Raw genomic sequence first — 124,945 nt, 5'->3', positions numbered from 1 at the left:
CCCTCTCTGTGCGATCTAGCTGGCCACTAGATTGATACAGACTCTGGACTGGTAACTATGACATCATCTGGCGGGACTGTGTTTGCATGGTGTTTGTGTGTGTGAGTGATTGAAAAGCATATGCAACTGTTGTATTCTCAATAAATGCGGCGTACTGCCTTTTCCCCTATAGGGGTATGTCGTTAATTCGAGCTAGGTAGGTAAATCAGGCAACCGGAGTTGCATGTTCCTGTCCAGCCGCCATTTTCAAATCCCCCTTAGTTCGAACGAACTGCCTGCGGCTACACGCGGCAGTTTAAAGTTAATCCGAACTAAGTCCTTAGTTCGGATTAACTGTTACTTCTCATGGAATGAGGTGTAACAGTTAATTTGAACTAAGGACTTAGTTACTTCTCATGGAATGAGGTGTAACAGTTAATTTGAACTAAGGAATTAGTTTGGATTAACTTTAAACTGCCGCGTGTAGCCGCGGGCAGTTCGTTCGAACTAAGGGGGATTTAAAAATGGCGGCTGGATGGGAACATGCAAATAAAGCCCGGGATATTTAAATCCCGGGCTTCATTTGCAACTCCGGTTGCCTGATTTGCCTACCTAGCTCGAATTAACGAGCTAGTGTAGACATACCCTAAGAGATCTTGTGTGCTTCGTTTAAGCAGATAACATAGCCACCTCCTTGAAGGTCACCGGCATCTGAAACAATAGGGGCCCCTCACTCAGCTCCTGCTGCCCCCGCCACAGCCCCACTAGTCACAATGGAGGAGGCCCAAGGGGCAGAATCTCACCTCGACCCTGTCCAGACAGGCCAGGAGGCTCCAGGGAAGACAGAGAGGAGAGCTCCTTGTGCCTCCCAGCAGATGCAGCAAGGCAGGGTCTTCACAGTCACCCACCTGCCAGCCACAGGCTGAGGTGGGAGCAGAGCTCTGTACAGGCAACAGGGACAGGAATCTCAGCACCTTCCTAGTGTATGGCAGCCTCTGCCTAGTGAGCTCTGTGTCCAGCATGAGAAATATCAATAGGAATGGCCAGGCTGGGTCAGACCAAAGGCCCCTCTAGCCCAGTGTCCTGTCTGCCCAAAGTGGCCAGTGCAGGTGCCCCTGAGGGAATGAACAGAACAAGGAATCCCCAAGTGATCCACCCCGTCGCCCATTCCCAGCTTCTTGTAAACAGAGGCTCGGGATCCCCTTCCTGCCCAGCCTGACTAGTAGCCATTGACGGATCAATGGAGACTCTGGTCAGTTTTCCCAGCCCTGTCCATGGGGAGTTTCCTTTTTCAGAAATGGGAGAACATTCATACACCCCCTTCCAATGGGCCTGTTCAGACCATTAGACCCTAGGCTGAGCAAGTCCTAGCATGTTTACCCCACCCTATCCCACCCTGTGTATTTCCTGCCCCTCCCCCTCTGCAATAACCCCCCTGCAGCTCCCCACGCAATCCCCTACCCGAGCCGGCTCCACCCCGGCCATTTCCCTGCACTGCCTTCTGCAAGATGGGACAACCTGGAGCAAAGTGGGGATGTGAGTCTCAGCCTGTCAGGGCGAGAGGAGCCTCACAGGGTTCTCATTCCCAAATCATAAAACAATTCTGTGGCAGGTGACATCAGGTGTGGGCACTGGGATTATTTACCAGTTTCCCTGGCCCTGGAGCACTGCTATGCCTGTGGCTATGTTGGCTGAGTGGTGAAAGTGTTGGACTTGAAATCCAATAGGGGTTTCCTGCACATATTCAAATCCTGCTTGCAGCATGTATTTTGGCCACCCCCTTCACCAGGGCAACAAGCTGAGACACTCTTCCCACACTCCCCGTCCCCCATCAATATCCTTCTGCTTCTTTCAGAGAGAAGCCTGTGATGGTGCCTCATGCTGGGTCCCTGACATCTCAGGCAAACTGTCAGCTTCCATAGCCTCTGCCCCTCACTCAGCACCCCATGACTCAGTTGTACCCCTGGGAACTTCTCTGCTCTAGAGTGTGATAGAAGCTGGGTGAGAGGCCAGGGAATCTGGGCCTGCTCCCAAAGGTCCATTCCTGCACGGGGGAAATTCTGGGGATGTGACACAGGTCACCACTCCCCAGGCACCCGGACCCCCTGCTACCTTCCCAGTGTTGGGAACGAAGGTCTAGAGAAGTCGCATGGGACAGGTGTTCCCTGCACTTGCTCTGCCTCTTCCCCCAAGGCCTTGGCCAGAGTTAGTAACAGAATATTTGTACAAGTTTAAGCACACATGGAGAAATACTGAAAGGAGTTTCTGTGGTGTAGTGGTTATCATGTTTGCCTAATTTACAAGAGGTCCCTGGTTCAAAGCCAGACAGAAACACAGCATCCTCTCTTATTGCCACTCCCCTTGGTGCCCAGGTAAGCGCAGCTCCTGCTGCCCGGCCTGTGCCTGGAATGAGCCAAACTCCACATGACAGAGGGTGGTGACATCAGCTGAGAATGCCTCTTGATGCCAGCCTAGGGAAGCGATATGAGTCGGGCCGGGCACCTGATGGAGGCTTGTGGCTGGGCCTCCCCTGGTCTGGGAGGCTGGCATATGGCTCTTCCTGCTGCTCCCTTGTGACTTGCCCAAGGAGGATGCAAGGCAGGAATGGGGCAGAGGAGGAAAGCCAAGCTGAGGGGGGCAGGGCAAAAGCTCAGCACCTCAGTGGGACTCAATGTGGTGAGCAGAGCCCCTCCCCCACTTGTTCTGCCAAAGCCTGTAGGGTGCAGCTGGCTGCGGGGAGGCAAGGTCCTGTTCCTTTCTTAGGGCATCCCAGAAGTGAGGGTGATGGGGCAGGAGATGGGATGGGGAGGGACACAATGAGGGGGTGGGATGCAGAGGGATGCTGTGAGGGAGGGTGGAGTGAAGTGGAGGTGGAAGGAATCCTGGGTTAGTTCAGGGCTTGGCAAACTTTTTGGTCCAAGGGCCACACTGGGAACAATAAATTGAGGTGAAGCTGTGACCCCCCCCTCGTAGAGCCAGACATCCTCTGGCCCATCTCCCATCCCTCCCTCCTGCCCCCTGAACTCCAAGCCCCCCATCCAGCCCCCATCTGCTCTCCACACCTGAGGACTTCCCTGCCCTTGGCCCCATGACTGCACCATGCCAAGCAGCAGGGCTGGCAGTGGGGCAGCCATGCCAGCCAGGCTCTGGAGGAACTGGGTGCGAGAGGGAGAAGAAGGGGAAGGGCTCAGGATGCCTCTCCAGGGAGCCTGGTCAGTGACCATCCCTGCTCACCGTGTTGCCCAGCAGCAGTTCCTGCCCTGGCCCAGCTGATGGGGCTGCATCTGCAGGCAGGGGGTGGGGAGCACATGCCCCCCCCCCATCTGCCTCAGTGCTAAGAGCCAGACATACTGTCTCAGGGCTTCCCCACAGGCTGCACAGGGGCTGGCAGGGAGCCTATGGAGCCACAAACTGGATGTTCGACAGCCTGGGCCAGTGGAGCTGCCTGGCACCTCCAGGAGCCTGTTGGGCCAGGGGCTTCCAGTCACAAACTGGACACCTGCCACCCTCATCTCTCCCCCTCGCACCCTGCCCCCAATCTCCTCATGGCTCCCCTCCCCCACCCTCGTAACTTCTGCCCCTCAGCTAGGGAGTCTCTGGCTCAGTCCCGCATCAGGAAGGCACAGGAGTGGACGAGGATCCCACATCCCAGGGATTCATGAGCCCATCCAACACTATGACATGGCTCCCCGTGATGGTCAGCGTGCAGTATGTATTGCACGGCTGCTCACCACAGACATGCAGCCTGGGTGATGTTGCCCAACCTGGTGCCAGCTCATGCTCAGTCCCCAGACCTCCCTGGGCACTGGCACATACTGGGTCAGTAGCCAGCTGGCTCCCCGGTATGTCCATGCAATTAAAACAGGCATTCGACTGGAAGAGATGAGGGCAGGGGCTGGTGTCTGGGAAATGCTGGGGGGTTGCTGCTGGTGCTGACCCCTCCTGGGACTGGCTGTACTTGTGGCACTGGGTGAGAGTTTGGTGCTTCTCAGGGGCTGTACGAGGGTTTGTTGTGACACCGGGAGCAACCCAAGGCCAGAAGAGGGGCAGAGCCAAGTATGCAACTCTGGTGTATCCGAGGAGGGAGGAACATCTCCTGCCTCGCACAGGAAGCTGCACACACCAGACAGGCCACCATGGAGCAATGGTTGCTCCACTCCTCCACATGCCCTTGAAGAGAAGCCAGGCCCCAAACCCTCATATCAGAGTGAGCTCTGGGGGAGGCACCCCCAGGAGGGAAGGACAAGGCAGGGCAGAAAGAACTTTCTCTCTCCCATGCTTAGACACTCGGGAAGGGGCAGGGAGCGAGGAGGATGGCGGAGGATAGGCAGACACAGAGGCATCTGCAGCTGTCCCATGTAGGCTGGTGCTACAGGACACACAGAGCTGGCGTCTCTGTTCCCTTGGGCCAGGCAGGAGCGCACCATGTGCATGTGTATGTCCGGCTGGTGCATTCATCCGGAGAGTAACTCTCATTCCCTTCTCTTGGCCAGTAAATCATTCATGACTGTGCCATAGACTGGCTGCAGGCACTGGATTTGCTTTCATCCCAGAGGTGCCAGTGACTTGGCTCCAGCTTCTGGCCAGGGTGGGGTGGCAGTGCCCAGGGGGAATGGGGAGGAGCAGAGGTGCCAGGACAGACTTGCCCATATTCAACAGTGGGAGGGGGCCCTTGGCCTTCTGTTCTGGTGCCCCCGAGGGGGATGGGCAAAGGTAGAGGTCACTCATTGTCACAAGTGTATCCTGTATCCATGGCAATATTGCACCTCTGCCCTAGGGGCTGGTGACAGGAAGGGTGTGGCAGGGAGGGGCAGCAGCACATGGGGCTGGGAATGTCCCAGCCACCAGCACCTCCCAACCCTGGAGGAAAGGCTGGGGAGATTCTGGAGGGGAAAATGACAAACACCTACCCCATCCCAACCGCTGGGCCAGTCAGTGGGGGAGACAGGCCCCACTGGGGTGGGAATGTTCCAGCTCCTAGTGCACTGCCCAGGGGCTGCAGGGTGGGGGCTGGCAGAAGCAGCAAAGGGGAGGCAGCTCCCACCAGCTCCCACCAGCAACTCCAGAAGCAGGGAGACCTGGGGGTAAGAGGAACTGGGGAAGGTGGTTCCTGCAGCCCAGGGGTGGGACAGAGCAGCTGAGCCCAGAGCGTCTGTCTGCAGGGAGGGAGCCTGGGGGGAACTTTGGTGTGAAATCGACCCAACCCCCTTTGGAAACCTCCCCCATCGCCCCTCTCGGCTGAAGACTCACGTCCCCGCCCCCCTCCCCCGAGTGCCTGGTGGCCAATGGGGGCTGCGCCTGAAGGCAGCTGCACATGGAGACTCCCCCCTCATCCCCCTCCCCACCTAGGGATTGCGGCCAGAGGGGAGGTGAACCAGGAAAGTACCGCACCCCTCCCTCCTCCTGTGCAGAGCCTGCTCCCCGCCCCAGACCCTGTCCCTCTGCCCCCAGAATCCCTCCCACACCCACATTCCCTCTCAGAGCTCAACCACGCCCCCTCCTGCTCCCAGAGCCTGCACCCCGATCTCCTGACACGCCCCCCGTCCTGCCGCGAGGGGTATGTCCGGGAGGGCCGCGGGGGCAGCGCGCGGAGAGTGGTTACCTGTGAGATTGGGTTACGTGCGGGGGGAGAGTAATCGGGGCACGGAGCATGCGCGGTAGCGCCGCTGCCACTGTTCTCTACAGGCGCGTGTCCGGACGCTGGTACCGCGGAGAAAGCGGCTCCGGCCGCCCCTCCCCCCGTGCGTCTGACTGGGGCGCCTCCCGCCGGACCCGAGGGAACGACCCGGCCCCGCCTGGCTCCCCCGCTCGCCTCTGCCGGAGGAACCGCCCAGCGGCCCCTGGGCTGGGACACGGGGGGCGACTGTGGCCCTGGGCAAGCGCCCGAAGGGGGCGAACTCTGAGACCAGCTGCTGGTTCCGCTGCAAACCCGGGGTGCGTGCGCGGGGGGCGGTCACATGGGGGCAGAGGGGACCCCGGGCGGGGGGACCTATCCGTGGTGTTTGCAAACCGGCCCGTGGGGCGGGGCAGAGGTTTCCCGGGGGGGACATCTCAGGGCCCTTTCCAGGGCTGGGATCTGACGGGCACAACGTACCCAGGGCGACGCTTCCCTGCTGGGTGAGGGGAGCTCGCCTGCTAGCGGGGCTGGACGCAGGGAAATGTTTTAGCAGCAGCCTCTGCAAACCCGCAGTGGCCAAGCCTGGCTCTAGGGCTGGAAGAATCTCTGTTCGGTTTCTGGCTCACGATGTCGAGCAGGGGCAGGGAACCTAGGGCCCGGGGCTTGCCTGGCTCTGGCCACTGAAGCTCAGGGAACCCTCAAATATTGGAGAGCCTGCACTGGCTTTCACTCCTTGGGGCTTGGCCCACTCCCTGGGGTCTAGCCAATCAAAATCTACTAGACTGGACCTCCCCCTCCGCCCCCCCCGCCCCAGTGTGCTGAATGTGTGGAGTTAGGGGCCACATCAGGGAGGGTTTTACATTTTTTTCCTTCTCACTTCTTGGATGTGAGTGTGCAGCCCCTACCCCCCCCCCCCCAACTTTGTTTGTGGAGGGAATATGATGCATGAAATTGTAGGGGAGGCAAAACTTGTGCAGGGGCCAAACTGACCAGGTGGGTGTGGAGATCACACAACTGGCTGCAGAGCCAAGAGAGGGGCCAAAGGGTAAAATTAGGACAGGTAGCATGGTTAAAAACAGGATCTGCGCCCTGCCAGAAAAAAATTCCTGAAGGGGGGGCATTTGCAGTGTTTATAAAAATATAGGAGAGGAGACAGAAGGTTTTCTCCCTGCCAAGATGGAGGGTGGCAGCGCCCACCTCCCAGGGCTGTGTGGGTGGCCAGTGCCTGGAGAAGGTGCCTCTTCCCTTCCTGATAGGTGGGTGCTGCCCAAGGGGTGAGATTCAGTGGCTGAGCGCTGCCTGGGAGAGCTGTTGTTTTGCCTCCTGCCCAGCACTCTAGTTAGTGAGCAGACATCCCAGGCTAAAGGAACAGGGCTTGATTTAAGCCCGGCTGCAGGGTCCTGGCTTGTTCTTAAAATGGGTAAATTGTCCCATATTTTCTTTCTCCCTCCCCATCAGCAGTGGTGGGTCCTGCTGCTGCCAGATCCCTGCTCCCCAGCCACCCGCACGCCAGCAGGAAGTGGGGATTCCAGTGGCTGCTCCCCCAGTTGGTCCATCTGTACAGCCTCTGCTGGTTGTACTGATCTAGAACAACGTATCCTCTTCTCCTGCCCCCAAGCACCTCCCCTTTGCTTACGCTATCATAGAACTGGAAGAGACCTCAGAAGGTCATCAAGTCCAGCTGCCTGCTCTAGGCAGGACCAATCTCAACTAAATCAACCCAGCCAGGGCTTTGTCGAGCCGAGACTTAAACACCTTTTGGGATGGAGACTCCACTACTTCCCTAGGTAACCCATTCCAGTGCTTCACCACTCTCCTAGTGAAATAGTTTTTCCTAATATCCAACCTGGATCTTTCCCACCACAACTTGAGACCATTGCTCCTTGTTCTGCCATCCGTCACTACTGAGAACAGCCTTTCTCCAGCCTCTTTGGAACCTCCCTTCAGGAAGTTGAAGGCTGCTGTCAAATCCCCCCTCACTCTTCTCTTTTGCAGACTAAACAGACCCAATTCCCTCAGCCTCTCCTCATAGGTCATATGCTCCAGCCTCCTAATCATTTTGGTTGTCATCCGCTGGACCCTCTCCAATGTGTCCACATCCTTTTTGTAGTGGGGGGGCCCAGAACTGGACATAATACTCCAGATGTGGCCTCACCAGAACCGAATAAAGGGGAATAATCACATCTCTGGATCTGCTGGTAATGCTCCTCTTAAAGCAACCTAATATGCCATTAGCCTTCTTGGCTACAAGGGCACACTGTTGACTCATATCCACCTTCTCATCCACTGTAACCCCCAGGTCCTTTTCTGCAGATCTACTACTAAGCTGGTTGGTCCCCAGCCTGTAACAATGCTTGGGATTCTTCTGTCCCAAGTGCAGGACTCTACATTGGCAACAGCTTTTCATATGGACCCATGGGGAGGAGACCCACTGGATGTACTCACACTCACACTCACACTCACCAAACCAACCATCAACTTCAGCCTGGGCCTGTCCACACAAGAGATCTGCTTCCTGTACATGATAGTAGTAATCACTGATGGCCACATGAACACCAACCTATTCCAGACACCTACTGACTCCTCTTCTTACTTATATGCCTTATGCTTCCATCCAGGACACGTCACATGAGCCATTGTTTGCAGCCTGGCCCTAAGATCCAATTGGCTCTGCTCCCATCCCACAGACAGACACACCCACCATATCTTTACATGCATCTGACGAAGTGGGTCTTTGCCCACGAAAGCTTATGCTCCTACACTTCAGTTAGTCTATAAGGTGCCACAGGACTCCTCGTCGCTTTTGCAGATTCAGACTAACACGGCTACCCCTCTGATACTTGCCACCATATCTTTATCATCCATTCTTAACACTGACACGTAAGAACGGCCATACTGGGTCAGACCAAAGGTCCATCTAGCCCAATATCCTGTCTGCCGACAGTGGCCAGCAGCAAGTGCCCCAGAGAGGGTGGACCGAAGAAAATGATCAAGCGATTTGTCTCCTGCCATCCCTCTCCAGCCTCTGACAAACAGAGGCCAAGGACACCATTTTATCCCCTGGCTAATAGCCTTTTATGGACCTAACCTCCATGAAATTATCTAGCTTCTCTTTAAACTCTATTATAGTCCTAGCCTTCACAGCCTCCTCTGGCAAGGAGTTCCACATGTTGACTACACGCTGTGTGAAGAATAACTTTCTTTTATTAGTTTTAAACCTGCTCCCCATTAATTTCACTTGGTGTCCTCTAGTTCTTCTATTTAGGGAACTAATAAATAACTTTTCTTTATCTGCCCTCTCCACACCACTCATGATTTTATATACCTCTATCATATCCCCCCTCAGTCTCCTCTTTTCTAAACTGAAAAGTCCCAGTCGCTTTAACCTCTCCTCATATGGGACCCGTTCCAAACCCCTAATCATTTTAGTTGCCCTTTTCTGAACCCTTTCCAAGGCCAAAATATCTTTTTTGAGGTGAGGGGACAACATCTGTACACAGTATTCAAGATGTGGGCATACCATAGTTTTATACAGGGGCAGTAAGATATTCTGGGTCTTATTTTCTATCTCTTTCCTAATAATTCCTAGCATCCTATTTGCCTTTTTGACTGCCGCTGCACACTGCGTGGAAGTTCTCAGAGAACTGTCCATGATAACTCCAAGATCTCTTTCCTGATTTGTCGTAGCCAAATTAGCCCCCATCATGTTGTACCTATAGTTGGGGTTATTTTTCCCGATGTGCATTACTTTACACTTATCCACATGAAATTTCATTTGCCATTTTGTTGCCCAATCACTCAGTTTGGTGAGATCTTCTTGGAGTCCCTCACAGTCTGCTTTTGTCTTCACTATCCTAAACAGTTTTGTATCATCTGCAAACTTTACTACCTCACTGCTTACCTCTTTCTCCAGATCATTTATGAATAAGTTGAAAAGGATTGGTCCCAGGACTGACCCTTGGGTACACCACTAGTTACCCCTCTCCAATCTGAAAATTTACCATTTATTCCTACCCTTTGTTTCCTGGCTTTTAACTAGTTCTCAATCCAAGAAAGGACCTTCCCTCTTATCCCATGGCCATGTAATTTACACAAGAGCCTTTGGTGAGGGACCTTGTCAAAGGCTTTCTGAAAAGCCAAGTATACTATATCTACTGGATCCCCCTTGTCCACATGTTTGTTAACCCCTTCAAAGAACTCTTAACAAATTAGTAAGACAGGATTTCCCTTTTCAGAAACCATGTTGACTTTTGTCCAACAAATTATGTTCTTCTACATGCTTCACAATTTTATTCTTTACTATTGTTTCGACTAATTTGCCCGGTACTGAAGTTAGACTTACCAGTCTGTAATTGCCAGGATCGCCTCTAGAGCCCTTTTTAAATATTGGTGTCACGTTGGCTACCTTCCAGTCATTAGGTACGGAAGCCGATTTAAAGGATAGGTTACAAACCACAGATAATAGCTCAGCAATTTCCCATTTGAGTTCTTTTAGAACCCTTGGATGAATGCCATCCGGTCCCGGAGATTTGTTAACATTAAGTTTTTCTATTTGTTCCAAAACCTCCTCTAATGACACTTCAATCCGGGACAGTTCCTCAGATTCATCACACACAAAGGACGGTGCAGATTCAGGAATCTCCCCAACGTCCTCAGCCGTGAAGACTGAAGCAAAGAAATCATTTAGTTTCTCCGCAATGGTTTTATCGTCCTTGATTGCTCCTTTTATAGCTCGATCATCTAGGGGACCCACAGGTTTTTTTAGCCGGCTTCCTGCTTCTAATGTACTTAAAAAACATTTTGTTATTTCTTTTTGAGTTTTTGGCTAGCTGTTCCGCAAAATCTTTTTTTGCTTTTCTTATTACATTTTTACACTTGATTTGACAGTGTTTGTTCCTTTCTATTTATCTCACTAGGATTGGACTTCCACTTCTTAAAAGATACCTTTTTGTCCCTCACTGCTTCTTTTACATGGTGGTTAAGCCACGGTGACTCTTTTTTAGGTCTCTTGCTATGTTTTTTAATTTGGGGTATACATTTAAGTTGGGCCTCTTTTATGGTGTCTTTAAAAAGTTTCCATGCAGCTTTCAGGGATTTGGCTCTAGTCACTGTGCCTTTTAATTTCTGTTTAACTAACCTCCTCATTTTTGAATAATTCCCCTTTTTGAAATTAAATGCCAGTGTGCTGGACTGCTGAGGTGTTCTTCCCACCACAGGAATGTTGAATGTTATTATATTATGGTCACTATTCCCAAGCGGTCCTGTAATGGTTATATCCTGGACCTGATCCTGTGCTCCACTCAGGACTAAATAGAGAATTGCCTCTCCCCTTGTGGGTTCCTGCACCAGCTGCTCCAAGAAGCAGTCATTTAAGCCATTGAGAAATTTTATCTCCGCTTGTCTTCCTGAGGTGACATGTATCCAGTCAAAATCGGGGTAATTAAAATCCCCCATTATTATAGAGTTCTTTATTTTGGTAGCCTCTCTAATCTCCCTTAGCATTTCAATGTCACTATCGCTGTCCTGGTCAGGTGCTCGGTAATATATCCCTACTGCTAATTTCTTATTATTGGAGCATGGAATTACTATCCATAGCGATTCTATTGAACATGTTGATTCACTAAATATTTTTATTTCATTTGATTCTACATTATCTTTCACATACAATGCCACTCCGCCACCCACCTGGCCTGCTCTATCCTTTCTATATATTTTATATCCCGGTATGATTGTGTCCCACAGATTTTCCTCATTCCACCAGGTTTCAGTTTGTCAATCTTCTCATTTAATACGAGGTACTCTAGTTCACCCATCTTATTAGTCATACTCCTAGCATTTGTGTACAAGCACTTTAAAAATTTGCCACTGCTTATTTGTCTCCCTTCCCTGATGCATTGGATTCTTTGTATGCAGTTGTTTGTCTACTCTGGCCCATGGTTTGCCCTCTCCCCTCCTCTCTTTCTGACTACAGCTTAGAGAATCTCTATCAATGGATTCTCCTCTAAGAGAAGTCTCCCTCCGATTTACGTGCATCTCCGCACCAATCGGCTTTCCCCCATCTCTTAGTTTAAAAACTGCTCTGCGGCCTTTTTATTGTTTAGTGCCGGCAGTCTGGTTCCACCCTGGTTTAGGTGGAGCCCATCCTTCCTGTATAGGCTTCCCCTCTCCCAAAAGTGTCCCCAGTTCCTAATAAATCTAAACCCATCTTCCCTACACCATCGTCTCATCCACGCATTGAGACTCTGAAGCTCCGCCTGCCTACCTGGCCCTGCGCATGGAACTAGAAGAATTTCCGAGAATGCCACCATAGAGGTCCTGGATTTCAGTCTCTTTCCTAGCAGCCTAAATTTGGCCTCCAGGACATCTCTCCTACCCTTTCCTATGTCATTGGTACCTACATGTACCACGACCACTGGCTCCTCCCCAGCACTACACATAAGTCTATCTAGATGCCTCGAGAGATCCGCAACCTTCACACCAGGCAGGCAAGTGACCTTACGGTTCTCCCGGTCATCACAAACCCAACTATCTATGTTTCTAATGATCGAATCACCCACTACTAACACCTGCCTCTTCCTAACTGGCATTCCCTCCCCCTCAGAGGTATCCTCAGTGCGAGAGGATACCGCAACATCCTCTGGGAGGAGGGTCCCAACTACGGGATGGTTTCCCTCTGCTCCCATTGAATGCTCTGTTCCCTTGAGACTTTCATCCTCGTTAAGAGCACTGGGGCTTTCAGACTGGAGGTGGGACAGTACTACAGTGTCCTGAAAAGTCTCATCAACATAGCTCTCTACCTCCCTTAGCTCCTCCAGTTCAGCCACCCTGGCCTCCAAAATCCGAACTCGGTCTCTGAGGGTCAGGAGCTCCTTGCATCGGGTGTACACATACGCCACCCGCCCACAGGGCAGGTAATCATACATGTTACACTCAACACAATAAACAGGATAGACTCCACTCTGCTGCTGGGCTTCTGCCTCCATTTTTCTAATGAATAAGTTTAAGTATATACTGGGATTCTTTTAAAACCTCTGGACTATAGATTATTCTAAGAGTTATGTTTTAAAGTAGGTCAGAAGTCACTAGTGCCCTCTAGCCTCCCCCTCTAAACTCCCTCTCCAAACTCTCCTGTTAGCTGTTTCTGTTCGCGCTCTGAGACCAGGCGAATAGAAGTGGAAACACAGGAGAGGATTGCTAAAGCAAAGGCCCCACCAACTGACCATCCCACTCCCATGAATGTTCCAGTTCCTGTTCAATATCCCAGGAAAATCCAGACCCAGAGAGTAGAAAAACAACAGAGACTGTATCCTCCCAGGAGTTCAGTGTACAACTGGGTGGGTATGAGATATAATTGTGGCATGGCTAATATGTGTAATTGGGCTGGTATCTTCACCCAGCCCCAGAACATGTATGAGTGTAAATCTTCTGTGTTGCCTGTAGTTAACAGGGAGATTTGTGAAAGGAGTGAGTGTGAATCTGAGTTTTCTGTGGCTAGTCAGTACTATTGGGAGCCTGGCAGTTTGGCTGCTTGGAGGGGCAGTATGCCTATGGGGGAAGGGTTTCTTCCCAGTTCTTTGTCTACAGGAAGTGCCTGTCAGCTTGGGATGTCTGAGGAGAGTGCTGTGGGTCCAGATTTATTTCTGGAGACAGCTGAAGCCCAGAAAGGGGAGGACCTAGGTTTGTGTCTGCTGGGGACAGTGGTGCTGTAACTGGGGTGGGCTCAGTCAGTATCATGTCAGAAACTCAGGGATCAGACCAGACTGGTGCTTGTGTGTTACCTGTTGCTGGGAGGGAGGCGAGTGACTCTGTATGATCAGGGTACTACCCTAGCCAGGACACCCGGGGAGCAGCAGGGTGCGTGGGACCTACAGACAGTATGGAAGTGTGTAGTAGTCTAGAAAGCTTCAAGGGGGAGGGAGATGTGTCTGATCTCCCCCCAGATGAGTGTCTGTGTTTTCCTGAAAAGGGATTGTGTGGAGACTTGCCTGTTCAGGGGGTTAAGGAAACTCCAGGGGAGTTGATGATGGCTCAGCAGTTTGCTGTGCCTGAAGGGGGTGAAGGTGACTTGGGTATGGAAAGATCAATGTGGACAAGGGTGAGGAAGTTGCAGAGGGATTGGAGGTTGTTTCAGGTGGAGTGGAAGCAGCCAGGGAGATGAAACAGCCCTCTGGTGACCAAGTGACTGTGTTTGACCAGCTTGCTGGGAAGTGTGGGTTGCTGGAAAAAAAAGTGTTTCCAGTCTGAATCTGCGAAGGAACCAGAGATCCATAAGTCTATCAGGCCAGTAATCTACCCAGACCTGTTTCTGTGAGGCAGTGGCCTACTTGGAAAACTAGATTGAAAACAGCGGGGTGCCAGATTAATGTCTGGACTGCTTGCTTCATGATTAGCTGTGGGGAGCAAGGGAATTCCATAGCCATTGTGAGCAGGGGAGACACACTCAGACAGCCCTTTGTCTTTGGGATAGGGAGTTCTGAATTTGAACATACAGTGCAAAGGGGAGGGGCAAGACCTGCAACTTTTTAAATCTAAAAGGCCAGAATTGTCAGTGTACACTTGGGATGGATTTGTTCCTACTACTGTTAACTTTCATAACCACTGTACTGCTGGTACTAAGAATTGTAACAATGTCCATTGTACATAATCCTGTGCCAAAACCCTAGAAACTGTTAAGAAATGTACCCAAGGACACACTGTATGTTAAAAAGCCTTGTGACACTGGTATTTCACTGTTGATACCTGTACTTAGTTTTAGAGCTTCTCATCTGAGAAAGGGCATTCCAAAATTGGTGTGCTATGTGAAAGGGGAAACTGAGGCACAACTACATTTTGTTTTCATGGCTAAGTGCCAAGATACCTACATTATGGGGAATAAGGTTACATACATTGTCCCAGTATTAACTGGATTTCAAACCATTGCCAAAGCTGGCTCGGAGCAAGGGCATTGCTGTACCCACTAATGGGTGTTGGGTCCAAATTTTGTGAAAAGGGGCCCATGTAAGGTGTCTAATGAAAGCTTGTTCTCTGCTGATTCTATGTATGATACTTGTGTACATGTGTGATGTTTATATATTAAGTTATGGAATGGACTCTGTTCTTGTATATTATTTTTTTTTCTGTCTGGAAGGAAGCAATGGAAATGGACTGCTTGCATATGACCAGTTCCAGTTGGAAGATGCAAGGAACATCAAAGGGCCCTCTGAGGCTGACAATAAAGACTATTAAGCTAGATGTTTGTACTAGCCAGCCTGCATCAAGCACTCGGTGATTTATGTATGACAAGTGTTCTCATTAACAGGGCTCACCAAACCACGGCGAGCCCCGCTCGCCAGCCCCGCTCGCCAGCCACGCTCGCCAGCCACGCTGTCCGGCGATCTGCGCATGTGCAGATTGCCTAAGCCCGGCTCTTCCAGGTTACAATCTACTCGCCACAGGCGAGTAGTTTGTATAATTTGTAGAGCCCTGCTCATTAACAATCTTACTCTTAACCTTTTCTTTCTTTTATTAATATATCTTTAGAGTTTAGATTCTAAAGGATTGGCCCAGGGTGCTCTTGTGGGTAAGATCTAAAGTGAAAATTGGCCTGGAACTGTGGCTGAGTCCTTTGAACCAGGAGGATCTGTTTGGAGTTGGTGAGTGTGAGTTTTATAACCTCTCACCTGTGTGTGAGGCCTAAGTCTGATAGTGACACAGGGAAGTTGGGATGTCTAAGGGCTTTTGCTGGTGAGGCTTCCTGCTGGCCACAGTGTCAGCTGAAGTGCTCTGTGTTACTGGAGGGCTGCGTTGGGTAAGGACCCCAGTTGAGGGCAGTAAGTAGCCCTGGTTTTAAGCAATTAGCCCTGAGCTGATGCCCTCAGCAGTGCCAAGACCTGGCCTGGTGTATGATAGTGGTGTATTCCACAGGAGGCACAGAACCTAGTCAATTGAACTTTGGATCAGGACCTCATGCTACTCTACATTTGATTTTGAGACTGATAGTTTGATTGGTTAACGAGACGGTTCTGGACCCAATTACTTAAAACACTCTCTGTATGTCAGTTGTGATAATCCACAGATGTGGAAATACTTTTCATGTATTTCAATAGTCTAGTAAGATGTGCATGTACTTATTTACTATGTTTTATCTCAGACCTCCAGGAAGAAATCACATCCAGTGTAGCCAGAAGCTATCCAGCACTGTCTGTGATTTGGTGCATGTGTCATGATCATGAGGGTTAGCCAGGAGCCTGGGAACTAAGGGGTTAACCTTACCTAAGTCAGGTAGATTCAGCCAATAGCAATGTAGGTAGGAATTTCAAACTGGGACAAAGGAATTTTTGGTTTTTCCCTCCTTTGTCCTGGGCAGTTCCCTCCAGCTACTGAAGGAGACAGACCTGTCTCTCTCTCCAAGAAATAATTCTTCACTCTTCTGTAAGTAGGGTAAAGTTTAAATCAATCCTTTAGGTTTTATTGTTTTATGGTTTGGGAAATGGGATCTGATGTCTGTGTACTTTAAAAAAATGTTTTAGCTTCCCTTTGTAACTAAGTTCTAGGCCCATGGTGGAGTTTCTCCATGAGTATTACTTTATTACTTTTCCATCTAGTCATTATGCTTGCAACAGGAATATTGTGGTGATAATAAAAGTTCTTTCTCTTTCCTTTTTATTAACCTGGTATTGTTAATGGTTGTGTCCTGGTTTGTACTTTAGGGGTGAGATTTCCAAAGTGATCTCTCCCCTGATTTTCATATCAATACTTGTGTGGTGGCAGTGGAGATTTTTATCCCCAAAATCTAGGTTGTTAAGATTTTAGGGAGAAGTTTTATACCAAAGCCTGGTAGATAAGGTTCTGGGGTACTTTTGCTGGCCTCCACTTCTGCATTTATTGTGCCAGAGAGGAGAAGGAGCCATGACAGTCCTACTACACTGTGATGCCAAAATCGAGGTTTTTTAAAATCAATTCTCTCTTTTTTTTTTGCAAGGCTCAGAGTACAGATGTAAGTGACTAATCAGGTAGTTGCATACCTGAGCAGCATATTCTTATCGGGTAGTCGAGTCACTGCTCAACTAGTCACTTCCCTCCCGCCTCGTTGCCAGAATGGGGCATGAAAAGGATTAAAGCCACTTCTGATATTTCTCTAATTCCCCTTCTCTCTCTAACAGGCTACAGCTGTCTGTCTCCAGCTCAGCCCCTGGCCTGCAGAGCCAGGGACAGGAAATGGCTGTGATGGAGCCGGTGACCTTCGAGGCGGTGGCTGTGTATTTCTCTGAGGAGGAATGGGCTCTGTTGGACCCAGGCCAGAGAGCCCTCTACTGGGATGTGATGCAGGAGAATTATGAGGCTGTGATCTGGCTGGGTAAGGATTCCTGTCCGCTTGGGTAACAGAAGCTGGATGGGCTCTGAGGAAGCTGGGTAGGGCTATGTTCAGGGTCCCCCATTGCCCCCACACCCAATAATCCTGTCTCCTGTGTGAGAGACTGTCCCCTCCATGGTCCCTCCCAGGGGAAACAGGTTCAGGGACATAACAGTGGTGCTGCTCTTCCCACAGCTAAGGTCTCCATGTACTTCCCCACATTTTGCCCATGTTGTGCCTTGGCCAGAGGTGTCAGTGGAAGGGTTCAGGCCGGAATGGTAGGTACCAGAGTTATGGAGCTGGGTGCGGCTGCTGTTAGTACTGCCGAGTCCCCTTTTGCTATTGTGCTGAGTCACTGGAAGGAAGATGCTGACTCAGAGTCCCTTCCTGCTTCTGGTATATTCTGTGCAGCGCAGAGGGGCACCAAATGGCAGGGTGCCTGGGAAACCACACACAAACCTGGGAAACCACACACAGGCTGCTGCTGGTACTGCAGAACCCAGGCTACCGAGGAGCAGCTGAGCTGCAGGGACACCTACAAGCAGCAGAGAAGCAGCACAGCCACTCTCTACCCTGTGCGACCACAGGAACTGCCCTGGTCAGATGTGGGGGCAACAACTGTTCTGAGCAGCTGGCAGGACCCACCTGGGCACAGGCAGTTGGGATCAGGAGTGCGGAACATAGGCAGGGCCTGAAGCAACCAGCCAAGGCTTCATTTTGCTATTCAGACAACTTCCTCTGCCTCCTTCTGGCCCAAGAGGAGCATCTGAGCTAAACAGCAGGGTGAGCCAAGCCCCCCAGCCAGGAACTTTGTGGACAGAGTCCTTGGGGAGCTAGAGCTCTGCTTGGTCCTTTCTCTCCAAGCCTAGTGACTTGCCATGTGGCAAGTGCAGTCTGAGTCCTGTCTGGGGACCTCAGAGTCAGACCTGCCAGCCCTCACTAGAACTCCTCTTCTGAGCAATATGTTTATGGCCTGGGATGGGGGGGATAGAACGGGTCATGAGGGAGACTTAGCTGTACTCTGGAGAGTGCAGCAGAGTGCTCAGCTCCCTTGGGAAACTAGCAGGGCCTTTCCAACGTGGGAGGAAGCATAGTTCCTGCAGGTGAGTGTGTCCTGGGTTCTTGTACCAGCCAGAGCTCAGTCTCTGCAAGGTGGGGAAGGAGCCTCTCTGGGTGGGCGACTCAAATCCTGGGTCTGGAAGCAGTAATGGCACAGACCTAAATGAACAAGATCAACTCTTAATTGCTCCCCAAAAAGGATTTCCAGACTCCAGAGCTCATGTACTCTCCTGGGTGGAGCGAGGGGAGGAGCTGCAGATTCCAGATCTCTAGGGCTGTGAAGAAGCGGAGATCATAAGTGATGCCCACACAGGTGAACAATCAACTAAACTGACTCTAACTAATTTCTGTGTCCTCAGAGCAGTTGTCACTTGTGCATTTTCATCACATCTCACCCTTCAGCCTGTCTTCAACTCCAGTCTGAGGGTGGTGATTGGGGAAAGGGTTGTGGGGAATGAGGGTGAACTCAGCTCATGATTATTCAATCTTTCCAGCTATTCTTTGGGCATGTTCTCCCTTTTCTAGTTCTCTTTTAGAGTTTTCTGTCAGCTCAGCGAAGGGAATGATTCCAGACCGGATTCTCTGTTCCAGCAGGTGATGGGAGGCCGACTGAGAGCCATAAGAAGAGTCTTCAGCAGGAAGGACTAGAGCGAATGGCTCCATGTGGGATGTTGTTGAGAAGAACTGAAGGGCATATTTCTCAAAGCCCTGAGCAAGGAGAGACCTGTGAGAGACAGCATAGCCCACAAAGGCAGCTGGGAAACCATCCAGGAGAGGGGCAGGGTAAATCCAGTCACAGAAACAGAGGGTTGAAAACAAACACAGAAACTGTTCAAGAGCAAATCCTCCATCAACAGTCCCTCTGCGCTTGCAGTAACTGTGCAACTCTTATTAAACATGGAAGAGCCCACACAGGAGAGAAACCTTTCAGCTGCTCTGACTGTGGAAAATACTTCAGTTACAAGTCACAGTTTGTTATTCATAGGAGAACCCACACAGGGGATAAACCCTTCAGCTGCTCTGACTGTGGGAAAAGTTTCAGTCAGAGCTCACATCTTCTTATCCATAGGAGAATCCACACAGGAGAGAAACCCTTTAGTTGCTCTGACTGTGGAAAATGCTTCAGTCACAGGTCACACCTTGTTATCCATAGGAGAACCCACACAGGGGAGAAACCCTTCAGCTGCTCTGTCTGTGGGAAAAGCTTCAGTGACCGTTCAGGCCTTGTTGCACATAGAAGAACGCACACAGGAGAGAAACCATTCAGTTGCTCTGACTGTGGTAAAAACTTCAGTCGGAGGTCAGACCTTGTTATCCATTGGACAACTCACACAGGAGAAAAACCCTTCAACTGCTCTGACTGTGGGAAAAGCTTCAGTCAGAGCTCAAATCTTCATATCCATAGGAGAACCCATACAGGAGAGAAACCCTTCAGCTGCTCTGACTGTGCAAAATGCTTCAGTCACAGGTCACACCTTGTTATCCATAGGAGAACCCACACAGGAGAGAAACCCTTCAGCTGCTCTGACTGTGGGAAAAGCTTCAGTGACAGTTCAAGACTTGTTGCACATAGGAGAACCCACACAGGGGAGAAACCCTTCAGCTGCTCTGACTGTGGGGAAAGCTTCATTCAGAGGTCACATCTTGTTAGACATAGGAGAACCCACACAGGGGAGAAACCCTTCAGCTGCTCTGACTGTGGGAAAAGTTTCAGTCGGAGCTCAAGCCTTGTTGCACATAGGAGAACCCACACAGGAGAGAAACCCTTCAGCTGTTCTGACTGTAGGAAAAGCTTCAGTCGGAGCTCAGGCCTTGTTGCACATAGGAGAACCCACACAGGGGATAAACCCTTCAGCTGCTCTGACTGTGGGGAAAGCTTCATTCAGAGGTCACATCTTGTTAGACATAGGAGAATGCACACAGGAGAGAAACCCTTCAGCTGCTCTGACTGTGGGAAAAGCTTTAGTCAGAGCTCAAATCTTGTTGCACATAGGAGAACACACGCAGGGGAGAAAGCCTATACTAGAGGTGGGCACAAGCCTCTCAATGGGTAGGATCCAGCCTGCCTAGGGCTTTGATCCTGCCTGGGAGGCAGTGCCAGGCACTGCCCTCCAATGGGCATGTGCTGCCTGGGAAGGAGCTTAACCCCACCCCTTTTCCTGCTGTGTAGCCAGTGGAAAGGAGGCAATGCTGAGGCTCTGCCACACGACCTGGGGCTAGCCCCGGAGGCTGGAGGCATGGTTGCCACTGTACCTGTGGCCTTCAAGGGCAACTCATGGCCACAGCCATAGAATCTTGTGCCTCTGGTGCCATGTGGCCATGGCAGGGGTATATCTGGGGCTGGCTTAGGTTGTGTGGCTGTGGCAGCGGCATCTCTGGCCCTGGGCCACATGGCTATGGTAGTGGTGTCACTGGCCTCTGTGGCTAGCCCTAGACTGTGTGGCTGCCACAGCAGCAGAGCCTCCCTCTGGGTCCACCAGGACAGTGTGTCTGGAAATGTTGCTGCAAGGGGGCACAAAGCCAGGTAATGTTCCCCCTCATCCCCAAACCCTCCCCACTCCACTTGTGTTCTACAGTTCTAATTTTATTGTTAGCGGCTTTACTTAAAAAAAAGAAAAAGGTTTAGTTATTTCGTTCTAGGTCCTAATGCAATACTCTGCTTGGACCTCATAATGCCTGATTCACCAGGTTTTAAGAAGTGCTCCCTTTGCCATGAGGCCATGCTGGCGTCAGATGGCCATTCAGCCTGCATTTGTTGTCTGGGAGAGGTGCATGTCCTACAAAAGTGGATGTATTGCTCCAAGCTAGCAGCCAGGGCACATAGGGACAGGGAGATCACCTCAAGATCTTGTTTGATAAAGCCTTACAGCCTTCAGATCCCCTCCACCCTCAAACTCAGAGGTGGGTATGGCACAGAAGCGAAGCGCTCTGGGGGTGGCCACAGTGAAGAGAGGCAGAGTGTCCCCCACCCACTCTTCACCTGCTGATCTGAGCAGCAGAGTCAGCAGAGGGGATAAACTGGGTACCTCCGGTGCTGCCCCATGGCTTCAAAAGCATCCCTGGCCACCAAATCTAAAAAGCTGCTGACCCCGTCTCCGAGTAGCAGTTCACCACCAGTGCCAAGATCAACACCGGCCCTGGGTACCCAAACTGAGACTCACTCCCAACCATCCTCAGCACCAGTGCTAATGCGACCATCAGCACCGCCCACATCTTTACTACTATTGGCACCAGGGCACTCAGTATCAACATTGGTGCCGCACCCTTTGGCGCCGCAGATAGCAGAACTGCAGACATTGGCACCAAAGGTACCACACAATGTGGGTGCAGGGTTAACTTCAGAGTGGCACCACATTGACACTGAGGAAAGCCGCTAATGAGACATACAGTCGTCAGTCCTATTTCCCCATCTCCGACTTTCTCTCTTTCTCCCTCACTGCCTATACATCATTCTCCTATACAAAGTTGTTGAAAAGGGATGTAGATTGTAAATGCTTTGAACACTAAGGAGAGGGGACCACCTCATAGAAGTGTAAAGGGTTTATTTATTAAGTTAAAACTGGGAAAAGAGGGAGATCTCACTCATATACTCAATAGTCTCAGGCAGGATGATAAGGCAAGCAGAAGGCAGTTCATGTTATCTGATCTTCCCATATTGACTCTTGAGCTGGTCCGCTGGCCAGGCGATCTGAGCATAGGACATTCTCTGGGAGGCTCCACTTGATGGTCAACCCCTTGTGGCTGTATCCCTCTCTCCTTTAAGGATTGGCCACATACAACTTCTGGATCCCTGGGCCTCTCAGGGCTGTGTGCACTGTTGTTTTCTCCTGCTGTTTACCTCAGAGTTTTCCCGCCTATTGTGTCCACCTCAGACAGTCTTCTGCACTCACTCAAGGAAGAGATAGGGGGTTAACAGATAACACTTTAAGGCTATGTCTACACTGGCAGCTTCTTGCACAAGAACAGTCATTCTTGAGCAAAATCTTGTCTGCTGTCTACACTGCACGTGCATTCTTGAGCCAGTAAATTTACAGTATAACATTGCAAAACAGGGCTTCTTCCAGAAGTTATTCTTTTCCTCACAAGGAATAAGCCCTCTTGCGTAAGAACTCTTCCACAAGAGGGCAGTATAGACAGGCAACATGAATTTCTTGTGCAAGAAGTCCCTATGGTTAAAATGGCCATTCGAGCTTTCTTGTGCAAGAGAGCTTCCACACTGCCATGGATGCTCTTGTGCAAAAGCACATGCCAGTGTTGACGCACTCTTGTGGAAGACTTTTTGCACAAGAACTCTTCTGCAAAACAGTTCTTGCGCAAGAAGCTGCCAGTATAGATGTAACCTAACAGTTTAGGGAGCCAAATAGCATCGTTAAAAGGTGAGAGAGAGAGCAGTGTACATTTTAACTCTTTCCTTGCTCCTCCTTTGTCTCCAACAGTAACTCAGGGACTCTGCTGCTGATCATGCAATAGAAGCACGTTGTGTTTAAACAGCTGCGGTATGAATGTACCTGAAAGTCATAAAGATCAGTGGATCTGTGTTAAAGGCAAGTGGCCCTTAATTAGAACCCCAATGTATGTTGTGTGCACACTGAAAGGTAGGAATGTGCACCAGGCAGTCTGATAATGGCATCTATGGTATGTTTGTAACAGGCTCCTGCCTATCTCCAGTCACATTTTCTGTCCCATATCCGAGCAATTTCCCCTGCCAATGCAATAGGCACTAGGCCATTTTTGCCCAGCTGGACATGGTTCCTGTTCTTCTGCACAGCACAGCACAGCCCATGGAGACCAAAGACCTGCCACTGGGCATTCAGATCACACCTTGGTTTAAATGAAATTAAAGAATCCCCAGACAATGGAATCCACTCTGTAATGGAACTGGAGAGGCAAATGTTCCTACTAAATAGACACTTGCCTAAGGGGGCACTTAGACTGCAATCAAACACCCTATTGCTGAGCTATACCCTCAGGCTACATCTACATTGACCTGTCTACACTGACCACGAGTACTTGTGCAAGAACACTGACGTTCTAATGTATAAAATCAGTGCTTCTTGCGCAAATACTCTGACGCTCCTGCTCAGGGATAAGCCCTCTTGCACAACTGTTCTTGTGCAAGAGGCCAGTGTAGACAGGGAACATCAATTTCTTGGGCAAGAAAGCCCGATGTTTAAAATGGCCATTGGAGCTTTCTTGTGCACGAGAGCGTCTACACTGGCATGGATGCTCTTGCACAAAAGCACATCTTTTGTGCAAAGGCACATGCCAGTGTAGACGCTCGCTTACTCAAATACTCAACACAAAAACTCTTGCGTTAAAGAGTATTTGTGCAAAATCTTGCCAATATAGACGTAGCCTCAGAGAATCCTCATTCTGTATCCAGTGTTGGGAAGTGGACAGGGAACAAGAGGCTTTTGTACACACCTCTGATAGGATGAACCCTTAGGCTATGTCTTACAGTGGTGGGTTCTTGTGCAAGAACATGGCAGTTTGGACACTCTCTTGTGCAAGAAAGCTCTGATGGCCATTTTAGCCATAGGGCTTTCTTGCTCAAGAAACCCCTGCTGTGGGTCCACACTGCCTTCTTGCGCAAGAGCTCCTGCACAAGAGGGCTTACACCTGTTAGAAAAGAGCATAGCTCTTATGCAAGAAGCCCTCTCTTTCCATGCCCTACTATAAATCTTGCACAAGAGTGGGCAGGCAGTGTGGATGCTCTGTGGAAGAACAGCCATTCTGATTTCAGACTGTGACTGGTCCTAACAAGGAATTTGTCCTGAAAAGAGCAGAACTGGGGCAGGACAGAGAGTCATGAGAAATGAAGCAGCTAGAGGAACACCAGGAGTACAGAGCTGAGAGTCACAGGTATCCCCCCAAAGGCATTAGCTCTAGGTCACCTGGTGTAATGGGCAGTACTTAGGACTCTGAATCCTGCAATGAGGGTTCAAATCTCATTTGGACCTACAAGGGCTTCCCCCCTCATGTTTTAAGGCTTCCTTTCTCTCAGGTTTAACAAATAGGTTTTTTTCTCCTGCTGGGTGTCTGAGGCCCACTAGAGCTTGATCTCCAAACTGAGCAGACTCATGTGAGGGGCCTGATGCCATCACAGCTGCAGGGCAGGTCACCCACCCAGCCCCTGACCTTAGCCCATGTGGGGAGGCAGCCAGACAGTGTAAGCAGAACAGAGTGTTGCAGGGAAGGGGCAACTCTATTGCTCCGCCCACCTTGTTGCTGAGCCCACAACATCCCTGCAGCTGCCCCAGGCTCCTTTCTGAAAGGGCCACTTGTGCAACTGTTTCCTGTGGGCTGGGTAGCTCTGCTGCCATGCTGATGGAGGGAAGAGACTGGGCAGCAAGACCCGGCTGGCAAGAGGGTTTTGCTGCTGCTGCTGTAGCTGAAGGAAAAGGGTCCCTCCTCCAACCAGCAGCTCCCAAGTGCAGAGTCCTGAGTCTTTGGCTGGGCGGGTCATTAAGCAGATGAGGGGCTGAGCTGCCGCACAGCTTAGAGGAATCTGGGCTCTGGGTTAGGAGTGAGGGGCTCTGTGGGGCTGGGAGAAACCCAGGCAGGTAGCAGGAGCTGAAACTCAGGAGTGAGGGCACCACAGGGCTAGGCTGGCAGAGGCTTCACAACAGGAGTCAGCAGCAGCATGGAGCTGGGGGTTGCCCAGGCATGGAGCAGGGGGCTGTGTATTGGGAGTGAGGGCACCACAGGGCTAGGCTGGCAGAGGCTTCACAACAGGAGTCAGCAGCAGCATGGAGCTGGGGGTTGCCCAGGCATGGAGCAGGGGGCTGTGTATTGGGAGTGAGGGCACCACAAGGCTGGACTGGCAGGGAAGCAAATAGCATCAGGAGTCTTTCCACCAGGGTCTAGCTGCCCAATTTCCTCCCCACGGTGCTGGACCTCTGACCACTTCAGCCACCAGGTCAGCCTGGGAGCTAAGGCAAGAATGGGGGGAGGAAGTGAGTCAAATGGGGTGGGGGAATGCTTGTCTTGCCTTTTTGGGCAGTGCATGACACTATCCCTTGTGTGTGGCATGGCTGCCAAGCACCTTGGACAGAGAATTACAGGCCAAGAACATCAACTTGTAATAGCCAAAGTAACTCAGATCAGTGTGCATTGTACTGAAGCTCTAAAGGTCCTTCATTCAATCCCATGTTTTGGCATTTCTCTAGGTGCAATAGCATCCTCTTCCAAAATTTCACTTGCTTGTGTGTGGGTGGTGCTAGTGCATTGTCTCATCAAATCACACATTTTGGGGTTCTGTGTGTGGCCCACCCAGAGACGGCCTGTGCCTATAGGCAAACTCAGAAGTGGCAGCCCTGGAGGAAGGCTTCCCTGTGCCACAGGAGGAGTGAGTTGTCCGTGGAGGAGGAGCACAGGGGAGGCACACACCGGCTTCCCCTGCGCCGCAGAAGGGGAGTTCAGCCCCGGGGGAGGCACGCGCTGGCTTCCCCTGTGCTGCCGGAGGGGGGTTTGGTCCCAGAAGAGGTGGATGTGGGGGTTCCCTGCCCTGCATGAGGGGGGTGTTGGCCCCAGGGAGGCACACGCTGGCTTCCCCTGCGCCATGGGGGGGAGGGTTTGGCCTTGGGAGAGGCATGCACAGGGGTTCCCTGCGCCTCAGGAGGAGGGGGGTTGGTCCTGGGAGAGGTGTGCACCAGCTTCCCTTTGGGGGGGCAGAATCCTGGGAGGAGGTGAGTGCAGTGGACTCTCTCCCCACACTGGCACCCTGTTCCCTCTCCCCAGCCCCCCCCCCAGCCACAGAACTCCATCCCCAGTCCCCCTCTCCCGAGCCACAGAACTCCATCCCCAGCCTCCCTTTCCCCAGCAATGTAGTAATGGCAGTTAAAGCAGGATAGCATAATGGACTATTTTGGATTTGTAGTAATAAAAATTATAATTAACATTTGTAATGCATTTTTATTTGAAATTGTACTGAAATATCGTCTAACTGTTGTGTACAAATCTCTTCTGAAAATTTCGTGTTTCTATTTTAATCTGATCTCAGAAACATTGGTTGGATGGACAAACCGAATAATTATGCCTGTTTAAATAAATATGCTTAAAAAACATTACATGGAAAATAGAGGCAAAATGTTTCCCAGTTTATGAAAAACCTCAGCCTATATCTGCCATTGGGTGTGTGTGTGTGTGTGTTGATTTCATGGTTTGCCTAGGGCGCCAGTTGCTGGCAGCTAGTTTAGGGCTGCCCCTGGGCCCACCAGACTATATTTCTTTATTATTATACACATCAAAGAGAAGACAGATTTGAACAAATTACAGGCCCCAAAGGCAGGGGCTGATTTGATGCTGAACCCCCTGGCTCAGCAACAAGACCCCCGAACTTCCCCTGAGCTCTGGGAGCCAGGTTTGGTGTTTGAATTCTGTGGGGCAGGTGACTTTAGGCTGGAAAAAACTGAGCCCCCATGTGTCCCTGGTGGTCTAGTGGCTAGGATTTAGCATGGTCGTTGCTGTGGTTTGGGTTTGATTCCCAGTCAGAGAAAACAACCTCAGGGTATATTTACTCAGCATGCTCACTTTGACAAAATAAGTTATTTTGAATTTTTTTTATATAGTGCATGCACACTACAGGGAAGCCTCAAGATTAGTCTGAGGCAGGCTCCCCTAATGTGGATGCACTATTTAGAGCCCCAGAAAGCACTGGGGTGTTGTTACTTTCAATTGCCCTAGATAGGAGCTATTTTGAAATAGCAGCAGTAGAGTGTCCACACGACCACTATTTTGAAATAGCTATTTTGGAAGAGGCATTATCCCTCGTGCAATGAGGTTTACAGATTTTGAAATAAACCATCCGCTATTTTGAATCTATTTAGAATTGGTGGGTAGACACTCACATTATTATTTCTAAATAACGCTGCTGTGTAGTTGGGGCTGCCAGGGAGGGGCCTCATTGCTAGAGCCTCCTGGGCAGGTTCTTACTACAGAGACTTGTCCCAAAGCAGGATGAATGCTCAGTCCAACACTGAGTGTTGCTCAGCACTAGGGTGAGACAGGGAAGAACAAAAGAGTCTAACGGTGCCTGTAGCCTTTCAGGACAAACCCTGGCCCCACCCCCAAGTACCAGCCCTTCTCTCCACCCTTAGTCCTGGGGCTGCCCCTTTCCAGAAGTGTGATGGTGAAAAATGCTACTGCCACTTTGCTACCTCTGCCTCTCACTGACATTCATAGATGTTCTTTTCTGCTGTCCTGTCTCTGGTCTCTGCGTCACCCTTTTCCCATCCCCTGGTCCTGTCTGGCTCTGGCTCCCTCCCAGCTGTCTGGCTGCCTCCAGCATGGGCTGAGCTCAGGGGCTGGATGGGTGACCTGCTCTATGAGTGCCTCCCATCAGCCTGCTCAGTCACTCTCAGGGCACTGATTGTGCTCAACTGGCACTCTGCCAGCCAATCAGCTTTGTAAAGATGAACATGGAAGTGGAAGCAAAGGGCCAGGGATCTTGAGTTACATCAGCAAGGAAGCAACCAAGGCCTCACCCCTAGGGAGCTAGTTGGAGATCATGTGGAGCAAGCCACTGCCTCCCCCCTGTATAGCAGGCACTTTCCCAGTGGGGCAACTCTGCCCCCCTGGGGCCTGTCTCCATCACTCCTGTCACTGCCAGGCAAAAGGAGGCTGAGTCTTAGCAGTTTTCTGCCCCGGCATCGCTGGCTTTTGGGGAGACCAAGTAGAAAGAGGGAGGAAGCTAGTGGAGGCACTTAACCCTCTGTCTGTCTCTGCCTGTGAGAAGGAAAGTGGGGATTTCCCCTATCACTGGAGAATGTGGGAATTCATTCCACTGCCTCTTACATGATACGCAAGCATTCTACCACTGGAGCTAATTCCCCTGCTGTAGAATCACCAGCTCTCTTGGTGGTTCTTACCTTCTCCACAGGGATGTCTTGTCTTCTAGGTTAGTTAGTCATAGGAAAGGAGAATGCTCCAACAAGGCGCCTCCTCACATTTATGATTGTGACCCTAATTTTCTCCCTGGCTTCAAGGGCAACTCTCAAGAAGAAGACTCCCTGCAGCAAAGTCATGGGGGTCTCTGAGGTTGCCCCTGCTCTGCAGCCTGTTCCACCTGTCCATTGTCATGGACTCCCAGTGAGGTCCTCTTGGGACTCACCAAAACAGGCCCGGTGTCCAGGAACCCCAGATAGATGTGCACAGTCGCACACTAGCAGCAGCTGTTGTGGGACTCTAGAAATCTCCCCCTAGATCTAATTCCCCATGTGCAAGACACCAGTCAAAGCCAGGACTCCAGAGAGTATCAAACAGAACATGTTGGGTGGATACATGTCTGTTTGGGGTAAGTTCTTCAGGCCCACATCCCAGGCACATACTGTAGCACAAAGACACTGAGGCTTTGTCTACACTGGCGGCTTCTTGCGCAAGAATATCTTGCGCAAGTGTTCTTTCGCAAGATGTCTTGCACAAGAAAACGTCCACACTGCCATGTGCGAGCTGTGCTTTTGCACAAGAGTGCCCATGGCAGTGTGGATGCTCTCTTGTGCAAGAAAGCTCTGATGGCCATTTTAGCCATAGGGCTTTCTTGCGCAAGAAATCCCTGCTGAGCATCCACACTGCTCTCTTGCACAAGAGCTCCTGCACAAGAGGGCTTACACTTGTTAAAAAAGAGCGTAGCTCTTGTGCAAGAAGCCCTCTCTTACCACGCCGTACTGTAAATTTACTTGCGCAAGAGCGGGCGAGCAGTGTGGACGCTCTGCAGATTCTTGTGCAAGAACGGCCATACTTGTGCAAGAAGCCGTGAGTGTAGACATAGCCAAAGTGTGTTGCAGGGATAAGCATTAGCCCTGTTCAAGCACTGCCCTGCAGAAGAGATACCCCTGGTATGGAGCCCAACAAACTCAGAAGCCAACAACTCAGGATCCCCAAGCGCACTGACACAGACTCCCTGGCACAGGAGAAACCCAAGTCTCGGTTCTGCCGGCCACCAGTTTCCCCTCTTCCATTTCTTGTCAGCTCACTGCAAAACATGTCGCAACTGTAGGTGAGGGTGAGTGTGGATAAGCCCAGCTGTGCTGTAGAGTGGCTGTGAGGTAGGGAAAGAGAGGTGCTCCCTTGGCCTCTCCAAGCAACTCACACATGTAAGAAAACTAGTTAAAAATACTAGCATGGGTGTCAGGATGGCTGAGTGGTCTAAGATGCTAGACTTAAGGGCCTGTCTTTCCTGCAATTGTGTGTTCTGATCTCCAAATCCCACTCCTGTCACAGCCTCTCTTTTCTAGCTAGAGAAGTGATCTCATTTTGTTGTCTCCTCTGACATTGTAGGAGCACTTCCTCAGCATTTCTCTTAAGGCAGTGGTCTCCAACCTTTTAAGCACGAGATTGCTTTTCTGAATTTAACTGCAATCCAGGATCTACCTCAAACCCAAATTCCCTTGCCCTTCCTCCTTTATGCCCCTTCTCCAAGACCCCACCCCAGCTCCCTCCCCCATCCTTCCTCCCTTTCATCAGGCAGGGGCAGAGGGTTGGGGTGCAGGTTCTGATCTTGGGCTAAAGGATTTAGTGTCTGAGCTGAGTCTGGAGTTGGGAGTGCAGGGGGGAGTCAGGGTACAGGCTCTGTCAGAGAGTCTGGGTCTAGGAGGGGCTTAGGGCTATGACTGGGGCTTGGGATGCAGGAGGGAGTTTATGACTGGGGCAAAGGTTCAAGATGCAGGCTCCACCTGGGCACTGCTTACCACAGGAGGCTCTTGGGTGGTGGTGCAGGGGACAAAGGCAGGCTTACTCCTGCCCTGGCCCTGCACCACTCCCAAAAGCACCTAGCAAACTCCCTCCATCCCAAAACATGTTGTGCCCACTCTGTTCTGTAGGGATAGACTACAGGAGGGGAGAGTGGTCATCACCCTGACATCAGCGCCTCCCCTCCTCTCCTGTCCCTGCCCTGCGGACAGCTCCACAGAAAAGTGGGGGGAGGGGCAGCTGAAGTGCCAACATTTGATAGCCTCTTGGCCAAACCAGTCAAAATCACCCATCAGAGGCTTCAAGATCCTGATCTACTGGTTGGTGACCACTGTCTTAAGGTATGTCTACATTGCATTCCTCCTTTGAGAGACGAATGCAAATGCAGACAAATGAAATTGCAAATGAAGTGCGGATTTGAATTTGAATTTCTTGCACTTCATTTGCATAATGGTGGCCAGCCGCTTTTCCGAAATAGAATATTTCGAGAAAAAAAAGGGTTATTTCAAAAAGAAACCCTTCCTTTGAAATAACCCTGAGTTGGGATTGGTCCTGCTTTGGGCAGGGGGCTGGACTTGACCTTCTGAAGTCTCTTCCAGCTTTATGGTTCTATGACTGGTATACAGAGCAATTCCATTTTTCTGACTTCTGTGAAGTTCCATCCAGAGCAATGGTCTGAGGAGCCAAGAGGTTTCCAAGCTCACAGGCAAAGGCAAAGCAAAGTCTCAGCCACTTCCCACATAGCCCATCAGGGTCTTCATGTGACCCCCAGACCTTTTGCTTGCCGTTGCCCAGGCACAGGAGCCCAGATTCTGCAACACTCACAGGCCCCACAGGAGGGGGCTGGTTTGATGCTACATACGAAGGCACAGCAACGAGCCCCCAAACTTCCCAGCTACATCTACACTGGCATGATTTTCCTAAAATGCTTTTAACGGAAAAGTTTTCCGTTAAAAGCATTTTTGGAAATGCATGTCTAGATTGGCAGGATGCTTTTCCGCAAAAGCACTTTTTGCGGAAAAGCGTCCGTGCCAATCTAGACGCGGTTTTCCACAAAAAAGCCCCGATCGCCATTTTCGCAGTCTGGGCTTTTTTGCGGAAAACACTACTGTGCTGTTTATACTGGCCCTTTTGTGCAAAAATCTTTCAAAAAAAGACTTTTGCCCAAACGGGAGCAGCATAGTATTTCCGGAAAAGCACTGACAATCTTACATGAGATCATCAGTGCTTTTCCGAAAATTCAAGCAGCCAGTGTAGACAGCTGGCAAGTTTTTCCACAAAATCATCTGATTTTGCAGAAAAACTTGCCAGTCTAGACACAGCCCCCCTGTGTGCTGGGAGCCAGGTTTGCTGTTTGAAATCTGTGTGGCAGGTGAAGTCAAGTCTGGGCACTGGGCTTATTTACCAGTTTCTCTGGTCCTGGGGCACTTCATTGCTCATAGCTGTGATGGCTGAGTGATCAGGTGTTGGACTTGAAACCCAATAGGGTATCCCTGTGCAGGTTCAAATCCTGGTCACAGTGAGGCTTGTGCTTTGGTTGCTGTCCTTGCTGGTGTAAGCATGCTGCCAGGGCTGCGTTTAATATCTGGAGCTATGTCTACACTGGCAAGATTTTGCGCAAATACTTTTAACGCAAGACTTTTTGTGTTAAAGTATTTGCGCAAGAGAGTCTGCACTGGCATGTGCTTTTGTGCAAGAGATGTGCTTTTGCGCAAAAGCGTCCGTGCCAGTGTAGACGCTCTCTTGTGCAAGAAAGCTCCGATGGCCATTTTAGTCATCGGGCTTTCTTGCGCAAGAAATTTATGTTGCCTGTCTACACTAGCCTCTTGCGCAAGAACACTTGCACAACAGAGCTTTTTCCTGAGCGGGAGCGTCATAGTTTTTGTGCAAGAAGCACTGATTTCTTACATTAGAATGTCAGTGTTCTTGTGCAAGAATTTGCAGCCAGTGTAGACAGGTGGCAAGTTTTTTGCGCAAAAGCACTTGTTTTTGCGCAAAATCTTGCCAATTTAGACGTAGCCTAGGAGTTCCTTTTCATCCATCTCACACAAAACTGGCTCAAGCCCCCACCCAGTAGCCTGGGAAATCCACACACACCCCTGGGCAGCCTTGGGGGGGGGGGGGGGGTCAATGCTTTCCCACTCACCAGCACAGAGTCTGAGCATTGAAAATAAACTTTTAATGAAAGAGGGCAAGAAGTAATGTGACATTACCTTGGGAAAATACCACAAGCAGGGTTCAAAATCAACCCACAAGTGGATTGAACAATGTCCTTTGCCTCTTGGGCCCACAAGTCCAGCAAAGTAAGTATCTAATTCACATGTTCAACCTTCTTCTAAACTCCACTCACAGTTGCTGCCCTTGCTCAAGGCAGATAAGAGCTCAAGGGCGATTTTCAGCGCTTACCTCCCACCCTGGGAGAGGATAGGAGGAGTTACACAGGGTAAATTTATGAGTCTTTTAGTCAGGGAGTTTTCAAAATGGAGTCTCTGATGGGTTTCATTTTGTGTGACCATAAGAAGCAGGAAGGGGAGTTTTCCCGCCAGAGTCAGTGTTTGCACTCATTCCTCAGCTTTGCACCCCGTTCAAACATTGTGCACACCCCCCCCCCCCCCCCCCCAGAAACTGAACATCACCGAAGATTGCACATAACCCTTCATAGGTGCACACCACCCTGTGGAATCTTTGCACATATCACAAAGTTATGAACCCAACACTCATGGACCTTTTCCCACCCACATGTTAATAAAACCTCTCTTTGTCCTTTCTGTTCTGGTTCTTTGTTCATTTGTTTCGGTTCTGTCGTGTACGTGTGCTTGTTCGGTTCGTCTACCCTGTCTTGTCTGCATCTATGTACGTATGAGTGAGTGAGATTGGTCGAGTTTTATCATCACTGTGAATGTAGTAGTGTGGGCTCAGCTTCATAGCTATCTAGTCCCACAATTGGGAGTCCCACATTTGGGAGTTGAGACCAGGGATAGTGATAGTTGGACTATGTGTCACCGCCACCACCATCTTTTTGGATCACGTGGATGTACTGAAGGGTCATTCGCCCCTGAATCCAGTGGAGAGCTACAGTCCAAGAGGTCAAGGATTCCTAGACAGTCCTGTGTTGGAAAGGCCTTGATACCAGTTTCAAGGAATCTCCTCACTGATCCTCCACCAAGGCTTGAAACTAGCCGTGGTGTAGTAGGTCGTGAGCATGAGCTGTAAATCAACCATTTTGTATTGTATATTCCTATTTGTTTGAGGGATTTTCTGTCTTCTTTCTTCTAAGATTAGGGTAGGTTTATATTTCTGGTTTGTCATTTTCTGTGTATGCTGTTCCTAAATTCTCACAATATATGGTTTGGCCCTAAAATTGGTGTCTGCCTGTTTGTAAAGAAATCACCGGTGACTAGATACGGATTTATCAGGCGTTCCTCGCTTCTGAATCCAGGGACATTTAACAGCTTATCAGTCAGAGCAAACCTAGTTTATTCTTAATCCGGTTAAAATTAAATGTTGCAGCGTTCCCTGTGCAACAGAGGCATCTCACCTACTCCATTGGCCACTTGCTGCTGCTCTTACTGGTGGCTTGCTGGCCACTCCTGCCAGCCATCCTGCTGGCCAGCTACTCTTGCCAGCAGCTGCTTCCATGATGAGTCTGGCTCTGGGCCAAACCTAGGCTACATCTACACTGCACCTCGCTTGCGCAAAAGCCTATGCAAATGAAGCATGGATGAGCATATTGTCACACACGAAAAGTGGGTGCTTATTAATTATGCAATTAAGGCTCTGCGATATTCCACGCTTAGCCTCATTTGCATGTTTCTAATGCAAAATGGATGCAGTATAAACATAGTGCCCGTAAAAAAATAAATCAGCAGAAAATATGCAAATGAGATAGCAACTCTTGCAAATGTGTCCCTCATTAGCATATTTTTGCCAAGAAAATTCATAGGCTGTGTCTAGGCTGACATGATTTTGCGGAAATACTTTTAACAGAAAAGTTTTTCCATTAAAAGTATTTCTGCAAAAGAGCGTCTAGATTGGCACGGATGCTTTTGCGCAAAAGCATCTGTGCCCAATCTAGATGGGCTTTTGTGCAAGAAAGTTCCGATGGCCATTTTAGCCATCGGGCTTTCTTGCACAAAAAATTAAGGTGCCTGTCTACACTGGCCCTCTTGCACAAGTATTCTTGCACAAGAGGGCTTATTCCTGAGCAGGAGTGTCAAAGTATTTGTGCAAGAAGCACTGAATTCTTACATTAGAATGTCAGTGCTCTTGCACAAATTCAAGCAGCCAGTGTAGACAGCTGGCAAGTTTTTGCACAAAAGCAGTTGCGCAAAATCTTGCCAGTCTAGATGCACCCATAGTGTAGACATAGCCTGAGGCAAAAACTTGCCAGCTGTCTACACTGCACGAGCATTCTTGTGCAAGTAAATTTACAGTATAGCATTGTAAAACAGGGCTTCTTCCAGAAAAGTTATTCCTCTCCCCATGAGGAATAAGCCCTCTTGCACAAGAGCTCTTCCACAAGAGGGCAGTGTAGACAGGCAACATGAATTTCTTGCACAAGAAGCCCCTATGATTAAAATGGCCATCAGAGATTTCTTGCACAAGAGAGCGTCCACACTGCCATGGATGCTCTTGCACGAATGCACATCTCTTGCGCAAAAGCACATAGCAGTATGGATGCGCTCTTGTGGAAGATTTTTTGCTCCCAGACAGCGACCCGCACCTGATGGGGAGAGGGTTACACCTGTCCCCCAAGGAGTGCTGCTCTTGGGGCAGCCTGTGTGCAGGGCAGGGGCTGCCCCACACTATTGCTTGTGGGACTGGCTGTGAGTTGCTGCCCAGGGCTGAGGGAAGCTGCTGCCAGCTTCCAAGGTTTGCAGATAGCTGGGGGCTGGGGTTGAGGCTGAGGCTGGGCAGTGACATGTGGCGAGGTGGGGGGAGGGAGGCAGCTGGGTGCTGCAGGGGGCAGGAGGCTCTGAGAGCCAGAGTGAAGGGAGGGGGAAGAGGGGTGCGGGGAACCACAGGGCCCTCCCCTTGCCCCTGCTTGTGCTCCTTCCTCTGTCTCCTCCTTCCTTCCTCTGGTCTCCTGCAGCCCAGCCCCTTCCTGCTGAATCCCTGCTCACCCGCCTCCTGCCTTCCCACCAACTCCTGCAGGGAGAGCAGGGAGCTGGCCTGCGGCCTGCGCGACACCCACCTTGCAGGGAAGGGCTGGGGCTCAGCAGACAGCAAGAGGCTTCCCATCTGGTGACAGTCAGGCTCCAGCCAGTGTTGTGGAGGTGCAGCCCTTTGAGAATCCTCACCCTCCGGGGCCCCTCTGTCCAAAAAACCCTGCCCTCTTCCTGCTGCGGCTCTGGCTCCCAGGTGGGGCTTGCTAGCAGTGCTCCCTCTGGCTTTGCAGGGAAGGGGTGCATCCACTGGTCCCATGTCCATCTAGAAAGAGAGAAAGACCAACCTGCCACTAGTGCCATGTTATTACTGGCTACTCTGCTTATGCCAACCCCCACCCCCCCGTCTGCTCTATCCCCCCAGCACAACTTGTCTGACAACGGCCGTGTGTGGGACAACCACAGACTGTCGTTATTGGTCAATACAAATATGCTAACGTGCCCTCACCAGCCCAAATGGTCTAGCAGGCAGGGGATGTTGCTGGGGCCGGGCACGAGGCGGGGCTGGGGGTGAAGTGCACACCAGGCACTGCAGGGGCCAGGCATGGGGAGGTGTGGGGGCAGAGTGGGTGGGGGGCACTGTGGGGCCTGGGACAGTAATGGGGAGAGGCAGGTACAGAGCAGTGGGTGGGGAGCGCTGTAGGAGCTGGGGAGGGGGAGAGTCTGACAGGTTGCAGCCGTGGGGGCAATGAAGGAAATGGACAAGGGCAGGCAGGCATAGGCAGAGGGGAGGTTCAGGGAATGGGCCGGGCTCAGGCAAAGCACCGATGGCAGACATTCTGCAGGGACTGAGGCAGTTTTAGGGAGGGAATGAAGGTTCAGCTGGTAGGGGGTGCTGCATGGGCTGAGCAGGGTGCACAGGGCGGGGTGCTGCAGAGGCCAGGCAGGGTTCACAAGGTGGGGGCTGCAGGCACCAGGCAGGGCAGAAACGGCAGGGGATGGGCAGGGTGAGAGGCTGCCATGGCTCCTTCCCCATTCTGGCATGATAAATGAAGAAGTGGAGGCCAGCAAAAGTACCCCAAAATCTTGTGTCACATTACTGGATTTTGAGGGGAGCAGCCAGATCACTGATGCACCCCTAGGGGGAGGTGTTGGCCCCAAAAATGGTATAAAAGGGGGCCATGTGGGGTGTTGAATAGAAGCTTACTGTCTGCTAATCCTATGTATGCTAGTCATGTGATTGTATAATGTCTGTGTGTGTAGTTAGGAATCTGTAATCTGTGTGAATACTGAATATTTCCCTGCATGTGGTTGAGCAGTGGCCAGAGCCTGGCCTATGGACATGCTAATCAGCAAGGTCCTGTGGGACAATGGCACTCAATGGGCCAAGGACACACCTAAAGAATGAGTGGTGACTCATACCTAAGGGCTACCAGCAGGGGACACAGGAATAAGCCGTGGGCCAGGTGACCTGCTGTAGCCAAGAAGAGACCAGGAAGGAGGGATAAAGAGGCCATGTGGTGGACTCCATCTTGGTCTTCAGCTCAGCACTTCATCCCAGATGCAGCAGTGCAGGGATCAAAGAGCCCGGAAGAACTGTGGACCCATCCTGATCCTAGGATGCGCAACAAGGACTTTTAAGCCAGCAGATGTAACATCTCTGCTAGAGCCTGCATCGAGAACTGGGCGATTCGATGCATGTAATGTACTTTCCTTTAACAACCTTACTCTCATGCTTTTCTTTATTGTAGTAATAAACCTTTAGTTGTTAGATGCTAAAGGATTGGCTCAGCGTGATTTGTGGGTAAGATCCAGAGGGTAAATTGACCAGGGATCTGTGGCTGGTTTCTTGGAACCGTACAGAACTTGTCTGGGGTAGGTGGGATTGGGTTCTAAAACCCCCCACCGGTGTATAGGCCCAGGGCCATCTGGGGCACGGATATTGCTGGGGTGTCAGAGGGGTTTTGCTCGGGAGGCTTCAGGCAGGTAGCTGAAGTGCTCTGTGGGACTGGTTTGTGGCCTGTTTAGAAGGGTCACCAGTCTGGGGGCTGTAAGGAGCCCTGAATTTGAGCAATTCGCCCTGAGCGGACGCCCTCAGCTGTGCCTAGACCGGCCTGGTCCGTCACAGTGGCGTAGTCGGCAGGATCCACAGATCTTGGTCAATTGAGCTTTGGGATCAGGACCCCACACTGTCTAAATTTGATTTTAGCTACTGAGAGTTTGTTTGGTTAAAGAGCAGCTGCAATGAGTCAGTTACAGTATGAAAATCTGGACAGAGAGGCTCTGGAACTCTTGTGCTTGGAAGGAGGCATTGCCTTTAATGAGGAAGTTTCTAATCTGGAGCTGGCATTTTTGTTAATGGTCAGAAATGCTACAGAAGAAATAAGGGTATGTCTATACTACAGCGCTAATTCGAACTAACTTAGTTCGAATTAGTTAATTCGAACTAAGCTAATTCAAACTAACGCAGCTAGACCTAAAAACTAGTTCGAATTAGCGTTTTGCGAATTCGAACTAGCGCATCCACACTGATTAGACGCAGGGGCGCATTTAAGGGCACCTGAAACCGGTTCTGGCAGGGCATCAGGTCAGTAGTTGCGTTGTGTGGCTGCTGTCTGAGGCTACCTGAGGCTCGTGCTTGAAGGGACCCCCCTGGACAGCCGGTTCTCAGCTTTTCCTTCTTGCTTGCCAACCTCGCCGAGGGACAGCAAAGCGTTGGTCTCTGTGCCCGTGTGTGTCGGTGCTTCCCTTCGGGGATGCCGCCACAGGTGGCAACATGGAGCCAGAGCTCGCCCTGCACCTTCTGGTGCACTTTCTGGACTTGCTGCTGCAAGCCTGCCAGCAATGGCTGGAGGCTGCCTGGCACCACCTGGTGCACATCAGCCCCCTGCCTCTCTGCCTGGCCGCCCTGGAGCGCTGGGAAGACCGACAGTGGACCCAGAATTTCAGGATGAGGAGGGACACCTTCCTGGAGCTCTGCAAGTGGCTCGCCCCTGCCCTGCGCAGAAGGGACACTCGCATGAGGCCCGCCATCCCCCTCCAGAAGCGTGTGGCCCTCGCCCTCTGGAAGCTCTCCACACCGGACAGTTACCAATCCGTCGGGAACCAGTTTGGCGTGGGAAGATCCACCGTCAGAGTGGTGCTCATGCAGGTATGGCACTCACCGGCCACTGGACCGGGCGGGGAAGGAGGGCTGCAAGGAGGGGATGGGCTGCCCCAGGGCAAAAGGGGGGGGAGGGAGGAGGTGAAAGTGCCCCGCACCGGTCTCTCCCAGCCATACTACACGCCACCCGGGGGGGTTGCTTCCAGGAGTGGGGCATGGGGCACTGCCAGGGCACGAACACTCCCAGCCACCCGGGCGCCCCACTGATTTACGCTTTGCTGTGTCTCTCCACAGGTGGTCAGGGCCATCAACCAGGTGCTGCTCCGCAGGGTGATCCACCTCGCCAACCCGGACGCCATCATCCGGGGCTTCGGCACCCTGGGCTTCGCCAACTGCGGGGGGGACATCGATGGGACACACATCCCCATCCATGCCCCGGAACACCAGGCCTCCCAGTACGTCAACCACAAGGGGTATTTCTCCGTGATCCTGCAGGCCGTGTGTGACCACCGGGGACAGTTCACGGACATTAATGTGGGCTGGTCCGGCAAGGCACACGACGCACGGGTGTACCGCAACTCCTCCGTGTGCCAGAGGCTGCAGGCCGGGACCTTCTTCCCCAACAGCCACATCAGGGTCGGGGACGTGGACATGCCCGTCTGCCTGGTGGGGGATGCCGCCTACCCCCTACAGCCGTGGCTGATGAAGCCCTACACAGGGCACCACAATCCTTCCCGCCAGGCCTTCAATGCCAGGCTCACCAGGGCCCGCATCGTGGTGGAGGGGGCCTTCGGGCGACTGAAAGCCCGCTTTCGATACCTCCTCACCCGTCTGGACCTCGCCGAGCACAATATACCTCCTGTAGTGGCAGCATGTTCTGTGCAGCACAATTTGTGTGAGAGAAAGGGGGAGGCTGTCAGCCGACGGTCAGGGCAGTGAGTCCTTATGACCGGTTGAAGTTCTTTTAAATTGTGCTTGGTTCTGTTACAGCAACTGAAGGAGTCAGGTTAAAGCTTAAACAGTTACTATTTTATCGTTACAGGGTAAACTTAGTTGTTAACTGGGGTGTTGGGACAAGGGCTATTAAGCGGTTTAGTCCCATGATCGTAGACAACCCTGTTGTCCATCGTGTTGGGTAAGCAAAATCAATTCTTGGAACAATTTCTACTCCAGTTAAAACATACTTCCACCCTTGCTTACTGGTGGGTGGTGGACCAATATACTTGCCAGGTTGCCCATAGTATTTTTCCATCTCTTAGCCTGGCAAACTGTTGCCCTTCTGTTATATGTTTCCTGAGCTCAGCACATAGGGTGCAAGCTTGTACCAGATCTCTGGCTTGTTTGTGGGTGATAGGCCAGCCCCTGGCCTGTGCCTGCCGCACCAGCTCATCGCTTTCTGTGTGTTCCAAGGTTTCATGTAGCCAAATGTACAGGCATTCCCAATCCACCTGGGCAGCAAAAATTTGTACTGCTGCATCTGCTAGGTTATTTAGCTGTGCAGTCAGAGTGTTATTCTTTTGGTGAGCTGCCACATGACCTATGCTTACGGCATTTTGGGTTGCATACTAGTATATCCATTTCCAATATTCCAATCTCCAAACAGGCTTTCCCCCCATTTCCCAGTTATTATTTTTCCAGTTAATTATTCACTGGGTGGCTTCAGCCCATATAGCATAGGAGTTAGTGTAGATGGTACTGGCCCCTGCCTCACAAGCTAATTTGATTGCTGCCAGCTCTGCAAGCTGAGCTGTTCCTTCTATGTTTGTGGTCAGGGGTGCAGTGGATGTGTCTGCTGAAACAGCAACAGCCTTCCCTGTCCACTTTCCTTTGAAATAGCCAGGCAGCCTGTATTCACATATAATGTTGAATTTAAAAGCAAGCCAAAAGTGTTATCAACTCAGCCTTGAAAAGAGACAGTGAAGTTTCAAAGCTTGAATTTCTAAACTAATAATTTGGTTTCTAGAAAATTAAATTTAACCTTAAGAGTTGAATGCCCAACAGAAGCACTAACCAATTTGTGCCTTGTCTATTTGCAATTTTAAGCAAGAGGACATTATCCAAAACAAAATAAAACTAGTTCATTTGAAACCCACAAAATAGAGTTACAATATAGAGAGCTCATTCTTTTATGCAGTTAACCAATTAAGTTTCAGTAGAATCCCTAATTTTCCTTTACAGATTTAACAAAGGTGTCCATAGACAAGTGTTTACATTTGATTGTTTCTTTGCCTAGATGGTTTGCACAGTGCTTAAGGAAGAGGCTGCAAAGAAACAAGATGTCATTTTTAAAGCAAGTTTCCCTTCACATATTACTACCATTGCTTAATTCTTTCCATACTCCCACGGAGTCCACCTTTTATCTTCACATTCCCTCAAATCACTTGCTTTGTCCTTTCAAAGAAAATGTTTCTCATTCCTAGTAACTTTCCAATGTCTGCTCTACTTTCCTTATTCCTTCAACTATGCCCATAGGGCTCCAAACCTTTTGCCTTCCCCTTTTTACATGCTTTTTCCTTCTTATGGTCCATCCTAATTCCTGCTAAATGACTTTTCCAATGACACAGGTTTGTCTACTATTAATTTGGTAAGGAGGGTGAGCTTGTTCACTAAACCTCATACCTCCTGGTCCTTTCTTAAGCATATTCCTGAGGAAAGAAAAAAAAAATAAATCTGAGAGTTGCTTTAACTCTCAGCACCCATCCTTAAGGGAATCTAGCTCGTCTGGGTACTGAGGGTCATGCATTTCTACCTCTCCACTTCTGCAGCAGAGGCTTTTACATTTTTGCAGTTTCATATTTGCATTCTTATATTCAGTCAATTTTGAAGAACACCTCATTACAGGGTTTCCATAGAAGACAAGCTGGAGCTGTTTCCCTCTCCATTGGAGCCAAGGGTTTACATATCCACAGGTAGTTAGCCAATTTGTCTTCTAGGTCTGAAATTGTATGAACAAGCAGTTAACACTTGATCAGACCATGGGCTATGCCCGAATCTTTGCAAGATTTTGTTCAAAAGGACAACATCTTTTACAAATGCCAATTTCTCAGTCTTCTCTCTGCCTTCTTAAAAGACTCCTTACATTTAAACTTTTTCTAGTATACCCAACCTCCTATTGGGACTAAAATAGCAATACCAATACCTCCTTTTTCTTTCTGGAGGGCTACAATTAGAACTTTCTGATTTCAGGTAGTTTGCTGATCAAACTTAGCTATTGCTAGGACATTTGCATCACAAAGGAAATCACAACATGTTGTGGCTCCTGGATCCTCCACAGCATTTGAATTTGTTTGCAGTTTTTACTCATTCTATAGTATACATGGCATGTTACAGGAAAATGTGCAATCTTTGTTTATAACACTACTTAGCCACATTAAACTTTGCATAGGATGTAACTCTTTTTTATGCTCACAGTTTTCCTGTACTTTCATTAAACAACTTGGACTGAAAGTAAACCAAACCAATTTGTTTTAAACCTACAAACAAGATTACTGGACCTTAAAACTTCATTTATTTACACTCTCTCTCTCTATATATATATCTACACACAGATACACATACATTCTCTCTGAACCTTTCTTACACTATTTCTACATAGCTGTACAACAATTATATTCCTTTTTATTCATTGGGGTAGTTCAGTTCCAATAGAACTCCTTCCCTTAAGAGTTCTTTTAGCAGACTCTCTAATCAAATGTACAGATTTGAGTCAAATTTGCCTGGATTATTTACAGACATTCCTTAAGAAAAAGGGCCCATTTTTCCTTCAGAATGACTGTAAAGAAACCACAATTTTCTATCTACACCATTTTAGCATTTGCACAACTGCTCAATTCTCTCCATTCTCTGTACAGTTAAATTCTCTGTGGGTTTTTCTTTTCTTAAAACTTTCTTATCTTTAAAATTAAAAAACTGGCCTTGTTTCTGATATTACTCTTGTAAGTATGTTTTAAGGATTTAGATTTCTAGTACTTGTACTTACTGCCTTTTTCTCAGTTCTACCACGAGGCCTTCAATCTAGCTGTTGCCTGCCTGCTTGTCAGGGCCTGATCCTGTTTTCCTTGCTAAATGGAAAGTGGCCCCTTTCCACAGACTCAGGCTTTGTCCCATTCTTTAACTTGCAGGCAGTTCTATACTTACAGAACTGCACCCACAACTCCTCAGGACTTCCCCAATCCCTTTCTAACATTTCTCTATCCCATTTTGGGTTGCCCCAACCTTCCTGGGCAAACCCTTTCTCTATACCACTAAAATCCATGTCTATCATGACAGACTTCATGTTGCTGTATGTGAACCAGTAGCACAATCCTGCCGACTACGCCAATTCTGATTTCAGCCGACGGTCAGGGCAGTGAGTCCCTTATGACCGGCTGAAGTTCTTTTAAATTGTGCTTGGTTCTGTTACAGCAACTGAAGGAGTCAGATTAAAGCTTAAACAGTTACTATTTTATTGTTACAGGGTAAACTTAGTTGTTAAATGCTACTGCTGTGTTACAGATAACACAGCCACTACAAAGGACAGGACAGAAATTACACTAAGAAGTCACTTACAGGTACCATGAAACCCCTTTGGTTCTCTGAGCTCTTATTAAATGCATGCAAAATAGACACATAGCAAGTATATATTCTTACCCCTGCGTTCCAGACTTGGCGTGGCCAGCATCTTTCTCTCAATCCCTCGGGAAAAAGTAGGGCGAGGTTGGGCGTCCCACAGACCTCGGGAGACAATCAATACCTGCCAGCAGGTGTAGATGATTGAAGCTCAAATGGGGTGGGCTACTGAACCTCTTTTTATACTCCTTGGGTCATGTAGGCTTCTTCCTGGGCTCAAGTGGCCAATTAGAAAAAATGGCTTTGAACACCAAGTTTCCCACGAAGGGTGCAAAGCATAATTTACACCTGGGAAAATGCAGACAATGGGCACCTCTGGTATGTGTTGGGCGAAGATTCCTCTCCTGGGACAGTGCAGTTGTGTCAATTACTGGTACTAGCCATCAGGGCGACGGGAGGCCCCGGGTCGACAGCTAGCCCATTTACTGTCTGGTTTCTGTTTATGGTAGAATCAGGGACAGGCAGCACACCTGCGTTCCCAGGGCTGACTGCCTTTCTCTTGCTCTCGGGGGGGGGGGGGGGAAACAAGATGGGGTTCGTGGAAAACCAAGATGGGGTTTGTGTCTGGCTACAGAGGCTTTCCTGCCAGCCTATATGGCTGAGGCTGACCGCATGGCTGGCCACTACGCTCAGCCCCGCACCGCCGCTGTCCGGGAAGCCCACCGGGGGGCCGTCCGGATCCAGGAAGCCCTGAGGGAGAGCTTCCTGGTGGAGGAGGAGGAGGATTGAACTCTCCCTGCATGCCCCCCTGGGGCCTTCTTCCACCCCCCCTTCCCCTTTCCCCTTCCTAACCACCCTTCCTAATGTCAAATAAAGACACCTGTTTTGGCAAACAACCTCTCGTTTTATTTAACATAAGTGGGGTGGGGGACGGAGGAGTGAGGGTGGGAGACAAGAGGGGGAAACCTGGGAGGAGGGAGCTGGAAGGGGAGGGAAGGGAGGAAGGGAATGGAAAACTCAAGGGTGGGGTTCTGGCTGCCTCTCCCATCTTGCATCACTGTGGGTGTGGGGGCCTCGGGGAGGAATGGGTGTGGAGGTTGGGGCAGGAGGGACGGGGGCTGCGGAGGAAGCAGGAGCAGGGGAAGCAGGGGGAGCAGGAGCAGGAGGAAGCGGGAACCGGTCGAGGAGGCTCTGGAGGTGGCCTCTGAGGGCACGGCTCTGCTCCTCCAGCGCCTCCAAGCTCCGCTGGCGCAGCCGAAGGTCCTCCTGGATCCAGTGGTCCTGGGTGCGGAGCTGGTGATCCAGGAAGTGGAGGTGCTGCCGCTGGTACTCCTCCTGGTTCCTGGCTCTCCTGCTGGCCCGGGCGCAGGTGGCTGCTGCAGGCGGGGTGGTGTGCCCTGCAGGCCCAGGTGCTGCGGCTGTGGTGAAACAAGAGCAGCGGTCAATTCTCCCTGGGGCCCAGGTGGCTGAAACCCAGCCCCCTTCTGCAAGGCCAGGGCCCCTGCATGACACCCAGCTGCTGCTCTGTGGTGGGCAAGGCCCAGGCGCACGGTCCCTGGGCTCCCTCTCCCCTCAGCCCTTCATACACATAAGGGGAGCATGATGGTACTCACATGTGGAGGCCTCCCCGGCCTCGAATGACACAGGCTCAGTGGGGTGCCTCGGGGGTCCTGGTTCTGGTGCAGGCTGCCGCCAGGCTCCTGGCTCTCGGTGTCCTCCTCCTCCTCCTCCATGTCAGGGAGTGGTCCCTCTGCCCTGGGATCCATCACCACTCGGGGGGCAGGGACAGCATGATCCCCCAGGATGCAGTCCAGAGCCAGAAAGTGGGGGCAGGCCTCCTGGTCGGCCCCTGGCAGGCAGGCCTGGGAGTAGGACTGCTGCAGGTCCTTAATCTTGCAGCAGACCTGCTCCCTGCTGCGGTGGTGGCCTCTGGCGGCCAGGCTGGCAGCTATGAGGCCATAGACGGCCACGTTCCTGTGCCTAGTGCAGAGATCGTGGACATTGGAGGATTCCCCCAAACCTGGATGAGGTCCACGATCTCCGCAGTAGACCACGTGGGCGCCCGCCTCTTGCGTCCCCGGGCAGGCTCCTGGGAGCCGCCAGGCTGGTCCCGGGAAGAGGGGGAGGGCTGAGGGGCATCGGGTGGCTGGCTCATGGGGTGTCAGGTGCAGGGTCTGCTGGCAGGGTCTGCTGGCAGCCTTGCAACTGGCACAAACACTGTAGCCAGCCAGTGCCCCTTTAAGGGTGGGAGGGGGGCAGTAGAGTTTGCCTGGTGTTGGCCAGAGTGGCCAGCAGGGCAACCTGGGAAGGGCTAGCCTCCCACTAGTTCAAACTAAAGGGCTACACAGCCCTTAGTTCGAACTAGTAAGTTCGAACTAGGCGTTAGTCCTCATGAAATGAGGTTTACCTAGGGCGAACTAAGCGCTCCGCTAGTTCGAATTAAGTTCGAACTAGCGGAGCGCTAGTGTAGTGCCTATCAAAGTTAATTCAAACTAACGTCCATTAGTTCGAATTAACTTTGTAGTGTAGACATACCCTAAGAGTGCAGGATCCAGTAAGGAGAATGCAACTTAGATGTAAACGAGAAGTGGAGGAGTTTCGTCTGCTATCACAACAGAGAATACAGAGGCTAGACCGAGAACATGCAGAGAGAATGGCAGAGTGGGACAGACAAATCAATCAAGGCCGGGAAAACGCTGCCAGATTTGAACTTCAACCCAAAAGAATTGAAGCACAAAAGGAACTGTGTCCTCCTGAAAGTTCAGTGTATGACCGTGTGGGCATGTTAGGTAATGTTGTAACACAGCCCCGAAGCATGTATGAGGTTTGTGAGGGGGGTACAGGTAACTCTGGGAAGTTTTCTGGGGCTAGTCAGTTTTATTGTAACCGAAAGAAAAGTGTCTCTAAATGTTTGCCTGTGGCTGTTAGCCATGAATCTGCGAGTGATGCTTCTAAGGGCCTGTCTAGTGCCTCAAAGGCGAAGCTGAAATCAACACCAGGGTGGAAAAAGCCCAGAAATCAGAGAAAGTTTTCTGGGGCTGGTCAGTTTTACTGTAACCAAGGGGAAAGTGTCTCGAATGTGTGCCTGTGGCAGATAGCTGTGTGTCTGTGTAGGGGGGCAGTGTGCCTGTGAGTGAGGGACCCAAGGGCCCATCTGATGCCTCAGAGGTGAGGCTGGAATCAGAAACAGGGCAGGAAGGGCCCAGAAATCAAGGAAATGTTTCTCTGGGGCAGTCTGGAGTGGCTGGCCAGAGTGAAGTTTTAGTTGAGGAGTTGGTGGCTAGTGAGGTTTGTAGAATTGAACCTGTACAAGGTGAAAAGGAGTGGTGTGAAGCACAGTGTGTGCAAGCTGGAAATTTGGCTGGTGGAAGTAGCAGTGGGGCAGTAAAGGAAGCCATCTCAGTGTCTAGCTGTATGCCTGAAATTAGCCAGGGGTGTTGGGACAAGGGAGAAGCTGTCTCTGGTTGTCTGTCTGTGCGTGGGGAAGAGTTTCTTCCTTTGTCTGAGGAAGGTGCCCCACAGCCTGTGATGGCTGAGGGCAGTGCTGTTGTCCCAGAGTTGGGTCTGGACACAGAGAAGGCCCAGAAAGGAGGTGGCTCTAAGTTTGTGTCTGCTGGGGAGGAGGATGCTGTGACTTGTGTAGATCCAGTCAGTGTTTTGCCAGAAACCCAGAGATCAGACAGTGGTGACCCTGATGTTGTGCCTGATGCTGCTGTGTTGCTGGAAGAGGGGGGAGTGACTCTGTGGGACCAGGGTGACCCCTTAGCCTGGGCACAAGGAGAGAATGAGGGTCTGCTAACTCTGGAGCCTAATGATGGTGTGGAAGTTTACAGCCATCTAGAGAGCTGCAAAGGGAGAGAAGGTGCCTCTGACCCTGTCTCTTGTGAGTCTGTCTGTGTGCCTGAGAGAGAATTGTCTGTGAATCCACTGGAGGGGCCAGAGAAGACTCAGGGAGTAAAGGAATTGCAGGAAAAGTTGGTTGTGGCTCAGCAGGGCAAGGCTGCTGTGGAGCCAGAGAAAGGTGAACTGTTGCTTAAGGAAGCTTATAGGGAAGAGAGTCCTGGCAGTGCTTGTAGCAAGCAGTTTGCAGTAACTGAGAGAGGTGAGAATGCCTGGCTTAGAGAAGTGATAGAAATGTAGCCGTGTTAGTCTGGTGTAGCTAAAACAAAATACAGGACTATGTAGCACTTTAAATACTAACAAGATGGTGGGGAAGGAAGGTGAATGCCTGTGAGTTAATGATATTAGAGGTGGGGAAGGGTAGATGTCTGTGAGTGAATAGTGTTAGAGGTGATAATTAGGGAAGCTATCTTTGTAATGGGTAAGATAGCTGGAGTCTTTGTTCAGCCCCCCCCCCCGCAGAGAGTGTCGAATTTTAGCATGAATGCCACAAAGAAAAAACAGTTGCTTGCCATTTCAACCAGAAAGAACACTGTCTCAATGACCTACTCACCTGCATCCTACTTCAGAAGACATTCAAATCTGCACTTGAAAGAGAATTCTCTGAACTGGCATTCATGCTAAAATTCGACACTCTCCGCGGGGGGGGCTGAACAAGGACTCCAGCTATCTTACCCATTACAAAGATAGCTTCCCTAATTATCACCTCTAACACTATTCACTCACAGACATCTACCCTTCCCCACCTCTAATATCATTAACTCACAGGCATTCACCTTCCTTCCCCCCGCCCTGCATTCCCCTTCTGTTCTGAAATGTGATTTGTCCTTTTCATATGTGCTCACTTTTTTTTAATTGTATCCTTTGGTATATATGGCTGTGACTATTTTCTTCCACTATTTGATCTGAGGAAGTGGGTCTGGCCCACGAACGCTCATCATCTAATAAACCATCCTGTTAGTCTTTAAAGTGCTACATAGTCCTGTATTTTGTTTTGGCTTAGACAAGGCATTCAGGAGAAAGCTCTGCCTGTAAAAGGCAGCAGCTTGTTGTGAGGGTGTTGGGTCACGTACACTTGCTTGGATGTGCCGCCCTGGTACCCACCAGCAGCACTGCCTCCGAGAGCCTCTCCCAGTGCAGAGACCTCCATCCTGGCCCTCCCTTGTTGGCCCCCCGAATCCTGTGTGGGGAGGACAGACCTGCCCCAAGAAAGTGCTGCTTCTGGGGCAGCCTGTGTGCAGGGCAGGGGCTGCCCCAGGCTGCTCCCTGTGGGGCTGAAATTGGATCCCTACAGGGGCAAAGGGAAGCTTCTGCAGTCCATTGTTTGTAGGGAGTGGGATTCAGCAGAGGGCAATGTGAGAGCAAGAGGGCGGTGAGGGGGGAAGAGGGGTGTGGCATAAGTCCCTTCTAGAGTGCGCGCCTGCATGGGCTGCACAAGTAAATGTAACCCCGCCCATAGCCAGAACCTCCTCTCCACTTTCTTGCACATGGCTGGGCCGGGGACTGGGTGGGAGAGTGGGGAGCCAGGGCCACGTGGCAGTTGCGTAGCTTCTCCAGGAAAGAGGCTGGATCGGGGGCTGGCTCTGGGCCTGTCATACAGCTGCTTCTGGGGCCAGAGCCTCTCACACCCCTCTCCCCCTCCCTGCCCTCTGGCTCTCAGAGCCCCCCGCCCCTGCAGCACCCAGCTGCCTCCCCCACCTTCTGCCTCCCCCCGCTCTCTACAAATCCTGGGGGAGGCAGCAGCTTCCCTCAGCCCCTGGCGGCAACTCGCAGGCAGCCCTGCAAGCACCAGGTGGGGAGTTGCTGCCTGTGAGCAGGGCTCAGGCTCCCTGCAAGGGGGGGCTGGGCTGGGGTCTCTGCGCTGGGAGAGTCTCTCGGGGGCAGCACATCTGAGCAAGTGCACATGACTCACTATTGGGGCACAAGACAAAACTCACTACGCTTCTGGGTGGGAAATCTTAGAGGGAACAGTGGGTGCAGAACAGGAGCAGAGAGGTACCATGAGCAATGGCACTGCAGCCTGGCTCTGGCTCTGGCTCCAGCAGGTGTCCACTACATAGTCTGGGAGCATCTGGTCAGCCGCTACAAAGCCCTGGCTGTAGCTGCAACTTTCATCTCTGGAACAGCCGTGGGGCAGGCCGGGGCCCAGCCTCTGACCCTGGCCCCAGCCTCTGGACTAGCCGCCCCACAGGCCTGACCTAGCTGCCAGAAGCTCCCAAGGGTGCAAGTGACTTAGCGCCATGGAGAGCGCAGCCGGGGTCAGTGTGTGGTTTATGACTTTCTGGCCACGAAAGCAGCTGACGAGAGGGGGGTTGGTGAGTGCAGTGAGCAGGGGGAAACAGCCCACCAGTGTTTTCTTAGACTGAGTCATCTTGAGGATATCGGTCTCACCACTATTTATTTGTAGTGGCAACATTAGATCAAGTGGGTTTGGTATTTTTGGTGTTTGGTGGAAACTTTGGGTGATGATGGTGTGTTTGCAAATGATTTGCTACATTCTGTTAGTTCCGTAAGGATATGTCTACAATGCTCCTCTCTTGCGGAAAAACAAATGCAGACGAAGGTAAGCATGGAATATTGCTGTGCTTCATTTGCATAATTAATGAGGCCCAGTTTTTGTGCAAGAGGCTTTTGCACAAAAAAAGCCATCTGTACTGCTTCTTTTTGCACAAACCCCCCCTCTTGCACAAGAACCGTTCTTTCACATTTTTTCCATTTACACAGCTCCTTTTTGCACAAAAGCTCCTTGCTCAAAATTAATTATGCAAATGAAGCACGGTGATATTCCACACTTAGCTTCATTTGCATTTGTTTTTCCACAAGACAGGGGCAGTGTAGACATAGCCTAACGCAGACATTTCCTAAAGTGGCAGTTAGAGTTAGTTGTGATTTTTAATTACTCCTAAATAGTAAGTGCAGCCCGGGGCACTGTAGGGGCTGGGCATGCGGAGGTGCTGGGGGCACAGTGGATAGGGGCCTCTGCAGTGACCAGACAGCTAAGTTCTCTCTCAGCTGGGCACAAAATTTTCAGTCCCACCTACATCCACAGTGAAGCCGTGCACTCGCCTGTCTTACATGTGGCTGGGGAGCTGGTGGACGAGGACTTGGTGGGAGAGGAGGAGCCAGGGCTCCAATGTGGCTGCCCAGCTGATTGCAGGACGAGGTCCTGGGATAGCCGGCTGGCAGCCCCATGGGGGCGATGGGCCTGGGGCCAATCTCGACTCCACATGACCCCGCCCTGGGAGCAGCAGGGCAACCACCACATGGCCCTGGCCTTTGCTTCAGCCCTTCCCTGGGACTGGAGCCATGGCCAGGGCTGCCTTGTGGCTTCTCAGCTGCTCCTGGGGGCTGGAAATGCGGGTTGACCTGGGGCAAGAGCTAGGCCTGCTGGGCAGCTGCTCTCAGCATCGGAGCTGGAGCTGCAGCCTGGGCCATGTGGCGGATGACTGCTGGTGCTGGCACCAGGCTGCCTTGCAGTTGCTCCTCCGTGGAACAAGGTGTAACGGTAGTTCGAATTAGAAAGCCTAATTCAAACTACCTACTCCATGCCGTGTGTAGCTGCGGGCACGGAGTCCGAACTACCGGGGATTTAAAAATGGCGGCGCCTGGCAAGATGCAAATGAAGTCCAGGATATTTAAATCCCAGGCTTCATTTGCAACTTCGATTGACTACATTAACCACCCTAGTTCGAACTAGGGTGGTAGTGTAGACATACCCTTAGTGAGGTGGGGGGGGGGGTTGGAGGTGGTTATTTTTGCATCTCATTTGTGTGGTCCCAACTGACTTTTCTGTGGGTCAGTGACCCCTGACTCAAAACAGGTTCCCTGCCCTTCTCATAAGTAAAGACAATGCTGAAACCTTTTGTGTTTGAAATAATATTTTATTTAAAAATGAAGCCTGGCCAACAAACCCCTAATTGGGGCCAAGCCCCCATCTGGCCTCAGCATCATAACACTCCTGCCCCCCTCTCCTGATCCCAAACCTGAGCCTATCATACACTAGAACCCCGTCCTGAGCCTCTCACATCCCCAAACTCCTGCATCCCCAGTCTTCTGCCACAACACTCCTACACCATCCACACACTGACAATCTGTGTCCTGAGTCCATCATACTCCCAACCCTCCCTGCCCAGGGTCCCTCACACACCCAACCCAAATTCCTGCACCCTCACATCCACAAGCACCTCAACAATACTGAGCCCAACACTGCTCAGCCTGGAGCTCCCTCCCTGAGCCAGAATCCCCTTCTCCACATTATCCTACATCTAAATTTCCTCCCAGAGCTTCCACCTCTCACCACTTCCCACACCCAAATCCCTCATTCCCACCCCAAAGCCCACACCTCCTGTCTCAATCCAGTGCAGATACGGCTAGACTATAAGGCTGTGTCTAGACTGCATTCCTTTTCCGTAAAAGGGATGCAAATTAGACACATCGCAATTGCAAATGAAGCGGGGATTTAAATCCTCCCTGCTTCATTTGCATAAACATGGCTGCCACTTTTTTCCAGCTTGGACCTTTGCCGGAAAAAAGCGCCAGTCTAGATGGGGATCTTTTGGAAAATAAACCCTTTTCCGAAAGATCCCTTATTCCTTTTTCTAAGAGAAATAAGGGATCTTTCAGAAAAGGGTTTATTTTCCAAAAGATCCCCGTCTAGACTGGCGCTTTTTTCTGGCAAAGCTCCTAGCCGGAAAAAAGCGGCAGCCATGTTCATGCAAATGAAGGGGGGCAGATTTAAATCCCCGCTTCATTTGCAATTGCGATGTGTCTAATTTGCATCCCTTTTACAGAAAAGGGATGCAGTCTAGACACAGCCTAAGAGTTTTCCAGGGACACGTTTGTTCTGCTTTTTTTTTTTGGCAGAAGAACAGACACGTTCCACGAGGAATAAGGGGGCTTCCAAAAGAGGGTTTTTTTCTGACATTTGGCCCAGTCTGAATGGGCCAAACGTTAGAAAAAACCTCTTCCAACAGAAGGATCCAAAAAAACTATGCAAAATGCGGTGTACGTTTTGCATAGCTTTTTTTGAAGAAGAAAACAAGTGGCAGTGTAGCTGTACCGTGAGAGTGTCTAAGGGCTGAGGATAGCAAGTGATAGAGAGGAGGGGAACAGAGAGGGCGGAGCCTCAAGGAAGGGGTGGGGTTTTTTGGGAGGGGATGAGATAGATCTTAGCTTGTTCTGACATTTAAAAAGTGATTTTGGATGTAAAAAGGTTGGACACCACTGCCTTAAAGGGACAGTTTTTGCAGGGGACACGGAGTTGAACCAAGGACCACTTGATCTGCAGGCAAACACTCTACCACTGAGTTACACCCCCACCAATGCTTTCCTTTTGATTCTCTGATCTTCAGGAATGTGAAGGACAGACCTAGCTTCAGTAAGTTTCATTTCTGTTCCCAGACCAGAGGGGTTAAAAATGGGCTTTGATTAAATGTCACACACACAAATAAATGCCCTGGCTTGAAAACCCACCCACAATGCTTCTCCACCTCACAGAGCTGCCGCCTCTCTGGGAGGTGGATGAACTGCAAGTGCAGGACAGCTCTCTGCCAGCATGGACAGCAGCCAATGTACCAAATATTGCTGTCTGCAGCCAGTGTTGGGAACTGAGCAGAGAGCAGGAGGGATATTTCAGACTGAATAACAATGAAATGTAAATCGCAGTTCCATCCCAAAGTTGGAGTGAAATAGCTGAGCAAGACAAGGCACATACTTCTGGTATCCCAAAAAACCCCCCGCCATGTCCAGTAAAGGCATCTGCTCTTCTGCTTATTTTTGCGGAAGAGCAAACATGCTCTTTCGGGGAGCCCTGTATACCTTGTTTTACAAGGAACAAGGGCTCCTCCAAAAGAGGAGGCTTTTCTGCCATTAGACCCCATTTACATGGGGCCAAATATTGGAAAAGCCTCTTCTGGAAAAGCAATCGTAAAAAGCTACGCAAATCCCTGTTACGGTATATTAACTTTTTGTCCTATTGTGATTAGCAAAACTGGAAACACACGGTTACATGGCCTCGTAGATGTCACAACCTCCCTAGGCAATTTATTCCAGTGTTTCACCACCCTGACAGTTATCAGGTTTTTCCTAATGTCTAACCTAAACCTCCTTCACTGCAACTTAAGACCATTTTCCCACAGTAAGAGCAATTAAAAGGCCTCTCAACTATGTTGGTTCTCTGATGTTCAAAAACCTATCAGCTACGATTGAACATTTTTGCTCAGTTAGAGCAGTTGAAATGTTTCTCTCCTGCATGAATTTTCTGATGTTTAATCAGGCTTGTGTTCTGACTGAAGCTTTTCCCACACTCAGAGCAGTTGAAAGGTTTCTCCCCTGTGTGAACTCTGCAATGGCTTTTAAGATGTGAGCGTCGACTAAAGCTTTTCCCACAGTGAGAGCAGTTGAAGGGTTTCTCCCCTGTGTGGACTCTCTGATGATTAATAAGGTTTGTGTTCTGACTGAAGCTTTTCCCACACACAGAGCAGTTGAAGGGTTTCTCCCCTGTATGGATTCTCTGATGTTTAATCAGGTTTGCGTTATGACTGAAGCTTTTCCCACAGTGACAGCAGTTGAAGGGTTTTTCCCCTGTATGGATTCTCTGATGTTTAATCAGGCTTGCATTCTGACTGAAACATTTCCCACACACAGAGCAACTGAAGGGTTTCTCCCCTGTGTGGATTGCACAATGAGTCTTAAGAAGTGAGCTCCGGCTAAAGTTTTTCTCACAGTGAGAGCAGCTGAAGGGTTTCTCCCCTGTGTGAATTGTAGAATGAGTCTTAAGATGTGAGCACCGACTAAAGCTTTTCCCACAGTGAGAGCAGCTAAAGGGTTTTTGTCCTATGTGGATTCTCTGATGTTTAATCAGGTATGCGTTCTGACTGAAGCTTTTCCCACACTCAGAGCAACTGAAGGGTTTCTCCCCTGTATGGATTGTATAATGAGCCTTAAGAAGTGAGCGCCGACTAAAGCTTTTCCCACAATGAGAACAGTTGAAGGGTTTCTCTCCTGTGTGGATTCTCTGATGATTAATCAGGGTTGCATTCTGACTGAAGCTTTTCCCACACTCAGAGCAATTGAAGGGTTTCTCCCCTGTGTGGATTGCACAATGAATCTTAAGAAGTGAGTGCCCACTAAAGCTTTTCCCACACTGAGAACAGCTAAATGGTTTCTCGCCTGTGTGGATTCTCTGATGTTTAATCAGGCTTGTGTTCTGACTGAAGCTTTTCCCACACTCAGAGCAATTGAAGGGTTTCTCACCTGTGTGGATTGCACAATGAGTCTTAAGAAGCGAGCGCCTACTAAAGCTTTTGCCACAGTGAGAGCAGCTGAAGGGTTTCTCCCCTGTGTGGATTCTCCTATGAGTAACAAGATTTGACCTCCTACTGAAGCTTTTCCCACAGTCAGAGCAGTCAAAGGGTTTCTCCACTCTGTGGATTTTCTTATGTCCAAGAAGACATGAGTGCTCATTGAAGCTTTTCCTACAGTCACTGCACTTGAATGGTTTCTCTGCTCTATGGTTTGTCTTGTGTTCAGTAACACCTAATCGGCAATGTAACTTTTTCCCACAGTCAGGGCACTCACAGAGTTGCTCAGTTGGATGCATTCCCTGATGGGTAATAAGCTTGGAGGTCCAATTGAAGTTATTACTACAGTCAGACAAGTTGAAGGGTTTCTCACCTATGTGGATTTTCTGGTGTAAAAGGAGGACCTGTTGACATTGGAAACTTTTCCCACAGTCGCTGCAAGTGTAGGGTCCCTCTTGATGAGGGATTTTCTGTTTAACAGTGTCTTTGTTTCTTTTCACACCTCTGTTCCTATGACTAGATTTACCCCATCCTTCCACTGCATGAATTCCCTGTTGCTTTTCTGGGCTAAGATGATTCTCACATGTCTTTCCCTGCTCAGGATTCTGGGAAACATGCCCTTCAGATCTTCCTAGTAACATCCCATGTGGAGCAACTTGCTCCAGTCCTGCCTGCTGAAGACTCTCCTCGTTGTTCTCCCTCAGCATCCCATCACCTGCTGGGACAGAGACAGAAACCAAACAGGAGTCATTCACTGTGCTGAGCTGAAAGGGGAACAGGAAAAGGGGGAGAAAACACCGAAACACCTGCAGGGGAGATGAAATTGTCACAGCCCTCCACTTCATGAAAACTGACTGATGAATATGAATTTTCATAAAGCATTTTCAAGATGTTACATGATGTGTTATGTCTATCATTTTTAAAGTTACAGTCTCCATAATCTGCATGCCCTGTTTTTGTGCCTGTATCATTCTTGTACGTGGAGTTAAACATACAAAGCATGAATCTGGTAGTGATTCAGTACTCAAACCAACCACCAATGACGGTTCTATTTCTGCTGTGGTTGATCCTAGAAAGTCACATGACCATGCCACAGAAAAGTCCATGTCCTTCCTGCAGAGATCTCTGTTGCAATTGCTGAGAAGCCTGTCTGTGTGCCCTCAGAGTGTGTCTGTCAGGGCCCCAAGGCAGGAAAACTCTGAAATATCCCACCTGGCTAGCTGATGGTTGGAAGGTGACTGCCTGCCTGACCTTCAGCATTGCTCAACTTTCCCTGAAATGATGGGTTACTGTAATACTAATGAATAAACAGGGATGACAAGTTAGGGACTTATCAGGGATTCCCCTACAGGAAGTTGTGGTCCCCACCAGCAGAAGGAAGATTGGCCCACTGAAAACTGCCGCTGGGTCATTCAAGAGCAGGGGTGGACAATCATTTTTTATGGGGGGGGGGTTCACTCTCAGATTTTGTAAAGTGCTCAAGGGCCACTCATCTCTATGCAGGGGATGTGGAGTTTGGGAAGGAGGCTGGGTCAGAAGGGAGCTTGGGGTAAGGGGACTGGGGTGCAGAAAAGGGCGTGGGGTCAGAGAGGCAGTTGGGGTAAAGAAGGAGTTGTCTGGGGCAGGGGATTGGGGTGCAGGGTCCAGGAGGGAATGGGGTGCAGGAATTAATTTTGACTTGGGTGACAGAGGGAATTGTAACCTGGGGCAGGATGTGTGTGCAGAGCATTTGCATGGTGATGTGGGGAAGGAGGGGGTGGTGACCTGGGCAGGGAGTTGGGAAGTGGGAGGCCCTGGGGTGCCAGAGGCAGGCTCTGGCTGGGAGTAACTTACCTTAGGCTGCTCCCAGCCAGCAACCCAACAGGGTTCTTGAGGCAGGCACCCTCTTGCAGCAGCCCCTGGCGGCTCAGGGAGGTTACCTCCATGTATTGCTCAGAGCCATATGGCCCTGGGAAGGGTGTGGGGAGAGACTTTGTGTGTTTCCCTGCCCAAAGCCAATCATTGTACCTGGGCACGGGACCTGGGGGAAAAGAGAGTATGCAAACTCTTTCACCCCTCACAGCCAGAGCTGGGTGGCACCTACACGGAACCACCAGCCATTCTGAACAGCTGGCGGTTCAAAGCACTGCGCACCCCTGATGAAGGGTGGGGGGAGGAGACTTGGTTTAGGAGCAGGGAAGTGAGCAAAGTCTCTTGCCCCTCAGTTTCCTCCTGCTAGCACACATTTCACTGTTGAAAATGGCTGGCAGCTCCCTCCAGGCACCTCACGCTCCTGGTGGAGGGAAGCCACCAGCTTCAGGGCCCAGACAGAGCAGGCCTTGGGCCGGATCAAACAGCTTGGTGGGCTGAATCTTACTCATCCTTGCTCAAGAACTACACCCAACTTCAGGAATCTTTGCAGTTTGGGACATTTTACTAACCTGTTGTAGACAAGTGTAAGCAACTGAGGTGAAATAACGTTAAAGGTTAAGTGAAAGCTCTTCTGTGGTCCTGTTTGTGCCAGTCACCTATTGGTTGGAGGCCACGTCTCCCTGGATTTACTTCCCAACATCATCTCACACAGAGTCAAGCTACCCAGGTGGAAAGAAACCTGAGTAACACCCCGTCTCCCACCTCCCTCGCCAGACTGCAGTTGAATACAGGCTGATGGGGTAGTCAGACATGATGAAAATGCACAAGTGACACCTGCTACGAGGACACAGAAATTGGTTTCTGTGTCAGTTTAGCTGATTCCTCACCTGTGTGGGAGTCATTGAATATCTCCCCTTCCTCACAGCCGTGGAGATCTGGGACCCACAGCTCCTCCCCTCGCTCCACCCAAGAGATCACATGAGCTTTGGAGACTGGAAATCCTGTCCAGGGGAGCAATTAACCAAGTGCTGATCTTGTTCATTAAGGTTTGAACCACTTCCAGATCCACGTCACCCACCCAGAGAAGCTCCTTCCCCACGTTACAGGGACTGGGCTCTGGCTGGTACAAGATCCCAGGACACACTTACCTTCAGTAAAGGTGCCACTTCCCTGGGGGAGCTGAGCGCTTTGCTACACTCTCTAGGGTACAACTAAGTCTCCCTCAGGGTCCGTTCCATTCCCCCTGCCCCAGGGCAGGACAGGAACACACTGCTCAGAAAAGGAGCTCCAGTGAGGGCTCACAGGTCTGATATCAAGGCCCCCAGGCAGGGCTCAGACTGCAGCTGCCACACGGTGGGTCACTAGGACTTGGAGAGGAAGGACCCAGCAGAGCTCTAGTTCCCCAAGGGTTCTGACCACAAACTCCTGGCTGGAGAGCTTGGCTCGCCCTGATCTTTGCCTCAGAAGCTCTACTTGGGCCAGAAGGAGGCAGACGAAGTAGCCTGAGCAGCTAAGTGAGTCCTTGGCTGCCTGCTTCAAACCCTGACCAGGTGGGGGGGGGGGGGACATACCCTGCAGGCACTAAGAGCAGCTGAACCCAGTCCCAGAGTTCTGATACCTGCCATTCCTGCCTGGGCCCTTCCACTCACACCTCCAGCCAAAGAACAACATGGGCAAGATGATGGGAAGCACATGGAGACTTGGGGCGTGGGAAGAGCTGCACCATTTTTATGTCCCTGAACCTGCTTCCCCTGGGAGAGGACATGGAGTAGACAGTCTCTCACACAGGAGTCAGGATGATTGGGGCTGATAGTCCTGACACTGGAGAAGCAGAGAGCAATGAGGGACCCTGAACCATACCCAACCAACTGCTGCAGAGCCCATCCAGCTTCTAATACCCGAGGGGACAGGAATCCTTACCCAGCCAGCTCACAGCCTCATAATTCTCCTGCATCACATCCCTGTAGAGGGCTCTCTGGCCAGGATCCAGCAGAGCCCATTCCTCCTCAGAGAAATACACAGCCACCTCCTCGAAGCTAACCGGCTCCGCCACAGCCATTTCATGTCCCTGGCTCTGCAGGCCAGGGACTGAACTGGAGACAGACATGGGTGTTCTGCAGCCTGTCAGAGGGAGAAAGGCAATGGGAGACATTTCAGAAAGGACTCTGATTCTTTTCCACACCCCCATTCTGCCTAGTCTCTGTCCCTGGTGACACACATGCTAGACTCTGCCACTGTGGGCAAATGCTGAGTCTAGATATTCCATAAAAAGCACACAACTTAGATGCCAAATCCACATTCATTTATCTCAACACCTGATTTGAGTTTCAACATTACTGCACCTGTAACAACGGGATTCAGTTCTGAGCTCCCAGTGTTTTCAAGAAACAAGCCACTAATTATGCTGCCTGAGCATGGATGTAGGTGTTTAAATTTAGGTTCCTGCAGCTACTCGGCTCTGGTCCTCACCAGATCTGGACGTATTGTGTCCAGTTCTGGGCCCCCCACTATAGAAAGGATGTGGACGCATCAGAGAGGGTCCAGCGGAGGGTGACCAAAATTATTAGGGGGCTGGAGCACATGACCTATGAGGAGAGAGAGAGGGATTTGGGCTTGTTTAGTCTGCAGAAGCGAAGAGTGAGGGGGGATTTGGTACCTTCCTAAAGGGGGGTTACCAAAGAGGATGGAGAGAGGCCGTTCACAGTAGTGACGGATAGCAGAACAAGGAGCAATGGTCCCAAGTTACAGTGAGGGAGGTCTAGGTTGGATATTAGGAAACACGATTTTATTAGGAGGGTGGTGAAGTACTGGAATGGGTTACCTAGGGAGGTGGTGGAATCTCCATCCCTAGGAGGTTTTTAAGTTTCGGTTTGAGAATGCCCAAGCTGGGTTGATTTAGTTGGGATTGGTCCTGCCTTGGGCAGGGGGCTGGACTTGATGACCTTGTGAGGTGTCTTCCAGCTCTATGATTCTAAAATGCCTCGTTTTCCTCCATTTATTTGTAGCACAGACTCAGGCCATCTCATAAGGACAAAACCAACAGAGACTTTATAACCCCTCCCCACAATAGACGTACAGGCTGGCTGTGTCTACATTAGCACCCTTTTCCGGAAAAGGGATGCTAATGAGACCAGTCGGAATTGCAAATGCTGCGGGGGATTTAAATATCCCCCGCGGAATTTGCATGAACATGGCTGCCGCATTTTTCCGGCTCAGGATTTTGCCAGAGAAAAGCGCCAGTCTAGACGGGATCTTGCGGAAAATAAGCCCTTTTCCAGAAGATCCCTTATTCCTACTTGAAAGTAGGAATAAGGGATCTTCTGGAAAAGGGCTTATTTTCCACAAGATCCTGTCTAGACTAGCGCTGTTCTCCGGCAAAACCCCGAGCCGGAAAAAAGCAGCAGCCATGTTCATGAAAATGCCACGGGGGATATTTAAATCCCCCGCGGCATTTGCAATTCTGACTGGTCTCATTAGCATCCCTTTTCCAGAAAAGGATGCTAATGTAGACACAACTGCTGTGTCTAGACTGGCCAGTTTTTCCGGAAAATCAGCCGCTTTTCCAGAAAAACTTGCCAGCTGTCTACACTGGCCGCTTGAATTTCCGCAAAAGCACTGACTTTCTACTGTAAGAAATCAGTGCTTCTTGCGGAAATACTATGCTGCTCCCTTTCGGGCAAAAGTCTCTTTTGCGCAAAAGGGCCAGTGTAGACAGCTCAGATTTGTTTTCCGCAAAAAAGCCCCGATCGCGAAAATGGCGATCGGGGCTTTTTTGCAGAAAAGCGCGTCTAGATTGGCCATGGACGCTTTTCTGCAAAAAGTGCTTTTGCAGAAAAGCGTACGTGCCAATCTAGACGCTCTGTTCCAAAAATGCTTTTAACAGAAAACTTTTCCGGAAAATCATGCCAGTCTAGACGTAGCCATAGTGAAGTTAATGCCAGTCAAATGTTTACTATTAAGCTGGTGTGGTAAGTATTTGCAGGATGGGACCCTAAAGTTCATAGATTCACAGTATCCAAGATAAATGTTAATACTGCAATCTGACCCCCTCTGTGACAAGCCATTACGCTTAGCTCAGCTACCCAGGCACAAAGCTCTGTTTCCCTATAGAATGTTTCCCACAAAGTCGCCCAGTGCTGAGTTGAAAGTATCAAGAGATGGAGAATCCATCAATTCCTGTGGCTAATCACTGTCCCTAGCAAACATTTGTGCCTCCTCTCTTGCCTGGCTTCAGCTTTCACACTGAGCCGTATCCACTAGACCAGTGGTTCCCAATCTAGTTTTATACTGCGGACTGGTAAAGCCATTCACAAACTTTTGGCAGATAGGCAACATTTTCTTTGCATATTTATTATGCAAATAATGAATATGCAAATGAAATGTTGTCAGTCCATAATGGATCAGAGTTTGCCGATATCTACAACATAAAAAAAAATTCAGAGAAAGAATTCCCCTGTTGCTGTTGAGTGGGCGATTGGTGCAGGGAGGAGCACCCACAGCAGCAGGGAGCATTTGGGGCTCTCTATTTAGTAACTGAAATATTGTCAGGGGCATAGGAGCTGGTGCCACCTATTGCTACCACCAGTCACCTCTGCCCTCTCCCTTTCTGTCCCACGAGGCATCTGTTCCCCCCTTTCTGCATCTCAATTAGTCCTTACACCTCTAATCTGGACCCTTGCAAAAAAGGAGAGAATTCATTTTAGAAACCTGGATTTTGGCAACACAGAACAGAAAGACTGTTGGAGTGAAGAGCCCCATTGGAAAGTATTGTAACAATAGATGTAGCATGCAGAGAAACTGTGACACCAAAATATGTGATTAGAAGTACAAATATTCAAGTAAAATGCCCAATATTTGTATATATATCAAGTAATATAAAAGCGTGTACTTTGGGGTTGCAGGACAGGGAATTACTTACAGAAATACAGATTTTCATAAATTTGAAAGTACAAAGTTATTTCCCAAAGTATCTCAGAGCTTTCATATTTAATAACCTCGCCTGTAGTGAAAATTCAGAAAGCAAAATCTAAGTGGCTGGTGATGTGAAAAAGCCCCAGGCTCGGGGTGATCATATTTCCCTATGTTGGATACTGGACACCTGGTAAAATAACTCGTATTCAAGTGAGCTCAGCAGTAATCCATCAGAACTGAGCAGCACAAAAGTTCAAATTAACATCAAATCCCTGTTAAGCATAATGACTGTGCAGCTGGAGCCTTTTTATCTTTAAGATTTTAGGGTTCAAAAGGGCAAGGGGAACACCCCTCTACACCTCTCTCACATGACTGGGTGTCTGGAAGAGATGACTAGGGATGTTAAATATCAGTTAATTGAATAGTTGAGTAATCTCAATAATTCTTATTGGTTAGTTGACTATTCTATAGTCCCTGGGGGTGGGGCTGGAGCACATTGGCTGAGGAGCCCCCTGCCTCCTCACTCCTGAGGATAGCCCCTGCCCAGTGCTGGCTGCCAGGAGAGACCTGGTCTGCGAGGGTAGCTAGTTTAAAAAGCAGCTCCCCTCGCAGACCAGATGTCTGTTGCCCTGTACTGCTACTTCTGATAAAGAAGCAGTATCACAGGGTGGCAGCAGTTTCTGTCTAGGGGCGGGATCTGAGCTCCTGGACCCGGTTTGAACTGGAACTGAGCTGGGCTGCCTGCCCACCCAAGTCCTAATACACTTTAAATACAGAGCCGCAGCAGGGGTAGTTTCTGGACCCATTTCAAGCCAGGACTGAACTGGACTGCTGGCCAGCCTGCTAAAAAATGTACTAGCAAGTAGGGGTGAGGAGAAGTAATGTGTGTAGTCCAGTGGTCTCCAACCTTTTTACACCCAGGATCACTTTTTAAATGACAGAACAAGCCAACATCTATCGCTCTGCCCCTTCCTTGAAGCCCCATCCCTTCCTCTCTATTTTCCTCGTCTCCATCACTTGCCATCCTCAACACTTATACTGCTGCTTTTTTCCCCAATTCTTCTGTAGGAAGAGGTTTTTCCAACATTTGGCCTGTCTAGACTGGATCAAATGTCAGAAAAAACCCTTCTTTTGGAAGCCCCCTTATTCCTCATGGAAAGAGGAAAATAGGGATTACCGAAAGAGCACGTTTGCTCTTCCACTAAAAAAAGCGGAAGAACAAATGCCCCCTGGATGCACAAGAGTTTTTCTGGGATATCTCCAGAATCCTGCAAAACTCCTAGGCTGTGTCTAGACTGGCCAGTTTTTCTGGAAAATCAGCTGCTTTTCCAGAAAAACTTGCCACCTGTCTACACTGGCCGCTTGAATTTCCGCAAAAGCACTGACTTCCTACTGTAAGAAATCAGTGCTTTTTACAGAAATACTATGCTGCTCCCATTCGGGCAAAAGTCACTTTGCGCAAAAGGGCCAGTGTAGACAGCTGAGATTTGTTTTGTGCAAAAAAGCCCCTTTTTGCGGAAAAGCATCCGTGCCAATCTAGACGCTCTTTTCCACACAGCCCAGGGAAGTGGGTGCTGCCACCCTCCATCTTGGCAGGGAGAAAACTCTCTGTCTGGAAAACTTTTCCGTTAAAAGCATTTCCGGAAAAATCATGCCAGTCTACAGTGTAGCCTTACCCTTGCAGCCCTACAGTGTAGCCTTACCCTTGCTGGGTTGAGGCAGGATGTATAGGCTCTGAGGTGGGAATGAGGGACTTGGGTGTGGGAAGGGGTGAGAGGTGCAAGCTCTGGGAGGAAATCTGGATGCAGGAGGAGGTGGAGAAGGGGATGCTGAGTTGGGGTGGGGTCTTCAGGCTGGGCAGTGTTGGGGTCAGATGTAGGGTTAAGGTACTAAGCAAGCTACAGGCTTGTGGATATGAGGGTGCAGGAATTTGGGTTGGGGTATGTGAGGGGCTCAGAGCAGGGGGTTCCAGTGTATGATAGGTTCACATCTAGGGTCTGGGGGAAGGAAGAGTGAAGGAGTGTTATCATGTTATGGGCAGATGGGGGTTTGTTGGCCAGGCTTCATTTTTAAATAAAATACTATGTCAAACACAAAAAGTTTCTGTATTATCTTTATTTCTGAGAAGGGCAGGGAACCTGTTTTGAGTCAGGGGTCACTGACCCACAGAAAAGTCAGTTGGGGCCACACAAGTGAGATGCAAAATAAAAACTCCTCCATCTTGGGGGGTGTCCTTCCCTCTCATCTCCCGACCCAACACACATGTGGGGGGTTCTTGTTACTTCTGTTACTGCTTGCAAAGTGTAGTATTTTTGCTTTTTGACTGGTCTGTGCATTTCATAATTTTCATTTCTCTCTTACACTTAAATTTAATTCTTTGAGTAGTGAGTTCTAAAATGCCCAACCTATCATGGCTGGAGTCATTATCCCTGTGGTAATTGGTTTCTGGAAGTGGCTGGTGTGTCCCTGCAGCCCCTGAGAAAGGCAGAGTAGGGGTTCTCCACATGCTGTCTTTGCTGGCAAACACCACTTGCTCCTGTAGCTCCCATTGATCAATAATGAGGAACCGTAGCCAGTAGAAGCAGTGGGCTCAGTGGATGAGGGGCAGCACATGGCGCAATGAAGCCATTACTGTACATGCCAGCTGCTTTCAGGAGTAGTACAGAGCCAGGGCAGGAGGAAGCCTGCCTGAACCCTACTGTTCCAACACCCAGAAGCTGTCTGAGTTAAACAGTGCCCAGCCAGATGCTGCTTCCTGAACCCCTGTCCCAGCCCTGAGCCTCCTCCTACACCCAGCCTCCTGCCCTAGACATGAGTCCCCATGCAGCCAAATTCCTTCCCAGACTTTGCACCCCAAAACCCCTCCTGGACTCCAATCCCCCACACTAAGCTAAGACCACAGCCCCTCCCACAGTCCAAACCCCTTGTCCCAAGACCAGAGGCTGCAGCCCAACCCACTACCCGAGCCTGGTGAAAGTGAATGAGGATGGGGGAGGAAGTGAGCAGGGTGAGGTCTCGGAGAAGGGGTGGAGCCTCAAAGAAGGGGTGGGAAGGAAACGGGGCAAGGGTATTTGGGTTTGCAGTAGATTTACATTGCACTTAAGTTGAAAACGTGATCTTGTGGTTAAAAAGGTTGGAGACCACTGCATTAATCTATAGGCTTTTGCTATCAATTAATTGATTAATATACTAGACTATTACATTCCTGGAGCTGACCCTGCTGCTCTCCTTTGAGCCCAGTCCTGTAAGGAGGGATGACACACTCCCCTCTCCTGGCACCTGGAATCACATTTCTCTGGGGCAGCACATGGGCACAGGGGATATGGGGGAGCAGAATGCTATGGGGCATGAAGGGGCAGGGCAGGGAGAAGATAGCAAGAGGGGGAGGATGCAAAAGGCTGATGGGGGGCTGCAGAGGGAACAAGTCACCATCTGACGCCTGGCACCTGCTCACATGGACCGGCCTATTGCTACTGGTAGTGTGGTAAGAGCTCGATGGGAATGGAATGGGGGAGGGGTCTGCTGGCTGACGCTGACACGCAGCAGAAGAATCGCGGATGGACCAACTGAGGGAGCAGCCACTGGCCCCCCCACTCTCTGCTGGCTGGCAGGCGGCTGTGGAGCAAGGATCTGGCGGCAGCAGGACCTGCCAGTATGGAGGGGGAGGGAGACAGAAAATACAGGACAATTTACCCAGTTTTAAGAACCCTGCAGCAGGTATTTTACCCCGGACGTCTGCTCATAAACTAGAGTCCTTGGCAGGAAGCAAAATAGCAGCTCTCCCAGGCAGCCCCCACCTACTGAATCTTACCCCATTGGGCAGCACCCACCTCTCAGGTAGGGAAGAGGTGTCTTCTCTAGGCATTGGACACCCACACAGCCCAGGGAAGTGGGTGCTGCCACCCTCCATCTTGGCAGGGAGAAAACTCTCTGTCTCCTGTCCCATATTTTTTACAAACACTGCAAATGTCACCCCTTTTCCCCCAGGGTACTGTTTTTTGGCAGGGCTCAGATCCTGTTTTTAACCATGATGCCTGTCCTAATTTTACCCTTTAACCCCTCTTGGCCCTGCAGCCAGCTGTGTCATCTCCCCACCCATTCAGTCAATTTGGCCCCTGCACAGACTTTGTCTCTCTCCCCTGCAATTTCATGCATAATCTTCCCTGCACAAACAAACTGGGGGGGGGGAGGGAATCTTTCACTCACCGACATGGCCAACACACCAGCTGGAGTGACCGGGGGTGGGTGGGTGGGGGTGTGTGTGTGTGGCGGAGAACGGGACTAGAAAGCCAGAGCAGGCGCCCAAATATCAGGAGGCCAGATCCAGGTAAGCCAGAAGCCATGTCCAGCTCCCGGGCCGTAGGTTCCCTGCCCGTTTGACAGCGTGAGCCAAGCAGCTATAAGCAGACACACAAGCCGAACAGGGATTCTCCGGGCCCTAGACCCAGGCCAGGCGACGGCCGGTTTGCAGGGACTGCAGCTAAAACAATTACCTGCGTCCAGCCCCTCACCCGGGAGGGAAACACCCCCCCGGCCAGTCCCTGGGCACGTGGTGCCCGTCAGATCCCAGCCCCGGGAAAGGCCCTGCCCCCGCCCCACGGGCCGGTTTGCAACCACAACGGCCCTTCCCCCACTGACAGCACGTCACTTACACACACACACACCCTCCGAATAACCCCCGCCCCGCACTCACCCGGCTGCAACTGCACCAACAGCTGGTCTCAGAGTTCGCCCTCTTAGGACGCGCTGCGCAAGCGCCACCCGAGTGGAGCATGCGCAGTAGCCACAGTACCCTCACTATGCGCTCAGACTGGGGCTGGAACGGTCTGCTCACCGGCGGGAGGCGCTTGCCGAGGGGCCACCAGCTGCACGCGCGGCACCTGCGCAGTGGGGAGAAGTGGAACGCCGGAGTCACTGACGCGCTACACGCGGTTTTACCTCCCATTTACCTCTTCCCCCATTCCGCAGCGCCCCCGCCGGGTTTTCAGTGCGTCCTTCTCCGCCTGTCCCGTCACTCTTTGCTCAGGACCCGCCCACCCCGCTTCGATTGGACGCAGGGTTTGATTCCGCGCGCGGCAGAGAGGCTGCGACAGGGAGCGTTCTGAGGGAGCCGTTACTCGCCGCGCTCCTGCTTTCGTGGGGGCGGCAGGTGAGGTCGGGGCCGGGCAGTTAAATCGCTGGGGGGGTGTCCCCCTGGCACCCAAATTTCTGGCTACGCGGGGGGAGGGAGAGGTTCGTTCGTTTCTCGCCGCTGTTCCCAACGGCTGGGAGCGCCCGTGGTTTGGTTTTCGGGCCTGGCGGCTGCTGGGCACCTCGCTCCTGCCCCGCCCCCGGGGTGTTTGCGGGGTGGCCGCTGCTGGGTGGGGGGGGGCAGCATCCCTTTACCTGCCTTTGCCCTGCTCACCTGCCACTTGCAGGGCATCAATGCGGGGGTCTGTGGGGGAGAGGCGCGGGGGGCAAGGCTGGGGGGCTGCAGCTCGGCTTGTGGGAGTTGGGGAGATTGGCACAACTGGGGTGGGGGAGGGGCTGTGACTCACCATCCTGTGCTGCTTGTGGGTCAGGCTTTGGGGAGTGGGATACACCAGCTGGGAGCATGGTATGGGGGAGCTGCTCCGGCAGCACAATGGCCTTGCCTCCGGCTGGCTCAGTGCTACCTGCTCTCTCCTCTGTTGAATTATAAAAATTCAGCTCAGTGCATGTTGCTCCATCTTTCTCTTCATCTTAGTGCTTCCTGATGCTCGTACTGGGCTGAGGGTGGGAGTGGGGCCTGAGAGCAGGTCCGAGCTGTGGAGGCACAGAGGTGCTGTAAGAGGGGACTGCAGAGTGTGTGTGTGTGTGGGAGGGGGGGGCATTTGAACACAGGATAAGGAGCCCTGGCGTCAGAGGTGCAGAGATTGGGGGGTAGGATTCTCGCTGGCGCAGTTGGCTGAAGGAGCCCAATAGAGGCCCTGGCATGTACAATGAGTAAACAAAGCTTTTGGGGCTCTTTTACTGTTTAATTTTGATTTTTTTTTGTTTTGTTTAACATCAATGCTGGTATGTATATCTCTGGACATCACGCACACTCCCCTCCAGACCTGCCCCAACATTGCTGAGTGCTGGAAAGTGAAACTACCCCGGTTCCCCAGCCCAGAGGCAGCTATGGCTGCAGAGAGCCCCGTGGAAAGTCTTCGGGAGGAACCGCTGTGTCCCGTCTGTTTGGAGGATTTTACAGCCCCAGTCTCTCTGGAGTGTGGACACAATTTCTGCCAGGCTCCCCTCAGCTGTCAGTGCAGAGACACTGAGCAGCATGGACCCAACCGTCAGCTGGCAAACATGGTAGAACTAGCCAAGCCACTGAGTTTCCAGGCAGCAGAGAGAGCAAGATGTATGGGGACCACCAGAAGGCTCTGAAGCTGTTCTGTGAAGAGGATCAAACTCCTATCTGGGTGGTGTGTGACAGATCCCAGGTTCACACAGTGGTGCCCATACAGGAAGCCTCCACAGGAGTACAAGGTACAGAGTTGCTGTCCTGTGTAATGGGAAATAAGGTTGGGTTTTAATTACAAGCTAATTTTACTGACTGTTACCTGGCACAGGTGTGACACAGGTGTGACACAGGTGTGGCACAGGTGTGACACCGCTCTGTAAATCCTTCATGATATATGAGATGCTGTAAAAAGTAACTGCTCTGGCTTTGTGACAACTTACATCAAGTCTTTACAGATACTTGATGTGGGAAACATTTCTCTGAGACTCTGAATCCTGAAACCCAGTTCCCACTGGTGACAGGAGGGGTTTTTGCACAAGGGAAGGTGTTAACAATCAGAGAGGTTTAGATCACAGGATCTGCAGGGCCACTCTATATGAGCGAGCTGCCTTGGGACAGGAGCCCAGGAGTTTACAAGCTGTTACTGTTTGGAATAACAGCAGTAATAATCTGTCAATTTCCTTATAGACCCCCCCAATGGTATCTGAGCCCTGCACAACACCCAGCAAGGGACAATCCCTGCCCTAAGCAGGTCACAGACTAGTTAGACAAATGGTGGGAAGGAAAAGTGGGGCAGCAAGTTGCTCATGGTCACCAAGTACATCAGTGATGGGCTGTGTCTACACTGGGCCACTTATTCCGGAAAAGCAGCCGCTTTTCTGGAATAACTTGCCAGCTGTCTACACTGGCCACTTGAATTTCCGGAAAAGCACTGACAATCTACTGCAAGAAATCAGCCGCTTTTCCGGAAATACTATGCTGCTCCTGTTCGGGCAAAAGTCCTTTTTCTGGAAAACTGTTCCAGAAAAGGGCCAGTGTAGACAGCACAGTAGTGTTTTCCGCAAAAAAAGCCCCAATTGTGAAAATGACTATCGGGGCTTTTTTGCGGGAAAGTGTGTCTAGATTGGCCACGGACGTTTTTCCGGAAAAAGTGCTTTTCCGGAAAAGTATCCTGCCAATGTAGATGCGCTTTTTCCGGAAATACTTATAACAGAAAACTGTTCTGTTTTAAGTATTTCCGGAAAAGGGTGCCAGTGTAGATGTAGCCTATAGAGTTTAGCCCAGAACCCCGGTCGCTGTCCAAGGTCCTAACTGTTAGGCTACACTGCCCCCTGCCCCTCAGCATCACTGAATAGTGTTGAAGTGTGATCCTTAGGAGGGAAAGACGCCTTGATAAAGCCCCAGACCCAGCAGGGAGAAGAGGTTTCCCACTGGGATGCTGAGCTCCTGTGATGCTCCAAGAGAGGTTAAACTCCAATGCTGCAGCGAGTTCTAGAAGAGGTCACTAGGCTGGACATTGTGTGGGGCCCAGATACCTTGAGTCCAGCCACAGCAGGGCTTCAGGCAGCGCAGGTCCATGTTAGAGACCACTGAGATTCAGCTGGGTTGTAAAAAGAGTTCCAACTGGTCAACTGATGAACTAATGCTTATCGGTGCTAGTTAACAGTTAAACTTCCCACTGCCCTTGGCAGTGCCTGCTTTCCCCAGCAGCTAATGTCAGTTTGCAACTGCTGGGAAGTCCCCACCTATCAGCAGTCCTTGTGGCTGACCCCATGAGAGAGCCCTGCCCCCAGGAGAGCTCATGTCCACTACTGGCCTTGTCTTTCAGTAGGTTAAAAAATACTGTCACTGCTTAAATTGTAATTGGTTACATGATAAGTTGTCTTAAATCTTTTTACCTCCCCAATCCCTACCTGCATCATTCTTTACAAAGGTGCCACCACCGATCCATCCCCCACCCTCACAGGCGTCCTGCTTCATTTGCAGTCTCCTCCTGTCTTTTTTTTTTCTATGGACAAAGCCACGTCCAGGGCTGAGTCCCTGCCGGACAGGGACAGAGCTCCACAAAACTAGGACTGTCTTAAAGGCAGACAAATGGGCTCCAGATATCTCGGGGTTTGCCCTGGTGCTTATTTCTGTTTCTTCAGGAAAAATTGGAGACCCATTTGAAGACCCTGAGGGAAGAGAGAAAAAAGCTGCTGAGAAGTAAAATGAAAGCAGAGGGGAAAAGCCAGGAGTATCTGGTAGGTGCCTGAGGTTATGAACCGGCAGGGACTGGCAGTGGGAGGGCTGTGTTAGGAGGCAGTCTCCTGTGTGGCCTTGGTGAGGTTGGGTTTGTTTGTGTTTCTCCTAGATCATGGGTTGCTGGGTTAGATCCATGTGTAGACCTCCTCTAAGCTTCCATGTCAGTGGATGAGTTGATGTCCAGCTCTTGTGGCTTTCCCAGAAGTCCTCCCCAAGGGAACTGAATGTGAAGGGCTGTCTGCTCATTTGGTGCATTAACATGTTTGCTGCTTTTTCCTCCCTGGGTATTTCTGTCAGCTTGGTACTGAATCCTGCTTCCTGCTGCTCTGGGTCTGAATTCCCAGAGCCCATGAATAACAGAACTTGCTGCCCATGACAGACATGGGGACATCCTTTTCAGAGGGACACAGGGCCAAAGGAGATGCTGGAAAAGAGGCCTCTCCCTAGTACTTGCAGAGTAGAGTCAAATGTCACAAATTTTAGGGTTTTCCAAGAAGTTCTCCCTGCTGCACACTCAGTTCCCCATGAAAGGGACCTGGACTCCATCTGTGCCCCTGACCAGCCCTTTCCCTGTTTTCATACAGAAACAGACACAAGCAGAGAGGCAGAGAAGATTGTGGCTGAGTTTCAGCATCTGTGGCAGTTTCTGGAGGAACAAGAGGAATTCCTGCTTACTCAGCTGCAGAAGCTGGATGAGGAGATTGGGAGGCTTCAGACTGACACTGTCAGGAGACTTTCCATGCAGATTTCCTATCTCATTGTGCTGTGCAGTGAGCTGGAGGGGAAGAGTCAGAAGCCAGTGAGTGAATTCCTACAAGTGAGACTGAGGAAGAAACATCCTAGCTCACCACACAGGGAAGGGAGGCTCCTGAATCACAAGTGCTGGGGTCCAGCTATCAGATCTTGGTGTAACACCTTGTGCATTGCTGACATGTGAGTAACTGTTGTGCTTTGCATAGTTACAGGCACAGAGCTATTAAAGATGGCAAAACCCCGTTAGTTCAGGTAATCTATGGCCCTGGGGTCAGGACAGAGGCTCTTTCCCCATATTTGTAAAATCCCTTCCCTGGGGTTCCCTGTGTGTGTCCAATGAGGCTGAGATTCTTTTCTGTCTCTTTTCTCTAGGATGTGAGAAGCACCTTGAGCAGGTATGTGGCTCTCACTCCTCTCTCACTGCACAGTGCAGGAAAAGAGCTTGGAGCTGATGTTAGCACCACATCTCCACAGAGCCCTACAGCCAGATGTTGGATACAAATGTCTCTGACTCATTTAATTCTGAGGGTCTCATCTTTGCACAACAGACTCTGGAATTCTCCATTCAGTGGCAAAGTCTGTTGTCAAGTACAGTAAAACTCCGTTGGTCTGGCATCTGATGGTCCGGCACTCCTGATAGTCCAGCACCATCAGGAACCCGGTAGTGCTCCGGGCAGCCGGACCATTAGAGCTGCTCTGCCCCCAGCTTCCTCGATTCAGCCGCTGCTAAAACTGACCAGCGGCTGAATCAGAGAAGCCGGGGGCAGAGCAGCTGGAGTGCTGCCGGGTAGGTCCTGTAGCACTGCCCCTCGGGGCTGTGAGACCAACCCGGCAGCACTCCAGCTGTCCCCAATTCAGCTGCTGCTGAAACTGACCAGCGGTTGACTCCCGGAAGCCCGAGGCAGAAGAGCTCTGCCCCGGGCTTCCTGGAATCAGCTGCTGATCAGTTTCAGCAGTAGCTGACTTGGGGACACCTGGGACAGAGCAGCTGGGGTGCTGCCGGGTTGGTCCAGTAGTGCCGCTCCTCGGCGCTGCGGGACCAACTTGGCAGCCCCCCAGCTGCTCTGCCCCAGGCGTCCTGATTCAGCTGCTGCTGAAAATGACCAGCGGCTGACTCCAGGAAGCCGGGGGCAGAGCAGCTCTGCCTCGGGCTTCCTGGAGTCAGCCACTGGTCCGTTTCAGCAGCGGCTGACTTGGGGATGCCTGGGCAGAGCAGCTGGGGTGCTGCCGGGTTGGTCCAGTAGCGCCGCTCCTCGTCGCTGAGGCACCAACCTGGCAGCACCCCAGCTGCTCTGCCCCAGGTGTCCCCAAGAGCAGCTTGGGTGCCGCCACATTGGTCTTGCAGTGCCAAGAGGCAGCGCTACCAGACCAACCCGGCAGCACCCCAGCTGCTCTGCCGCAGGCATCCCCAATTCAGCCGCTGCTGAAACTGACCAGCAGCGGCTGAATGGGGACGCCTGGGGCAGAGCCAGATTATCGGAAGGGGGGGGCTATGAGGGGTCTGGGGTGGCATCCCCCCACCCCAGACCCCTCATAGCCCCCCTTCCAATAGTCTGGCATATCTGATAATCCGGCACCCCCTAAAGAGACCCACTCCTTTCCCCGGGTGTCTGGGATGGGCTGGCGCCATGGAACTTACAGGCTGGCTGGAGTGGCAGGGGGCTGAGCTTGTGTTGCTGGCCGCTTTCTCTGATACCCTTACGTCTGGTCCCTGCAGCTGCCAGACTCTGCCTCTTGTCCGCCCCCCCCCCCCCCCAGATGCTAACAGGAAAGAGCATCAGGTCAGGCTGACTGGCCAAGGAAGAGCAGGAGCTCTGTCCTAGGAGGGGAGAGAGGGGCCAGTGTGTGTGAGGGCGTCACCGAGATAGCTCTGTCCTCCCAGCCTGCAGCTGGCTATCCAACATCTCTAGAGCCCCTGAGTCTCAAGGGATCCCAACACAGACGCAAGAGCAGCAGCCTTGGCCAATTGTTCCAGGTTTGCAGGGACTGTCCGTGGCTCCCTGCTCAGACTGGCCAGTGGTGCACGTTGGCACTAACAACAAGTGGCGCCATGTTTCACCCAGGCTGACGGAGTGTTTCTTGTGGCATTACCTGATGCTCACAGGTGTAGTCCATGCACTCTTCCCCTGGCCCCTGTGGGGCTGACGGGGAAGAGGCCCAGGCTAGGCTGGAGCCTAGCTCCCCTCTCCTCCTCTGGGCACCATGAGCAGGGGTGGCTGGTGCTGATACTCAAAAGCCACAGAGCAACCGAGGCAGGGCAAGAGGGGGAGGGCAAGGCCAGGCCTACATGTGGCTACAGAGACCCCCCTGGTCGGGCTGCTCCCTGCCCTCTGGCTGCCAAATGCTGAGAGAAGGCCCCACTCACCAGCCCATGGGCAGCTGCTGACACTCTGTGACCAGTGTGAGAAGGTGTCAGAAAAGCAGGGCTAGGCCCCCTCTGTGCTCCCACTCCAGGAGCTCAGAGGGGCATGTAGCCAGACAGACGCGCGCCCCCCCCCCCCCCCATCTCATCCATCTTATTTGCCTCTCTGAGGTTCCTGAAGCATACAGGACAGAGAAGGAGCAATAATATCAGTGATAGAAATGTAGCCGTGTTAGTCTGGGGTAGCTGAAGCAAAATGCAGGACAATGTAGCACTTTAAAGACTAACAAGATGGTTTATTAGATGATGAGCTTTCGTGGGCCAGACCCACTTCCTCAGATCAAATAGTGGAAGAAAATAGTCACAACCATATATACCAAAGGATACAATTAAAAAAAATGAACACATATGAAAAGGACAAATCACATTTCAGAACAGGAGGGGGATAATATCAGCATAGTCTATGCTGGCTCATCTGATCCTGAGGAGCTGAAAACAGATATGTGGAGAGAGAGCGATTAAGTCAATAAGCTGGCCTCGAGGCTGCGAGAACTGCCCTGGCTGGCACCCATGTTGATTCGAACACACACACAGTCCCTGGGAGAGGAATTTCCCACTGAGAAAAGAATCCCCAGTAATTCCAATTTAGTTATCTCTTACAAGTGTAAATTAAGTTCACAACTCCCTTGTAAGAACTGGTCTCACAAAAGGCAGACCAGCAATATTTGGCATCACAGATAAGAAAGAGAAATATGTGACCCAAAATGGGTATAAAAGATGGGTCCAGCACACACTCACTTGGAGTGTCATTCTACCCTCTACCTGCTGGTCGGGTTAGGTGTTTGACCTCCCGAGGTTCTATGGGGACGCCCACCTCGTATTTTCGTCTTTCCTAGGAATGGAGGGACCGGCCCTGGCCTGACATGCTGGAGTCGAGAGGCACAGAAGGGGGTAAAAATTATACCTGGATGTGGTCCTCTGTCTTAAGTGTACACGGACTTAGAGCTCTTTAAAGATTAAGCTGTTACTTGGTATTATTATTTCTGTTTTCCTATCTTTATCTTATTTGTAACCATTTTTAAGATCTATATTTTGCTAGCAGTTAAGAAATAGAACAATAGCCATTGCAACCATATGATTTATAAGCTTCCTCGATAAACCTGTAACTGTTTAAGCTTTAACCTGACTCCTTCAGTTGCTGTAACAGAACCAGGCAGAATTTAAAAGAACTTCAGCCGGTCATAAAGGGACAGTTATAGGAAGAGCTTGGGCGTTTGGATCTGTGTCACTCCCAGGTGACAGGGTCCACTGGGGCACTTCTCAGCCTTTCCTGGGCTGCCTGCTGTGAAGGAACTCCTCCCCCGTGTTCTAGCAGCTAAAATCTGAAGTGTAATAAGCTCTTCCTACACACTGGGGCGTCTGTTAGCCTGTTTGGCTACCCTCTGCGACGGGACCTCGGTCCTAGCAGTAAAGTCACGGACGTTAAACTCTCGGGGCTCCTTTCAGCCTTCTGGGCTGCCCACTGCGACGAGACTTTGTGTCTTAGCAGCTAAAGACTTAGGAGACACACCCACACACACTGCCCTGACCGTCGGCTGACAGGGCAGGAGATGTTGCCCAAAGAACCTTCTCCCCAACAAGTGAGAAACAGAGAAACACCCAGGGCCCAGATGTGCTATTAAATAAGCCCTTTAAGCCCAGGGGCCTATTTGGGAGAGAAACTACCCCACGCACTGGCCTGGCCTCCTCCTCTCTAGCAAGGCCAGAATGGCAAAGGCTCATATAGGAGCAGCCAGGGATCCTGCCTGCCCAGCAATTCCTTCCCAGGGCCCAGCTAGAGCCAGGCCAATGGGCTGAAGACAGCAGGTCCCACAGATAGAGACAAAGCCAAGCCATTGCTATTGCAAAGGGATGAAGCCTGGACAAGCTGGGTTCTCTGAGTGCATTTCTCAGCCAGGCAGCCCGTGTCCTCAGGCATATAGCACTGTCACAGGCTAGCATGGCTGCCTATTGTACAGGAAGTGAGTTTGGTTGGGGTAGCAGCTGGGAGGAGGCTCTGCATAGCACTGGGCCCTAGTCAAGTGCTTCAGATAACCATCACTGCGACTCCAGCTCCAACTGCAGCACACCCAGCAGCCCACTACTTACCCTGATGTTGCATGAGGAACCCCCAGTGGGCAGGGCTCATTAGCAGCTGGGGGCATGACCTGGCAGTGTACCGTGGCCTGGCAGGCAGGGATTCCTGGCCCACAGCAGGTATGGGGACAGGCAGTTGGGAATTGCTGATTTAGAGGAGCCAGAGGCACTGCAGTTTCAGGAAGTGAAAGCAAGAGATTTTGATTGGCTGCCAGGCGCTCCACATGCTAACCGGAAGGTGTTTGTGTGTCTGTCTGTCAATAGGGATATGGCGTATATTCTAGTATACAGTTTTCTGAATAGGGCAGAGTATGCTTTAATGGGACAAGTCCTTCATTAAGATTATTTCTGTTAGTTTTCAAAGTGTCCTGCTAAGAATGTATTTTTAGGGATAATTTCTATAGTTTGTAATTAGAGGAGTGTAGCTGAAAGTGGTTGGTGGTGTTAACCACAAGGAGGAGTGATAGTGTTCTCTTCAGAGTGTGAAATGAGCAAACAGTATTGCTTTAATGCAGCTGCTGTCTGCTATTGATGATGGTTTTCTTTCCTATGAGAAAGTTAGAGGAAGAGAGCACAGACTGAGTGGTTGGTTCTTCTAAAAAGGGTTAAAATTAGCTTTGTGTGTGTGAGAGAGAGAGAGAGAGAGGCAGTGATTTCACTTTTTGTTTCACCCTGCCCCCACTTTTCTTTAATTCCTAGTTTCACTTGTACTGCTCTGGCTGTGATTCTGCTGCCTTCATGCTTCCCTCTCACTTGGGTGTTAGTTTTTTTCCACATGCTCCTCACATTGGACCAAGGCAGCCCCTTGGGTCTGCCTCATGTCTCATCTCCCATCTGCTCCCTATTGGTCCTGGAGGGGCAGAGACTAGCCACAGCACAGTGTTAATTATCCATTGGGCTATGTCTATTCTGCAGCAGTTTTTCGGAAGAGGAAACTTAAATCTCACGGTAATTTGAAAATCTTGCACTTTCATTTACATATTCTCTTCCAATCCTTTTTGCAGAAGAGGTTTTTGCGATAAAAAGCCTTGTGTAGATGAGGCCATTTGTCGGGAAAACTCTGTTTTGTACAAGATCCTGTAAACTTCAGAACTCACACGGCAAGGCATGTGGCACATGTGGAGTAACTGTGGCGGGGACTGCGGTCTCCCTCTGTCCGTGTGTGGAGTCAGACGCAGCTGCAGGCTCTGCCCAGGGGCCAATGGCAGTGGGCTGGGCAGGGCCTGAGCAAAGGCAGGGAGTGACTGGTGGTGGGGGGGAGGAACAGACTGGGGCATTTCGGAAGGGGGCGGGTCAAACTGTGCATGCATAGCGAGTCAGTGACTCTGGTCTGAGCCAGGGTCAGGGCTTAGTTCAGACCAGGAGCTACCTGGCCATGCTCCAGCCCAGCAGGGTTGGACTCTCTTGGCAGGGTCGCAGGCTGCAGCCTTTCAGCCTATTGATTGTGTGAAATTAAGCCCACATTGCAATGTCTCAGATTCAAGGGGCTGTAACTTGTGCACTTTAACTTCACCCCTTTAGCGACATCCCTTCCTAAGGGGATGGTCTAATGGGAAATGGGGGGTAAGAACGTGTATTAATTGCTCTTCCATCACAACTACACATATGGCACTCAAGCTACATCTACACTGCAGGCTTCTTTTTGTGCAAGAGTGCTTCCACACCTCAAAGTGCATTGCAAAAGGGATGTGCTTTTGCGAAAAAGAGCATCCACACTGCCTGGATGCTCTTGCACAAGAAAGCTCTGATGGCCTGCAGAGTATCCAGACTTGCTTTAACAAAATACAGGACTATGTAGCACTTTAAAGACTAACAAGATGGTTTATTAGATGATGAGCACAAAAACCTGGCAGTGTAAACGTAGCCTCAGATGCAAATACCTGAGACAGCAAAGTAGCACAATTGGTAGGCGAGTGGTCATAAAAAAGTTTATCTTCTTCGAGTGGCCCCGTGGGTGCTCCACTCTTGGTGTCGGGTCCCGTCCTGGTGCCACAGTTTGGAGAATTCTCATAGCCGTGCTCCGCCGGACCACGTGGCTTCCCTGAAGCACCGTTCGCGCCTTTGATCAGCTGCGCGTGGACCGGCAACCGGCAGTTCCTCTCAACCACCTCAGGTTGCAGTCGGAGTTCCCTGTGTTCTTCTGTTTCTTCTCTCAGAAATGATCCTAGCTAGATTTTCATCTGTAAATAGTTAGAAGTTTTAGTGTTAGTCATGTTTAGTTAAAGCGCTAAAGAACTGAAATTGACAAAGCAGCAAAAGCGGGGATCAAACAGGCATTCAGCCACCCTTATTGGCCCTGACAATGCCGGGGTTGCCAGGTTTTAAAAAATGCTCAGTTTGTGGTGAAGCCATGCTGGCAGCTGACAGCCATGACGTTTGCATTAGGTGCCTGGGGGAAGCACACGTCCCCCGGAAGTGCATCCACTGTAGCAAGCTCACATCGAGGGCCCGGAGGGAGCAGGAGTTGAAGGACTGAATGATGGCCTTACCGATTGATGAGGCAATCGTGGAAGTGGTGGATGAGATATGGCAGACGCCAACATCGGTTACACCTATGAGTAAAAAGGCCGATAGAAAATACTTTGTACTGGCAAAGGGGTTGGATTTTCTATTCAATCATCCCCAGCCTAATTCATTAGTAGTTGACGCAGTACAACGTAGAAGTAAGGCACTGCAATACAAAAACACGCTCCCGGATAAGGACAATAAAAAATTAAGTATCTTTAGTAGAAAAGTCTACTCCTCAGCCACACTTCTGTTACGCATTGCAAACTATTCGGCTCATTTATCTAACCATAATTTTGATATTTATTCAAATTAGCAGAGTTACTACACCATCTCCCAGACAGCAAGAAACCACTTCTGAAAGCAATAGTACAAGATGCATACGCATCATGTAGCACTGCACTGCAGATTGCCATGGACGTGGCTGACACAGCTGCTCGAGCCACTGCTACGGGCATCGAAGTGAGAAGATCGTCATGGCTTTCATCCGCAGGAGCACCAAGAGAGTTACAAAGCAAGGTTGAGGATCTGCCTTTTGATATGCTTAAGCTTTTTGTGACAAACACCGATGAAGACCTTCACTCAGGCAAAGATTCCTGCACCACCCTACGTACACTGGGGATGTACACGCCTCCCTTCAGATGTAGGCACTATTATCCTTATCAGTGGAGATATGATTTTAATTTCCCGAGACAGCAAATGCGTACTGTGGAGAACCAACGCCCTAGGCAATGTCCTCAACGAAAACGACCCCAACAAAACTGTTTGTCCAATTAATCTTCAGCCAAACAGCAGATTTGATGCCTTCCATAGTCAACGCGGAATACAAAGATCTGCACCTCTTATGTTATACCAAATAAAAGCAAGCAGGATCTTATGAGGGGGATAAGGCAAAAAGCCACATTTATTGTAAAGATAATAAAAAAATAAAGAAAAGATAGAAGCAAACAACGTTGTTTAACTACTTATTCCTATCGCTACTTAACCCTTAGGGTATGTCTACACTAGAAAGTTAGTTCGAACTAACGGACGTTAGTTCGAACTAACTTTCCTATGCGCTACACTAGCGCTCCGCTAGTTCGAATTTGAATCGAACTAGCGGAGCGCTTAGTTCGAACTAGGTAAACCTCATTTTACGAGGACTAACGCCTAGTTCGAACTAGCTAGTTCGAACTAAGGGCTGTGTAGCCCTTTAGTTCGAACTAGTGGGAGGCTAGCCCTCCCCAGGTTTCCCTGGTGGCCACTCTGGCCAACACCAGGGAAACTCTATGCCCCCCTCCCAGCCCCGGACCCCTTAAAGGGGCACGGGCTGGCTACGGTGCCCGTGCCAGGTGCAAGCCTGCCAGCACCCAGCTAGCAGACCCTGCACCTGGCACGGCACAGAGCCACCCACCCGATGCCCCCCAGCCCACCCCCTCTTGCCGGGACCAGGCTGGCGGCTCCCGGGAGCTTGCCCTGGACCGCAAGAGGCGGGCACCTTCCTGGGCTAGTGCGGACATCGTGGACCTCGTCCACGATCTCCGCACTAGGCACAGGAAAGTGGCCGTCTAGGGCAGGAGAGCTGCCAGCCTGGCCACCCAGGACCAGGTGTGCATGAAAATCAAGGGGGTCCACTGAGACCCCCGACACTGAGCCCTGAGCTTACAATGGCCGTACTGGGTCAGACCAAAGGTCCATCTAGCCCAGTAGCCTGTCTGCCAACAGCGGCCAACCCTAGGGACCCTGGAGGGGATGGACCGAAGACAATGACCAAGCCATTTGTCTCGTGCCATCCCTCTCCAGCCTTCCACAAACTTTGGGCAGGGACACCACTCCTACCCTCTGGCTAATAGGACTCCATGGACCCAACCTCCATCACTTTATCTCACTTCTCTTTAAACTCTGTTCTAGTTCTAGCCTTCACAGCCTCCTGCAGCAAGGAGTTCCACAGGTTAACTATTTGCTTTGTCAACAACAACAACTTTCTCTTACTAGTTTCAAGCCTGCTACCCATTCCTTTCCTTTGGTGTCCTCTAGTCCTTCTTTATGGGAACTCAGGAAGAACTTTTCTGAATGCACCCTCTCCACCCAACCCCTGCTTTTAGAGACCTCTATCCTGTCCCCCCTCCGTCTCCTCTTTTCTAAGCTGAACAGTCCCAGTCTCTGTAGCCTCTCTTCATCTGGGACCTGTGCCAAACCCCTGATCATGTTAGTTGCCCTCCCCTCTCCCAGCCTTTCTCTTCCCCTCTCCCACCTCCTTTTCCCAGTCTCCCCCAGTTTTTTTCAATAAAGACAGAGTCAATGTTGGAAGAAACGTTATCTTTATTTTGTACATCAATAAGAAGGGGGGCTAGGGAAGGGCAAGTGGAAGGAGGTGAGGGAGGAATGGGGTACGAGCCCCCGATGGGGAGGACTGGGCTGGCTCTGCGGGCTTCTGGGGGTGGAAGCTCTCCTGCAGCCCCCCAATTACTCCCTCTCCCCAGATGGCAGCCTGCGGCAAGTGCAGCCGGGCTGATGGCCGAGTGGTGTGATGTGCCCAGTGTGGGCACTCAGGGCACTCCAAGCCAGAACTTCTTTGCAAGCGGGGCACCCCTGAGAACTGTCTGTCCGGGGTGGGGGTCGGGACCCTTTAAGCGCAGCCCTCGGCTAGCCTGAGACAGTATCTCCATGCTCTATGTCCTCCTTTTATGCCCTGCCGGCACTGCTTCCGGCCATCATTAAGCCCTGTTCAGAGTCCACTCAATGTGGACTTACTAGTTCGAACTAGCAAAACGCTAGTTCGAACTAGTTTTTAGTTCTAGATGCATTAGTTCGAACTAGCTTAGTTCGAATTAACTAATTCGAACTAAGTTAGTTCGAACTAGCGCTGTAGTGTAGACGTACCCTTATATACTTATATATAACCATTCATTCATACATCCATTCATTCAAGTTCTGTGTATAGTTACCAGCCTGGAAGTTGCTTGTGACAGAATACTGTCCAGGTACTCTGTACACAAGTGATGGTAGTGGGGAGCGAAGTCCTGATCAGATGCGCATCTGAAGCTCCTGATAGGCTGGCAGCAGAACCTTGGATTCTGATTCCATAGTTTTTTTAGTCCAGTTCTTATAGGAATTTCTTCCTATGCCAGTCTATGGAAATTGCTGCATCATGCTGATGTCTCCAGGGTGGCTGCCAGGTGCTCGTCAGTGATCTCATCGGGTGGACCTCCAGTACTTGGTTTTCTCCACTTGACACCTTTTGGTTGCACTGGCACCTGACGCCTTCTTCAGCCCTTTGTTGCTGTATTCTCAGGCTGGCACCTCTCAGAACCATTCACTCATCATCCAAGCACTCTCTCTCTTACATACATTCCTTAATTAATGTTTCCCATACAATATTTTTGTATAACAATAACTTTACATATATCAGAGTTGTAGTTACAAAAAGTTTCTGGGTGGTATTGCTTAAAACATTCTCTGAGTGCTGAGTAAAGTTACAATGTTTTAAAGAGAACAGGCATCAATTAAGTAACACTGCCCTTAGTCAATTACAGGGCTTGGCTCCCATAGCGGAGTTAGTGGCTTGACAATGCATTGTTACAATGTATTTCTGCAATGTCAATTTCAAGCAGCCCCTTGCACAAGCTTGAGCATGCCCTGGGGCACAGAGGGGGGGCTATTTCTGGCTACATAGGATTGTATTCTTAACAGTTCTAAGTTACATGACCTAATACATTATATTCTAAAGGGGCAATAATAATAATGAATCTAAACATTTAGCAATCTTAACAAATAATAATAAGAAGAATTAATAATAAATCTAAACACTTTAAGTTGTGGGGAACAAATTATGGGGAGTCACTTCCATTTGGGGCAATAATTTTCAATACATTAATATGTTATCCCTACACTTCCACCATCGCCTGAGACCATACCACCATTATTGGTCCTGCATCACCACAGACAAATGGGTACTAGAGGTGTGTAGAGAATCAGCAAGCATAGTGCTTTGGCCGCATGACAGAGCGTCCCAAGGACGAAACCAAGCAAGAGTCCTGAGCCAACAATAACAACATCTGCCTGAGTCAATGACCTTCGAGAGTGCTGTGTTTGGGACTGGGAAAAAGCAGTTTGTGAAAAAGCAGTTTGTAAACTTTTAAGGGTATAAAGGTAGTTGTGATCTTGCAATAAAAGGATTTCGTGCTTGCACCGGCCGGAGTCCGTGCCTTCATACACCACAAATGGCGCCCGATACAGGGCTTGAACTGAATGAGTGATTCAAACCGGTGGTGTACCCGCGTCTGGACGGAGGATAAGTTGTTGAGAGGAGCTCCCGAAATTACTGACATCACCATTCGCAGGACGAACAGGTGAGCAGCCACGGACAGAATAACAGAATGGGGCAGTCTGCCATGAAAGAGCAAAAACTGCAGCTTGAGATCTTGCAGCACATTGTGAAGGAACAGGGGTTTAAGGTTCCACCTGTACAGCTGGTTCAGCTGTTGGTTTGGATACGAGACCATTGCCCGTGGTTCCTGGAAGGGGGTTCTTATGATTTGACCTTCTGGGAGAAGGTGGGCAAGGAATTGAGAACCTCTGAACATCTTGCATTATCCCTCCCAAAAGGGATCATAGTAACGTGGCGAACTGTTTATACAGCCATACGGGCATTGCATCCCACCGAGCGGGTCCTGAAGGAAGCGTCAGAAACATTTGATCCCAGGCCATATCAGGACCCAGAGGATCCCTCGTCCCCTCCCCCAAACCCCCCGGGGAGGATTGTGAGCCAGAGTACGCCACGGTCCCGGTCTCCCCGGAGCCTGATGACTTGTGCCTCGGCCCTGAGGACAGTGAATCTGAGGACGGCGGGACCGAGGACCCCTTTGACACAGGGACGGCGGCGGTCAGCGTAGGGCCTGACTCGTACCCGTCGTTCGAGCCCGTCAAGGCCCTGGCGGCATCTGTACCGACGGCGGAGCAAATTTTACAGACTCAGAGGCTACAAGCTGTTTCTCAGTCCTCGATTGTAGCCCCTCCGCCTTTTGCCCCAGCATTAGCTCCCGCTTCTTCATACAGGTCCGCAGGCCACACGGTTACTCCATATGGGCCCCCCTTGGCGGCGCCCTCGCATAATGAACAGGCAGGGGTTTTATCTGAATGCCGACGTGAGGCTCTTCGGCGAGAAGATGTGCAGCTTGTACAGGCTTTTCCAATTGTATATGCGCCCCAACGGCCCGCCCGACATGAGGCTTTGCCATATGAACTTGTAAAGAGTTGTGCAAATCTGTGAAGGATTATGGATTACAGTCTTCTTATATGATGAATTTGGTTGTGGCTATTTCGGAGTCATATGTTATGGCCCTGCATGATTGTCGCACGTTATTACGCCTGCTACTTAGCCCGGCGTAGTATGCAGTTTGGGACACCGAGTATTGTGACGGTGTTATGTCGCAAGTTATGGATAATATTACCAATGGGGTAAACGTTGGCATAGATGAACTTATAGGGCAAGGCCAATATGCTACTCCCTAGGCTCAGGCTCAGATGAATCGCTTGGTATTTACGCAAGCCACATCGCTGACCCTTCGAGCCTTATGACAGGTCCCTGATGCGGGCCAAAGGGGGACATCTTTTGCTACAGTCCACCAGGGCCCCCAGGAACCCTATGTCTAATTTTTGGATAGGCTCCAAACCGCCACACAACGATAAGTAGACTCAGAGGAGGTTCAGCACCTGTTGCTGTTTCAATTGGCTATTGAAAACGCTAATATAGACTGCAGGAAGGCTTTGGACCCCCTGCGTAACAAGGCAAAAACTCTTTCAGAATTGATAAATTTGTAAAACCTGAACCCTAAGGGTTAAATGTGTCTTCCAAGGAAACTAATTATTGTTTTAAGAATCCAAACTCTGAAACTTCACTGTGTTTCTTTTCAAGGCTGAGTTGATAGCACTCTTGGCTTGCTTTCAGACCCAAGGTTGTGTGTGTCTGCAAACTGCCTGTCTGTTCTGGAAGGGGGGGGCACTGTCCCCCATGAGTAAGCCAGTAACATTGCATGTGATTCTTTTCAGGAAAAGAAAACCTTTTTGCTTGCTGGAATAGTAATTAGCAAGCACCTTGTTCTAAGAGAGTTTCTGTGGCAGTAAAAAAAGCCTGGTCTGCAGTACAAGAGGGAAACTGAGGCATGCCACCTTTAACTTAATAATTAAACAATAAAGTAATTTATTCAAACCCTCTCAAGCTGGTGTTCAAAATAAAAGCATACCATTGGGTAACAGCAGGCTGATCAAAAAGTAGCAAAAATCTGTAAAGAAAAAGTGTTCTAAAATATAATGCACCACCCCAATGTGGGTAGAAATGTTTTCTTGTCTTTCAGATCATCAGAAAGCGCTGGTGCCAGCTGAAGAAAAACAACAACAACAAAAAACCATGGTTCTGTGTCATGACATAATAAGTTTGTGTTCTGTGTTCTGTCCAGATTTGTCTTGTGTGTCTTGTTTGTGATATATGTATTTCAAACGTTGTGTGTACAATATTGTTGTTTTAATGAAAGAATAATTTAAGTCCCTTGAATAATCTTAACTTTGTGCTTTACACAGACGGTTTTTTTGCTTTTATAATTCTAGTGGAGTTTTAATAGCAGGCTATGCAGTTTGTACTGTCTGGAATGTAGTGAAATCTGCTCCTCTACCTGCTGTTTTTCCTTTCTCTCCTACGATCGCCAGCTCCTTTGCCATCTCTTTCGGAACTGGCCCTTCTGCAAGACCAAGCCCCAGAATCGGGAAAGCAGGAGTGGAGACTGGCAGGGTGCACCTTGCACCCAGAGCACTACTGGTGCAGCTCTGATGGCCACATTGTTGCCCCAGTGGTCTTGCTACCTCACCTTGCCTCCGTGCTCCCTGGATTGTCGCACGTTGGCAAACGTAAAACAAAATTGGTTTGCTCCCAAATTCTCCCAAGCAGTCAAAGATTACTGTTTGGCTTGCCCTATCTGCCAAGCCTACAACGTGGGTAAACCTGTAAAGACAGTCCCGGCAACCAGACCTCCGCCTTTGGGACCATTTCTGAATTTACAAATGGACTTTATTCAATTGCCTAAATGTCAATTTTTTTGAATAATGTGCTGGTGATTGTTTGCTTGTTTTTGAGATGAGTAGAAGCTTATCCCTGCAGGAAAACTGATGCCATCACAGTGGCAAAGAAACTTTTAAATCATTACATCCCATCATGGGAATACGCTTTGTGATCTCCAGTGATAAAGGTACCCACTTTAGTCGACAAATTGTTCAAAAACTGGCAAAGCACTACTCTACCAGACAAGCACTGCACTGTGCGCGACACCTGGAGAGCACAGAAGCAGTAAAAAGATGAAACAGGATTTTAGAGAACAAACTTGCTAAAATATGTCAGAACTCTGGCCTGTGTGCACTCTGGCTGCCCTCTGTGATGGGACCCCGGTCCTAGCAGTAAAGTCACAGACGTTAAACCTTTTCTCAGCACACACACACACACTGCCCTGACCGTCAGCTGACACATGGGTAGAAGCACTCCCGATTGCCCTAATGAGCATGAGAGCCACTCCTAATCGGAAAACTGGACTCAGTCCACATGAAATTGCATGTGGCCGACCTATGAAATTGTTAAGCAACCCAAAATTAACCTGGCTGATGCCACGCTTGTTAAAAGAAGCCTAGTCAAGTATTGTCAGGAACTTATGAGGTGTGTACAGTCTTATCATTCACAGGTTAAGGACGCCTTCCAGGAGGACCCGACTGAGCCGTGCCATAAACTACAACCAGGAGACTGGGTTTGTGTGAAAGTTCACCAATGAAAGACTGCCCTGGAACCCAGGTGAAAGGGTCCCTACCACGTCCTTCTGACCACAAATACTGCTGTAAAGTGCAAGGGATTGCCCACTTGGATTCATGCCTCTCACTGCCAACTGGTTCCAGCGCCTACAGAGGTTTGCCCCAACAAGGATCACTGCAGACCTGGTACCGGAGAGCCAGGTCCAGAAGTAGATAGAGATCAACGCAGGCTTGGTACCGGCAATCCAGGCCCAAAAGCAGACAAACCTGAGAGACCAAGGCCAAGGTACCAGCTGCAGCCCAGAAAAACCTGCCAGCGATAGGTGAAGCAAACTACGAAGTCCTGAAGAACAGCCAGCATGAGGCTAGACAAACAATTCATGTTGCGCTTATGCTTAATCTTGTTTTTAATATCTAGCAGTTATAACCTATATGGTTCAAATGTGTTATGATAAGCACGACTTTCACATGATTTTTTTCACCAGAATGCTAGATCATTAGCTCAGCAATTTTCCCTTACTAAACAGCAGGCGCAAGATATAGTTCGCGCCTGTCCGGATTGCCAGCGTCTATCCGCCATTCTGGTACCTAGCGGTGTTAACCCGCGAGGCCTACGGGCCAATGAACTTTGGCAGTCTGATGTGACCCATTTTTCCGAATTTGGCAGATTGCGCTATGTACATGTTACTGTTGATACCTTTTCCCACCTTATTGTTGCTACTGCCCATGTGGGAGAAAAGGTTCGTGATGTTGTTCGGCATTGGTTACATTGTTTTGCTGTTATGGGTGTTCCAGTTTCTGTTAAAACTGATAATGGTCCCGCTTATATCTCCCACAAAGTTCAGTCCTTTTTGCAGGATTGGGGTGTAAGCCACATCACAGGCATTCCACACTCCCCCACGGGCCAGGCGATTGTTAAACGCACGCACCGCTCTCTCAAGACCCTTCTTGATAAACAAAAAAGGGGGAGTCCAATGGGAATGACCCCATAGGAGCGTTTGGACAAAGCTATGTATGTGTTAAACTTTTTAAATCTTTCTGATTTGTCTTTCATGGCAGCACAGCGCCACTTTGGGCGAGAGACTGCGTGGCCGGAGCGGCCACAGGTTTACTACAGACACCTGGAATCCGGACAGTGGCAAGGTCCCGTACCATTAATCACGTGGGGACATGGGTATGCATGTGTTTCTCTTCCCTCAGGTCCCTATTGGCTTCCTGTGCGATTTGTTAAGCCAGCCAGGATTGGTAAGCCATCAGCGCAAGAGATTCAACTCAAGAATGAAGGGACTGCTGCCGATCCATAGCGACAAATCCATGACGGTCACCACTGCATTTTTGTGGTTCCTGTGGAGCGGTTTCTGTGTGCATACTGCGACAGCACATTTGTATTGGGCACACATCATTGATCCCCCCGTATTCAGGCCTGTGACGTGGTGGGATCCCTCACCGCCCATCAGTAACAATGGTACCGACTGGGTGGGAGGGGTGTGGATACCCCCTACAGCGGAACAAGAAACCGAGGTCGTTAATGTTACCAATGTCACCTTTGTCACTGACCTCCCACCGCTTTGCTTTTCTACCCTTCATGACTCAGGTTGTGTGCCCGTGCAGCCACAGTTGCACCTAGTGGCGCGGGAGCACGATGGAAGGGTTAACTATACCTTACTGAGCATTCCTGGGATGCACGGAAGCGGCAATGACTCGTGGGAGCCATACGCCCCTGATTTGCCCCGCTGCATGATAAAGAGGATATCAGCGGACGCGGCACCAGTTTGGCAGGCATGTCATGGACGCAGCCCCCTGGTACTCCGGGCCGAATTCGGCACGGTTGTGGATTGGGGCCCTCACGGTGTGCTGTGGGATAAAGTGGACAATCGCACTGTCCCCTTCGGCCGGTATAATCATAGCCTTTCATGGCATGGGGGAGGCTCCGCCGGTCCTGTGTTACAATTTATTACTAATGGGGATAACACCACGGCCTCCACGTTACATAAGGGGGTGTGGCGGATAGGGTTAGCATTTATGGGTTATAATTTAGGGAGTTTGATTTTAGAGAATTATACATCTAACTATATTAAGCAGCAAGATAATAGTGTTATGGTTTGTACTTCGCATCCATATGTTTTTGCCTTGACACAAAATGCAAGTTTTAAGAGATGTAAATTTTCCCATTCTTGTTATTCTGTTATGTTGTCTGAGGTGCGATATAAGACCTGCATTTCCATGAGTGATAATGTAACCTTTGTGTTCCCTCTTCAACGACGCTCTGAGTTATGGATTCCTGTTAATCTCACACGAGACTGGGAAGGAGATAGTGGCTTTGGCCATCTTACAAGGTTGCTGCAGGAGGAGATTACTAACACTCGTAGACGTACGAAGCGATTTTTGGGGTGGCTGATTTTTGCTCTTGTCGGCAATTATTATTCTTGCTTCTGCCACTGCTGCTATTGCCTCTTTAACTCAGTCGGTTAAGCCTGCAAAAATGGTAGGGGAAACTCTAATAAACGTTACATGGGAGTTCCAAATGCAGAAGACCATTGATGAAGAGATATTGGCGCGGCTTGAGGCCCTAGAAGCCGCAGTCATTTGGCTTGGTGATAGGCACGCAGCCTTAAAGACTAGGTTGTCTCTGCATTGTGATTGGGAGTACACTGCTGGAGGTCTCTGTGTGACATCCCTCCCCTGGAATTCATCAGTTCATGATTGGAACCTTGTTAAACACCATTTACAGGATGCCTTTGATGTTTCTTTACGTTCTCATGTTAATTCTTTGCATGTTCAATTAAAGAACCAAATTCAGCAATTGCAAGAATTAACCACACAAAAGGCTTTTGCTACTTTGCAATCTGACTTATTTTGGCTTAATCCTACTACGTGGTTTTCTGGATTAAATTTGCGCATGTGGGTGTTTATTGGACTTGCTAGTGGGCTTCTTATTGTGCTTTTTATAATTCTTTCTTTACTTTTTTCTTGTATTCATTCTGCTCAGAAAGTTGAGGCTCATGTAATGACAATGTTACTTATTAATGGTATTGCTTTGTATAAAAGAGGGGGAGATGTAGAGAATCAGCAAGCATAGTGCTTTGGCCGCATGACAGAGCGTCCCAAGGACGAAACCAAGCAAGAGTCCTGAGCCAACAGTAACAACATCTGCTTGAGTCAATGACCTTCGAGAGTGCTGTGTTTGGGACTGGGAAAAAGCAGTTTGTGAAAAAGCAGTTTGTAAACTTTTAAGGGTATAAAGGTAGTTGTGATCTTGCAATAAAAGGATTTCGTGCTTGCACCGGCCGGAGTCCGTGCCTTCATACACCACAGAGGTGATACAGTCCAGTATCTCCATCCCCTTTCTCTCCTTTCCCCCTGTCTCACCCCCTACTTGTCCCTTTTCAGGGACCCCTCTCACGAGCAACTGCTAAGACAAGAAGTTCAGCATTTGCTCACAATCGGGGCAATAGAGAGAGTACCCAAACAATTTTGGGGAAAAGGATTTTACTCCCGATATTTTCTCACATCAAAGAAATCGGGAGGATGCAGACCCATCTTAGATCTTTGAAAGGTAAATCGCCACCTTTGAAAACTTCGATTCAAGATGGTGACCTTAAAAACTATTATTCCATCGTTCAACAAAGGAGACTGGCTTGCAGTCCTCGACTTGCAGGACGCTTGCTTCCAGGTTGCTATTCATGTGACACACAGACGTTTTCTTCGATTCCAGCTGGGAGACTAACATTTTCAATACCGGGTTTTACCATTCGGACGAGCGTGTGCCCCCAGGGTTTTCACCAAAACCTTAGCGGTAGTAGCGGCCCACTTACGAAGAACGGAAGTCACAATATTTCCCTATTTAGACGATTGTCTTGTCAGGGGCACAACATATATGGAGGCATGTCAAATGGTGTAGACAATGTCCAACGAGTTTGCATCGCTGTGCCCTCTCATAAATGTAAAAAAACCATCACTGGTTCCGTCTCAAAACCTGATTTTTATAGGTGCACGGCTCAGCTCAACCATGGCACATGCTTACCTACCGACGGAATGTTTTGCGGCGATCCAAGACCTTGTGCATACTAACATGCTCCAACAATTCCCACGTGCGTCTGCTTACAACTGATGGGTCACATGGCTGCCTCTACCATCATAGTGCAGAACGCAAGGTTACTTTTTCGTTGCCTCCAGCATTGGTTAGCCATGGTTTACATCCCAGCGAAGCACAGTGTCCACAGACCAGTAGTGGTACTACAGCATGTACGACAGTCCCTCCAGTGGTGGACCAAACCGAGCAATCTTCTCATCGGCATCCCCTTTCACAGCTGTGGAAGATAACATTGTCCTCACTCTGAGTTTGTAAGCAACAAGTAGCCAGAGGCAGTTTTATTACGAGCTGCAGCAAGGGAAAAACTGGTTCAGACGGGGGGGAGCCCCCACCCCTTCCGAGGCAGATCTTCGAATACAAGCAATTATGAAGCAGTTTATATACTGTCTATTAGATATAATAACAATAGCAATTAATCTCCTTCCCATTACTAACACCAATGGCTAACAGTTATTTAGTTGCACCCAGATGCTCCTTATCTCAAGGTTCCTGCCAGAGTCAGCATTCTATCCTTATCTCCATATGGAGGCAAGACGCGAAGGCAGCGTCTAATTACAGCTCTCGCGTTGTCAGGCCACAAACTTAGCCTGACTCTTGCTAACAAGACCAAGATGGCTGCACACAAATTCTCTTATTCCCTTTTTCTGCCTCCACAATCCCCCTTTTGTGCTTACAACACAACTACCTTTCTAAACCTTTATTTTCATTAAACATTACATATTAGTACAAACATAAAAGCTATTTCTATTACTATATCTTTTACAACAACAACAATCTAATATAAAACCTTTAATAAATAAAAGCAATATAATCATTAATATCCCCAATATAATTCTGTGATGGGGTTGTTCTATAATTTTAGTAACATAACACAACATATCATAATTAGTAACCAAATTAGGGAGGGCAGGTAAATGCTGATGGTACCTGTCCATAAGCACAGAGTCCGGATCAAAGGGAGAAACCCAAACCACTCCCACAAGTTTCTCCTTGGCAATATACAATACTTCGCTTCTTTCAACAAGGTCAGTTCTTAATGTCTTTTTGTAGTCAGAAATCTTTGGGCTTTGGCAGTGTCAGAGGAGCGACTTTTCCTCTTTTTTTTCTTGAAGCAGTCGTGGTTCAGCATCATGCAGGGGAGAGGTTACCAGCACATCACCCTGTAATATTTTGGTTCTTCTGGTGTCCAGCAGGTAGGAAAGCAGGACCAGAAAAGAGAGGCTTATCATCAATCGGGGTAGGACCATTTCGAGATGGAGGGATCTTTTTGCAGTGAGAAGCATTGGCCAACAGTCAGTTCTTGGCACATCACAGCGGTGTTGGTGGTTAGCAAAACTTGGTAAAGGTCTTTCTAGAGCAGTCTTTCGCTGATGGACATAAGAGTCTCTATTCTCTGAGCTAAAAGCCAGCTAGCTCCTTTGGAACCAAGGTTATTTCCTAGGAATAAAGCAAACCATAAAAACAATCCCACATGGTTGTTTGATTGTTTGGTACTGGCCTTATCAAAGTGAGGCCCTTTTGGAATGTGGTTGCCAGGGGAACCAGGATCACAGTAACTGCTGTACTGTATGCTTCTCAGGCTGACATGATTTGAGTTTGTCAGTTCTCAGCAAGATACCATGGACTGCCTCAGTTTACTCCTATAGTTCCTTTCTCTTGACTTTGGGGTTCGCCTTAACCCACGAGGTTAAATACAACAATTTAAGGGGTTTTAATTTACTCTGGAAGTGCCAGTACAGCACCAGCATTATTATAAATGTTATAATCAAAACTTCCCACATAATTTGGCAAATACTATTCAACTCCATCCCCAAGATATTTCGTTGCCTTACTGGCGCTGTCCATGATTATAGGTTTGACCTCTACTGCCTGGTTGAGTGCTGCAGAGGTAGGTGTTTGGCATGGTCCATGGTGTTTCCCTATCTGCGTGTAACTCAGACGGCCAGCCCCGATATATCTTTGGGCATTGGCCACCAAGTTCTCGATCTTCACCTGCAGGGCCAGTAAACCCTCCTCTAGGTACTTACTTCCGCCATGCCACTCAGGATCTCATGTTGGGTTACTCATCACTGCCAAAGTGTGATAGAGCCGCATTCCATCAACAGTCAGGATCATCCGGCAAGGGGCTGTTATGCACACAGACGGATATGTAGAGGGGGAGGATGGAGTGATCTGTCTGGGTAGTCAAACACCAGTAGGTACCATTCATTTGGACCAGCTCGATGTTTTTGTTTCTCTGAGACAACCACATCAAACCTAGGCAGATTCGTCATGATGTTAAATGGGCAGGTATATAAAATTTCCTTATCAAAGTGGGTGCAACAATCCCACACCTTCAGAATAAGCGATGCTCTCAACTCTATCTATATGCTCCTGCTTTGGTACAGGCAGGGAGTTTACCATTCTGATCTGATCTGAGTGAGGAGTCTCCAGAGGGGCCAAAAACAAATGGTTATACTATGCCCTGTCCAGGTGGGCCTTTGGGTCCTCATGGATTCTCTACTTCCCCACTCCCATGGGTAGGCAGGGGGGAGATGGGGACTCGCCACCATAAGGGCTGAGTGGTCAAAGCTATCCTCCAACATTGCTCTTCTAATACCTTTAATTTAGTTCCATTAATTAGCAATCCAATTAGTCTCTGGTCCAAATATCTGAAAGTGGACACAGAGCTGGACAGATCCTTCAAACTATTTAGGATCACTTGATTAGCTTGGCTGGTGTCTAGGCTTTCACGGGCCCTGGATATTACTGTATCTACCAACCTGGATTCTCATACAATTTCTGGGCTATGACATAAGTGTTGCTGACAGTTTCCAGGCCCAAACCAATCTGCGATGGTATTTGCTAAGCCCCGTCGTTGCCTAATCAGGCACTTGCCAATTTGATTAGCCAGTCTAGCACACATCTGGTCTATACCAGTGTGGAACATCAGCAAGGTAAGGACCAGTCACAGTTGTCCTGGTTCTGGGACAGGGGTCTGTTCAGGGCATGATGCACAATTAGGAGGCTCTATTTTGTCCTTAAGGTCCTGGTTAATAATATCCAAATGAGGGCAAGTTAGCAATGGCCATTGTTTAACAAATGACAGCCATGCCTCAGGGGTTACCTTTGTCCGGACTTTAAGTGGTAAGCCCCAGTGGGAGTCAGTAGGTCCAACTTCAGCGACCTGATGTTAGTGTTTAGCTTCTTTCCCACAATATTCCATACAAACTTTAACTCAGAGGACTGTGTATTCTTTGTCCTCGTAGTGTTCATGTTGTTACAATAAACAAAATAATTGTGTGAATGAGGGGCGGCCCAAGGCCGTGTATTCCCCATTGCCATTAGCGTGTATTTGTTCTATGTATGTGACTTGAAGGAGGTTACGTTGACTAGAGTCACTTTCTCTTATAGGACCAAGCATGGTTCACAGATGTTTAATTGATAACCTATGCAATTCCATAATTCTTGAGGCCTTTTAAGGCATCAGGCACCAATGAGTAGCAGGGCAAGTAGCTGTTATTGCTATGGTGAGGTTACTAGTTTCCTCATTGTTGTGGGCATCTTTACTTAAATATGCTGATGTCTCACTTGCCCATGTTGTTTCTCATAGATTTCTTATTATCTCTGGCCAAACCACTTTTATGGTTGGTGTGCAAATTTACAGAAGCTAAATATTTCATTTGTGTAGCCATTAAAGCAAAACCAATGCGGTGGGGTAGAGGGCTGGTACCCCACTCCCAGTCCTTCTGTTCACGTGATGCACTTCTTGCTTCCTTCCAGTTCCTTTTTTTGTTCACCTGAGGAGACATTGTTAACATTTTCCTAGCCTAAACAATTACTAAACTATTATCCTTTCCCTAAATTTTGAAGTTGCCAATTGACTAAGTTTAGAGTTGCCAATTGATTGGGCCCAATTATTAATTTTGTTGGTTTAAATTAATGCTTCTGCTTTACTCAAATTATCCTTTCATTAAAACAATACCCTACACACAACAATGTTTGCTATAAGTATTACAATTAAGACACACAAGACAAACTTGGACAGAACACAAACTTATTATGTCATGACACAGAACCATGGTTTTTTGTTGTTGTTGTTTGTTGCTTTTCTTCAGCTGGCACCAGCACTTTCTGATGATCTGAAAGACAAGAAAACATTTCTACCCCCGTCGGGGTGGCCCATTATAACTTAAAATACTGCCTAAGATCTGTTAGGGGAACCGGTTACAGATAGTTCCTTACCACTTCCATGGGCTAGTGAGCTGCAACTTTCCGAGAACAAGGGCACTTCATCGGTACTCGTGACCTTCCACTCCCTTGAATTACCTCAGAGTTGCTAGCCCTCCCCAACAGTGGCATGCCTCAGTTTCCCTCTTGTACCACAGATCAGGCTTAATGTGTGAAGCTATAATGCTTTTCCTTAGCACAAGGTATTGGTTGGCCAGTTACTGTTCCAGCAAGCAAAAAGCTTTTCTTTTCCTGAAAAGAATCATATGTACAATGTTACAGGCTTACTTATGAGGGACAGTTGGCTTCACACCTCTTCAGAACAGACAGGCAGTCTGCACCCACTCACAGCCTTGGATCTGAGAGCAAGCTAAAAGTGTTATCAACTCAGCCTTGAACAGAGACACCGTGAAGTTTCAGAGTTTGGTTTCTTAAAACAATAACTTGTTTTCTTAGAGAGCAAATTTAACCTTTAAGGGTGCAGATTTTACAAATTTACAGTATATAGATTTATTCTTTTATACAGTTAACCAGTTAAGTGTCTGTAGCCAAATAGTTAAATTTGATTGTTTCTTTGCCTAGATGGTTTGCACACTGCTTAATAAAGAGACTGCAAAGAAACGAGGTGTCGTTTTTAAAGCAGGTTTCCCTTCACATATTACAACAATTGCTTAATTCCTTCCACTGTGCCCACAGGGCTCCAAACCTTTCGCCTTCCCCTTTCGCATGCTTTTTCCTTATTATGGTCCATCCTGATTCCTGCTAAATGACTTTTCCCAATGACACAAGTTTATCCAGTATTAATTTGGTAAGGAGAGTGGGCTTTCCCGTTAGCCCCCACACCTCCTAATTCTTTTCAATAGGTAAATCCAAATGTGTATTGCAGTCAGCTATTACTAATTTTAAACTTCTCAGTACAGGGTTTTCATAACATCCATGCTGCAGCAGTTGATCTATGCTGCTGACTCTGGGATGGATCGCTCGACCATGCTCTGTAAGGAGATTTATGTTGCAGAATGTGTCTCCTTGTTAGGGCAGATTTAGCTTCTAGTGATTACATCTTCGAATTCAATTTCTACCAGTTGACTTTTAGGTTGCCTCCTCCTATGCCCTCAAGCCAATTATAATGGCATGTGAGGGAAAGGTTTTAACTGTTTGTTATTATTTTTCTGGATGGCCCCCACTCATGCATTATGAAACATCCTTGGGTTGCCTGCGATTCCAGCCAGAGAGGCTGTAGTTATCTATTTGCTAACAAGGGCTTGAGAATCTCCTGAAGTTGCTTGGCAGCCCTTTCCTACTCCTGCATTGTGTTCTGTGTATATGTTTCCAACCAAAATTCCTAGAGCCAATATGGCTTGATGGTTGGCAGGCATTCCTTCCTCTGTCAATCTGTCAAATGCTTACAGGTCCTTGGACCATGATGCACGTACATGTAGTATGCAGGGGTGCCTTTCGGAGGTCTGGTGGGTATGCTTAGACTGATCCCCATCCATTTTAGTCATTCAGGGGAGTATCCTGTCCGCTCCCTGTCTGTACAGTGGCTTATAGAAAACTAAATCTACACACTCCAAGGAAGGAGTCTGCTCGGTCTAGAGCGTCAGGCCTTATCAGCAGCTCATGAAATAAGGGGAGTTGTCACTCCCTCACATATCCGCTCGGTCTCGAGGTTCAACTGACCCCCCTTGCGTTCAGAACTCCCTTGTGGGAGAGCCCTGATGTGGCTGGAATCAGCTTACTTCTCAGAGACCTGGGCAGCGGCATTCACACTCCACTCATTACATTCACACTCAGCATGCTTTTCACACAGAAATTTTCCCACTTTTAGAAGCATCTCTCTTTATGGACCTCGTCCATATTTGGGGCGGCAAACAACACTGTTCCCCCCAGGGGCAGCAAACAACACATTTCCCCCCAGAACCACAGCAATTCCCAGTACTGCATAAACCTAGGACTATTCGGGGGTAACAAAACAACCTCCCCGGAACCAAGATTCAAGAAATTCAGATGGTGTGAGCCCACTAGAAGCAGACGACCCCACAGGCAGTCCTCCTCCACACCCCAGTAGAGATTTCAAAAGGTCTCTTATCTCTCATTTGGTGCCATGAGGGAGAAGGGGGATGGTCTGCAGCTGCTGTCGCTGTCTTCAATAGGGCGTTGCCATCCGAGTCACGGCACCAAATTGTGGAAGAAAACATTGTCCTCACTCTGAGTTTGTAAGCAACAAGTAGCCAGAGGCAGTTTTATTACGAGCTGCAGCAAGGGAAAAACTGGTTCAGACGGGGGGGAGCCCCCCCCCCCCCCCGAGGCAGATCTTCGAATACAAGCAATTATGAAGCAGTTTATATACTGTCTATTAGATATAACAATAACAATTAGTCTCCTTCCCATTACTAACACCAATGGCTAACAGTTATTTAGTTCTACCCAGATGCTCCTTATCTCAAGGTCCCTGCCAGAGTCAGCATTCTATCCTTATCTCTGTATGGAGGCAAGAGGCGAAGGCAGCGTCTAATTACAGCTCTCGCGTTGTCAGGCCACAAACTTAGCCTGACTCTTGCTCTCTTGCTAACAAGACCAAGATGGCTGCACACAAATTCCCTTATTCCCTTTTCGTGCCTCCACATAGCCCACAACCTACAAGGGAAATAACCACAGATGCTTCCCTTACAGGTTGGGGGGCACACATGAACAATCTGACGATCCAAGGACGGTGGTCAACACAAGAAATGCTATTGCATATCAATGTGCTCGAGTTGCAGGCGGTGCAGTATGCTTGCAAGCATTTTCAGTCCCAGATACGGAATACAACTACCAGAATCCTGACAGACAACATTGCAACCATGTTTTATATCAACAAGCAGGGAGGCACCAGATCCCGTTCTCTCTGTGCGGAAAGCATCCAATTATGGAACTGGTGTATCCACAACAGTATTATTTTAACAGCATCCTACCTACCGGGCATCGACAATTCAATAGCAGACTCACTCAGCAGGTGCTTGTCAGCCAATGGTCAGGGTGTGTTACACCCAAGTCTTCAACTGCTGAGATACAAGGTCCCGTCGCAGTGGGCAGTCTAGGAGAGACTGATGGGCACACTGAGGAGTTTAACATCCGTGTTTTTGTCTGCTAGGATCGGGATCCCTTCGCGGCGGGCAGCCAACAGGCTGACAGATGCCCCAGAGTTTATAGGAAGAGCTTATTACATCTCAGATTTTAACTGCTAGGATACAGGATCCCTTCGCAGTGGGCAGCCTAGGGAAGACTGAGAGATGCTCCTACGGATCTGTCCTCTGGAAGCAACACGATCCAAATGCCCCAGCTCATCCTATATCTGTCCCTTATGACCAGCTGGAGTTCTTTTAAATTGTGCTTGGTTCTGTTACAGCAACTGAAGGAGTCAGGTTAAAGCTTAAACAGTTAGGCTACGTCTACACTGGCCCCTTTTCCGGAAGGGGCATGTAAATTTCACCAGTCGTCGTAGGGAAATCCGCGGGGGATTTAAATATCCCCCGCGGCATTTAAATAAAAATGTCCGCCGCTTTTTTCCGGCTTTTAAAAAAGCCGGAAAAGAGCGTCTACACTGGCCCCGATCCTCCGGAAAAAGTGCCCTTTTCCGGAGGCTCTTATTCCTACTTCAAAGTAGGAATAAGAGCCTCTGGAAAAGGGCACTTTTTCCGGAGGATCGGGGCCAGTGTAGACGCTCTTTTCCGGCTTTTTTAAAAGCCGGAAAAAAGCGGCGGACATTTTTATTTAAATGCCGCGGGGGATATTTAAATCCCCCGCGGATTTCCCTACGACGACTGGTGAAATTTACATGCCCCTTCCGGAAAAGGGGCCAGTGTAGACGTAGCCTTACAGGTTTATTAAAGAAGCTTATAAATCATATGGTTACAATGGCTATTGCTCTATTTCTTAACTGCTAGCAAATATAGATCTTAAAAACCGTTACAAAGAAAATAAAGATAGAAAATAGAAATAATGGTACCAAGTGACAGCTTAATCTTTAAAGAGCTCTAAGTCTATGTGTACGCTTAAGACAAAGGACACATAAAGCTACAATTTTTACCCCCTTCTGTGCCTCTCGACTCCAGCGTATCAGGCCAGGGCCAGTCCCTCCATTCCTAGGAAAGATGAATATGAGATGGGCGACCCGTGGAAGCTCGGGAGGTCGAACACCTAACACAACAAGCAGATAGATGGTAGATTGACACTCAGAATAAGTGTGCTGCTGGACCCATCTTTATACCCATAGGGGCCCGTATCCTCTTTCTTATCTAAGATGCCAAATTGTGTTGGTCTGTCTTTGTGACACCAGTTCTTACAAGGAAGTTTCAACTTAATTTACATTTGCAAGAGAGACAACTAAATTGTGAGTACTGGACATTCTTTACTGGGCGGGAGATTCTTCCCCCCATGGACGGCTGTGTGTTCGTATCAATATAGGATTCAGTCAAGGGCACTCCTTGGCAGCCACTTGGTCAGCAGTTGGTGTATCTCTGTTTACAGCCATCCAGGGTCACAGCAGCCTGCATATCCAGGCCTTCTGTCAAGGATCTTACTGCTCTGTGTGCCCTGTATGCTCCAGGTAAACAAAAATGGATGTTATGGGGGGTTCCTGTCTGGCTACAGTGCTTTCCCCACAACCACGAGTGGGAAATCCGCATGGAAATTTTCGGTCAGATGTGTGCTCAGTGCGGGTTTCCGACAATAGACTTGTTTGCGACGGAAAGCAATACGAGGTGTCCCGCCTATTGTTCCAGATGCGGCAGAGGACATCATTCACTAGGAGATGCCTTTCTTCTCCATTGGGGAAGGATGCTGTTGTATGCCTTTCCCTCAGTGGCTCTAATACCCAGGGTTCTCGAGAAAATCAACATCGAAGGCGCTTAAGTGATTCTTATAGCCCCAGTGTGGGCTCTCCCACCCTGGTACTCGATGCTCCACCAGATGTCGATAAGGGTACCGTACTCCCTACCCCCTTCTGAGATCTCTTCCAGTTCTATGATTCTATGATAAGGGGATGGGTTGATGAGAGAGTATGATCTTGGTAACTAATTGACCATTAATTTTCAGTGGGAAATATGTCAATGGAGGGATGATAGGAGTTATTATAGAGAATTTCTGGGTGTCTGGCTGGTGAGTCTTGCCCACATGCTCAGGGTTTAGCTGATCGCCATATTTGGGTCGGGAAGGAATTTTCCTCCAGGGTAGATTGGCAGAGACCCTGGAGGTTTTTTGCCTTCCTCTGTAGCATGGGGCGCAGATCACAGCTGGAGGACTCTCTGCATCTTGGGACCTTCAAAGTATTTGAAGGCTTCAATATCGGAGATATAGGTGAGAGGATTATTCTAAGAGAGGTGGGTGAGATTCTGTGGCCTGCACTGTGCAGGGGGTCAGACTAGATGATCATAATGGTCCCTTCTGACCTTAAAGTCTATGAATCTATGAATCTCTTCTCTCCAATCTCTTGACCCAGGACAATGGATCCCTGAGCCATCCTAAACCTGAGATTCTGCACCTCACGGCATGGATGCTTCCTGGTTTAGCGATTCTGAACAACTCTGTTCCCAACGGGTCAAACAGGTGTTAATGCACAGTAGGAAGGAATCTACATGAGCAACATATACAGCTAAATGGTCCATATTCCAGGCATGGTGTGCGAACAATAATCTGGATCCTCGCTCTGCAACCTTACCTCGTATATTAGAATACATTTTACAGCTCCATGACAATGGGCTGGCAATAGCTTCTCTATGGGTGCATTTGGAAGCAATTAATGCTTTCCATCATATAGACAATTCCTCCTCTTTATTTGCGCATCCTACCACAAAGAGATTCCTGAAGGGGCTCACAAACCTTGTTCCACCTCGGAGACCCCTTCCGCCTCCATGGAATCTGGATCTAGTATTGGAAACTTTGACTTGCCCTCCCTTTAAGTCTCTAGCCACCATTCCATTACACATACTTATCATCAAACTTTTGTTTCTCCTAGCCCTTACCTCAGCTCATAGAGTAAGTGAGATAGCAGCCTTCATGGCTTCGCCTCCTTATACAGTTTTTTCTAAAGACTCAGTGACGCTGAGATCTCACCCAGCCTTTATTCCAAAGTCTCCTCTGATTTTCACATCAATGAACCAGTGGTCCTACCTTGCTTCTTTCCTAAACCCCATGCCTCAGTGCAAGAAACGACATTACACGCATTGGATGTAAGGAGAGGTTTGGCGTTCTACATTGACAGAACGAGGGACTTTAGGAAAACGGACCATTTAATAATATCATTAGCGGACCGTTCAAAAGGGCAACTACTGACTTCATTTTGAGACTGATAGTTTCATGCATATCTATGTCATTCTATACATGGAAAACCTCTGCTGTGCCCTCCTAAGGCCCATTCCACCAGAGCGGTATCTACTACTATGGCCTTTCTTAGAGGAGTTCCATTTCGTGCCATTTGCAGGGCAGCAACATGGTTCTCTAATGTTACCTTTATGAAACATTATGCCATAGTTGAGCGTTTTGCTTCAGACTCCTCAGTGGCTACGGCAGTACTCAGTCGTGGTTATAAACCTTAATTCTGGAGCCCTCAGGCAACTTGGGTACTGCTCCAAAGTCACCAAGAGTGGAGCAGAAGCAACAGCAGCAGCTCGCCCTGTGAAGTAATGATTGTGGTGCCCTGTGGGTGCTCCACAACCCGCCCTTCCTCCCCGCTCCGGAATTGTTTATTTTCTCTTTCAGACGAGCGGGTGAGAGGAACTGACGGTTGCTGGTCCGCGTGCGACTAATCAAAGGCGCGAACGGTGCTTCAGGGAAGCCACGCATGCACAGTCTGGTGGAGCATGGCTATGAGAATTCTCTGAACCAAGGCGCCGGGAGGGGACACGTCACCAAGAGTGGAGCAAAGAACAATCATTAATTCACAGGATGAGTAACTTCTTCTTCACAGCTGATTCAGCACACTGCTGTGTCCTCTGTGCTAAGAAAATATTTTACCAGTGAGGAGCCAGCACTAGCCATAGAAACATATGTAGAAAAGCCAAATCTGGCCAGATCAGCACTATGCAGAGACCCAACCTGTACAGAGACGCATTACTCATTTTAAAACTCCTGGGCTACATCTACACTGTGTATTGTTGTGCAATAAGATATGCAAATGAGGCACAGGGATGAATGTTGCTATGCCTCATTTGCATACCTAATGAGCTGCCATTTTTGCGGCACGGGCTTTTGCTCAAGAAGGAGCTGTCTACACTCCTCCTTCATGCGCAAAAAACCCCTCTTGCGCAGAGCTGTTCTTCCTGAAAATAAGCGGCAAAAATGGCGCTCATTAGGTATGCAAATGAGGTGCGGCGATATTCATCCCAGTGCCTCATTTGCATATCTTATTGTGCAACAATGTGCAGTGTAGACATAGCTCTGGGTTTTGGCAACACAGAAGAGTAGCATTGTCAGAAGTAAGAGCACCAGTGAAATGTATCATATACATTTCTATACAAATCTATGACATTAACATGTACAAGTAGAAATATAACCGAGTAGAAAACTCGACATTTATCTCTGCAATACATAAAATAATAGATGAGTAAAGTGTGTCATTCAGTGGTGACAGGGTGTAGAATTACTGACAGAAAGAAGAATTTTTAATAAGTTTTCAACCACAAAAGGATTTTCCAAAGTATCTCGGTGCTGTCACATTTACAATCTGCAAAGTCTGCCCCCATAGGAGGACAAAAGGAAACTGAATGTTTTGATACCACCCCAGGAAAGCTGTCAGCCTGAATATCACATGGACCCACAGTCTAAAGATCTGAAGCTGCAGCACAGACAGGCAGTGCTAGATTGGAAACCCTGGCTCTGCTGAAACCACCTGCTACATGGTGTTTTGAATGATTTCTTGGTATTCAAATCACACACACACTGTCTACCCTGATTTCATCCTTTGGCCCCTCTCCTAGCCCTGCCACCCGCTGTGTGACACTCCCTCCGCCCATGAGGTTGGCTTGGCTCCTGCACAGATTCTCCACCCCACCACCCCCTGACGATTTGGCCCTGCCCTGGGTCCTACAGCAACATAACATTCAGGATGAGCCTCAGGACAGGTCCCCCACCGACCAATCCTCTTCCTCGCCGGATGATGCAGCATTCCAGGAAGACACATCACCATCGGATGATCTCTGACAATTCCAGGACCTTTTCAGGAGAGTGGCGGCGTCACAGACTGTGCAGATTGCAGAAGTCCAGCAGAAGTCCCACCAAGACTACACTTTCGTTGTCTCCAGCATTGGATAGCTACTGTTTATACTCCAAATGCTCGAGATGTCCACAAATGAGTATCAATTCCCCCGCACATCAGAAATTCTTTAGTTTGGTGGACGGTTCCCAAAAATCTGATGTTGGGTGTCCCATTTCACCACCAACAACCGACAATACAACTGACCACTGATGCATACTAGGGTGGAGTGCACATCTGGAGCACAGTCAGCCTCAGGGACTTTGGCCCCCCGTGGAGTCGATGATGCATATCAATTTCCTAGAATTGTGAGCGGTGCACAATGCCTGTCGTCACTTTCTCCCAAAGATTCGTGCTCAAACCATCTGAATTCTTACCGACAACATGACCACAGTATACTATATAAACAGGCAGGGCAGGGCCCGATCCCGGTCACTTTGTGCCGAGGCGATTGCTTTATGGAGTTGGTGCATCCACCACAAAATCTCCCTCATTGCAGAATACTTACCCGGTCAACAGAACACTATGGCCGGTGCACTGAGCAGGCATTTTTCCATGAAGCACAAATGTGAGCTTCACCCAGTAGTCGTCCCAAGTGCAGGACTCTACACTTGTCCTTGTTGAACCTCATTAGATTTCTTGTGGCCCAATCCTCCAATTTGTCTAAGTCATTCTGTACCCTATCTCTGCCCTTAAGCATATCTACCTCTCCCCCCAGCTTAATGTCATCCGCAAACTTGCTGAGGGTGCAATCCATCCCCTCATCCAGATCATTAATAAAGATATTGAACAAAACCGGTCCTGGAACTGAACCTTGGGGCACTCCGCTAGAAACTGACCACCATCTTGACATCGAGCCATTGATCACTACCCGCTGGGCCCGGCCTTCTAGCCATCTTTCTATCCATCTTACCGTCCATTAATCCAATCCACAATCCCTTAACTTGCTGGCAAGAGTATTGTGGGACCGTATCAAAAGCCTTTCTAAAGTCAAGGTATATAACATCCACTGAGTTCCCCATGTCCACCGAGCCAGTTACCTCATCATAGAAGCTAATCCGATTGGTCAGGCACGACTTGCCCTTTGTGAATCCATGCTGACTATTCCTAATCACTTTCCTCTCATCCAAGTGCCTCAATATGGATTCCTTAAGGATCCCTTCCATGATTTTTCCAGGAACCGTGGTAAAACTGACCGGCCTATAGTTCCCTGGATCATCCTTCTTCCCTTTTTTGAAGATGGGCACTACATTTGCCTTTTTCCAGTCATCCGGGATTTCTCCCGATCTCCACGACTTTTCAAAGATAATAGCCAAAGGCTCCACAATGACATTTGCCAACTCCCTCAGTATCCTCGGATGCACTAAGTCCGGACCCATGGATTTATGTACGTTTAGCTTTTCTAAATAGTTCCTAACCCGCTCTTTACCCACCACGGGCTGTCCATCTTCATCCCATCTTGGGTCACTTGGCGCAGAAGTCCAGGAGACCTTGTCTGTGAATACAGAGGCAAAGAAAGCATTGAGTACTTCAGCTTTCCCCACATCATCTGTCACTAGGTTACCTCCTTCATCCATTAGGGGCCGCACACCCTCTCTGATCACCTTCTTCTTGTTAACATGCCTGTAGAAACCTTTCTTGTTATCCTTCACATCCTTAGCTAGTCGCAATTCCATTTGTGCTTTTGCCTTCCTGATAACCCCGCGGCATTCTCGAGCTATACCTTTAAACTCCTCCCCGGTCATTTGTCCAAGTTTCCACTCTTTGTAAGCTTCCTTTTTGTGCTTAAGTTCACCAAGGATTTCCTCTGTAAGCCAGTCCGGTCTCCTACCATGTTTGCCTCTCTTGCTACGCGTCGGGATGGTTTCTTTCTGTGCCTTCAATAAGGCTTCTTTAAAATACTGCCAGCTGTCCTGGACTCCTTTCCCCTTCATGTTAACATCCCAGGGGATTCTGCCCATCAGATCTCGGAGGGAGTCAAAATCTGCTTTTTTGAAGTCCAAGGTGTGTATTTTACTATTCTCTTTTCTTCCTTTGATCAGGATCCTGAAATCTACCATCTCATGATCACTGCTTCCCAGGTTGTCACCCACCTCCACTTCCCCTATTAGTTCCTCCCTGTTTGTGAGCAGAAGGTCAAGCTGTGCATGGTCCCTGGTCGGATCCTTCAGCACCTGTGTCAAGAAGTTATCCCCAACATTCTCCAAAATTCCTGGATTGCCTGTGTACTGCCGTATAGTTTTCCCAGCAGATGTCAGGGTGATTAAAGTCCCCCACGAGAACCAGGGCCTGCGATCTGGAAGCCTCCCACACCTCTAATTCCCAGAGTACTAGAGAAGATACTTATGGACAAAGCCACGGAAATCCTGATAGATCCTTTTTGGCCAAGACAAACGTGGCTTCCTTACCTCCATCAAATGTCAGCATATCGTCCATTCCCTCTGCCCAAGAGGCACGACCTTCTTTCCCAGAACAATCAACGATTCTTCCATCTCCAGATCAAGCTTCTGGCACTGACAGTCTGGTTCCTAGTTGGTTCCAACAAACAGAAATGATCTGTTCGCAAGAGGTCAAACACGTTCTTCTACATAGCAGAAAATTATCCACAAGATCCACCTACCTTCACAAATGGGCACAGTTTTCTACATGGTGCTCATTGGCATGTCTGGACCCCTACTCCGTGCCCATTCACCGGATTCTGGGCTACCTTGTGCAGCTCAAGAACTCTTCTCTCAGCTGCGCCTCCATTAAAGTGCACATTGCCGCAATCACTGCATTACATCATGCTGTGGACGGTTATTCCGTTTTCTCTCACCCAATGATGTGGTGCTTCATGAAAGGCTTGGCTAATCTTTTTCCACACCGCATACAGCCAGTGCGACCATGGGACTTATAGCTAGTTCTTAACACATTAACGTGGAAACCCTTTGAACCCTTGGCCACATGCAATTTGCGCACCCTCACAATGAAAGTTACCTTTTTGATTGCGATAACCTCTGCAAGATGGGTTGGTGAACTGGCTGCCTTATTGGCTATTCCCCCATACACAGTGTTTACCGATCAAGGAGTCATCTTACGCCCTAAACCCACTTTCCTTCCGAAAGTGAATTCACAATTTCACATCAATGAACCGATAATACTTCCCACTTTCTACCCTAGGCCCCATGCTTCGGCAGAGCAAGCTCGGTTACATACTCTTGATGTCAGATGTGCCCTGGCTTTCTACATAGAGAGGACTAGGTCCATCAGAAAGACAAACACGCTACTTGTGTCTACAATCAACCGTTCTAAGGGCCGTTCATTATCAGCACAGCACATTTCGTCAATCATAGTGAACTGCATAAAGGAATGCTATGCGCTACATAGTAGACCACTATTACAAAAACCGACAGCACATTCAACACACGCAGTTGCTACATCAACTGCATTCTTGAAAGGCATTCCGCTAAAAGACATTTGCAGGGCTGCCACATGGTCGTCAAACTTCACCTTTGCCAAACACGATGCCATTCCCAACCTTCACCTTTCAGATGGGGCAGTGGCAACAGCGATGCTGTCCATAGCCGCAGCACGATAGCTCCGAACCCCCTTCCTTTCAGGGGCTACTGCTGCGAATTCACCTACAGTGGAGCACCCACGGGACACTGCTCGAAGAAGAAGTTACTCACCCTGTGTAGTAACGATGGTACTTCGAGATGCGTGTCCCGTGGGTACTCCACGACCCGCCCTCCTCCCCTCTTTGGAATTCTTATTTTTGTCTTTCAGACCAAGAGGATCAGGAGGAACTGGCGGGAGCTGGACCACATGAACACAAACGGCGCGAAAAGGCACGAACTAGACTACAGCTAGAAAAGTTCTCTGATCTGCGGCGCCAGGACAAGCCTGACACCTACAGTGGAGCACCCACAGGACACACATCTCGAAGAACCATCGTTACTGCACAGGGTGAGTAACTTCTTTTTTTTGTGCCCAGGGAGCCAGACATTGCCTCCAGGCCAACTCTACAGTCTCAGCGGCTAAAGGTCCTGCCTTGTAAGCAGGAGAGCCTGGTTTCAACTCCCAGTGGTGTCTTCTTGTAGCCTTTGTTCACATTTTCCTAGGTACTTCTGGGACACAGAAGTGGCCTCCCCTGGCTATCCATGGAACTGTTCAGAAAAATGCTGATTGGAGAGGAGCGTTGGAATGAAGTAAACCACAAACCTGGTGCGGGTGTAGAGGCTGCTTTAACTGGCACTGGCAAGGCAGGACTCTGACTGCAATTGCTGGGGTAGGAGACCCAGCACCACACACCCTTGGGATTCCCTGGGGGTTTCAGCGCCCAGGGATCCTGAGAGTGCAACCTCTGCATTTCCTATAGCCATGGAGGTTGACTCTCCTCTCCCCTCCCTTGGGATGGGCAATGGCCACATTTGGAGCAGCTGGGAGAAAAGTCCTAGAGAATGGCTGCATGGCTAAGCTGGCCAAGGCACTTGCCAGATACAGTGGAGATGAGGGAGGCAGCCCCCAGTGGTGCCTGGCCAATGTGTCTGCTCTACCCCCCCATCCCTCCATATGTCAAGTTGGAGTTGGCTTCCTTCAGTTGAGCTTGGCTGTGTCCCCGCAGTGGGAAGCTAAAGGGAACAAAGAGCAGAAGTACTGGAAGCTGGTGAGGGTGCCCTCTGGGTTTGATTTAGTGAGTCTTAGCTGGACTTGCTAAATCGAACTCCATAAGATCGATCATGATCATTCCTCCCCAGCTGGACATGGTTCTTGTTCTTCTGCATAGATCATCCCTGGGAGACCAAGCACCTGCCAATGGGCACTCAGATCACACCCTTGTTGAATGGATGGGAATAGAAACCCAACACACAGCAGGTTTGAACTGGTTTCAGCTGAGGGCCGGGTTTGCCAGGTTTATGTGCATTGGTACAAGAATGCATTAAGGCAAGATACTGAACGTGTGGACCGTGGGCCACGTACAGCCCGTGGCCTGTTTGTATGCATCCTGCAGTGCCTTGAGCCACTTCCCGGGATGCCTGCCTGCCTTGTCACTTTGGGCTCTAGCGGTAGCACCTCCCTGCCTCCTCGAGCTGCCAGCTGGTGGGAGGGCAGCATGAGATGGTGTCAGAGCACACCTACCACATCGGCCACAGTGGCAGCACCTGTCCACGAGCGGAGATGCACAGCGCTGCACTGAGCCAGGCCACAATGGCGTGTGCACTTCCCTGCTGCCTATCGCTGGGGATGGCAATAGGCAGCAGGGAAGCCAGGCAGCAAGGCACTTGGCAAGGCAGCAGTGGAGCCAGGCAATGAGGCTGGGGTGAGGAAGGTATGAGCTGGGGCTTGGGTAGGGTTGATTATGCAAATTAGGCATGGTGATATGCTAATCAGTGCCTCATTTGCATACTCACTGCTGGTTTTGCCAGCAGTTTAGACAAAGCCGAGGTGTTTTCCAGTGAGCTGACAAGAAGCAGAAGAGGGGAAACCACTGGCCAGCAGATCTGAGGCTAGGGAGTCTGTGTCAGTGGGGTTAGGGATCCTGAGCTGGGTGGCTCCTGGGATTGCTGAGCTCCATACCAGGGGTGTTTCTTCTACAGTGCAGTCCTTGTTCCTGTGACACATTTTATGCAGGGCCCCTTGGTCTTTGTGCCACAGTATGTGCCTGGAATGTGGGACTGAGGAACCTGCCCCAAATAGACACGTATCCACCCCTCCTCCATCCCCAGTCCTGACACTCTGTTCTGCTTGAGACCCCAGAGCCCTCCTTTGGGCTGGCTGGTGCCTCGCATGTGGGGAATTAGATCTAGGGGGAGATTTCTAGAGTCCCATAACAGCTGCTGTTAGCATGCAGATGTGCACATCTGTCTGGGTTTACTGGACTCCCAGCCTGCTTTGGAACATCCTGGATTCTGTTCCTGCCAACCTGGATAAAGCAGCAGCCCAAGAGGCCCTTCAATAGCTCAGCTGGCAGAGCAAGGGCTGTAGTGGGTTTCAACTGGTTTAATGCCGTTTTAAGACGAACTTCTTTTTCCTCCCCTGGCAGAGCAGGAGAAGAGAGGCAGGGCTGGTTGGCTCCTAGGTGGGGCAGGGCGATCTGCTTTTTCGAAAGATAGCGTCTTTCGAATTGGATGATTGGATGCTATCTCACATTTCAGTTGTGATTACTGTGGACAGAGTGGCCACCAGGGTAGCTGTGTTATTTCCTGGGGGGGGGCCTCTTCTTTCGAAAGAACTCCCTCTTCTGTGTCCACACACACCTTTTCCCGAAAATGCTTTTTTTGGAAAAAGGCTTCCTCATAGAAAGAGGTTTACCGTCATCAGAAAAAAACCTCCATTCTTTTGACTTTCAATGGCTCCTGTGCCAGGGCTCTAATGGGGACGTTCTATGTCAATTTGGAGCCCCAGGAAGCACTGGGGAGTAATTACTTTCAATGGTCCTGGGGAGGAGTGATTTTGAAATACCAGCAGTGGAGCATCCACACTACAGCTATTTTGTGTCACTTGCTCAGGCTATGTCTACACTATAGCCTTTTTGCGGAAAAACATATGCAAATGCGGCTAAGTGTGGAATATCGCTGTGCCTTATTTGCATAATTAATGAGCACCCATTTTTGCACAAGAGGTTTTTGCACAAGAAGGAGCCGTCTACATGTCTCCCTTTTTCGCAACTCCCCCTCCGCCACCGCACATCAGCCGTTCTTCCAGAAAAAAAATGCAGAAGAATAGCTCTTGCACAAGAGGGGAGTTTTGCACAAAAAGGAGCTGTGTAGATGGCTCCTTGCGCAAAAGCCTCTTGTGCAAAAATGGGTGCTCATTAGTTATGCAAATGAGGCATGGCAAGATTCCACGCTTAGCCTCATTTTCATATGTTTTTCTGCAAAAAGGCTATAGTGTAGACATAGCCTCAGGGGTTTCTCTACTCAGTGCACTTCAGAGAAAGCCCTTGTTTGTTAAAGGACCTTAGGGAGCCCAAAGCAGAGGGATTCTAGACCCATTTGATCCCTTCAACACACTCACACAATCCCAACCCCAAATACCGACCACCACATCACTAATCCTGTGCCCTGACTTCAGTAACCCTCCCACATCCTCACCTCAGCCCTGAGCCCACTCACACACTCCCCAAATCCCTGCCCGGAGCCTCGCACACTCCAATCCATACTTTAATTTCTTACAGGTGATGTCCTATCACAACATCTTCCCCACCTTCCTATCTTGAGCCTCCCTCCCTCCCCCTGCCCAAGAGGGGTGGGGTGCCCAATAGAACAGTCCCTGTACAAATGTGTTATTTTCACCCCTGGGAGCAGCTCAGCCTTGCAAAGGGGCTGCCTGGGGCCTGAGCGGGGAAGTAGGGACCCGGGGAAGGATTTAGGCCCCGGGGACAGTAACTGGCCATGAGCTCCCAGGGCAGCGTGGGGCAGCCGGACTGATGGGCCCCTGGGCTGTGTAACGAGGGGGCAGGGAGCAGGCACCGGGAGGGGGGGGATTTCCCCAGCCTGAGGCCTTGGGGAGGCCGATCCTGGATCCTGAGCCCGGCTCTGGCCTCATTTCAAAGGCTGCTGGCAAAGTGCAGCAGGGGCAGGGCAGGGCCCTCTGCTGCTACAGGGGATTTGCCGACTCCCTGGGCTTTCTTGGTTCCATTTTCTCCCAACCCCTGCGAGTTAGCCCAGGGTCTCACACACTCACCGAGCAGCAAGAGGAACAGAGACAGGAGCATCGGGGCTGTGGCAGGAACCGAGAGGGTGGAAATGGCCAAACGACGTCGGCTTCTGACGGGGCCAGGAAGGGACAATCTGCAGTCGCTGTCTGCTCCGACCTGCCCCCCGCTGTCCCTCTGGGCTCACAGCAGAAAGCCCCCCTCCCCGTGCAGAGTCTCTGCCAGCCCCTCAGGGCTGGGCTGGGAACCCAGATGCTGTCGCTGCTCTGATCCTCGTCAGGGCGTACGGTGAGGGAGCAGAGATGCCGCGGCCCTTCTGCTCTGCCCCGTCCTCTCCTCATGTCTGATCGTCACTGTTCTTCATTTCCTGTCCACTACATACCCCACCACCAACAACATCTTTATTTAGCACCGGAAGCCTGAGAATCAAACACACGTAGTTACAGGACTCAGCGAAACCTACCATGTTAGATGTAGTCCTGGCCTCGCTGGAAGGTTTAACATGAACTACACTGAACTCATGCATAGATCTCATAGTGCTGTATCAGGGAAACAGGTGGGGAAACTGAGGCACGGGAAGGTGGGAATGGGAGTGTCCTGAAGTCACCCAGCAGGACAGAGCCAAGAATAGAAGTCAAGTCTTTGTCTATACATTCAGCATTAAAACACTGCGCGCACGGGGTGATTTTTTACACCTCTAAGCAATGTTCCCTCTAATTATTTTCATTTGTGTGCACCATAAATGTTATGTGCACTGAGGTATGTGTGGATATGCATCACTAGTGGCAACACCTGTTCCCGGCTATGGGCACTGTGCTCCTCAGCTGGGCTGCATGTAAACGAAGGGTAGTGGTGGTTGGGTCGGAGACTCTCTTCTAAGGGGGACGGAGGTGCCCATCTGTTGCCCTGACATTTCAGCTCAGGAGGTATGCTGTCTGCTGGGGGCCGTATCCAAGTTGTTACGGAGGCATTGTCGAGGATTATCCGGCCCTCTAACTACTACCTCATGCTACTCATCCATGTGGGCACAAATGATACTGAGAGGTGTGACACTGAGCGGATCAAGAGTAACTACAGGACACTGGGGGTATGTCTAGACTACAGGCTTTTGTCGACAGAAGTTTTGCCGATAGATACTGTGGACAAAGCTTCTGTCAACAAAGAGCGTCCAGACTACTTACAGTTCTGTTGACAAAGCAGGCTGCAATAACGCCTTCTATTGACAGACCTCTGTTGACAAAAGGTGTTATTCCCTGTAGAATGAGACCGCCTTGGCAGGTAGGAGTGGGTATGGCAGTGATATCATAAGGGCCTTTTGCAGCACCTCAGCTTATTGGCTAAAGGAGGTTGGAACATGGTGACCTCATAGAGAGTCCATGACAATGTCAGGTGGGACAGGTTGCAGGGCAGGGGCAATCTCAGAGACACCCCCATGGCTTTGCTACAGGGAATCTCCTTCCTGAAGCCCGGGAGAGAATGAGGGTCACAAGCATAAGTGTGAGGAGGAGCCTCTTTGGATCATTCTCCTTTCCCACGACTAACTGATCTAGAAGACAGACATCCCCGTGGAGAAGATAAGAGCCTCCAAGAGGACTAGTACTGACAGAGCAGCGGAATTAGCTCAAGCAGTAGAGTGTTCACGTAGCATGTGCGAAGCAGTGGGATTGATGCCTGCCCCATTTTTCTTTTCACAGGCAGAGCCAGCTAGGGGCATAAGGGCCTATAGTATCCCTTCCCTCTTCCTACTTGCTCTACCCAAAAGCCAGCCACACGGGCAGAAAGCTGCTGAAACTCGGTCTCCCTTTACCTGGCAGTGGTAGGAGTGATGGAGACAGGCTCCAGGCTGGCAGACTTGCCCCACTGGGAGAGTGCCTGCAACACAGGAGAGAGGCAACAGCTCGACCTACATGATCGCCAGCTGGCTCCCCAGGGTTGAGGCATTGGCTACTTCCTTGCTGACCTAACAAAAGAGCTCTTTGCCACTGCCTCCATGATCCTCCTCACAAAGCTGATTGGCTGGCAGAGTGCCATTCAAGGGCACAATTGCTTGGCTCCCTGGGATGCACTGAGTGATGGAGCAGACTGGTGGGAGGTGTCGGTTGACCAAGTCACCCACCCAGCCCCTGAGCTCAGCCCATGCTGGAGGCAGCCAGGCAGCTTAGAGGGAGCCAGAGCCTGTCAGGACCAGGGGACAGGAAAGGGGAGAGGCAGAGAACAGAGACGGGCGCAGTAAAGAACATCCATAAATCTAGCCTAACTGCTTGTCCGGCTGCCATGCAAACCACTACTCCACCCGCCACCAGCCTACAGTGCTTTCCCCAGCCCAGCCCCACAGCTGCTTAATAAGCCCTGCCCAGACTGGGGCTCAGGACTCTGCACACAGAGCTGCCACGTCTTCTCCAGAGCCCTTAGGCTGGCACCGGGGAGGCCTGAGTCCAGACAGTGGCCAGTGAAGCCCAGTAAGGGCAGAGGGAAGGGCTGGGTACATGGGGGTGGGGCTGCGGGTTGTTCTGAAAGGCTGTAGGTGCCCTTAGACCCTTTTGTCCTTCCCTGTCTAGCCCCAGCACTGAGCAACACTCAATGTCAGTCTGAGCATCTGTCCTGTTTTGGGACATGTCTGTGGCAAGAACCTGCCCAGGCAGCTCTAGAAGTGAGGCCCGTCCCTGGCAACACCAAGCAGTGTGGGGGCATCCACACAGCAGTGATATTTCATAATAGCAATGCAAGTGTCTACCCAGCAATTCCATTCTTATAAATATTTCTGAAAGTTTGTTTGTATGCTTCTTTGTTTGTTTGTCCAGAAAGATCTCTGAAATGGTAAGAGCTAGAAACACCAATTTTGCACAGATACTCCTGATTTCCTAACTTAAATCACTGGATTGATTATATCTCAAAATTGGTTCCCGCAGAGCCCCAATTGGGCCCACTGATAATTAGCTTTTAGTAGTGCCTGATCATAGTCATTTGCTGGATTCTTCTGTTAAGCGTATCACATAAACTGCAACTACAAGATCCTAGAGGATAAAACATGTGGGCACTTGCAGCACCATCAAGGTGCTGGGGGTGAGGCTGCAGTGAGGCAGAGACTCAGCAACCTCTTCTGTACTAGGGCACCAGCAGGTCTCCAGGACAGACCCAAATGTGGCTGATGCTGGCTGGGATCTAGCCTTGCTAATTTTGGCTGGGAGAAGCCTCCAGCTGTCACAGCCTCTCAACATCTTCATGCAGCCGGACTCCAACTGAACCCCTTCTGGAAATTAAAGTTGCTTCCCTCCCCCCACACCCAAATGAGCCATCCCACCACTTCCCCTCCTTTGGGCTGTGTGTGTTCTCCTGGCATGGCTGTGTGCATTAATAGCAAGTGCCACGAGCATTATGTACTTCGCAAGATTCAGCTCACAGTATAAAGAGGAGGTGGTGGGTAGGAGGACATGGTTTTGAGCACAGTGGCGCCTAAGGAAGACACGGTATACTCAGAACAGCCTATTCTCATTAGAACAGATACGTTCAGATGCTCTATGTTCTGATTATCTAGAAATCACTAATTGCACCAGGTCTGAAGGGCTACGTTTAGACTACATCCCTTTTTCGGAAAAGGGATGTAAATTAGATGTATCGCAATTGCTAATGAAGCAGGGATTTAAATCTCCCCCACTTCATTAGCATAAAAATGGCTGCCGCTTTTTTTCTGCACGGAGCTTTGTCGGAAAAAAAGCACCAGTCTAGATGCTGATCTTGTGGAAAATAAAGCCTTTTCTGAAAGATCCCTTGCCCCTCTATGAAATAAGGGATCTTTCGGAAAAAGCTTTATTTTCCGCAAGATCAGCATCTAGACTGGCGGTTTTTTTCCGATAAAGCTCTGTGCGGAAAAAAAGCGGCAGCCATTTTTATGCTAATGAAGCAGGGGAGATTTAAATCCCCGCTTCATTAGCAATTGCGATACATCTAATTTACATCCCTTTTCCAAAAAAGGGATGTAGTCTAGACGTAACCAAGGTGTTTTGCTTTGTCTGACCAATATAACCGGTCCAGCTGCCAATAGGAAGTCCATTCAGGTGGCCCCATGGAACGTGCACTGAAGGCACTCGGGGAGTGGCTACTTGGGGAGCAGTGATTTCCTGCTGCTGCAGAGCCCAGGAGACATCCCCTCCATTTCTCAGAGTTTCTAGCAAGGAGGCTGCAAGCATTGGTCTGCATAGAATCTTTAAGAGAAGATGGGCCTTCCTGATTTGTAGGGATTGAGAAAAGAGACCCTATGGGATCTGTCATTTAGTAAGCACATCACTAGCTATGTTAATTTCTTAAAGTAATATATCAGATAAAAGTATTTCCAATAAAATACGCTATGTTAATGTCATTGATGTAGTTCATTCATCACACCTTTTACTATATTTTCCCCAGGTGACGCCGGGTATTTCTGCTAGTTTCTAAATAAATTCAAAATACCAGATGGCTTATTTTGAAATCTGTAAACCTCATTGCACAAAGAATAACTCCTTTTCTGAAATAGCTATTTTGAAATAGCCATCGTGTGGATGCTGCACTGCTGCTATTTCAAAATAGCTCCTCCCCAGGGCCATTGACAGTAATTGCTCTCCAGTGCTTCCTGGGGCTCTAAATAGCACATCCACATTAGAGGAGCCTGCCTCAGACTAATCTTGAGGCTTTCCTGTAGTGTGGTCACACTATATCGAAAAAAATGCAAAATAGCTTTTTTTAAAAGATAAGCGCATTGTGTAGACGTACCCTGAGAGATGAGTTAAGTGGGAGGAAGCAGGACCAGGGGGAGAAGGTGCCATGACAGTGTAAGAGGATGGTTCGGCTCTGCCCTGGCCAGTGGGGAATCGTTGCCACTCTGAGGTTCTGTCATGACCATGAGGGATGGCCAGCAGTCTGGGGACTAAAGGGTTAACTATGTCCCTTACCTAACCAGCTATCTGCTCAGCCAATAGAAATGTAGGTTGGAATTTCAGACTGGTACAAAGGAATTTTGGGGTTTTTCCCTCCTTTGTCTCTGAACAGTTTCTCTCCAGATACTGAGGGAGACAGACAACATGTCTCTCTTCAAGAAAAGACTCTTCACTATCTGTAAGTAGGATAAAGTTTAGATAAATCCATTAAGTTTTATTGTTTTATGGTTTGGGAATGAGAATCTGATGTCTGTGCATTTAAAGTGGGGTTTTCTCTCCTTTGTAACTAAACTTTTGGCCCATGGGGGTCCCCCATTAGTATATTAATTGGTGACTTTTCCATCTAATCATTATGCTTGTAACAGGAGTATTGGGGTGATGATAAAAGTTCTTTCTTTTTAAAAAATTAACCTGGTATTGGTTAATTTTTTTGTGTCCTGGTTTTACTTTAGGGCTGAGATTTCCCAAGTGATCTCTTCCCTGGTTTTCTTACCATTACTTGTGTAGTGAAATATAGTAAAAACTGTGTGTGCTTCTTCCCCTTTCCATTACTTAAGCTTGAAACAGTACATGTCATTTAGCCGATTGCGCATGTTTTAGAAGCTGTGGAGGTACTAGCTGTTTAGACCCATTTCTCAAGGACTGGAGTACACCTATTACTTGAGTTAGGGGAATTTGCTAATTGCTATTGCTTAAGTAAGCTATACTGGTGGTTGTTACTGAATGGAATAGAGTTGAAATATGCTAACCAATAACGCGGCAACATGAAGCTAAGGTAACAAATCAAGACATGCCAAGTTAGATAAGAAAGTGAAAGAAAGTATAAAAAAGGATGCTTAGCCAACGCCCAGGGTCAGCTTTGCTTTGAGCAATAGCTCCTTGGCTGACCATTGCTTGCAAACAATAAAATGGAGTTGGACCCAGCCTGAAAGTGTGACTCTCTTCTGTGGGCAAATTAGACTGGCCTCCTGGGGACGAACCTTGCTATTTATGCAACAAATTGGCGACCCAGATTGGACACCCCTTGGACTACTCCGGAGTCGGACGACAAGATTCACCGTAGGTGACCGTGATGTGCGCACTGGACTGTTTGAGTCCGTCACGGCACCGAAAGCGTGAATCGGGACATCCGGAAAGTTAAAGGAGTCTCTATTGAATGAGTCACACGAGGCTGTCAGGTCCGAAGAAAAGAGGAAGGCGCCGGGGTGTAGACGGAGTGAGTATACCTATTCCTGTGTTCTTGTAGATATTAATCTGTAAGTTTGCACTCAGCACAGAGGTCTGAGTATTTGTTTGTCTCTCGGGGACGTTGCGTTCAGCACATAGGTCTGAACACTGGAAAGAACACAATATTGTGGAATTGGGTCACACCCAAATGGTAGAAACCTCTGTAAGCCCCATAGGGAATACCACCAATCCGTGGTCCGTAGTAACCAATTATGGGGATTTAGAACAACCTCAGGGAATACTTATATTTATAGTGGGAGTACTCTTGTTCTTTGTTTTAATGATTTGTTGGAAGCCTAAATTGTGAAACCAAAGTTTTGTGTGCTAGTATGATTGTCGCTGACCAGGTCTGAGACTTAAGCTGACTCCAGCCGCCCCAAGAATCCTGCAAGGGGAAACCCGATGAACAGGATTCCTTGATTGCAAGGGGGGTCAGCCGAACCTCGTGACCCAGCGAGTCTCTAAGCCCCCCGTTTGTCTATATTTGTTGCTGTTTGATAGGCCCGTCTTAAGTGTCACGGCTCCAAAAGGGCACACCGGTGTCTCTAGTGAGACAGCCAAGCGTGGGACCCTCCGGGTTCGGACGCTAAAAGCTGGTGTGGTGTCATTCCATCGACACATGGAGCCGCGATAAAAGCCTGTTGACTGTGTGTGTGTGTGTGTGTGTGTGTGTGTGTGTGTGTGTGCGCGCGCAATATATAAATAGATAGACATGGGTTCAGAAAGCTCCCAGATAGAAAACTCCGCAACCCCATTAGGATGTATGATACAGAATTTTAGTAAATTTAAGAGTGACTATGGAGTAAAAATGACAAAGAATGAATTAATCAAATTTTGTCAATCTGAATGGCCTACCTTTGGAATTGACTGGCCAGATACGGGCTCCTTTGATGTAAAATTGGTATCTTTGACTCATGGCATTGTGACACGGGACGGACATTGGGATCAGTTCCCATATATTGATTGTTGGTTATTCCATGTTCAGGATCGACCGAAATGGTTATTAAAATGTAGCATGGGGGTATGCAAGGTCATGACAGCAAAGGCCAAGACTTTGGGGGGTAAAAACCCTAAGATACTGGCTTCTTCCAACGACGAGGATTTTGAGCCCTATGGGAAAAAGAGGCCTCCCTCTCCTTCTGGAAGATCAAGCCCTGATAGACCCAAATGTCCCTCTCATGCTCTTCCAGAAGAAGACAGTAGCTCTGAAAACACGAGCGAGCCTGCTTCGGGAGGAACATCCCCCCCCCCTTATCAGGCTCCAGCTGGTTCTGAATCCCCCTCTGCCCCTATTCTCAGCAGCACCGAGGGAGGAACTGAGCTAGCTGGGTTTGCTCCAGCCGGGCCAAAGAAGTACTTTTTGCGAGCAAACCCATCGGGTTCAGGATCAGGATACCATCAGTGCCCCCTTCGAGAAATAATAGTGGAGGGGGATCCGACTTTTGTATATGTGCCATTTAGCACGTCTGACCTATTTAATTGGAAAAATCAAACCCCCTCATTTAGAGAAGACCCTTTAAAGATGCAAAGCCTTTTTTTGTCCGTGGGCCAGACACACAGACCCACATGGGCAGACGTGCAAATGATGCTACAGACCCTTTTAACTACCGAGGAACGCCGCTTAGTATTAAGTACTGCGGATTGGATAGCTGAAGAATGCCGAGCCCAGGAGGGGGGAAGAAGCGGACGAGGAAGGAGCCTAAGGGAACTATGCCCATTGGAAGACCCGGGATGGGATATTCGGCATAATAGAGAACGTCACTAAGAATAGGGATCATAGTACAAGCCTTAGGACAAGCAGTACCGAAGGTTACCAATTTCTCCAAGCTATTAGACGTTAAACAAGGCCCAGTAGAAGACCCCTCTGCCTTTCTTGGGCGGCTGTATGAGGCATATCGAAAATATAGTAATCTAGATCCTGAAGCTCCTGAAAACCAAAGAATGGTAAACATTATGTTTATAGGGCAATCAGCCCCAGATATTCGCAAAAAGTTACAGAAGACAGAGGGCGGGCCCGGGAAACCCATATCCGAATTGGTAGAGATCGCATACAAGGTATATGCTAATAGAGACCAGGTGGCTGAAAAGAGAGAAGATAAGAGAGCGCAGAAACAGATGGCAGCCCTGGCAGCAGCACTTTCTGGCAATCAAAGACCAAGCCAGAAGGGGCCCCCTCGGAAGGGAACGGGACGAGTGGGAGCCAATGAATGTGCCTATTGCCGAGAAAAAGGACACTGGAAAAAGGATTGCCCCCGATTAAAACCCACCAGGGATAAGACTCAATTGGGGCCCAAAAAGAAGGAACAGTCGGAGAACTGCCAGATGCGGGCAGAGTCCTCCGGAGAGGAATCTAGTTGAAGGGGACCGGGATCTAAGGCCACCACCCTTCGAGCCGAGGCTCGAAAGGATCCCATGGTAAAAATAAGGGTTGGTGGCAGGGACTATGAGGCTTTGGTGGATACTGGAGCCACATTTTCTATGATTCCCGTAAAACCCCCCTCGGCTAAGGAAAGTGGAAAGCATGTGATAGTGGAAGGAATTGAGGGAAGAAGAAGCAGGCTACCTGTATGTAGACCCCTCCTCACAAAGATTGGAGACAATATGCTGGAACATGCCTTTGTTGTATCATCTGCATGCCCAGTTGCCTTACTAGGGCGAGATATGCTAACTAAGCTGCAGGCTGAAATTTTCTTCCGTGGTGATCAGATAGTAGTACAGCTGCCTGTGAAACAGGGCTCAAATTACCAGATGGCTCTCTGTGCAGCTGAGACACCGTCAGGGGCAGAAGGGACTGAAGTCTTAGAAGGCGTCAATCCATGTGTATGGGCAGATGGGTCCCCGGCCCGAGCGAAGTTTGTGACTCCAGTGAAAATTCCTCTCATTGAAGGGGAAGGCCCCGTGCGTGTAAAGCAATACCCCCTGAAGAAAGCCACCCGAATAGGCTTAAAGCCATTAATCGAACAATTCAAAAGATATGGCTGGTTAGTGGAAGGCTCCTCTCCTTTCAACACCCCTATCTTAGGGTTGCCCAAACCAGACGGCATCTCATATCGACTCGTACAGGACTTAAGGGCAGTAAATAAGAAAGTTCTTGTAGATCACCCTATGGTCCCGAACCCACACACAATTTTGACGCAGGTTCCTGCAAAAGCAAGAGTGTTTACAGTGCTGGACTTGAAAGATGCTTTCTTTTCTATACCTTTACACAAAGATAGTTGGAAATTATTTGCTTTTGAATGGGAAGACCCGGACACCCATCACAAAACCCAGCTGTTGTGGACCGTGTTGCCCCAGGGTTTTGTGTCATCCCCCCATATTTTTGGGACGACATTGCAAAAGGACTTAGAGGACTGGAAAAGACAACATCCTGAGGTAGCGCTGCTCCAGTATGTTGATGATTTGTTAATTGCCAGTCCTGATATGCAAAAAGGGAAGAGGGCAACGGAGTCCCTGTTGAATATCCTAGGAGAAAAGGGATACAAAGTCTCACAAAAGAAGGCCCAAATATGTCAGTCAAAGGTCACTTTCTTAGGCTATGAGATTGAAAAGGGAGTATGGGCTTTAAGCCAAGATCGAATCCAAGCAATACAGGACATGCCTGTCCCACAAACTCCCAAAGAACTACGGGCTTTCCTAGGCTTAACTGGATTCTGTAGAATGTGGATTCCCGACTATGGGGGTAAAGCCAAACCTTTATACGAATCTCTCACTAAGGAAGATCTCACAAATTGGAAATGGACCAAAGAACATCAACAAGCTTTCAAGTCACTAAAAACTGCTTTAATGCAGCCCCCCGCCTTGATGATCCCTAATGGGCATAAGCCCTATAGACTGTATGTACATGAGAATAGGGGCATCGCCTCAGGGGTCCTGACCCAACCAGTGGGCCCAACTTGGAAGCCTGTGGGCTATTATTCAAAAGTGCTGGACTCAGTAGCAAAAGGGTGGTCTGCATGTTTAAGAGCTGTTGCAGCAACAGCTACCCTCGTAGAGGAAGCTCAAAAGATTGTAATGGGAGCCGACATGGAGGTACATACCCCACATGGAGTTCCTCAGATTCTGGGAGGAGAAGGGGGAAAGTTTTTAAACCCCTCCAGGCAGTCCAGGTATGAGATTTTCTTGCTATCTAACCCCAGACTTACCTTTAAACACACCGTGACTTTTAATCCAGCCACCTTGTTGCCCGAACCAGGACTACCCTGTCATGATTGTTTAGAAGTGCTATCTCAAACCGTGCTGATTCGGCCAGATCTGCAAGATGATCCACTTGAAGATCCAGAGGAAGAATTTTTCGTAGACAGCTCCAGCAGTATGGTAAAGGGAACTAGGCACACGGGTTGTGCAGTGGTGAACTTAACGGAAACAGTGTGGAAAGAGAAGCTTCCTGCAAGCTGGTCAGCACAAGCAGCAGAACTGACAGCCCTAACCCGTGCCCTAGAAATGGGGAGAGACAAAAGGGTGAATATCTTCACAGACTCTCGCTATGCCTTCGCCACCGTGCATGCCCACGGATTACTATGGAAGGAGCGCGGATTCATTACAGCTGCAGGGCAGAAAATAGCAAACGGACCACAAATTATAAAGCTGTTGGAAGCTCTCAGACTGCCTAGGGAAGTAGCGGTGGTCCACGTGAAGGCACACGGAAGGGCTGCTGATGAGTGGCAGAAGAAGGGAAATGCAAGAGCCGATGCAGCTGCCAAGGAAGCAGCACTAATGGGAGGTGATATAGGATTTCAGGGCTCTGCACACGAAGTTGCGTTCCCCCTTGAAGACTGCATAGTACATTACTCCCCTTCGGACGATGCCGCAGCAAAGGAGAACAACGCAGTAAAAAATAAGAATGGCTGGTGGATAGCGCCGGGAGGAAAAGTTATGGTGCCGCGACCCTTGCTGATAGAAGTGCTCCTACGTCTTCATGCCTCCACTCACATGGGAGGCACGGCAATGGGAGACTTGCTAGTGCGACAAGTGGTAGCACCAGGATTGTATCTAGAAGCACAACGAGTAGCGGCGCAGTGTCCAACCTGTCAGAAGGTAAATCCTAAACCAGCACGACCTCCTGCTCCCATGGGAGGGAGACAATGGGCCTATTACCCTGGCCAGGCATGGCAGATTGATTTTGCTGAGCTTCCGAAGTCCGGACGATACCAATATTTACTGGTGTTAGTAGATCAGCTAACAGGATGGGTGGAGGCATATCCCACCAGGACGGCTACAGCATCAACAGTAGCACGTATCCTACTGCAGGACCTGATACCACGATTTTTGCTGCCAGAGTCAATTGAGTCAGATCAAGGTAGTCATTTTGTAGGGAAGGTAGTGCAGGAAGTAGCCAAAGCTTTAGACATTAAGTGGAAACTCCATACACCATGGAGACCACAGAGTTCAGGTCAGGTGGAGCGCATGAATAGAACCTTAAAAACAATGTTAACCAAGATTTGTATTGAAACACATTTAAAATGGCCACAGGCGCTCCCATTGGCTTTAACTCGCATCCGTAGTATGCCACGTAGAGGGATAAAATTGTCCCCCTTTGAATTAATGTTTGGAATGCCTCCCAGAGTCTTGCCATCAGGGTGGAGAGAACAAATAACTGTTGATTTAGGGAAAACCGAACTCAGGGAACATGTTATTGCCTTGCAGTCTGTTTTGTCATCTCTCCACAGGTTTGTTGTACCATTCCAGAGCTTGCCATTGGACACTCCAGTTCACGCTTTCCAGCCAGGAGATCAAGTGCTAGTCCAGAAGTGGAAAAAGGATCCACTAACAGAAAAGTGGGAGGGACCTTACCAAGTGCTGCTAACAACCCATACAGCGGTGAAGTTAGCAGGTAGCGATAAGTGGACTCATTATTCGCGAATCAAGAAGTATTTGTCAAAGAAGCAAGACAACAACTCCCAGGACGTGGCCACTCCGGAGGCTGGCCATTCCTCGGAACAAGAAGCCGACCATTGAATCAGCACAGTAGGAGAAGGGTTAAAATTGACAATTAGTAAAAAGAAACATGAACCTTAAATCAGCCCTAATATACTGGGCCGCTGCCCTCATTCAAACACTAGACTGCACCTCAGGACAAGAATCCGAAAATAGTGTCTTGTTCCTAGCAGAAAATATAGCAAAGTATTTTAATCTATCCCATTGCTGGGTATGTGTGCAGGCTAGGGACCAGGGCCATCTCGGGCCATGGATACCTGAACCATTAAATTTGACCACCATGATAGATCTAGCATACAGCGTACATCTAAGTAATATTAGCTGGAAAGATGACCAGCTAGCCCGCGAAACTCCGTCATGGAAAGTTCAAACCCAGATGGTGCTTCACCAAAAATAAATCATCCAGCGCCACACATTTTGTAGGAAAGAGCACATGTAAAAATTACTTTTTAGAATCAGGAGCCTGGCACAATCTCCATACAAAGAATCCCTCATATTGTACAGCATATGCAGAATTCTACCGCATCTCTGCATTTTGTACTCCTGGAAAATCAGGCAATCTTCCTGTACTATGCCAAAATACCTCCTTATCCACCAGCACCCCACTATACATGCAAGCAATTGGCGCCAAAAATCTGGTTTGCCTCTGTTACTCTAGAAAGGCTAGTAGTACGAACTCGAGGTGTTTTCTAAATGGGACCAAAACCAATTTAGAGGAGGGGCCAGCTTATATGCAACACCCTCTTTTCTATTATCGAAAATTTCTTGATAAACAGAGCAAAGGCCCGTGGTCCGCAATAGCAGGCCATTATTGGGTGTGTGGAACAAATGCATACACTCAGTTGCCTGCAAATTGGACAGGCGTATGTTATCTTGCTATTCTCCGACCTCCCTTTACTTTACTTCCTCAAAAGGCTCACCTTTTGCATCGCATGTATAAACGAATTAAAAGGTCACTCACCGCCTCTGATCTCTCCGCCACCCAGAAGTGGGGGAAAGACGAGTGGCCGTCAGAAAGAATTATAAAATATTATGGCCCTGCCACTTGGGAACCCAACGTAGTCGGACGGGAGCCCACGTACTTAACCAACAGAATAATCCGACTCCAGGCGGTGGTAGAAATATTTGCAAATCGCACAGCGGATGCTTTAGCTGATCAGCTTACTCAATTACGGACAGCCGTCCTCCAAAACCGGATGGGTCTTGATTATTTGTTGGCAGCTGAAGGGGGGCTGTGTCAGAAATTTAATTGGACAGACTGCTGCTTCCAGATAGATGATAATGGCAAGGTAATTAAAGAGTTGGCAACAGATATTCGGCGTGTGGCCCATGTTCCGGTCCAAACTTGGAAAGGTTGGGATTGGGGTGGAAGCTGGCTAACTTCCTGGTTGCCTAATATTAGAGGCCTCAAAGAAGTATTTGTAGTGTTTTGTTTTATTATGATTATACTATGCATATTGCCCTGTTTTATACCTTGTATAATTGCCTCTATACGTCGCACTGTATTGACTACTGTCAACCGCGAAATGTTTGTACACTATCAACAATTGGCAAGAGAAGAAACAGATAGAGTATAATACAAAGAAAGCATCTTGAGGGGGGAATTGTAGTGAAATATAGTAAAAACTATGTGTGCTTCTTCCCCTTTCCATTACTTAAGCTTGAAACAGTACGTGTCATTTAGCCGATTGCGCATGTTTTAGAAGCTGTGGAGGTACTAGCTGTTTAGACCCATTTCTCAAGGACTGGAGTACACCTATTACTTGAGTTAGGGGAATTTGCTAATTGCTATTGCTTAAGTAAGCTATACTGGTGGTTGTTACTGAATGGAATAGAGTTGAAATATGCTAACCAATAACGCGGCAACATGAAGCTAAGGTAACAAATCAAGACATGCCAAGTTAGATAAGAAAGTGAAAGAAAGTATAAAAAAGGATGCTTAGCCAACGCCCAGGGTCAGCTTTGCTTTGAGCAATAGCTCCTTGGCTGACCATTGCTTGCAAACAATAAAATGGAGTTGGACCCAGCCTGAAAGTGTGACTCTCTTCTGTGGGCAAATTAGACTGGCCTCCAGGGGACGAACCTTGCTATTTATGCAACACTTGGGTAGTGACAGCGGATTTTTATCCCCCAAATCTAGGGTTTTTTAAGTATTTGGAAGGAAGATTTATACCAAAGCCTGAAAGATAAGGTTTTTGGGTACTTTTGCAGGCCCCCATTTCTGCATTTATTGTGCTGGAGTGGGGATTTAGCCTTGACAGGTGCCCAGGTTACTGAGTGGGGGCTGGAGCCAGTTCTGTGTTGTCTCCTTTGACAACAGAACACACCATGTGTCAGCCTGAATGTGCCTGCCACAAAGCTTCCTTCAGTACTGCCCAAACTGGTGGTGAGGATGAAAGGGAGCCCAAAAGCAACCTATTGTATCACAATCTGGCTTCTCTTTGATGTGTTCAATAGTAAAGAAATAGTCTGGTGGGCCACACACAGAACCCCAAAATGGGTGATTTGAGGGGGAGATTCACCAGCATTTCAAAGGGAGCAGAGAGGAGCCTGCTGCACCTAGAGAAATGCCAAAATGTGGGATTGAACCAGGGACCTTTAGATGTTCAGGCTAATGCTTGCTAACCAGAGCTACTTCAGCTGTTGCAAGTTGATTTTCTTGGCCTGTAATTTTCTGTCCAAGGTGCTTGGCAGCCATGCCACACACAAGGGATTTTGCTGTGCACTGCCCAGGAAGTCAAGACAAGTGTTTCCCTCCCACCCACCTTCTGACTCGCCTCCTCCCTCCATTCCTGCCTTAGCTCCCAGACTGACCTGGTGGCTGAAGTTGTCAAGGGCCCAGCAGCGTGGGGAGGGAGCTAGACAGCTAGACCCTGGTGGGAAGACTCCTGATGCTACTTGCTTCCCCTCCAGCTCAGCTCTGTGATGCTCTCACTTCCCACCCTCAGCCTCCTGCTCCATGCCAGGCCATATTCCATTGCCATGCTACCCCTGATTCCTGTTGTGCAGCACCTGCCAGCCTGGCCCTGTGGTGCCCTCACTTCTGAGTTGCAGCCCCTGCTACCTGCTTGGGTCTCTCCCAGCCCCACAATGCCCCTCACAGCCCAGATTCCCTCTAAGCTGTGTGGCAGCCTAGCCCCGCAGCTGCTTAATGACTCTGCCCAGCCAGGGGCTCAGGATTCTGTGCATGGAGCTGCCTGGCAGGAGGAGGAACCCTTCTCCCTCAGCTACAGCAGCAGCAAAACTCTCCTAGCCAGCCAGACCCTCTTGCCAGTTGGGTCTCACTTCCCATTCTCTTCCCCCATCAGCAGGGTAGCGGAGCTACCTGGCCCACAGGAAACAGCTGCGTGAGTGGCCCTTTCAGAAAGGAGCCTCAGGCAGCTGCAGGGACGTTGTGGGCTCTGGAACAAGGTGGGTGGGGCAGGAGACTTGCACAGAGGTGGGAGAATTAGCTCAAGTGGTAGAGCACTAGCTTAGTATGTGAGAGACAGTGGGATTGATGACATGCTCTCTAGTGATGGGGGAACCCCCATTAACTTTCTCATAGGCAGAGCAAGTCTGTGGGGGCTAGGGGCCTCCAGTGGCCCCTCCCTCTTCCTACTTACTCTCTCCAAAAGCCGGCCCTGAAAGGGCAAAAAGCTCCTAGGCTGCAGCCTGGAAACAACTTGCAGGTGGAGCAGAATTAGCTCCATTGGGAAAGTGCTGCCTTTGCTTCCTGGGCTGTGCTGTGTAGAAGAACAAGCACCATGTCCAGCTGGGGAGGAATGGCCACAATCAATCTTCTAGGCTACATCTACATTGTAGAGTTCTTGTGCAAAAGGTCTTCCACAAGAGCATTTCCACACTGCCATGTGCTTTTGCGCAAGAGCATCCATGGCAATGTGGACGCTCTCTTCCGCAAGAAAGCTTTGATGGCCATTTTTGCCATAGGGGTTTCTTGCACAAGAAAATCATGTTGCCTGTCCACACTGCCTTCTAGTGGAAGAGTTCTTGCTCAAGAAGGCTTATTCCTCGTAGGGAGAGGAGTAACTCTTCCGGAAGAAGCTCTGTTTTCTGACGCTGTACTGTACATTTACTTGCGCAAGAACACGCGTGCAGTGTAGACACCTGGTAAGTTTTTTCACAAGAACAGCTGTTCTTGTGCAAAAAGCCTGCAGTGTAGGCTTAGCCCCAGAGTTTTATTTAGCAAGTCCAACTAAGACCCACTAAATCAAACCCAGAGGGCTCCTCCACCAGCTTCTAGTACTTCTGCTCTTTTCTCCCTTTGGCTTCCTGCTGTGGGCATATGACCAAGC

General features: G+C 49.5%; 2 protein-coding genes, 1 long non-coding RNA gene and 1 other non-coding gene across 7 annotated transcripts; 2 read left to right on the top strand and 2 right to left on the bottom strand.

The window, feature by feature from the left end:
• The first annotated feature begins 18,167 nt into the window (after window positions 1-18,167).
• LOC142821501 (uncharacterized) lies at window positions 18,168-23,059 on the top strand. 2 transcript variants are annotated; one of them, XM_075912631.1, is made up of 2 exons: window positions 18,168-18,300; window positions 18,582-23,059. In XM_075912631.1, exon 2 carries the CDS (start codon window positions 18,641-18,643, stop codon window positions 20,039-20,041), a length of 1,401 nt encoding a protein of 466 aa, XP_075768746.1. In that variant the 5' UTR covers window positions 18,168-18,300; window positions 18,582-18,640; the 3' UTR covers window positions 20,042-23,059. The 2 variants fall into 2 exon arrangements, with proteins under 2 accessions (XP_075768746.1, XP_075768745.1); XM_075912630.1 differs by having other exon boundaries at window positions 18,579-23,059.
• Window positions 23,060-31,702: 8,643 nt separating this feature from the next.
• LOC142821514 (uncharacterized) lies at window positions 31,703-40,205 on the bottom strand. The gene is made up of 3 exons (XR_012898260.1): window positions 36,203-40,205; window positions 34,870-35,105; window positions 31,703-32,089 (listed from the first exon to the last, which is right to left on the bottom strand). It is a non-coding gene; the product is annotated as an uncharacterized LOC142821514 (long non-coding RNA).
• Window positions 40,206-51,009: 10,804 nt separating this feature from the next.
• On the bottom strand, window positions 51,010-65,205 carry LOC142821494 (uncharacterized). 3 transcript variants are annotated; one of them, XM_075912564.1, is made up of 4 exons: window positions 65,088-65,205; window positions 57,404-57,604; window positions 56,371-56,484; window positions 51,010-54,347 (listed from the first exon to the last, which is right to left on the bottom strand). In XM_075912564.1, the coding sequence occupies exons 2-4, from the start codon at window positions 57,588-57,590 to the stop codon at window positions 52,549-52,551; spliced, it is 2,100 nt and encodes a 699-aa protein (XP_075768679.1). In that variant the 5' UTR covers window positions 57,591-57,604; window positions 65,088-65,205; the 3' UTR covers window positions 51,010-52,548. The 3 variants fall into 3 exon arrangements, with proteins under 3 accessions (XP_075768679.1, XP_075768680.1, XP_075768681.1); XM_075912565.1 differs by lacking the exon at window positions 56,371-56,484 and having other exon boundaries at window positions 51,011-54,350; XM_075912566.1 differs by lacking the exon at window positions 56,371-56,484 and having other exon boundaries at window positions 51,011-54,347.
• Window positions 65,206-74,512: 9,307 nt separating this feature from the next.
• LOC142821671 (small nucleolar RNA U3) lies at window positions 74,513-74,726 on the top strand. Its single transcript, XR_012898359.1, has one exon. It is a non-coding gene; the product is annotated as a small nucleolar RNA U3 (small nucleolar RNA).
• Window positions 74,727-124,945: the final 50,219 nt, after the last annotated feature.

The sequence above is a fragment of the Pelodiscus sinensis genome, chromosome 31 (assembly GCF_049634645.1).
Source record: "Pelodiscus sinensis isolate JC-2024 chromosome 31, ASM4963464v1, whole genome shotgun sequence".
NCBI lineage: Eukaryota > Metazoa > Chordata > Testudines > Trionychidae > Pelodiscus > Pelodiscus sinensis.
Note: the sequence above shows the minus strand (reverse complement) of the source record. Positions and strands in the feature narration are given on the sequence as shown.

Excerpts from the sequence above, each read along its gene's own strand:
- LOC142821501 (XM_075912631.1), top strand. The coding sequence starts at position 18,641 with ATGGCTCCATGTGGGATGTTGTTGAGAAGAACTGAAGGGCATATTTCT.
- LOC142821494 (XM_075912564.1), bottom strand. The coding sequence starts at position 57,590 with ATGTCTGTCTCCAGTTCAGTCCCTGGCCTGCAGAGCCAGGGACATGAA. Across the intron at positions 56,485-57,403 it reads TGAGGCTGTGAGCTGGCTGG|GATTTCCAGTCTCCAAAGCT; the intron begins GTAAGGATTCCT and ends TCCCCTGGACAG. Across the intron at positions 54,348-56,370 it reads ATTCAATGACTCCCACACAG|GTGATGGGATGCTGAGGGAG; the intron begins GTGAGGAATCAG and ends CTGTCCCAGCAG.